At 30.6% G+C, this 128,382-nt stretch overlaps 1 protein-coding gene across 1 annotated transcript; it reads left to right on the top strand.

Annotated features, from left to right (window-relative positions):
- The first annotated feature begins 48,524 nt into the window (after positions 1-48,524).
- Positions 48,525-126,377, top strand: LOC142320082 (uncharacterized). The gene is made up of 9 exons (XM_075357757.1): positions 48,525-48,666; positions 56,490-57,496; positions 58,900-59,115; positions 66,549-66,794; positions 77,305-77,475; positions 111,091-112,095; positions 117,260-117,475; positions 124,165-124,410; positions 125,982-126,377. Exons 2-9 carry the CDS (start codon positions 56,509-56,511, stop codon positions 126,152-126,154), a joined length of 3,261 nt encoding a protein of 1,086 aa, XP_075213872.1. The 5' UTR covers positions 48,525-48,666; positions 56,490-56,508; the 3' UTR covers positions 126,155-126,377.
- Positions 126,378-128,382: the final 2,005 nt, after the last annotated feature.

The raw sequence follows: 128,382 nt of genomic DNA, 5'->3' as shown, positions 1-128,382 counted from the left end.
AAATTAAAATGTTTGCTTATAACCAGTAAATTTTTGTGATTGTATGCATATCTGGGTTAGATCATCTTCTACAAAGTGAATTTTTGTGTGAATGTTCAAATTCACAGTGTGCTAATCTTGTTTTAATTGCTTGTGTTATTTGTACTAAAGTATACAGTTATTTTTTAATTGATAAAATTTATTGTATTCATAAGGTTTGCTATATTTTCTTAGTTTTTAAAATTTTATATAACCCATATACACATTAGTATGTGCACGCACACTTGTATGTACCCGTGCATGCAAGTGTAAATATATTACCACATGTGTCATTAATATTTCCTGATTAAGGACACTACATAACCTGTAATCACACAAAATAAGTGAGTTGATTTTATCTTACCTTGTAGCTTTTTCAGATTTCAATAATCCATTCTAAGTTATGAAAATATTTCTGGTGATACACTACAGTAATGTATAAATCTACATCCATATTTTTTCTTATGAATTGTTTTCATATATTAGCATTAAAGAAAAGGATTTTTTTTTTAAAATGTCCTATAGAAACCACATTTATTTGACAGAATTTTTTTTCATTAACTAATGATAGTTATTATAACCTTCAATTTTTATGAAGTTAGTGGAAGGGTATTTCTGTGAACAGTCTTCTAAGATGTACAGCTTTTTACTTTACAATTTGAAATATCAGAATTAATATGAAACTGGTTTCACAATTAAGTAGATATTATTTAATTTTACTTGTAAAAAAAAATATGAAACCTTACCTCCAATTTATCCTGTTTTAAAAACATGAATCCTATGTTGATAAAAATCCCTATTATATTGTAAATTGTATAAGGCTTTTTATTTATAAATAGTTCTGTCCTTTAATCTAATTTTATTGATATTATAATTTTATGTACATATACTGGATGTCTTTTATACATTTAATTGGTGCTCATTGATTAAGAGCTTTACAGTTCATTTAAGATTTGTGAAGATACTCATATTAACAGTTTCTTCGTAATCTTCACAGATGCAGTTGCAGATACTATTTCTGAGGAATGAAATTAAGAATAATATTGTTCATTAAAGTAATTCATATTGAGATAATATATTTTTTATTCTTTTAATTATGTATTGGACAATATTTTAATATTTATTATTAACACAAATTTTCAAAAAATGATGAAAAAAGTGAGTATGATTTACTCTTCTGATATTCTGTAATTGTATGGTTTCTTATGTACTACATTCTTAGTCTGAAATCTCCAAGATTAAAATGTTTGTGATAGAAGATTAAACAAACCTGAAATATTGCTAGGGGAAAACATAAACTGTTGTAATAAAGCTTATTTCTTTTGTTATGACAAATATTTTCACTAAATAAAAATAACACAAACTATTTAAAAATAAGAATCACAAATCTGTATAGGGGTTTTGTTTATTTTACTTTCATTAAAAACATCATGATTTTAAACCTTCCTAATTATGAACTTAAAAGTTATGTATTATTTATAAATTACTAAAATGTACTTAAATGTTAAAGTAATATATTAATTTCTTTAATAGGTTATAGAAAGCCTACTTATTTTAAAGAATATCTGCTAATCAAAATTGAAAAAAAGTCCACGAATAAGATAGATCATAAATATAAAAGAGGTTACAGTTTGAAAAATAAAAAGTAGGTTAAGATTTGCTACTTTTAGTTGGAACAGTGTTTGATTCTCCTATGATGAAATAATATAAGGTATTGCAAAGTTATTTTAAATGTGTCTTGCTGTGAATTTGGCTATCTGATATTGTATTAATTATAAAAAAATATTTAATATTATACATTTTTTCCGAGTTTGATTCTAGAGTTTCTACATTGTTACATTTTTCATCTATATTATATAAGCAATAAAAACAAATTTGCACCGTGAATTCATTAGCAGAATCATAAATTGCAAACTGTATTGCCCCTTTTTTTATGTGAAAAATTTGTTAGTTAATTTTTAGATGAAAGTATAAGGATCAACAGATGACCTTATATCTTTTTCATTTAAATATGTTGTAAAATAATCGTATTTACTTTTTATTGTGTTGAAATTGTCTGCTTTAATATAATTTACTGCTTTATAGCTTTTAACTGTTACAAATTTATGTTGATTTTTGATCAAATTAAGTTAAACTACAATCCAAGTAGAGAATAATTTTCAAAATTAAAGTTGCGATAGTTGAAGTCATATTAGAAGTGTTTGTTAAATTTGTTAAAATCTCATTTCCTAGTCCTGAGTAAGACAAATCTTTCATTATTGAAAATGTTTGACTGTTGATATAGCTTTTGAAACACGGGTATAACTTGGTTGATGCATTGTGTTACATTAGGAACTAAAAGTAAATTCACAACCTGACCTTAACCCAGAATCAGTATTACTCTCAGTCTGTATAAAAAAAGTCCTAGACTTATTGCTGTGCTTTTAACTGGTGGGCTGATAATTACCAAAACACCATTTTCAAATTATATCATCTTTAATTCATGTGTAGTAAAAAAAGTTAAAATTTTCCTCAGGTAGACTATTGGTTATTTAAAAAAAATACACCGTTTTCAGTTTGCTTATTAATTTTTGCTGTACCCATTTTGTTTTAATTATATATTATCTTTATACTCGTACTTTATTTTAATTATACTACTTTGTTTCTTGAATAAATTGATGAAAAGTAAATAAATGACGGCATTATAAAAAGAAAGTAGTGCAAATGATAACAAAAAGGTCTTAATAGAAAATATGACACACAATTATAATTTATCTTACAACCACAAATACAAATACATATTCAAATACATTTAAAATTAAAGGATAACATAAGTACAATCTATGTAATATTAAAAAAATATGTTATAAGAGTGATAACGTTTATAAAAAAATAAGGAAGCAGATGTACAACTGGATGTACTGGCAATACAAGGATATGTAAAAATTGAAATACTGCATTACCAAAATATCCTAAAATAAGTATTGATTTAAAAAAAGGATTATTTTGACTTATAAATGTTTAAGTTCAATTCCTGGTAATGGTCTGGCATTTTTCATCTATCATATCATTTGTATTATTCTCTTGTTAAAATAAAAGTGATTGTCTTAGGTTGTAATTATTAAATAAATAAAGATACGTGATTACCTGTGTACTTGAATAATAAAACTAAAATAGAATATTAGGAGAAATATACCATCTCTAAATAAATGTAAAATGATGAAATTCACTGTCGTTTAAGAGAATACCATGCTCTTATTTTCTTTAAACTGGCATAAAAATGATAATAACTGAATTACATTGGTTATAATGTGAGATAAAATGCAATAAAAGATAGGACTAGCTATAATATATATATATATATATGTATATATATATATATATATATATATCTCAAAATAATAATAATAATGTACATATACATATAACACAAAATAAATATGGCTTAATATAAATAATTAACTTTAAATAAATATAGATATAGAACAGGTGGATGTAATTGAGCATCACCTTAACAGCCTATTGTTACTAGAATGAATACTTAATTAAGGAAATGAACTGAAGGTAATATATGTATAAAATATATTGAAATTCATTCTAACAGTGAAATAAGGCTTAATATATTCAATTTTACACATTTGTTAGCTGTTTTTGTTATTTTATGGTCATACATGAGCAATTTTTAGTTTTTCAGATACTTTAGAAATAAAGAGAAAGAAGTAAAACAGTTCTAAATAGTGGGTAAGAAAGAGTAAATGGATAATTGAGATGAATATTCTCATGTGTATGGGAGTGTGTGTGTATATATATTTGTATGTATGTGTGTGTGTGTATATATATATATATATATATATATATATATATATATATATATATATATATTAATCAATTTGCTTAATAAAAATAATTTTCTTGATTCTGCTTTTATATCATTTAAAATTTCTTGAAATATTTGAAAAAACAACCATTTTAAAAATATTAAAATTCATCACTTTAAACTTATTTTAATTTGTGTAACAAACTTTTTCTTATAATAGTGATATGGTTAACTTTGAAATTTATCTAAATTAGAAATCAGTGTTGCCAACCATATTCATTGAAATATCCTTTTTGAACTACATTTGGTAGTTCAAAAGTTCAAATTTATGACTGTATTTGTATATGAACTTGAAGATGTATTAAATACATGGAGCAGTAACAGATTAAATTTATGAACCACCAAGAAATATTTTTTGACAAAGATATTTCAATTAATTTTTTTGATGACTCCTAACTTCTTATGGAATTATATAAGTAGAAATTTAAAACCATGTCCACATTAACTTAAAAATAAGTTTAATTCAAATGAAGTTGCATGTAAACTGATAATTTTTTCTTTTCTTCTATTTAAAATTTTAAGATTTGTCTTAAATCGAAAATGCTAAAGTGAGTTTTTAAAACTGATTTACTGGTTAAAATATTTTGTTTAATATTTATTTATCAAATAATATACGAGTATATTTACTATCAATTACAAAAGTAATTTTATACCAGTGATGTTCTGATCTTCAGTAGATAGATTAATGAAATATTGTTTCGGAGAAAATTTGGTTAATAAAAATTAATGACAGTGCATTATGTTGCGTATCTTTAATTTTTATATATGTTTTAGTCTTAAATTTTGTTGTTATAAGTTTTATTTGTATTTTGTTTTTTATACACTACCTTACAAAAGGAAACCTGCATTTTCACAGTTGGTGTCCAGGGTGAGATCAACATTCTTAGTTGATATTAACCCTGATAACCTAAGCTTATTTTGGTAGTTTAAATAATTTATTTTTAAATATTTGTTATTGCATTTTATGCATTTTATTTTGTTTCTCTAAGATGGAATATAAATTACTGAAAGTATTCATTTCATGTTAAGTGTGCCTATTTTTATTAATTGTGTATAGTTGTTTTTTATATAAAGAATTTAATTAAAATAAAATACATTAGATTTAATGTAAAAAATTAAAATATGAGACAAATATTTTGACTATTGTAATCATTTAATTTTGTTACCTGTGTATTGTAACCTAACTTTGAAAGAAATTGCACTTTTTACTTATTTTTTTTTTTTTTTTTTTTTTTTTTAGTATGAAATATTCTATTTTGATTTAACTTAATTTTAACCTGTTTTTTGAAAAGAGTTCTTTTTTGTGGAAATATATTTTATTATTTATAATTTTTTTGTGAACTTAGACAAAGACAGTGAAAATTATGTAATCATTTGTTTTCTGTTTTATGCATCAGAGTTAGTTTTATTATAGACATAAATATTTGAATTGTATGCACTTGTGTCATCGTCATCCACCTGCTTTTTATCTAAAGGTGATTTTTATAGAACTTGTGTTCCAATCAGTGATGTCCAAATTTTTTCATAATTAGAGTGTAATTTTTGTCACTTGGATCCTGCAGGTTGAAGTATTGTCCTTTATATGTGTCAGTATATGAATCAAGAAATGAACCTTAGTCAGGCATGGTTTTACATAGTTTTAACATGTACCTCATGTTTATTATTTTTCTGAACTTTTGGGTACTTACATATTAACGCCACCACAGCTACAGCTTTATTTAAAAACGAAGTGGTCAATTGGATTTCGGTATTAATACTCAAAGTTTAACATAGATTCAAAACAGTCTCTTTATTAATTTTAATAAATGGTTGTTTATATTTATTTATTTTATAAATATAATTTAACCAAACTTAACCTACGCTAACCTTGACTAATTAACAGGAGTGTTTTGATTATTTAAATAATAAATAATTGCAATAATTACTGAATTTATTAAATAAATACTCAAAAAATTACGGTGTTAATTAGTCAAGGTTAGCGAGCGAAGCGAGCATAGGTTAAGTTTGGTTAAATTATATTTATTAAATAAATAAATATAAATAACCATTTATTAAAATTAATAAAGAGACTGTTCATTTTCCACCGAAATCCAATTGACTACTTTATTTTTAAATAAAGCTGTAGCTGCGGTGGCGTTAATACGTAAGTACCAACTTTTGATTAGATAACTCTAAATCTTCTTTTTTAGCACATTTTTTCATAAAAATTAAATAGCAACTATACGTTGAGTGCAAATTATTGTAATTTTAAAAAAATATTTAAAAAGTTGTTAATGAATTAAAAAATCATCTTTGTAATGCCAGAAGTAAGCTGTTGGGCTTATCGATGATGAATTTTTGTTACCGACTTCCAGTTGAACTATTAATTTACTAATTACCAGATTTCCATATTCATGCTGTCATTTTTTTCTATTTTAATTTTTTTTATTTCCACTATAATTTTTTTATTTTCAAATAATTACAGTATTTCCTGATATCCTTTTGATCTGATATTTTAAGTTCAGCTGATTTTCATAATATAAATTCATTTATTGACTGAATGAATTTGATTTTTATTTAAAAGCTTCTTGTAATTCCTTAAATTTCCTTAAACACTTTTCTCACGGTATGATTTATAACAAAAGTAGACATAAATTATGCCAAAATAAATAGTGGCATATAAATTGCTCTATAGTTGATTCGGATAAAAAAAAATAATAATGCAATTGTAATTAACTGTGTTTAATATTTAATTTAATTGTAAAATATTAACCTGTTTTATATCTCAGTGAAATTAGGCACTGCAATTTTTATAGTTTTTAGTAATGTGTTTAGTTATGAGTTTGGTTATAAATTTCAAGTTACATTTAAACAGTTCACTTGATAAACCCAATGAATTAGTTATTTATGTAAGTTAACATTAAATGATGAATACCACTTACATTTAAAGAATAGACTGGTAAAATGAACCGTAAAAATAATCTTCTCTTTACCAAGATTTTTATTTTCTTTTAAAAATGTACATTTCTAATTCTTAATGGGGGTAAGGAGTTACCTTAACTATCTTTTTCTTAATATATTTTACTGATGGTTAACAGTAAGTTTTCCCATGACTTTCTATTTATATAATTTTTATCTCATATTTACCGATTATGAACCCTTGACCTGATTTCCATATGAGATAGTTTATAAATGAGTATACGTGCATGCTCAAAATCATATCTAGAAGGCTGGGTTACAATTTTGTACTTTCTAAGCATTTCTCTTCATGAAAAGGTTGTTGGTGTTTAGACAAATTTGTATAATTTTTTATGAAATTGAAAATTATAAATTGCAAAACTAGATCCATCCTGAAACAAAATACTACATGAATTCATTGAACCAACATTTTGTATGCTTGCCAAACCTATCAGAATGATGAGTCTCAAAAGTTTCAGAATCAGTAATGATGCTGAATATAATATTTTAGTTTAAAATGAGAATATGGCCATCCCTGAAAATACAGTAACTATCACAAAGATAAATTTTTTTTTGCAGAGAAATTTAATCATTAGATATTTTTCTATACATGTGATTTCTTCAGAGTATTTAAAACCTCATATCATGAGAAATAATAAAATTCCGTACAGTGATATTGAAAGAAAGTTACTACTTTTGTATACTTATAAAAAATCATTTATATCTTGTAAATTAATTAAAAACCTAATGTTTTGCAGTAAAAATTGTAGTGGAATTTTTTTTTATTTTAGTTGGGACTGATCCTGTATAAATAAAAAAATTATGCAAGTGATTTTTTGTTTGAGTGAAAAAATCCTGTCTTTTCTAACTATTTTTTCTTTTTTTCAAAAATTAAATGGAATAATGTAGTTAGAACCTTACATTGAGTCACAATGTTATGGAAAGATAAAGTTAAAATGAAACTAATAGCTGAAATAAACAATTTGCCGAATGACACAGATATATTTATTAGAGGATGGAGTTTTATATTTTAATTACTCATCTGCAGGGCTGTGTAGTATCAGCTTTGCTAATGTATTGAAAAATCTTTTTCAGCATACCATGTTATTAATAGCAATCATAAAATATCTCAATTCTTACATTTCCATTTCATTAATTTTATTATTATTATAAAATTATGAAATAAATAATTTGAAAAAAACCATTAAGTTGAAAACAAATGCACAAAATAAATAGACTATATCATATTAACTGTCTGACTAATATAATGGGCTATTTTTTTATTGTAATTAGACTAACTTTTTTTACCAAGTGGTTTAAGCTAAACATACATATTCTTTGTATTAGTTGGATTTATTTTATAAAAATTGAAAAAGAAGTTTTTTAATGTTATGGTAGTAAAAAAAGGTATAATAATATTTGTTAAAAAAATATTTTAACTACTTAATGTGTAAATATTTTATTTCTCATTGTTAAAATAATAATATATATAAATAATGATTTATTTTATTTTTGTTTTAGTATTTTTCATTCATCATTTTTCTGGATATTATTTGTCAAAAAACAATGCATTCATATTACATGTGAGAGTATGCTTTATTTGAGCAAAAAATACATATATATATATATATATATGTATGTAGGTATAAGGCTAGTTATAACAAAATAATAATAATAATAATAATAATAATATTAATAATAGTCATAATAATTATAAAGTAATAACAAAATAATATTATTTACATAGCAATAGCCCACATTTTAGTGTTATTGTGTGAAAAAAAATGTGGATTTTTTTCTGATATATATTTTAATATCTTCCATAAATCATCAGTTTATAGTGTAATTAATTATTTTAATATATTATAATAATAAACAAAAGGTAGACTATATCTTATATTGAATTATGTACATACTAAATTTATTTATTTATTTCTCTTTGTAATTTTAAACATTAATTCCTTAATGTTTATTAGCCGATTATTTGTTTTATAAATATTTACTATTGTTAATTATTAAACCTTTTAAATAAAACTAAAAAGAAGCAATGATATCAATATTGAAGTTTGTATATATATATATGATTATATATATATATATATGATTATTTGATATTGTTTTTACCATTCCATTCATTTTTGCTGTTTTTGTTTTATAATTGAAAGTGTGCTTACTAATACTTATTTGAGAATATTTTCTGCAGTACTGGTTAAATGAAGTGTGCTGTTGCCAGCTATTTGAAATACTAGTGTCCTGTAATTTACTTAAATTATGAGATATTTTGTTTTATCTGTTCTTTTTTTTAACTGATTTTAAGTTTTTGTTTGAACGACTTTTATGTATTTTTTATCGCCCTCTTATAAATTTACTTGTTTATTGTAAACCGGTTGTAAAGATTCTTTTTGTGAAATGCTGTATTTCTTTTACTGAAACCATATGATAAAAAATATTTTGATGTAAGAAAATTTCTACTGCGAGCGACTTTCTTTTGCTAATCTCTGATTTCAGTGAAAACTCAATATCTTGCACTGTTGAAAATAAACATTTTTTTTAAGCTAAAGTGTTAGGTATAACAAAATAATATAAGGTACAACATAAGTTAGATATAACTTATGTAAAATGAGGGAGGAATGAAGGACATTTATATGATGAGTTGTTTGTAATTTACAGATTCAGGCTATTCCAGATCTGAGGGCAATACCATATCGTGCTTGATGTTTGGTGATTTAAAATGACTTAAAACTAACTGTGCACCTTTAATTGGATTTAAATCTTGAGTCCTGCAATATCACAAAATAACTATAATTGCTGAATGCATTGTAAATTTTTGCGACGCTGGATATAATCTTAACGAAGCATAAAAAATTAATGTTTTTCATTATTCCAGCCTTAAAATACTTTTATTTAAAATAACTAGTTCCATTATAGAAGGTAACATCTTTTTTTGAAATGAATTTAAGTTTAATATCAATTCTATGTTATTTTACTGTGAGATAATAGGATAAGGAGTTGATTTTACATCTGGCAATGCTGTTTGTAATGGATGTAATAAAACTAAGGCACCAACAGAAATATATAGTGAATGGGAATTTTAGTCTACTCTGAAAAGTAGTGTTTTAGTATGTTATAAAATGAGTTTTTTATTTTATTGTTGTTAAAAATTATATTGTATTAATAGTTCTTTTTCCATAAAAATGGTTCTTAAACTATGTTATTTTATGAAGTACGTTTAATAATGTTTTTTTGATGTGTTTTATGAAAGATTTGCTGTTTCTAACAGTTTTTAATGACATTAGAAGATACTATTAAGGAGGAAGGGGCATAATCATAATTTTCAGAAACATTTAACATCTTTATTTTGTTTTAAAATTTATCTTAGCATATTTCAAAATTGTATTAGTACTATTTTGATATGAATTTTTACAAGCTACAAAATGGTAGTAGAGAACTTAAACAGTAGAATTATTTTTGAAAGAGGAAGAAGAAGAAATAGTCATTAATCAAATTTTTTCAGCTGTATGTATCTAGAAATAAACATCTAAACAAAAACCTGATTTTCCTGTATTTATTTAGTTTCTTTTTTTTATAATCCTAAGTTACTGATTGCTAAGATCATATGCCAAAAATGGAACCCAAGAAAACTGTGTCCCAAACTGTTTGATTTTAGCTATTAGTGGGAACTAGTTTATTTATCTAACCAGAGAAATAGTCTGCCATAGGGGACAGCTTCCCTTCTTCCACTTCGTTCTACTACATCCTTCAATTCAACAGGAGGCCATTATTACATATGGCCGTATTAACTGAGATGTTCCAGCGATAATGGATTCATAAGGTTGTGAGGGCATAGTTCATTGGTTTCCAAAAGACTAGCACTTTTTTTAGGCTTGTTAAGTGGGCAGTTAAGTGTGGTTTTTTTATATAAATATTATGGGGAACTTCCCTTCATCTTACGGTGAGGATTTGGGATTCCTGCTTATGTCCATTCTGCTGTCGGTATGATTTTCTTAAAAGACATGGAAAACTGTGATAATATTGAAAATATTTATTTATATAATAGTTAATAGTAATTATTGTTTATAAACTTTTAGATGAATTAAGAAAATTAGATTTTAATTTTAATGTGTTCTAATTAAATTTGTTGCAATTTGTATCTCTAAAATTGAAATGGAAAAAGGTTATGTGATTATTTTTACCTATTAAATGTTGTATTGATTATTGATTAACATTTTTTACACGGTTTAAGAGCTGTGGCATATTGAAAATTTTAACATATGCCTTGTAATATTTGATTGTCAGTTGTATTAAATATACGTTTATTATATCAATAATGCATGTTTACAAGTGTATTTTAATAATTATACTCAATAATGTACACTCAATAATTTTTCTGTTCAAATGCATTTTTTTTTTGTATACTTTTATTTTCCTATTAAAATATTTCAAAATTATAAATTAGAACTGATATCTTAATTTAATCATTTCTAAATTTAAGGGCTTCCATCATCTAGTCAGTATAAATTTGAGTACACATATTTAATTATAATGAATTGGTTTTTAGAACCAGGCTCCATTGATATGTGTAACATATGTTGTTGATAAATATTACATAGCATACCTAGTGTGAATGATTCTATCTTTCTAAGAAGATAAAAAATAATTTCTCTTTACAATTGACTTGGCTCAAAGATACAGATTCTGTCCAACGTATGATCCTAGCCCATTGATTACAATAGAAAAGCAAGATGCTGTGTTGAAAATATTCTCCAAAGTTGCTCAGTTTTGAATGTTGAAAAACAGTAAAAGAAAGAATATGAGTTAAAGTTACATAAATAAATACATTTCATCAGTAAAAGATAAAGTATACACATAAAGTTTCCATTTATGTTACTCTTTTTCAACTGTAATAATTTTGTATTGCATTTTTTCCTAGAAGTAAACGTGTTTTAAATTCTGTTTTTGTAAAATGTATTTTTTATAATTGTTCATTTTCATTCAATTTTTCTTGTGCGAATTATGGAGTTTTATTTCTAACAGTTTACATTTTGTTATATTTAATTTTTTTAATATATGTGGAATATTAATATTATTCATATGTATTTTTTTTTTAGCAAATTTGTATTATTAATAATATGTTGAAGAATTATTTTATCATACAATACTTAGTATTTTTAAAAACATGCTTTTGATACTAAGTATTTGCTGGCAAAAATCTCGGTCTTTCTTTTTAATGTAAAAGTTAATTAATGATTTTGATTTAACTATAAATTCAAGTTCAAAAAGATACTATAGTTTCATTTTTAATTTGTAAATCGTTTTGTAAATTTATTTGTAGACTTCCTTTTTTAGTTTTTTTATTCAGTTTTTGTTATATGATTATGGCATTATTTAGTTTTTTAAGCATTTATATTTTTATCTGTTATGTATCTATTTTAAGTCCTATATTTTTTTTGTGAAAGATACAGTTGTGTAATTAATAATTATAATAATAATATTTATTATTATTATTATTATGTAACCTGTACTTGGGGAGTTGTGTAGACTTAGGAAAGAATAAATTCTTTCAATGCAGTGAATTTTATATACATATTTATACATAATAAAATTTATGGTAATTACTGAAATAAATAGAATATTATTTATGGTAGTCATATAATTAATGCATTGTAATAATAAATGTTGGTATTACTGCCAGCAAAATATATACAGTATATATTTTTTGTAAATATTAATTAATGTTATGGTCAAGTAGTCCAAATAATTTTAGCATAAAATTATTATGGATCTTTTAAATTATATTATTTATATATTTATATAAACATTTGACTCCATTGCTTCTTATTATGAAGCAGTGATTTATGTAATATTTTGATTTTTTATGCTTGTAATGAAAAATTTTTAGTATATGAAGTGTTTGTCTACTTTATATGCTTGCATTATAATAATTATTACTAAGTAGTTGTATAAATACAAATAGTTAATAATATTTTAATTTGCTAACAGTCCATAGTATAAAGTAAAAAAATATATATATATTATCAAATTTTATAATCATGTATTTAATGTATTCTTGCATCCCCATGTTTGTATGCATTTGCGTTTCAACATTATACTCTCCCTGTAAACAATAAATGTTTGAAATTGTAAAAAAAATATCTTTTTTGTTATTACTTTTTTATTCGAATCAGATTATAATCCAAGAGAATATTACGAATCTGCCTTGAAATATTTTCAGTGTTATTTTGAAAAATGTTTTACGGGTGAGTTGTAGGTCTAGTAGGAATAAAAAAAATCTCAAAATAAAACATGTTTATTTGTCTACTGATTGTCATGAAATGTAAACCTAAATCTGGTTATGTCTTAGTTATCCTTGAATATTTTGATTTCTTCCTATTTAGAGCAAACAGAAAATTACAGTTTTATCTGTATTTTTTAAAAAACAAAAACATAAGATTTTGTTTTATCAAGCTGTTTGTGCAATTATCTAAAATACACAATTGTACTGTTAGAACTTGTATTGTAAGATATTTATGTTGTCGAGGTTATAGAACTTCTGAAATAAAGTTATGTAATTTAAAACATCTGTTGTGAGAACAACCATTCAGAATCAAAACATGCAATTGGAATAAAGTTAATACTTGGATGTCTATTTTTATAGCCATAACTAAAAAAAACGAAGTTTTAACCTTTATCTCTTCCAATTATTAATCATTTTCTAAAAATTTACCAATTTTTAGTTAACAATTTTTTTAATGGGATCTTTGAAATGAAACTGAATCTGTTACATTTAGTATTAATGAATATTTGTTTTGTAATGTTATTATTAAAACAAATGTTTTTTCTTTTTTTTACCAGTAAAATGTAAAAAGGTACTAGCAGATGAATTAAAAAAGTAGAAAAATGTAATATCAGGTTGCTGATAGCAACCTTACTTTGTAGTTAATTTGACAGCTACAGCACTCTACTAATGCAAATGCTAGAAATGTGTAATAGAGAAATCACATAGATAAAATCAAAGCAGATAAACTTCAGATTATTAGAAGTTATAATAAATTTGTTGGAGACATTGATAAATCAATATTTTACAAAATGTCCTACAAGCCCCATACCACTCCCTGCCATTAACATGTTGCTATTGTTTTGAAAGTGTTCACGGTATTCAGTTCCTAAGAAATAATTTCTTTATCGTGGTTGGTATCCCTGCTCTCAAGGTCTCACAGGAAACTTACCCGTTCTTTTGTTTCAGTTGTAAAACCATATCTGATGTGAAAGGATGCAGTTATAGTATTGAGGAGAGGTTGGTGACATGTTTTCGATGCTCAAATGACGACACTTTGAGAAAACAATACCGCATAAAATTACTGGATTTTCCTGAATGCTTTAAGAAGGATCCAACAATACTTGACTGCAAAGCAACAATATCCGATTGGAAGAAATGTGCATTTGCTTCAGGGGTGTTAAAGACAGATCGTGAAGTGAATGAAAGAAGAGGCGAGTGTAAACATGTGTTGGCATCACTGATTTGATTGAGTAGTCTCAAATAGAATATATTCATAAGCAGGTGCCAAATTTAATTTAGCACAGTCAACAATCATGATCATATTAAAAAATACATAAATATAAGATCAAATGTGTGAATAAATTATTGGATGTAGATATAGAACAGCATGTTGTAGGTTGTCATGCTTTAATAGCATTAGTTTCCAAATACTGTGTCGCACATGAGTGTGTTTTCTGATGAATGTGCAATTTATTGCAGTTCTAGAGCTGGACTGTGATTTTCTGAGCTAAGAGAGAAATTCTTATTTTGTGCATGATCTGAATGGAATCCATATGTCATGATACGAGTAGGGATGACATCGTAATACTCATTCAAATCATTTTTTTTTTTAATTCAGATTTTTATTTATACACATACTCTGTATGAATGGTGTTTCTTGTTTGAAAATATTGGAAAGATGGTTAATACTTAAACTTAAACAGATTCTCAAATCTACAAATGATTTACAAATCTTAATGCATTTCTTTAGATGGTTTTTACAGATAATGCTTGTTTTAGATATAGTATTCAACATGTAAATGAATGTAGATAGATGTTAATGTGTCTGATTTACAGAATGTAATGTTATTTAGGAAGAATTTAATGTTCCTAAAGGAATATCTGTGATAAATTTGTACAGATGCCACAAGGAAAATTAAAAACTGCAAATACCATCTTAGAAAAGCACAAGTTAGAAACTTGTCAGAATAGATTGGTTCAAAAACATTAAAATGTTTTTGAACCAATGTATTAATGTAGATATAAATTAATTATTCATACTTATTAATCTTCTACAAAAATTTTCATTTGAAAGTAATGCAATTGTACTAAAGTAAACGCAGGAAATCTGATTACCCAAAATATTTAGCCTATGTCATTGGACTTACATAAATTGTAAACAGAAAAATATAAAACTAATTAAAGAATAATCAATAAACATGCAGACTCCATATCTGTAACAATATCATTAATAACTCTCTTTCTCTGTATGTGTGTGTCAAAAACACACACACACACACATATATGTATGTATATATATATATATATATATATATATCAACAATACAAGTATAACCACAGAAAATAATAATCTGATTAGAGAAATAAAAAACAATTTTTTTTTGTTTTTGATTGTGTTTAAGTTGTTTATTTTGACAGGATTAACTGCCATTAGGAAAATTGTTATCCAATGGTGGTAGATAAAAGTTGCCACCAAATTTCACTCTATAACATATCAGAATCAGTTATTCATTATATATGTAAACACAAATAGTTTTAAATGTAGCTGGGCTACATACATTGATTAAGTGATTTAAATGCCATGTAAAATTAATAAAACATGGTAGATAGTCTACGAATGATTAGATTGTCACATTTGCTATTATCTCAATTCTAATTGAATTTTTGTATAGTTAAATTCATTTTCTGTGGAGATTTTACTTTGGTTAATCTTCTTTTTAACTAATTGAAGTGGTAGACATTTTTTATTACTCATAAGATTTAGTAACAATGTTATTTTTAGTATTAAATCATATAAATTACTATATCATATAATTTAATTTAATTTTTTACATATAATTTACTGTTACTGTCTACTGTTCTTGGGGAACATATTTTAAATAAGGTACATATCTCAGCAATTTGGCAGTATTTCATTTAACAAAATTAAAAGAAAACTTAGCATTACAAAGTAATACACATTTATTTAAAAGAAAAAAATATATAGATTACTGATACGGTAATAAAATTATCTGCTGCAGTCAAACGTTATTATGTATTTACATAGTAACTGGTAACAAAAAAAATTAAAATTTATCTGAAAAGATATTTATTAAAAAAAAATAATTTATTGCCATTTTCTATAGATGAGTTGGTTAAAAATTTCTCCACTCTTTAATAACACTTGCCTTGCAGTAAGTTATAGGAAAGGTTTTCTATTAACAAATTTTGGTTGATTGAAATTAAGATAGAGTAGGGTTTATTTAATTTCTAACTCAGCTGTGTTTTCCTTTCCATTTAGTCTTTTATCCAATAAATTCTAAAGAGATACTTTTGGGCAATGCAACCATACCTGGTAGCAAATACATTAAACCTTGACCATTGGATCTGTTACAGGCTTTATTAATATTTAAGGTTAACTATTAGCCTAAACCATAGAATCATTATTTAGATTTGTTAGTTAATGCACATAGGGATGGTAGATGTATCATTAGGAAATATAACAAACTTTTAATAATTAATTTTTGAATAATAAAATATATAGATGAATGAAGGCCATTAATATATATATATATAACCGGTTCGATAATTGAACTTAGGTAAGTAATTGTAAACCCACCAGTTTGGTCTAGTGGTATGCATCTTTGCAAATCAGCTGATTTAGAAGTCGAGAGTTCTAAAGTTCAAATCCTAGTATAGGCAGTTACTTTTATACGGATTTGAATACAAGATTGTGGATACCAGTGTTCTTTGGTGGTTGGGTTTCAATTAACCACACATTTCAGAAATGGTCGACCTAAGACTACACTTCATTTACACTCTTACATATCATCCTCATTGATCCTTTGAAGTAATTCTTCAAGTAACCTTTGAAGGTGGTTTTGGAGGCTAAATAGAAATAAAAGGTAAGTAATTGTAGGAATTAACATTTAGACTGTTCATTGAGAAAACTGATACTCATTATTTTCTCTCAATTAATAAAGTTGTAACCAGCTGATAACAGGACCTATACCATGACAAGACCGCAGCTTATGTTATCAAATACCTTTGAGATAAATCAGTAAGTACTATAGCAGCAACGATTGACACATCAAATCTATCAGAAAATCATTTATGACTCTATCTATGTTTTTACCTTTTCTAAAACTGAATTAATTATTGCTAACAATATTACTAATTTGAAAATAATCTATCAATCTATTAACTACAGCTTTTGCAAAAACTTTGGAAATTCTGTAGCAAATAGAAATAGGGTAATTATCATATTTTTTGAGGGAACCTTTTTAATAATTTTCAAAACATTATTATATTTTGGTAAATTTGCAAAAATCTTAGTTTTAAAAGAAACATTACCATGGGAAAAGTTTAGTTTTGAGAACAAATCTATTATTCCTTTCCTGATGCTGTAGTAGATCAACCACATACTTAGCGATTTTTATTACATGTCAGCTGTAAATAACTAATTAGGTGAGGCTTGTGCCACAATTTGCTTGATTGTACATCACATAATTTGATACTGATTATTTTTACATTTTGATATTTTTTTCTCTTTTTGAGAGAGAGAGAGAGAGAGGAGCCACACACACACATATATATATATATATGATAAGATGTGGGTTAGTATCTGTTGATACTCTGACACCTGATTCTGCAGAATCAAATTTCACAGCTGGCTGTGAATTGTTTAGTATATCTGCAGATTTATTGAATGATATCTTTCACTCAAGTCCTGGATTTTGTTGGGCTTATTGAAAGTTATTAACTTACTGAATTTCTTTAAGTTCGTTACATCGGTTTTGGAAGATATATTTATTACAAAAAAGGTTTTTCTTATATTTAATAATAGATGTTAATAATAAATTTTAACAATAAATGTGGCAAAAATTATTTGAAGAAATTTTGTATTATAACTCCTAATCGATGGCAGTGATAATAGTATAGTGAGTGATATGAGTGTTGGCTAAATATAATGCATATTCATCCATAAGTTGCAAGTAAAACTTCAAATTAAATAAATGTGGTATAAATGTACATCTTTTTTTTCTACCAAAACCTACAATTAGTTTTCGATATAGTCACTGTATAGTGCCAAATTTAATAAATAAGGAGGGTTGGAGCATGTTCAAATTTCAACTTCATAAGAGCCTTGGTGGTTGAAGTTGAAGGAACTTTCAAGTTGTATGACATGTTGCTTTATGGGATAGTTCTTCTTTAGAAGTTCCAGTGTGCATTACATTTCAGCCTCCTCTCATACTTTTATTAATGTCATTGTGTTAATTTTTAAATGAACTTGGAATGTAGAGATTGTGTGCAAATTGTTTTTTTTTTTACATTTTTTTGACAAGTTTAATTAACTAATCTTTTTTCTTTCAGAAATATAGTCAGTAAAAAATGGGTTTCTATTGTATACTGATATCATTTATTGTAAGCGTTGTTACAATAATATACGCTTTTTACCGGTTAAAAAGTAAGCTATTCAATTACTGGGATGATTGCGAAGTATCTAGTACAACAATTACTACCGATCTTAAAATAATGCACGATTTATTTTTAATAGAAAAACCAGCAATGATATTTCATAAATATCATATGAATGATATTTATGAAAAATTCGAAGGAGATAGCTTTTGTGGTTTTACATTTTTTCTCAGTAAAAGGTAAAAACAATGGCGAATCCTACGAATTACTTATAAATTCATGATGAACCAACTACGGTATTTTGGAAGTCGTCAGTAAACAAATTTTTTTCCTAGAGTAGCATCATTTTTTAATATAACTATTATAAACGAGAAATTGAATTTTTTTCCAAAAATTGGTTAAAGATATTACAGAATATCGGGAAGCGAATGGTATTAAAAGAAACGATTTCTGCAAATGATTTTAGACCATGATAAAAAAGAGAAATCGATTTTTGTCCCGCTTACTTTCGATTGTTGTGATGAACAAGACAAACAAAACCAAAATGATATGCTTAATAACAGTAAAAAAAAAAATAAATCGAAGAAGGTATGAATCAATTAAAAATTTTAGGTCGAAATGGTGTCGAAAATAGTTCAAGCGGTAAGATTTATTTTTCTAATGATATTTTAAAAACATTTTGTGTAAAAATATATCCAGGCCTTTATTTTCAGTAACACTGTTTGCATATTTAATTTATGTTCTGTTAATTAGTTAATATTCTCGTTATTAACGTATAATTTAGTAAATAATATTTTAAATATCTAAATGTTTACTCCGTGGCGATCTTCTTGGATGAATGGTAGCATCTCGGACCTTCAACTGGAGATCCCGAATTTGAATCCCGGTCAGGCAAGGAATTTTTGATACGCTACGAAAACCATTTCCATATCCCACACACAAGCTTGAAGCTAATTTAACGATATCATCAAGCTTAAAAAAATGCAGCTTCGGCACACTCTTTCTGTGCTAGAAAAATCAATTTTTGCTGTAAGAAGTTAAATATAAGAGCCATTTGGACCTAGTTCTTGACTTAAAATTATACAACATTTGAGAAAAAAATATATAACATTTTTAGAAATAGAAAACTAGTTGAAGCTTTCAGAAATAATATTTTTTTAAAACTAAGTTTATTTCACAGTTAATTTCCTTAAAATTCTTGTTTTACTTGTATTTTACAAGTCAAAATTATTCAGAGAAAGGGTATTGCAAATAGAAGAAAATGGTACTGTAAAGTAGAAGTTTTGGGAAAAATGGGGTTACAAGATGCAAGGCTGGAAAAGTATAGGAGAGATTTAGTCAAAGTACAATGGAGTGAATTTTTTAATGTTTCAGAACCAATAAAAAAATAAATACATTTTAATTTTTCATTAAAACCAAAAATAAAAACTAAATTACAAACTTTATTAATCATTCACATTTTATCTGAATGACCAGTTTAAGATGATTATTACCTTTTAGTATTAAACAAACATATTTTCAACTGCAGAATTGAAAATACACCAAATTTGGTTCCAACACAGTGAATTCGACTGTTTTGGAAGCCATCATCCAAAAATGTTGAATTTACTGTATTGAAACTGACTAACTTACTGAAACTTTACCTATGTTTAGTTTTTGGATCCAATATAATTTGAGTAAAATTTAACGTAAATTTTTATCCCTGTAAAAATGGTTTAGCAAGTATGTAACAGCTCTCTAAACAATGACATTATGTTTTTATATAAACTTTAATTTGATATAAAGGTTGTGTTATTCAGTAATTTAAAATAAATTGTAGGTTGATATCAAACATATTGTTAATGCAAAAAATAGTATAAAAATATAATTTTTAATTCAAATATTCTGGGAAACTTCATGATAAAATAATTTTAAAAAGCTATTTAAAACCAAAGTATTTTGGTATTGGGTATACCAATATAGTATTTTTAGTACTGGGTAGTGGCTGCAAGTTATGGGTTATATAATGCAACGGGAAGTTAATAGAAATCTTAAATTAATCAAATCCTTTATTTACTTCACTGTTTCTTTCCAACCTATTCAAATTTTGACAGGTACAGTTAAAAAAAACAAAAAAAAACAAATTGTTAGGACACAACCCAAATGTTTAAATTCATTCATCTGTTCCAGAATTCTATCCTGTAAAACAATTGTGTGCAAGCCATTTGCTTTTAAACACCATGATTATGTGTTTTTGAAATTAATACTACCTAAACTGTTACGATCTGTTTCTGTTTTTTTTCAGAAACTTTTCATGTATATCCAATAGCCTTTACATTAGCTTGAGTTTGCACAAAGAACTATATAATAGCAGAAACTGATGTAATTATTAAGAAGAGGATGACTGTTTTTATTCCAACATACTGTCTTCAAAATGATCCACGGCACTTAAGTGATCCAAAAAAATTTGATCTAGATTGTTTTAAGAATATGGAGGAAGTTCCAAAAGGAGTGTTTTTACCATTTGGTACTGGGCCAAGAATTTGTATCGGAAATATATTTTTACTAAAACCTATTTATCAGCCACATTGTCATTGGAAAAAACACTTCAATTATTTTAATGAATTGAATGTTGTTTACAATTGCACTTTATGTTTATGTTTTCATTAAATTTTATTTGTGATGATAATGATCAAAGTATAAATACATTTTAATATGATACATTCTATCATTTCTTCACAGGAAATTAGAAAATTATTTTAGTACTATGTTATTTGAGGGGAAAAAATGCTTGTATCCCCGTCTATTAATTCAGAAGTGGTTGAATCCATCAAGTAAAAAATATGTGTTAAAGATTAAGACTAGTCACTGTGAAAATTGAATCTATATAATAAGATGATAATTTGTTATATCTAAGAAAGTTATGCCTTTCTCATTACTGAGAACAGATATCAGTACAAGGGAATTTCTTATGACTGAAGCGATGCCTTTTTTTTTAAAAGGAGAGGTAATGAAATTGTTTCTGCTCAATTGTTTGCTGTACAAATAGTTATTTCATGTCAATTATCATTATTCACATTCATTAGTTATATTAATTATGTAATTGGTATTGTGAATTAATATTCTTCATCATTGTTTGATAGTTAATACAATATTTGTTCTCATATCTTAATAATATCAGAAAATAATCATTGATTAGAATCCCAACAGGAAAGAACAGAAATTTTAACAGGACATTTGACCATACTTTTTCTCTATTTTGAAGATAATTTCAGCAGATTTTACTCATCTTTTATATGAAGAGAATATATCCTACTCACAACTCTTCTGTTGGTTCTGTGGTGAAGTCATACAATAAATAGAGCACCCATTTTCAATCACTTAGTACCATATTATCAGAGAGCTAAATAATTAACAGCTAATTAAAGTACAAGCATATCGTGTGAGGTCATAGATAACAAACATAACTGTTTCCAGTCTTTTAAAGTGGAAATCGTAATTACTGTATTTACTTGCACACACGCGCACCTTTTTTTTCTTAAAAACCAACATGAAATTTATGGGTGTGCATGATACACGGAGATTCCAAATAGAGTCTAATATCTGTATTTACTAGTGTTCTACATGCTGTGAATAATTTATTAATATTTGGTAGTAATGTAAACAAATCATAGTGTGTATTCTAATTATTCTTGATTTCACATCAGTAACTTAATGTTGTTACATCTGTTATGTAGGTAGGTTATATTGTAATGAATAAACCTATGGCATAAGAATTTTTGCTTATCTGTGCATTTTCGGTTATTATAACATTTGCTATAATATCTGAAAATCATTCGGTATTTATGTGTAGAAGACAAGTTTCAGCTAAACACATAACAGTATTCATTTTGTTTTAGTCAACTGAAGGTAGATTGTGTGTTCAGCTTATACTTATACTAAGTTTTCCAGTTTGTATGGTAAGCAAGCTTGTAAAAAACTAAAAATATCTTATAACAAAAAACAAAACTTAAATTTAGAACTACACACATTATACGCAGATCTAATATTCGAATTGGGTGATGTAATTTTTTACAAACTTACTAAAGTAATAGATATTAAAATTAATAGATTGATGAATATTAAATTGAATAATAAAATAAATAATTTAATAAATAATCAGACAAAACATGATAACATAATATAATAAACACTACAGATATTGATTTCAATAATGAAGAGATTAATATTATTAAACATGCATGTAAATTTAACCTACCAACCTTAAATAAAAATAAAATTATCAAAAACACAATTATCAACGTAAAAAATAATTTATTTAAAATTGATAACAGAAAATAAAAAAAAATAAATTAAGAAATAATTTCATTAATGTAATTGATAATATTAAAAATAATAAAAGCTTGGATATCAATAATAAAGATTCTAATAAAAATTTGAATATTTACAGAAATATAAAAAACAATTTAAAAATTAATAATGGATTTATAGTCAAATCAGACAAGACTAATTAATATTCCAGTTATCATCAATAATAATGCATATATGAATTAACATTAAGAAATAACATCTAATATTAAAAAAAGGTAAATACTTAATCAAGGATGAATATACCAAAAAGTATTTTAAAATAACCAATATTAATGCTCCAATACTACTCAAAATATATAAAGAAAACATGCTTATAGGACCCCTTATAAATTATGTTAATACTCCTACATATTAATTAAGTAAATTTTTATGTAATAAATTTAAAGAATATATTAAAATTGAGAATAAATACAGTTTAAACAATAGTTACGAATTAATAAATATAATCAATGATATTAATATAAATAACACAACGAAATTTATTACATTAGATATAAAAGATATGTACATAAACATCGACTCAAATAAAACCATAAATATAATTAATAATACTCTAAATGAATTAAAAATAGATAAAATATAATTTATGAAATAAAAATCTATTAGAATTATGTATTAAATACAACTATTTTAAATTTAATAATAAATACTATAAACAAGAAAAGGGTCTAAGTATGGGATCTCCACTTTCAGCTATTTTAGCAGATATCTTTATGAATGAAATAGAAAACACCTTGATATCCAATACAGTTAATAAACATCAAATTATTTTATATAAAAGGTATGTGGATGACATCTTGATAATATATAACCAACAATTTAACAACAAAGAAAATATAATAATTACAGAAATTAATTCTTTAAATAATAATATTAAATTCACTTTATACAGAGAAAATAACAGTATTGACTACCTAGACGTAAAATTTAACAAAACTTTAACACTAATAAAATCAATATAGACATTTGCAGAAAGTCAACAAAACAGAATACTATATTACATTCTAAATCTTTTCATCCTTGGAGTCAAAAAAATGGCAACCTTTAATTCATTAATTTTTAGAGCATTAAAATACTTAAAATATAACATAAAATTGAATAATGAAATGAATAATATTAAATATATAGCTTTAAATAATGGATATGATACTAAATTAATAAATAAATTATACACCAGAATAAAATATAAAATACTCATAAAAAACAAAATAAAGCTAACGAACAATAATATGATAAATGAATAGTCTAAAATTGAATATAATAAAAATTATAATAAATTTAATAAAATATTTAAATTAAAAACAGCGCATAAACAAATACAAAAATACATAAATAATAAAGACCCTTCAATTACAATAAATCAAAGTGATAATTACAATTCAGAAAAACAAGAAGTATATAGTCTTAGTTGTGAAAATTGTGACCTAAAATATATTGGAATGACAAATCGTTCATTCGCTATAAGAATTAAAGAACATACTAATTGTATTATTAAACATTATAAAGAAAAATCTAATTTTGCCAAACACATTTTAGAAACTGGACATAATTATATATAACTCCAACAAATATATTAAAATATTAGAATACAATAATAATTATTATAAAACCAGTATCTTTGAAAAATTTCATATATATTTAAATAATAATAAATTGATGAATGAACAGGTCAGATTTGATAACAATATCCTATATAAACAAATTATATATTAATTTATTATTAATAGGTTGGTAACGTTTCATTTAATATTAAATCTATTTCATAATAGTCGTAAATATCTTACAAACATGACATTACTGCCTTATTGATGTACGAATTAATTTTATTCTTGACAACCAACTATTATAAACATAACAGTTTAATTTTAAAAACGATTATTGATTTGAATTTAAATTAATATCCCTGAAAATTCCTGAAGATTGATTAACAGCTCCTCCGAAAGTACTAGGATTTACACTTTTTAAATTGTTGGTAAGTGGAAATTTAATTTATACAAAAATGAGTTCTCTGAAACATTTGTATTCATTTACAGTCATTGAAAAATTAAAAGTTATTCGTTTAGCTGAGGAAATCGGTAATCATGCAGCTAGCTGTAAATATGGTATTCTGTTGTGTATAAGTGAGTGGAGAAAAAAAAAGAGAATCTTATGGATAGTAGTAAAAGTAGAAGAGCATTTGGAGGAGGAATTTGGAAATTTCCTCAAGCAGATGAGCAGTTGTTTTCTTACATTCAAGACATACATGAGCAAGGATTTGCTGTTTCACAAGAGATGACACATTAAAAGCCATACAAATCCGAGGGAGATTCAAATACTGAATTTTAAAGCAAGTCAAGAATGGTTAAATTGATTTATGAATAGGTATAAATATCTATTACATAATGACAAAAAAATAAAGATTAAAAAAAGTCCTTTAGATAAGAAGTCCTTTATAAATCATTTATAATATTTTTTAGTTTTGTCCTTTTATCTGTTAAAGTATGTTAACAATAAGAAAACATACTTCTATGTGCCAATGTCTGCCAGATGCCTTTGAGGAAAAATTATTGACCTTCCAGAGACAAGTAATTCAGTTACCTGAATTTCTGTAATTTTTACAGTGTTTATCGATGTACAATAATTTTTGTATAAAATTAACATTGTCTTTATTTGTTTTGCTCACTCGCAATTTGTTTTATAGATCTTAATTTTATTTTGAAATATTTTTTACTGAAGATGTGGATTGCGAGAAAAAAAGAAGCCAAAGAAAATTAGTGGTTTCAGTGACATTAATAAAGGATTCTAGACAGACTAATTGTTTATGAAATGTGTATGTTCATTTATAAAGGCAAAAAAGTGATAACTGGAAGGAATTGAGACAATTATTTCATTTTTGGGGACATATGTTGAAAAAAAAGAAAAATTATTATCAGGCCATTAACTTAAACAGCTTTTCTGTTGTTTGTACCATCTGGTGTACCATTGATCCCAATAAAAAAATTAAGGATTCAAAATTACTACTTAATAACATTCTCATAAATCCTTTGAAACTGTCTAACTGACTCAGACAGTTAAATCATACCTCACCCTGTTTAACAATCTTCCTAGAAACATACAAGGATTGCAGTTGTTAAATTCTAGGATTGCGTTTGAATAAATGGAAGAATTTATTGATTTACAAGTAGACTGTAACCATTTTATTGACTTGAGTTATAATACATAATACTGCGTGATGATAGAATTAATGCGTTAAATTACTTATGAATATACTTAGGTGATTTGATTTTTGACTGTTGTAAAAATATCAAGATTGTATTAATATATTAAAGAGATATTCACCTTATAAGTTACTAGCTAAGAATGAAAATTATTGCATGCTACAATAATGAGAGAAGAATAATCAGCTGATGGCAAAAGCCATCTGGTCAAGCGATCATAGAGGCGTAATGCACTAGTGAATAATAAGAAAATTAATGCTTTTAACACTACCATCTTACAAAGTTTTAAACTGATTAATAACTGCCCGCTAAAATCAAATTTTCTATAAAAATACAGAATGTTATAAATTCAGCATTTGACTTAAAATTAAATAACAATATTACAATGAATTGAAAATTAAACAATAAAACATGTACTGCATAGGCTGTCAGATAATGGCAGTAAACATAACTAATGTACAAGCCTTCTAAACAGACCATTGGATGTGCAAATGTCGACAAACCTAACTACATTATCGAGTCCTAGATGTGTGTGAGTTATAATTCCATGCTTCCAGAGCAAAGGCGAGGTATTTTCATCGGTGAGTAAAACTAGGTCAGCCAAACAAAGATTTCGGGTGGGAAAACGCCATTTATTGTGTTGTAAATAGTCCTTAGACCATCTTTTCCAAATTCATCGAATAAATCTTTGTAATAATTATCATCTACCCAAACAATTAAGAGGGATTTCCATGAAATTAGGATCAGGAATTGTAGTAAGAGGAGAACCAACAAGACAATGACTGAATGAAAGTGGTTCTGGGTTGTTAGAATCAACTGAAATCGCGAACATATGTCAAGAATTCAAGCAGGCTTCAATTTGGGTTAATGTGTACAATTCAAAATTAAGGATTGTGTGATCTACAACACGACATAGATGAAATTTGACACTTTTGATAGCACTCTCCCATAAAGCACCAAAATGAGGTGATGAGGGAGGAATGAATGACCATTTTATACTTTGAGTAGATGAAAACAATTGAATGTTTGACTTGAAGTTTTAAGAGTTGAAATGTTTGAATAACTCATGAAGAGTGGTTTTGGCATAATGAAAATTGGAGCTGTTATTGGGGAATGATTGGGAAGAAAGGCCTCTACAAGAAATAAACTGTTTGAAAGCAGCAATGAATGATTCTGAAATTAAGTTACAAACTAACTCCAAGTGAATAGCTTTAGTAGTTAAGCAAATGAAAAGTGTGATGTAAGATTTGATTAAAGTTATAGATTTCTGCCCACCATGATTAATCATAATTGGACCACCATAATCCACAGCACAAGAAGAAAATTATTTAGATGGAATGACTTGAGAAGGAGGTAACTGATAAAGTTGTTGGACCTGTTATTTAGCATTAAAATGAAAGCACCTTAAGCATTTACAAAAGATGGAACGAATAATTGCCTTACCATTGATGATCCAATACTTTTGATGAAGAGAATGATGTGTTAATTGGACGCCAGAGTGCAAAAGATGTAGGTGTTCACTAGCAATAATTAATCTTGTAATGTTTGCATCAGGATGAAAGAGGATGCTTGTTATGATAGGATAATGCAGTGTTCAATCTGCCTCCAATCAGAAGTAAACTTGAATCATCTGGGAAAGGATCAAGTGAAATAAGTTTACTCTGTTTAGAAATAGATTGTTGGTTTTTAAGATCATTAATTTCTGTACAAAAATGTATGTATTGAGATTGATGAATGAAGAAATTAAGAGTATGATTTAATTCTTTAGTGGTAATTCGGTCAGATTATTTTAGTTTAGCATTGTGAATAAATGTAAAACAAAAACTAAATATTTGAATTAACTTAACAATGAATATTTTTCAGAATAATCTATCGTGCACTTGATACGAATGATACTTGAACTGTTTGACATCTTTCAAGTAGACATTCAGAGTTAATGTCACACTCTAAAGAAACAAAATTGCAATCGCTTGACCAGCAGGTTGAATCTTGTGAGACCCAATGTGGACCATGCCACCAATATGATGACTCAATCAACTTATTGGGAAGACAACCTCTAGAGAGTAAATCTGCTGGATTATCATGGGATTTAACATAATGCCAATTAGCTCTTCAAACATGTTGCTGAACTTCAGAAACCCTACTGCTAGATTTTCCATAAAATTACAAAAGTATGTACGTTATGATCTTTATTTAAAAAAATACGAGAATCGGCATGGAGTGATGAGGAAATTCCTTTGTCTGAAAACCATTTGTGAAGGGAAAAACCATATTGCTGTAATAATTGAGAAATGTCAGTCTTTAATTGAGTTACTTCATTCAGATCATTTGATCTCGAAATCAGATTGTCAACATAAAAATGTCCTCCATGCAAGTGGAAAATTGTTTTCATTTTCATTTGCAATTTGGATAAGACATTTAGTGGCTAAATATGAGGCATTGGCTGTACCATATGTAACAGTTCTTAATGCAAAATGTTTTAACTCTTGTTTTGGAGAGTCAGGCCACAGAAAGTTTGTTGTTGATTAGAATCAACAGGTTTAACTAACACTTTTCTGTAGATTTTGGTTATATCTGAAGTGATAATGTATTCTAAATCTGAGTATAATAGTAAATAGATCTTGTCGAACAATAGATGCAACTAATAAGGTATCATTAAGAGATAGATCATTTGTAGTTTTGGCAGAACCATAAAAAATAACTCGAATTTTAGTCGTCAAACTGGATGGTTTAAATACTGCATGATGAGGTAAATAAAATACATTTGACTTACTGACTAACAAATCATCTGAGTTGAGTGCAGATATATGACCTAAATCTAACTACTCTTTGATAAAGGTGGAATAATCATCTACGACTAGTGTTATTCTTTAACCCTTGTTCTAAAGATAAAAATCTACTTGAGGCATTAACAAAATCACAGAGTTCAATGTAATCAGATTTGTAATCAGAAAAATGATTTTCGCAGGCTGAAACATTTAGCGATTGAAACATCAGTAATGTCTTTCTCTACTAACCAAAATTTTTCAAATATGAACAAGAGATTTGTGTTGTCATTACGAGTAAAAAATGGTGAAACAGTATTAGTGCTTTATATTGGTGCCGGTATTAGTGTCGCTGGTATTTAAAGGGAGACATCCAGCGATTATGAAACCTAATATGGTTTCTTGGATAGTAAGACACTGAAGGTTTCAGATGAATTTATCAGGTAAGATGAGATTCAAATAGAATTGAGCACCTAACAAAATGTTAATGTGAATGATATATATTTGAATTTGGATCGACTAAAAATAAATTATCAGGTAGATTGAAGCGACAATCATCAAATGAATGGGCAGGTAGGCTATCTGTTATATTTGACAAAACAGCACATTGTACTTCGAATGTAAACTTTTCATGGCAAGAATGTAGTTTGATTGTGACGCTATAATCAGATTGACATGATTAGTTACTTATACCCGATATAGGAAGATTATCTTTAGTAAGATTAAGTACTAACTTACCAACAAATTTATATGTACAAAAATTTGCTTGACTACCAGAATATAGCAAGATTCTACATGAATGAACATTCCATATTTGTTACTAGTGTTACAAATGGTAGTAGATAAAATAATGTTTTTATTTGCTTGAAGTTTAAGAGAAAAATTGCTTTTAGATTTATTGGTTTCTACCTTAGAATTGTTAACTTCATCTCTGTGAATCAGAGATGGTGCTTTTAGAACAGATTTTACACATATTCTTATTAAAACATTCATTAACAGAATGACCTAGGTCATTATGTTTATGATTGTATATATCAGTATATTGTATATTGTATATTTATGATTGTTTATATCAGAATGACCAAGGTCATTCTGTTTATGTAATGTTTACAAATGTTGTTTTAGATGTTTATGTAAATGTAAACATCTAAAACAACATTTGGCTTGAGTCAGAAAAGCTTTTTTTTTGCCTTTCAGTAGGTAGATCTAGAAATTCTTTACAACAATGTAGATAATGATCTGATATACAGAATAAACATTGAACAGCTTTAGATTTTGAATAACTGACAACATTCTTTTTAAAACCTTTGCATTTTTAAATATAGTTTTATTTAAATCTTTACTTGATTTATTGTAATGATATTTATTAGAAGCATTGTTAATGCTTGCTTGTAAGTTTGATTCTGTGTTTATGTCAATATTTTCAAGTAATTGTCTTCTTGAATTAAGAAATTCTACAAAACCTTTAAAATTAGGAAAATTTTTATTTGATAACTTCTCCTTCCAAATTTTTGAAGAATTAGAATCTAGTTTTGAAGTTAAAAACTGAATGACAATGAACTCATAAGTATTTACAGGAATTCTCATGACTCAAGATAATTCACATATGAAATTATTTTATTAACAAAACTGGATAAATTATCAGCAGACTCCTTGTCAATTTAATCTATTTTTAAAATATTTTCAGTATTATGAATAGAAACTATATATTTGTTATCCAATCTTTTTCTGAGCAAATCTAATGCAACCAAATAATTTTCATTGGTTATAGGTAAAGTTTTCACAATAGCCAATGCTTCATCCTTTAATGATGAATTTAAGTAATGTAGTTTTTGTATATCAGATAAATCAATTCTAGAATGAACTAAATCATTAAATATATTATAATAATGTTGCCAATCCAGTATATTTCCATTAATAAATGGTAGACTTATTGGCTGTAACTGAATTTGATTGATACTAGTGAAAATTGGTTTACTGTATTTGTTGAGTGATTTTTCTTTAATGGATGTTTGATCTATTAAATTTTTTAATTTACATTCAGTATTAGATAGATCATGTTCAACTTGTGTTCTAGAAATATTGTTGAAATTTGCTTGTAATTCAAGCAAATTTCTTAATTTAATTTGTAAACCATAAGTCTCATTTTGCATTATATCAAAATTATCCGCAAAGGTGTTAATTCTAATAACTGAAGTTTTAATTACACCTCTTGTTTTGATTATTTGGTTGATATTATTTACCTTCTGGTACTGTTATTAACACTTTACTAATAAAATTTTTGTTTACTTTTTTAGATGTAAACTGATTTCAAATTTCTTCTATTCTGTTATGTAATGATTATATTGACATAATAACTGAGTTGTTCTGATTTACCATATCATTACATTAAAAAGCAGAATCATCCAAAAATGTATTCTGGAAATCCAATTTAGGATTGGCTTCATGAAGCTTAATGGCTCAAGAACAAAAATGCAGTCTATTCTTTTTTTCCTGAATCATTTTCAAGAATGATACACCAGTATCACAGATACTTCTTGATGAATTTACTTTACTTGAGATCAAAGTAAATAAAAAATCCCATGAAGTTATTTTATTTTACATATCAGAAGCAGGTGAATTCTTCTTTTTACTCAATATTGCGTTTTTAATAAAATGTTTTCCAGTTTTACTTTTTTGATAGAGGATGAATACCTGATAAATATTTAATAAGTATTTGTTGAAAACTATTTACTAGCTGATTTCTTATTGCTGTAAGTATTTAATTGATTTAAAAAAAATTTCAAATAATGTAGTTGAAGCCCAACAGTTCACTTTTAGCTCAACTAATGACAGATTTTGTAAAGATAATTTACGCAAGTTAATAAATTTTGTTTTGGGTACTGAAAAATTTCAGCCAAATCTCTTGGAAAAATTAAATACCATCAACTAGTCAAAGGAATAAACTTCTTTATTAGACGTACTGTACTGTACATGTATAAAGAGTGTAATAAAATAAGGGTATCCCTAAGTCTTCTGCAGTTAAACATAAAAAAATGAAATCTTAAATGCTCCTATATTTCGAAATGATTTATTTTATTTATTTAAGATCACCAAATCTCAAGAATCCAGGGAGCCCCTGTGAAGAACACAAATCTTATTTTAAACAAGTAGGATAGGATTTTGACACATCATTTTAAATGGGAACAGGAAAAACATAAGTGAGGGTGTATATATACCATAGTTCTTCGAATTTAAGATGCCATCAAAATTAAGACGTACCCTAAATTTAGAAGATAATTTCTGGAAAAAATAAAAATATCCAATAGAAATATTAAAATATTGTGTAATTTATTTATTGTAAATTACACTAAGGCAGATAAGTATTTTGTATATATCATTATTTTTCATTAAGTTCATCCTATTTTGAAAAATGAATACAAAAAGTTAAATTGTAGCTGCTTACAACAATTTACTGAATAATCCAAATATGCAGTAAAAAACCTAAATCGAAAACACTTAACACAATATTTTGGATTATAGTGTCACAAATATAATGCAGTCTCAAGTCTATGTATGTATTTAGTTTTATAAGTACGGTATTTTGTCACTAATCACACTAATTTTTCGTAACTAAACAGTGTGTACTGTTAGCTTTCTATGATTTTGTGTAGCCGTCATTGTCAGTTTCATCTGAGTCGGATTCATTTGCATCACTGTGGTTCCAAAGTACATCAGAACCATCCGTTGCATTCGACAAGCAGCACTTCAAGAATGACCTTTTAACTATTCTGATGGCAAATCAATCCAAGCTTTCGAAATCATTCTACAATTGTAGCTGCTGATGCTTGTTTAATTTTGCCGCTTGGTGTAAGGGGATGATCGTTTTCAGTTAATCGCCGATTGTATTGTGCACGACATACCCAATATCCAGTCATTGTAGCTGACTTGTCATATCTCCACGAATTACAACTAAATCACATTTTCCATTTGACAATTTTGTTTTAATTTAATTTACTAAGCATTTGGCATTGTTGGTATTAACACAATTGTGTAAATTAAATTTCCACTTACCAACAACAATTTATTTTTTTTAATATGTCAATAACTTGTTGGTAAGTGGAAATTTAATTTATACAATTGTTTTAATGTTGTCAGACAAACGATCATGAAAAGCATCCAATACTAACGTCCATCTGGTCTACGTTCCCATACATATCCTAACCAATCTTGCATTACATCGCTTGTCATCGAGGTGTTCTGTTGAGCTCAAACAATTACACCATTACATAACCTTTCTCTTGACACAGTTTACCTGTTCAGAATTACATATGGCGGTAATTTATTTTCATCGGCAGTAGCTCTCAGTTATTTCCTCGTATCCAGCTGTTTTTACTGTAACTTGTTTTTATCCCTTCTCACATAATGTGTAATTTGGTGGCATTTCAAAGAACACAGAAACTTCATCAGCATTACCGATTTGACTGAGACAATATTGTTTCTTTAATCGTAGGTCGATTACATAATGTTGATATTGCACTAATTCATGCTCATAATCAAAGTTAAAAAAAAGGAGATGAAGTTGGATTTGAACCGATGTTCCTTCTCCTTGTAAGATCCAAATATTTCATTAAAATTTTATTTTGCTATAACTCTGGGACCATTTATGATATATCACTGAAAAGCTCTCAATGAGGGCTTATTACTGCAGTTAAGAAAAAGCTTTTTTGAACACTTTTGATCCAGTCGATTGCAATCAAAAGGGGAGGTGCACAACTATTTGTTACAACAGCCCTAAATACAAAATTTCAGTATCCTATGGCTAATCATTTTTGAGTTATGTGTGTAACATGTACATATGTATGTACAGATGTCATGCTGAAACTAATCAAAATGGATTCAGGGATGCTCAAAATGGATATTTCTGTTGAAATCTGAAAACTGAAATTTTTCACGATTACAATACTTCCTTTACGTTGAACAAAGAAGTAAAAAACCTATGATATACTTAAAGTGGAACTAATTAAAAGATTTTTTAAATTTAAAATATTGGTTTATATTGAGTGTGTGATAATTATCTGAAGCAATATAATTTATTAATAGTTACAACACACATAAAAAAAGAAGAAAATAAACGTTGCAATTAGCAGCACTTAAAAAAAGTCTTATCAGTTATAAAAGTAATATAAACATAAATTATTTCTAATATTTTTAAAAATACCCTATAAATAAGAAAATATATATGTATAAATACCTAATAAAAGTAGTACAAATTGTTCAAAATTTACAATAATATTTTTTTACTAATTACTATATTTAATATCTATTATTTAGCAAAGTAGAGTTTTACAAAGTAAAAAGAAAGTAGATATGTGTTTTATTGGGAAAGTTAAAAAAATTCTTGCACAATTATTGCCGTATATTTTAACTGCCAAGTTAATGAATAGCCGGCTGCCTAAATTATGAAGTGAAAAAAACACTTATAGGTTAGACTGTAATATTATATATAAAATGAAAAAAAAATTATATTAATATTTTAGTCCGCACACTACATAAATTCCTACTTATAAAGATTTGATACATTGTTTAAAATTGTTATTAAGATAATAATTACTATTATCTTTTCTGCTAAGAACACTATAGTTTGTATGTTGAGAACTGCTTACCTTTCTTAGCTTCATTCTTTTGTCAGCGTCAACAAGTGATAAAAAAATGATGTTAAGAAAGGTAAGCAGTACTCAACATAGAAACATTATTTTAAACTTTAGATAGGTTAATTTTTATGATCCTAATAAAGATGAGACACATTACTCGTTTGATGATGAATCGTTCAAAACTAAAGAAATAAAGCAAGCACAAGAAGTTAATTAACAATAGTGACCAACAAAATTTAGTTTTTTGTTTGTTAGATGAGAGTGAATAGTTGATTCTTATAGTATTTTTTATGTTGATTTCGTATACGAGTATGTTAATAAATTTTCTCTATCGGGCTTAGTTTTTTGTAATTGAAATTTCTTTTGAAACAAAAAATGTATGGTGAACGTATTATGACAATACATTACATGCACTTTGTACTCGTCAAAAATCTATTTATTTTGGATTTCCTGTTGTAATTTGCTGTAGGTAGACCCATCTTTAGATTCCAACAGTAGTCAGCTAACATTTTTTGGTTCCATTTTCCCTGGTATTGTGTCCATTGTAGGTATCCCATGGTGAAAGCGTTCTACATGTTCCTCACTGATAGTGCCGAGATTATTAGAGAAAAAATCCAAATGTGAATATAAGAAATAGATTTTGAGTAACATGTTACACCCAAGTTCTTTGTAGTTTTGAAGGAGTTCACTTACAAGTTCTCTGTAGTTACTGGCCTTATGGTTTCCAAGGAAGTTGTTTACCACATTTTGAAATGATTTCCATGCAGCAACCTCCTCCAAGTCATTCAAACATTTTTCAAACTCCAAATCACTCATTAGTTTCCTTATTTGAGGTCCAACAAATATATCTTCTTTTATTTTACCATCACTTATATTAGGGAATTTGTTTTTTAGAAGCTGAAACCCTGCACCATTATGATCCATTGTTTTAAACAAAACAAATTTTTGAATAAACTTAGCTTAATGTATAGTGGCGAAAGAAAAATTTTTTCTGGTTTTACTAATGCCTGACTAACAAACAATCTTCTCTCCTACAGTCAGTACCTCTCTCTTTGGCCACTGCTCTTTTATGAAATGGTTTATCCTATCCCTGCTGTCCAACTCGCACAAGAAAAGCAACAGAACATAGTGTATCCAAGTTGCAGTCCAAGTAAAAGCGCTATTACTTCCAGATCCCCACAAATATTTCTAATTCTGAATCCCTGAATCCTACTCAGTAAAATTTTCATATTTTCATAAGACTCCTTCATGTGAACAGCGTATCCTAATATTATGATGGATATTTATTTCCAATGTAAAGTAGAACAGCTTTTAAACTAAGATTGGACGAGTCAATAAAAACTTCCCAGTTGTCAGGATGGTGCTCATGTCCCAAAGCTTCCTGTAAAGGGTCTACATTACAGTATGTTAAGTTTTCATACTGAGAGAAGAAATATTTAAATTCTGAGTGTCTGTCATGGAATTTTAGTGTTTGGTTGTAAAAAATGCCATCTTTTCAGTCTTGATACCAGTATTTCTGCTATATTCTTTGATAAATTTAGATCACGAACCAGATCATTTAATTCTGACTGATTAATCCAATGGGGTTCAGCATATCTATTTTCTAAGAAGTTTGGATCTCTTTCTTCATCTCCTGATAAGTCAGCACAAGATTCGATATTTTCATCTTCATCTAAGTTCATGTTTCTGGTGGTGCTGGAATCGGAAGCTCTTGGTTAAGTGGCACTGGCTGCATGGCAGAGGGAATATAGAGGTATTTAACAGTACGTCTAGTTTTAGCTGTTATCTCAGATATCTTTATTACACAAAAATAACAGTCTGTTGTTATGATTCTTTGGTTTTCTCCAAACCATTGGAATTGCAAACGGCATGTGATGAGATCGATTTAGCCAACCAGTCAGCAATGTTATACAAGAAGCACAGCAAATACGAGGAGCCCAAGATTTGTCCTGATCACTTTTCTTTATTTCCTGTTTAGCCTCCAGGAAATCACCGTCAGGTATTACTTCAAAGGATGAATGAGGATGATATGTATATGTGTAAGTGAGGTGTAGTCTTGTACAGTCTCAGGTCGACCATTTCTGAGATGTTTGGTTAATTGAAACCCAACCACAAAAGAACACCGCATTCACGATCTAGTATTCAAATCTGTATAAAAGTAACTTCCTTTACTAGGATTTGAAACTCTCGACTTCGAAATTAGCTGATTTGCGAAGATACGTTCACCACTAGACCAACCTGGTGGGTCTGTCCTGATCACCTAATTTACATCCAAAATATAGTTGATACGACTTTTTTATCGCTTGAGTTATATTTCTTTTCTAAGACTTCAACGTTACCTCACCACAGATGTAGCAGAAATTGTAATGCAACTGCGAGGCATTGTTATTACATTACAATAACTAACATTGTTTAAAACGAAACACTTTATAAACACACCAATTTAATAAACATACACTCACTTTAGTGAACAACATATATCCGCAAATACGAAAGCCATCTACAAAACTGAATGTTACACACACGAGAACTAACACTTGAATAAGAATTAAAAATATTCTCTAGTCTGTACAACAGTTTATATAAGTAAATATAATAATTGCAAAATTACTAAGGAGTGGATGATATGTTTATAGTGAGATGAAAATAGGAAGAATGAGTCACATTCGTGTTCATTTTAATTAGTGTGTAAAAAAAATGATGACTAATGTCAAAAAATCAATGTGACAACAATTAAGGGACTGTAATAAATAAAAAAACCTATTTAGTTGATAAGTAATACAGGATTATCATAAAAGAATGGTGCGGTTTTGAACATGGTTTAAATTAAAACAGAATTACTTACAGTTTATGTTTTTTATTTTTCAAATTTGTCGTCTCAAACATTTTTTTACATAATTAATAAATTTCAATATGTGCGTCCTTAGTCGCTCGACAAATGCCCAAATGATACTCAACTTCTCTCCAAATAATTAGTTAACATATCTTCGTTAACGGTTGTCATTGCTTCATTAATCCTGTTTTTTAAGTGGTTTAGGTCACGAATTTTTTGTGTACAAACAACGCTTTTGACGTACCCTCACAAGAAAAAATCGCTAGGTGTCAGGTCTGGACTCCTTGGAGGCCAAAGTACGGGTCCTTGCCGGCCTATCCATCGATCTCCAAATTTTTCGTTCAAGGCGTCCGTGACGAATACATTGAAGTGCGGGGGAGCACCATCTTGTTGGAAATGAAGTCGATGAATGTTTTCGAGTTCATCCGGCTGAGGAAAGCAATAATCGGTTAACATGTTAAGATACACAACTCCATTAATTTGTTTTTTTAGCAAAGAAGAAAGGCCCTATTACTAGATTTTTCATCACACCACATCAAACATTAACTTTAGGCGAATCGCGTTGTTTCTCGATAATGCGTGTGGGTTTTCAGAGCCCCATATTCGTGATTTGTGTCTGTTAACGCATCCATTCACGTGGAATGTAGCTTCGTCTGTAAAAATGATATCATCTAAAAACGATTCGTTTTCACTTATTCTGTTCGACATTTCAACAGCGAAATCGTAACGTTTTACACCATCATCGGGTTTCAATTCTTGCAGTATCTGGATTTTATAAGCGTGTAATTTCAGTTTTTTATGTAAAACTTTGTGAACTGTTGATTTTGGAATACCTAATTCGACGCTTCGACGGGGGATGGAGTTCCCAGGACTTCTAATTGCCGATCGTCTAATTAGTTCAACCGTTTCGTCTGGTACACTTGGTCTGCCGGTTGATTTCTGTTTCTTAACCGATCCGGTTTCTTTGAATCGTTTGAACCAACGTGTTATGTTATTTTTGTGCGGTTGATCTCTTCCGAATTCACGTCGAAACGCACGTCGAACTAAAATTACGGATTTTAATTCGGCCATCAATAAAACACACTTTGCTTTGTCTTTATCCGAGAACATAGTAACTCGCTAAACTCACCGCAATAACAATACAAGAACTGACGTTGTGGTTACAACTGATGATAAACAAACTTTTGGGTTGGAGGCTTTCAAGGATATAACATCTAGAAATTTCCCTACAATCTTCCTATGAATTACTGAAACCGCACCATTCTTTTATGATAACTCTGTATAATAAAATACGTTCACAAAATGCCATGCTTATGGAATTCATGCATGATACTACCTGAAAATAAGAATGGCAGTTAAAAAAAAACTAAACCTGATAGAATAATTCTGATTTCATAATCAGCATGAAAAATACTATAAGAATCAGTTATTGAATCTCATTTAACAAAATCATCGCTGATATGTGTAATTAGATAAAGAATAATAAGAAATTATTGGTTCACAGATGTCTTAACAGAATAAATAAATCATTACTTGGTTTCATGTTTGAACAATTCTAATAAACATACTTCCGAAATTACCGTAACGGAAACCAACTAGATCATCCAGCTGGTTTCGAGTTATACCTACCTAAATAAACTTAAATATTAGCATAAAAACCCAACTAATTTTACAAATTTAACAAACCTGTTATCTACGGAAACTGACAGAGAAAAATTCAGATTATCGGCTTACTGATTTAGCATTTTTTTAATGAGAGCCTATTAGAAGTGGCGGCTCGCGTATAGGCACTGTGAACTACAGTTCCCCCTTTCCTCTTGATATTATCGATAACATTTATCATAATGAGTCCTTTTTTTTTTAATTAATTCTTTATACTTGTACAATATATAATCTTTAAGCTTAATGTCAGTAGCAATCCACCGGTTTATGAAAAAGATACAAAAATATTTGTATGGAACTGTGCGCTACACAACTTCAGCGTCGTGGTGTTTGGTTGTCGTGCGCATGCGCACATAGGAAGCTGCACGCGAGACTGCGAGGGAGAGAGAGAACTGCCGCTCCCGCAGTGCTAACCCTAGCGTGCTGGTGGAAGGTAGTTTTCTTTTTACTCTGCGTGTGTATGGAACGTTCCTTGTTCGTTCCCTTTTCTAGTTTAGTCGGTGGAAGGAATATGAAAGCGGTTTAGTTGTTTTTTCAGTAGCGATCAGAAGATGGCGGAAAGCAAGGGCTCTTTGATTGCCAAATCTGTCCAAATACACGCTGGAAGGGAGAAAGAGAAAATAATTAGTAAAAACTAATTATGCATTTGTTTCTGTGTACATAGAAATTTAAATTAATCACCGTTGGACTATAGTGTTTTTAAGCGGACATATTATTACTACTAAAAAATCATACTAAAAAATAAGAATACTAAAAAAAATAATACTAAAAAATCTTATCTGTATTGACATTTTATTATTTATTCCGTTAAAGCAAATACGGTTTTTAAGCATAATGTGCTTAAAAACTGTTTACCATATTCTTGAATGTGATAAAGCGTAGAATTAGATTATTATCCTGCTTCCAGCTATTCTATTTGATTCATTTTTTCTCAGTTCTTCTATTTTACAGAAAATTTTAACCGTGGCCTTTGAAAGGCCCAGAAAAAAAATTTTCTGGTGCAGCACCCTCACTAATTTTAGCTACGAGCCGCCATTCCACACTAATTTTTATAAATTAAATGAAATAGTAGCTCTATATATAAACATTTAACAACTAGTGAATCATTAATATAAATTTTTTTCTTTTAAGTCAAATCTTAGAAAAAAAGATGACAACACAGTTGCCGGACTTTAATGTCACGCGGCTTTTTTTCTGATGCACTGATTACACACACATACACGCATAAGTTAATTAAAAATATTTATCATTTTATCTAAATATAATATTTTTTGTTTAGAGAATTTAATAATTCTAACTAAAGAGCGCATACCGTATTTCATTCGCGCGGGTGTGGTGGTACTAGCGGCCACTTATAAGTTTTTACACTTTAAATATTATTAATTTATTTAATTCTACCGATCACCTGTGACGTTACAACATAGCGGAAGACTACAGCAACTGTACATCAGTACTACTCTAGCGCTCTTTGTGGTGAGAGGGGGTACTAATGAGGCAGTATATCCACATAGCCACTAGTTTATTTAGATAATTTTTTGGGTGCATTTTGCAAAAACCTTTCATTTGTAAATATTACTATTTTTTTAATTGTTAACAAATTAGCCTAAGAAAAATAAGACCTTAATTACGCGAAATCTCGAGATACTGAGGGTGACTCTACAGCTCACCACCTAGACGTTTTAAGTTGAAAATTTAATGGCATCAATTCCCTATTTATAGAAGTAATCTGATAAAGTTTGTTCAAAATCGGTCAAGTAGTTCTGAAGATATAAGGTAGTTTAGGGTGCGAAACTGAATACACACACGTACATACGAACTTCCGGAAAATTTCCATCCGGTTTTTTGGGTTCCTTAGGTGTCAAAATGTAAAGATCCGGTAAAAACCGCATATGCCCAAATTGGACCGATTGCAATACTTTCCTTTCTAAAACTATAGCTCTAGACGGGAAAGTAAAAAAAAATAATACATATTTACAAATAGGCTTTAACCTTGAAGTGATAATATCCCAATTAATTAAGATAATAATATTATTACATTAATTATCTCTATCTTTCTTACGTCACTCAAGTAAAAAATTATATAATTATTATTATTATGCTTTTACGGCCAACATGGGACCACTTAAGTCAATTTTAGTTGGATCTTTTCTGAGAAAATCGTGTTATTTTACTCTTCCGAGCTGCTCAGTATTTCTTCATCCGTTCAGATCTTTCTTTTCTTCATCCGTAAACACCCTCTTCGTTGTATTTTGTCGTTTGTCTGCATTTTGTTTAAATCTAATGCTTTTGTCTTTTAGCTTTGTAATTTTTCCAGTTTTATTCTGTAGGTCGGTCAGGGAAATTCCCAATTCTTTCATATCTTCTCTAATTTCTTTGATCCATCCTACTTCTAGCTTTTGAAACCAGAGCTTTTCAATGATATTTCTTGACAGTCTTGTTTCCGGTGTCCTTATGAGATGACCAAAGAAACAGATTCTTTTTTTCCGCATAGTATCAGTAACAGGCTCTATTTCTCGATACACCACCTCGTTTGGCACAATCCACCATTGGCCTTCTTTTTGGTGTGTTTTATTGATACACGTTCTGACAATTCTCCTCTCTATTTTCAGAATTTTTTTAATTCGTTTATTCCGAGTGATTTTGAAAAGGGTCTCGCTTCCGTAGGTGACTTCTGGCTGTACTACAGTTTTATAATGTTTAAGTTTTGTTTTAGCAGAAAGGCATTTTTTGTTATATGTTGACCGAGTTAATTTTTGGGATTTAATCATTTTATTTGTCCTGTTTGGCCATGTTACTTTTTCATTTAAATTATAAGTTATTATTTCCCCTAGATATTTAAATTGCTTTACTATTTTAATTTTCTGATTGTTTACCGTAATGTGCTCTATTACCAGAGGATCTATAGCCATCAGTTCAGTTTTTTCGAAAGAGATATGAAGCCCTATCTTTTGTGCTAGGTTTTGAAGGCTCATGATTTGTGTTTTGGCTTCTTGAATATAATTTGCTAAAAGAGCGAGGTCATCTGCAAATCCTAGGCGATTTAGTGTGATGGAGTTTTTCTTAGTATCCATTTTTATATTTTTGGGATTTATTTCATACCATTTTCTCATGACAAATTCGAGGGCGCAGTTAAAAAGGAGTGGTGAGAGGCCGTCTCCTTGCCTCAATCCAGTTTTTATGTAGAAGGGTTGAGAGAGTTCACCTCTGAATTTCACTCGACTGGGTATCGGTTAAAGTTAATTTTATCATGTTTACGAGTTTAGGGTGAAGGCCCAGGTTTCTCAGAATATTCAGCATGGATGGTCGGTGTATACAATCATAGGCCCTTTTAAAGTCGACGAAGGTGATTATTAGTTGTTTTTTCCGTCTTTTATATAAGTCCATCATAAGTTTTAGGGATATTATTTGCTCCGGGCAACCTCTCCATGGCCTAAATCCCCCTTGGTATTCCCCAAGTTCCAGTTCAAGTTGGTCTTTGCATCGGTTGTATATGATTCTCGACAGGATTTTGTATATGCAATCCGGGAGAGATATGCCTCTGTAGTTTTCTGGATTAGTTTTATCCCCTTTTTTATGTAATGGATGAATGAGGGCTGTGGTCCAGTGTTCTGGAAGTTTTTCTTCGTTCCATATTTTCACGAGGCATAGATGTAGGGAAGTTTTGACTGAATAAACTGATGAGTGTTTCCAGAGTTCTGCGAAAAGCTGGTCTTCTCCGCTTGCTTTGTAGTTTTTTATTTCATTTAAGGCTGCGAGAACTTCTTGAATTGTTGGCGGGTTGATATTTACCGGTGAAGTTTTAACTGGAGTTTCAGTGTCAATTTCAAAAAGCTCTGGGGAGTCGTCACAGTTGAGGAGTCTATTGAAGGTTTCTGCCAAAATTTCAGCATTTTCTTTATTGGTGTGGGCCATATTTCCTTTTTTTCCTATCAGCATAAGGGTGGGTGGTTCATATCTTTGAAGAGCCTGACCAAAAATTTTATAATAGTCTCGGGAGTTATTTTCTTGGAACTTTCTTCTATTTGCTGAATCAAGTTTTTTTGGGCTTGTCGTTTGGTTCCTCTTATAATTTTCTCAGTTATTTTCCTTTGTTTGGTGAATTCATGGTTAGATTCTTCAGTTTTCTGGGTTTGGTGGTTGATCCAAGCCCGGTGTCGGTCTTTGAATGCTTTGTCACATTCTTCATTCCACCATTGGTGTTTTTTTCTTGGGTTTATAGGGGCTAGTTCTTCAGCTATTTCTTTCAGTTGGGATGTCAGTTCTTTTAAATTATTACTTAATTTGATTTTTTTTGTTGTTTCTTCAAAGATGGCATTGTTTATTAATTTATGTGGATCATAAGCTCTTTTGTTTTTAGGTTGGGATTTTTTCTTTTTATGCGGGGTGAATTTTATTTTAACTTTAATTAAGTAATGGTCCGATCCAGTATCTGTTCCTCTCAAGACTTTTACATTATAAATCTCCTTGTGATAATTGCGATCCATGCAAACATGATCGAGTTGCCATTCCCCTTTTTTACAATCTGGGTGTTTCCAAGTCTTCAATTTGTTTGGCTTTCTCATAAAATAGGTGGATTTTGAGATCATATTATGGTTTCTGCAAAATTCGACAAGTCTTGGGCCGTTCTTGTTAGTTTTCTTTTGGGCAGGCCATTTTCCGATAATATCACGATATCTTCGTTCTTTACCAAGTTGGGCATTAAAGTCCCCTATTAAAATCTTGGTGTGGGTCTTATTTATGTTGTTTGCAGTTTGGTCAAGAAGTTCCCAGAATTTGTCCGTCTCTTCTCTATCTTTTTTAAGATTGTTTTTGTCATTGGTGGGAGCATGGACATTTATTATGGTGTAGAATTTATTGGCTGATTTTAGGGTTAAGGTTGAAATCCTGGGGGAGTAAGACTTAAATTCTACGACTGAGTCAACTATTTTAAGACTGATTGCAAATCCTGTTCCGAACTGTGGGCAATTCTTCATCACACGTTTCCCGGGGATTCCTTTGTAAATTCTGTAACCGTGAGATTCAAACGGCTCTCGATCGGTGTTTCTCATTTCTTGAAGTCCTGCGATTAGGATTTTTTGTTTGTCCATTATGTCTGTTAGAGTTTTTAGTTTGCCGGGTTGAGTTAGAGAATTAATGTTGTGAGTGGCAATGTAGTTTATTTGCTTGTGTTTTATCCTCAATTTTGAAGTTGTGTTGTTTTTGGGTGTTTCCAAACGCTCCGATTGATTGTTATCTTTTAAGCAGCTGCCCACCGGATCCGAGTGCAGCCTTCTCTGGTATTTACCAGACGGTGAATTTTTTCTTAAAAGACCTTCCATATTTGACTTTCAAAGGCAAGTCAGCCTTGGGTGGGAATAAATTCCCGAGTTACAACTCTGGATGTGATCCAGAGAGGTGATTCCGATTTAGTTCACCAGTAGAAATCTCCACGTTTCTAAATGGTTATCCAGACGAACCAACGTGGAGGCGCAAACCGATTTTCTTAATTGAGATTTTAAGTATGGAAAAAGTTTAAATCGGTTCCGGAATCATTTCGTCCAAATTATATAATATATTAAAAAAATTAGGTTTTGGATGGACTTTAAAATTTTTTTGACATTCAACGTATTCACATACTTCCTGTTTAATCACGCCACCGCAGCAAGTTTTCATTTAAACTGGAAATTCAAGAAATGAAAAAGATAAATAACTATATTTTAATATTGATGCCAAAAATAAGAATTAAATCTAAAGTAAAAGAATTAAAAAAAAATTACAATGAAATTGTAAACCGTACGGTAAGAGTCTCGCAGATGTCATTTCTTCCGCTCAAAAAACTAAAATTTCTGTAATATAAATAAAACTGTTTTTAATAAAATGATACTGATATCAAAAAAAGATAAGACACTACATTTCTGTTATAAAAATCTGTTATTAATTTACAATTAAGAATAAAATATACGTTAAATATATGTTATTACGTATATTTAACGTTATATATATATATGTTTTATGTTTTATACATATGTAATATATAACAATAGACATACAATAATAAACTCTTATCGGCCCGATTTCATTTATTAAACTACGAATAAACAAAAGAATTGTATTATTTCTGTAAATGTGATATGTATTATACATAAGTGAAATCGAACCGATAGAGTTTTGTAACAAATTTTTATATTTTTTTGCTTATTTTTTGGAACTCTTTAACACTGTTTATTATCAATTATTTTATATGTATTGTCTATTACATATATTAACATGTATTTTTTTAAACAAAATTTTAAATTAGTAACACATTTTGATAATAGAAATGCAGTGTCTGCTTTTTTTATATCAGTATTGTTTTGTTAAAAACAGTTTTACTTATATTACAGAAATTTTTGTTTTTTGAACGGAAGAAGTTATATCTACGAAACTCTTACCGTACGGTTTACAATTTCACTGTAATTTTTTTTGGATATCACTGCGTTTTGTTAGATTATTCTTTTATTTTTTTATGAATTACTGATTGTTATCTTATGGATTTATTATTAAAATTTATGGCTTTAGAACAAACAAACTGAATTTCACGGCCAATTTTTTTGTTGATGGTCACTTTATACCATATTTTATCATTTTTTAATAAAACTAGTATTCACGAATCGAAGATCCGTAATGTAGTATTGTACTTATTACTTTGTAAGTGTAACCCTCGGTTTTTATCTTATCCGTGGACACACTTTTTATATTATTATTATTATTATTATTATTACATTAACTTATTTCTGTTTTGTGTAACAAATCTTGCCACATTTGTAATACCTTTCTACTGTTCGTGTTTTTGTGTTTTATTAGCAGCTTGTAAACTAATAATTTTATCTTTTTTAATGAAGTGATGGTAATTAAAAACATCGTTTCATTTACATAAGAGCATTTACTATTAAAAGAAGTAGTAGTATTGTTTCTTTAAAATTTATTATTTCAAGTACATTATCAAGTTTTTGTATGTTACCTAATACTACCAAGTTCTGATACCTAGCGGCGCGATTCGTACGACCACCTATTTAAGGAAAAAGTGACATATTCGAGTTCCGCAGTTGATCAAATTGAAAAAAAAACGTTGTCTGACAAAATTCGAGATATTTTTTTATAGTATTCTTTATTAAAAATCTAATTGAACTGAAATAAAATGTTTTCATTTTTATTTTTTTATTTTTTCCCCATTTTCATTTCACTTATAGGTTATGTCATGTTTAGAACTGTAAATGTAGTTCAGTGACTTCGTCGTGCCGTCCGGTTCTGCAGACTCTTACCTGCGAAGTTCTAACGAACTTCGTAATATTTTTGGTAATGAATGACTAAGAAACGAAGAGTAAAAGGAAATGTAATAATGTAGAATCTCTTTAGAATACAGTTTGGTGTGTTTGGCACAAAAGCCTGTTATCACATTTTTGACAACTTACTAGAATATATTGAGTTTTACACTATATTAAACCTTATTTTTTTTTTATATATTCTTAAGTTTTATTATTAAAAAACCTGCTGAAATCGTGGTAAATCGTTCTCGATTTTATGAATTTTGGGCAGAAGAACAATAACTAAGATATTTTATATCTTGTTCCTGAAAAATATCTACATAAATACGTGAACATATATTTTCGTCTATTAATATAAAAAAATAAATTTAGTTTACCTTTCAAGATTCACATCTTGTTAAAATACTTTGGTTACGTTATTAAAATTAAATCAAACATAAACAAATTTTTGAGTGAAAAGCAGAAACAAAAATCACATTCAGTTTGTATGGAACTTAGGTAAAAATTTATTTTCAACTTTTTACTTCCTTTTACAAAGTAAAGGAAGTATTGTGATCGCGAAAAATTTCGGTCTTCAGATTTCATCTCCTTTTCTTTTTTTTTTTTTTTTTTACTTTCTTTACGAAATAAAGGAATTATTGTGATCGCGAAAGATTTCAGTTTTCATATTTCAACGGAAATACTCATTTTTACCATCCCTGAATCCATTTTGACTAGTTTCGGCGTGACCGTCTGTACATACGTATGTATGTATGCATGTGCGTATGTATCTCGCGTAACTCAAAAACGATTAGCTGTAGGATGTTGAAATTTTGGATTTAGCACTGTTGTAACATCTAGTTGTGCACCTCCCTTTTTGATTGCAATCTAAATTAAAATTTTCATTAATAAAATATTTAGTTTTTAAAGTGAAAGCACATCGGTTCGAATCAAACTTCATCTCCGTTTATTTTTTTTATTTTTTTTTAACCTTTCTTTTTTTAATTTAAATATATCGATTTAATAATTATTAATCCGTGATTGTAAAAAACGTTTACAATAAATAAATTCATTGGTAATAGAGAAAAAAAAAATTAGTGAAATAAAAATAATTCCTTGACAATAAAACAAAAAAACAAAAAATGAAAAAAAAATATTAGGGAAATAAAGTTAGAAGTAAAATAAAATAAAATAAAAATAATAGATTTGGTGAAATATCTGATTATTTAATATTAGTTGAAAATTATACTTTAGAATCGTATTATTTTTGGATTTTCTTAGCAAATTCTTATAAAAATTGTATATTTATTTTTAAAAAATCATTCTATTTAATTATTTGACAGAAAAATAAAATACATTTTTGAACTGTATTCAATTAAAGTGATTGTTGAAATTTTTTCACTTGTGCGTAATAAGTACGATATTTCTGTTGTGTATTTAAGATTTTTGGTGTGTCGTTTAAATAAAAGTTAATAATTAAACTGTTCCCGTTTTGTAAACTCCTGTATATCGGTTACAAATATTAATTTTGACCTTACAGTGTAGAATAATCGGTTTTTATTATCGGATTATTTGGTAAACAATTTATTTAAAGAGCGATCAAGGGACTTTTACTCTAACCTTATATTTCAAGTAAGATTGTTGAATAAATAATCGTGTAAATAAATGTTAAAAAAATAAATGTTAATAAAAACTAATATTTTAGCGATTGTATAACTGCCCACTTTTATTAAAGAATTGGAGGATCGTATCTCACTTTCAAATGAAATAAGTTTAAATGAAGCGCAGCAAAAATGTGTATATGTAATTTAATCGACGTACAAGAAAATCATATGGTGTTCGCATCAGAATTTTACTTTTTAATTTATTCTGACGAATAAATTTTTCTTCGATCGGATTTATAAAAATATTTTAATCATTATACAGTTTAAATAAATAAACTGATCTTTTTATACGCTAGTTTTATTTTTTTATAATTACTTTGCATTTTAATATATAATTTAATACTCGTAATTTCCTAGCCAATATTAAGTAAGTGATATATAAAAATGCGTTCAGGAAGGTGGAGGAGACCGATTTAGAGTTTATTGCAGTTTCTTGACCAATAATTTTGAAATTGGTCTTCGCCTTAAAACATTTTATTTAACCGCGAACTTGTGTGAACGCCAACTATTAAAAAAACATCGTATATTTTTGCCTACGCATTTTTAACTTTTCTTATAATTATACAATTGAAAGAGCCTGAAATAAATGAGGGAACAATTATAGAAATTTTTTCCTTATCTATAAATATGTTATATTTCGAAAGCCCAGCTAGATAACAGTTCATATCACCAACACGTTTGTGAATGTACTATTAATGAAACTGTATTCTAGAATCTTTTAATTTTGTTTGCATAAATATTTAATAAACTGTTAACTAATAAAATTATATTACAGGAAAATTATTTAATATTTGTCGCATTTCATATATTTTTAAGTAAGTACTCTTTACTATAAATTTTAAATTGTAATAATATTTTAATTTTAAACCGAATGGAAATTATAAATATATACTGATACATGTACTAATATTAAGTACAACTTTTATTTTGCTGTTTAAACGATTTGTACATACAATTAGAAGCAAAAATTTAAGTATACACAATTGTTTTTTTACTCATTGGAGGTGGATCAATTTTGATTTGTATAAGGTAATTATATTTTAATTAGATATTAAAAAGATGTTTCGCGCAAAAATTGACGGAAATTACGTGAAAAATTTAGGGTAAAATATATACACTAGATCGCAACAAAATCTGTAGAACCTCTTTAGTAGCTAGATTCTCTATACGACGTTTAATTTCTTAAGCGCAATTTCTTGTACGAAAAAGCGTTTTCTAGCTTGTCGATATTTTAATTAAAGATTATGTTAAGGAAATAATGCGCAACTAAAATATAATACAATATATAACATTTACATATTTTACTAAAAAATATTATCTTCATAATCTCTTGGATTAACCGATCAACTGTACAAACTTATAAATTAAATACAGTATGTTTCACTTAGAATACATTAAGCTTCCTCTGCACATTCATACACACATTATATAAAATTCTCTTACATACTAAGAAATTAACTGGTCTACCCATCCTAGACAACAATTTATAATATTGTTGGGTAGACCAGTTAAATTTTTAGTATGCGAGAGAATTTTGTATAATGTGTGTATGAATGTGTAGAGGAAGCTTAAAGTATTCTAAGTGAAACGTAGTGTATTTAATTTATAAGTTTGTATAGTTAACCCACCGGGTTGGTCTAGTGGTGAACGCGTCTTCCCAAATCAGCTGATTTGGAAGTCGAGAGTTCCAGCGTTCAAGTCCTAGTAAAGCCGGTTATTTTTACACGGATTTGAATACTAGATCGTAAATACCGGTGTTCTTTGGTGGTTGGGTTTCAATTAACCACACATCTCAGGAACGGTCGAACTGAGAAATGTACAAGACTACACTTCATTTACACTCATACATATCATCCTCATTCATCCTCTGAAGTATTATCTGAACGGTAGTTACCGGAGGCTAAACAGGAATAGAAAGAAAGAAAGAAAGAAGAAGTTTGTATAGTTGATTGGTTAGCCCAACAGATTAATAAAGATAGTATTTTTAAGTAAACTATGTCTTATTATATTTAATTCTATACAATCAAGAGGAAAATAAACTTTATGTATATATATATATATATATATATCTGTTTGGGTATGCTTCATTTAGTGATCTCGAATTTCTCACCTGTAATGAACCGGAGCTCCATCCCGCATGAATCGCTTTTTTTTGCGTATATTAAATGCACTGATCTCTATATAACTGGATAGGGGATTCTTATGGCGTAAAATACAATTAAGTGTTCAATATAGAAGCATTCTGTAGCGCCGCAGAATGAGCGGCTGGGAACTAAATAAAACCATTGTACGCTTGCGCGACTATAATCGTGTTGGTAGGGATGTTTATTTCACTCGAGTCAGATAACCAGAAAAACGGTCATTTTCGCAACACAAGCAGAAATTTACGGATAGTCGTAGAAATTTTATATAGAGATCAATGTTCAAAATACAAAATCAGAGCGCTTCTTCTGCATCGGTTTAAAACGTGGTTTTATACCTACTCTTACACTTATCTTTGCGCATGCGCCGTTTCATTTTATTTAGTTGTATCATTCATTTAGTGGCGCTAGTTTATGCTTCAAATTTTATCAATTCCAGTACACGGGCTCCCCTAACCAGTCATATAGATATCAGCGATAAATGGCTCATCTTCGAGTAAAGGTGGGTGATCAGCCATCAAGAAATTTAAATATCCTGACAATGTAAATGTAGTATCTACATAATTTTTAAATTATTATAATTTATTACATAATAACATTAATACATTTATTCCGGTTGAGATCAAGTCGAGTCGTTTAATTTTATTCGAGGTTATTAAAATTGGGTTTTAAATCTAGTGACTCGCTTCAAGAAGTTTTGCCATAATTTTGTTAATTATGAACCGATTTGAATAAATAAAGTTGCATTTTCTTTGCCACAAAACGTTTAACATCATTTATAATATTTAAGTAAACCAGCAGTTCCAAAGATATTAACAATTAAAATGTTTGGTAATTATTTATTTGAGGTGCCTCATCCCGAAATCACAAAAAAACATATCAAATCGTTGTAAAATCTTTTGAAATGTATTTTATGATGGAAATGAAGCGTCGGAAAAATAGATATTTGAATACTGATACGCTCGATAATGCAGATTTTCACCTCCAGATAATGTAGAATTCTTTCTTATTCACTACACTACTTTTTATATCTTATTCATTACATTACATTGTTGTCTGCTATTCTCACACGGCGGCTAAGTTTTCTTTATAGAATTTACAGTGTTCCCTAATAAATACAACGGATGGAAAAAAAATCTGCTGGACCTGAAATGTATATGTAAAATTGTAAATTTACATTTATTACACTCATTAAATTCTCTCAGTCGGTTGATAACGTGAGACAATGTTTTTGCAATCATGGCATTTTGCCGAAACACAGACAATGTCCATCGTGATAATGAAGCTGAATGAAGATGGACTCATTTTCCGTTGTAGAAAACGCCTTCGTGTACTTAAGAAATATGAAAGTAAACAGTGTAACCTAGCCATTTCGCAATACGCCGATACATGGTTAGCCACCGCTTAGTTGAGTTACCTGTTATTTTCCGTTTCTCCATAATATGGTTTGTAATAAAGCCACCTCGGAAAGATATGTTGTGTAGCGAGCTAAATTTATCGTCTAGTACTGCGGTAGATTGCAGCAATTATTTTCGGGAAATTTGTTTTGAATATTTGTGTACTAATTCGAAAAAGGCTGGAGGAGTAGGCGAAGTTGTAGAAATCAATGAAGACAAAATCGGTAAACGAAAATATTATCGCGGCACAACTATAGATGGAAATTGGATATTTGGTGGAATACAACGAGATACAAAGAAGTTTTCACGGTTCAAGTACCGACACGGGATAAGGAAACTTTGCTCCGCATTATAAAGGACTATGTGCACCCAGGTACTACAATTATTAGTGACTGTTGGAAATCTTATGATCGTTTACAAACAGGAGGCTTCCAACACTTAACTGTGAATCATACGTACAATTTTATAGGTCCGGACACTGGAGCGCATACGCAGACAATCGAACGTCAATAGAGGGAAGTAAGAAGCAATTTGCCGCGTTATGGAAATTCCGAACACCATTTCCATGGACATATGACCGAATTTTTATTTAAAAGGAAGTATTGTGATTATAAAACACGATTTCACCATTTATGGCGAATTATAAGTGAGATACACACTGATTCGTCAAATCGCGTTTGTGATGAATCATCACGATCTGATTAAGATTAACAATTTCTAATTTATTTTCATGTTTATATCTTTAAATACAATGTTTCATTCTGATATAAGTATTTTTTTGGATTTTCATTGTGTTACGTGTTATTTTTATCACTATGTAAATTTTTACTATTTTCTATTTTCCGACACCCAAAATACATTATTAAATGAATAAATATTAATTTTGAATTAATTTGATATGTTTTTTTTTGCGATTTCGGGTTGAGGCACCTCAACTAAATAATTACCAAATGCTTACATGGCCACCATTTTCAAATAGATTGAGAGATCAGGCTAATTATTCTTATACAAGTAAACTTCTAGAAAACCTAGCAGTATATGAAATCTCAGCTGGATACAATTAACCATTCCTGAGAAATGAATCTTTATGTTAAAAATACAAAATTCAGGATAACCGGAAAACAAAAATACAAAATTCAGGATAACCGGAAAACTAAGCTTTTACGTACATTTGTTGATAAAAGTTTATCTTTATTACACTCCGTCGAATCCTTGAAACGGTTTTTATAAACTCTCTGTATATATAAATTTCGATTTTTGAAGTCCGCGTAAGATTAATGCTTAATAAGTTGTTTTAAATTTGATTTTAACTTCGAGACAAAGTTTAAAGAAGAGTTTAGTTTCAGTTCGGTTTTATTTTAAAATATTATTATCGTTATTTTTAACATTTTTTAACGTTTCATTGTATAATTATCGGTAATATCAAGTAACGGTTGCCTTTCTTTTTGGTGGAATGATAGCGTCTCGCCTTTCATCTGGAGGTTCCGGGCTGGAGTACCAGTCAAATATGACATTTTTCACACGGTACCAAATGCATTATCATCCATCACATATCTGTCTATTTGTTGTTACAGTACGAACGAATTATTTTTATTTATTTATTAATTCTTTATTTTAGTTTGGATCAGATTATATTTAGGAAAGCATCTTCGTGTAATAATAATAATAATCAATGTGAATTTTCTCAGAAAACGTTGAAATTTTGGAATTACTGAACATAATTCAGTTGAATTGTATAGATTGATCAATACAAATATCGGTATCTATCGAAAACCCATGTGTATTTATCTATCAAACTATTCATACAACGTGTTCGGTCACGTATTTCAAAGATTTTTTAATGAATTTTTTTCCATTAAAAAAGTAACAAATAATGTGTTTAGTTTAATCCCCATAATCATAAATACTAACATGCACGTTAAATTATTATGATAATTATTACTTTCGCAGGTTCACTTAATATATTTAACTGTGTACTTCAAAAAATGATAAAAAAATTAACTAATTAAGGCAAATTAGGCGTAAAAACTGTGATAAATATAAAATAAGTAACTGCAGACCAATCACCGATTCCTTTTAATTTTCTAATACAGTATTTAAAAAATTATGCTTGATATTATATAACTTAGATAAATATATTATTCCTATAAATTAGTGGCGTTGTTTGAACACAAATCCAAGAAGGTAAGCGTTGGTTCCTTTTATAGAAAATATAATTAAAAGTTTAGAAAATGAAGAAAAATTTACTTCGTTATTTTATACAATGTTAAAACTTTGTGACTGCAAATATGTTGATATTTATGAAAGAAAAAGCAATAACGAAAACAGGTACTTGATTTAAGTAATTTGAGTTTTCTTTTCTTACAGGAAACGGTAAGTTTAAGAAATATATAGATTAATTTTAAGTATAACTAGCCATCCTGCAATCCAATTTGCCCTTCTTTATTTGAAATTTATACCGAAGAATCGAGTACGTTAATGTTATTATCATAAATACAAGTCCCCTGCTCACTTAAAGGCTGAAATAAACAACCAACTGTCAAATAAATTTACACTCTACCCGTGTTAATCAAAGTTAAAATAGATTAAAATTAAAGGAAGTTGGATTTTACGGTAGAAGTAATAAAAATAAACATAATTTAAATACGCAATCCAATAAAATACACTTAACAAAAATTTTAGTTGTGAATCTCTAGGGGTGTAGCTTCTATATTTACGTATTTGTGAAGGGTTAATCATGTTATAAAACATCTGCTGTTAGTTAATTAATTATTATATTCTGTAAACTTGATTTTTTGAAATCTATAAAAATAAAAAAAAATTGTTATTCTATTTCTAATTTTAAAATATTTAAATTGAATTAACCGCATTAAACTTGTTAGTTTATGGCAACAGTAGTTTTCTCCTAACAAACTAAGTGAGCTGAAAGTTTGCCGCTGTCTTTGTCAACCAAACTGTCGGCTGACTTAGGCAGGACGGGCGAACTGGGTTTGTTGTACTATCTAATGACTATTAGAAGAGCTGAAATCCGAGCGAATTCTTTCGCTTGCCGTAACTCGAAAACAAAGCATTCCCATACCTATGTTTGTATGAACATTTTTCATTATTTTCGCCATTAGAATTTGTTCTGAAAGTTTATCCGTTTCTTCGTGGGACACTCTGTACAGGGTCATTCACGGGTACCGGATGTTTTTAAAGTGGGTTGTACTCGGGCGTTCGTGGTGGGAGGGCACGTGGCTGGTGTCTGACGTTTCCTTTGTTCATAGCATTTACATTTTAGTCGTTGAGATGGAGCCGTGGACGCTAGACCAACGCCTGTACGCGTATACGCGTATGACAGTTTTGTGCGAAATGACGAATTCGTAACTGCTGTTCAGCGAGATTTCCGCCGTCAGTTTAATATCCATCGTAATGCAAGCGTCCCTTCTCGTAACACAATATTGCGACGGGTAAACAACCTTCGAAAAAGCGGTTCAATATTGAAGAAAAAACCACCGGGTCCCCGACGAACCGCTAGCACTCCGGAGGACATCGAACGAGTAAGGGAAGCCATTGTCAGAAGCCCACGCCGCTCTATTCAGAGGCATTCAGCAGCGCTTCAAACGAGCACACGTACGGTAAGACGAATTCTGCATACAGACCTGCATTTCCATCCTTACAAGATAGCCGTCGTGCAGCAGTTAAACGAGCAAGATTTCACGCAGCGATTACAATTTTGTCGACAAATGCTTACCATTTTTTAAGAAAATGAAAATTTGTTATCGTTAATGAGTGACGAAGCCCATTTTCATCTGAATGGCTTCGTCAACAAACAGAATTGCCGGTATCGGGCAGAAAGAAACCCACATCGGCTTCACGAGAGACCACTTCATAGCCCAAAGGGACTGTCTGGTGTGCAATAGGAAAGGTCGGTGTTACTGGACCATATTTTTTTGAAGAAAATGACACTGCCGTAACTGTAACAGCTGATCGTTACATTGCGATGTTGAATACGTTTTTCATCCCTGAGTTACGAAACCGGGGAATCGATTTTCAAAATGTGTTATTCCAGCAGGATGGAGTTACAGCGCACACAGCGAGGGCAACGACGGCTGTTCTCCGTAACTTGTTTCCGGGACGGATCGTTTCTAGATTTGGCGACATTCCTTGGCCCCCTCGGTCCCCCGACTTGAGTAGTTGTGATTTTTTTCTGCGGGGGTTTCTGAAATCGCGTGTGTACGGCAATAAATCGCGTACATTGGAGGACCTAAAGATCACAATTCGTCATCACGTCACCCAGATTGATGTAGACATGCTGCAAAGAATTCAGGCCGGTTACAGTGAAAGGCTACAACAATGTATTGCCCAAAATGGACATCACTTGCCGGACATACTTTTTCGTTAACGAGTAAGTAACAAATGCTTTGATTTAACAAGTGTTTCAGTACCGATAAAACTTTTTTAAAGTAAATATTCAATTTTTTATGATTATTTTAAAAACATCCGGTTCTCGTGAATGACATTGTATAATAGAGTAATTTACGAAGAATGTAACAAACTTTTAGGACGTGTTTTACTGCTGAAAATAATGAAAAAAGTTCATAAAATAAATAGGTTCGGAAACGCTTAATTAGCGGGTGTCGGCTGGCGAAAGATTTCATCTTGATTTCTGCACCTTCGGAAAAATTAACCTAAATTGAGGGATAAATATAGTGGTTTTACATGAAATCTGACCTGAAAAATTGAAAAAAATAAGTCCCAGAACTGTATTTTTGTGTTTTGAGAAATCTGGGGTAAAATACAAAAAAGGGGTCATAAAACACACTATGTTATGTTTTGCGTAAAATAAAATTTGTAAACGGGTAATAAACACATAAAAGGTACAAACAGATTTGTATTACTACATTTTCAATCAACCTCTGATGGGTAAGAATCGAACCCTTTTATCTTTTAATGCCGGAAAAATGTACTTAATGACATTTTTCATACGCTACAAAATTACTCGTTGTATATTCCCACGCACAAGTTTCGAACTTATCACGTGGGGTTTTGTATTATCAACCCAAATTATATAACTATACGATAACATAAAATATTAAATTATTATTATTATATTTTCAGTTAACGATCTACTCCACAAATGGAATTCATCACGATAACAACCGCTTTGTTTGGAATCGTATTAGTTTATCTGATCCGCTGGTTATCGTCTAAGAATCTTAATTACTGGAAAGAAAGAGACGTTCCGAGTACAAATTCAGTACCGTTTTTAGGAAGCATGACCGATGTAATACTGGGGAAAAAGAATTTTGGTCAATTTCTTGCCGACTTATACAATGTGTTTACCAGCGAAAGATATTTTGGATTTTATATGTTTTACACACCGATCTTAGTACTGCGCGATCCTGAGTTAATAAATCGGGTACTTATTAAAGATTTCTCTTATTTTCAAGATCGTAAAGTCGAAACTGATGAAAAAGATTTAATTACCGCCGGATTACAAAATCTTACCGGTGATAAATGGAGAGTAATCAGACATAAACTGACTCCTACATTTACCTCGAGTAAAATGAAATTAATGTTTAAACAAATCAAGGAACATAGCGATGAACTGATAATTTATCTGAAAGAGAAAAAGGGCCAAGACGTAGAATCTAGAAATCTTATTTTTAAACTTATGATAAATATTATCGCCACTATTGCATTCGGCTTAAAGGTGAATGCGTTTAATGACGTAGAAGCGAAGAGTAATGCTTTCTTAGAAAACAGTAAAACATTTTTTAAACCTTCTATATTTTTACAAATTAAGATGTTAATCAATTTATCGGTTCCAAAGATAAAGAAATTTTTAAGACTTAAACTGACTGATAATACCGTAAACGAGTTTTTCTCTAAACTAATCAACGATTTAATAACCTATCGGGAAAAGAATGAAGTAAAAAGAAACGATTTTCTTCAATTAATGATAGAGCAGAAACAGAAAGAATTAGAATTTCTATCCGGAAAAAAGAACTCTACTAACGGTCAAGTAATTCGAACCGCTGACACTGATTTACCAGAAGAAGAACCGGAAGATTTAGAGCTTCTCGAACATTTAAAAGGTGTAAAATACGATAAAAATTCTGCCGGTAAGTTACTTGTATTAAAGTTGACAAAGTAAGTTATAAGTTAGAAATTAGTTTAGTTTTCTTCCGTAAAATAAAAAATAGGACTTGTTTATATTAACTGCCCCGACGGTAATGGTTTTAGGCCAATCTGATAAGGTTCACAAACCGCTACAAAAATAACACATACTTGTACATCTTTATCGACGCTAGGCTTATTTTTGATAGTGAGAAGTAAATTGGTTTTCTGTTGTCTTCTTCACAGAGTCAAATTTATTGTTTTACATCGGGGTGTAAATGAAATTGATCTACTAGGGAGTTGATATCTAGTCTCTACAACAGGGACTGATTTTATATCAAGGATTACATGATTATACTCAACGTACAACAGTTTGATGATGCCTCTTGCACCTCTAATGCTTTGCATCTATCACGACCGTAACAAAGAGCAGGGCACGTAATGTAAATACCCTTTATTGTAAAAACAATGCGTTGTATACGCATCTTCAGCTCTGTAGAGGACAGCAAATGTAAAGAAATATTTTATTTTTTAGAGAAAAGTAGAAAATTTTATTAAAGATTTTACGTGGCGAATTATTTTATTATACAAAGAAAGACAATAAGTTTGGAACCTTTCTTATTGTTTGCGTTTAGTATTGCGTGCATTAAATATCTTGAACTTGAAAATTTCATACAAAAATTAACAACGTAACAGTTATTTTTTTTTGTGTTATCCTTGAAGTTAAAATCAATTACTTTTTAATCGATGGATTTTATGTAGAGAAATTATTATTTTCTTTTTGTTTAAAGAAAAGCTCTTCGAAATTCTGTTCAAAAAATTTTTCAATGAAAAAAAAACCCTTTCGTTTTTCTTTCGATCATTCTTTTCCGTCTGTCAGAAATTATTTTTGATATAACAAAAGGAATTTGTATCGATGTTTGCTGAAATCGATAGATTTTATAATTTTTTAAATAATTCTAGGTGTAAAACATATAAGAATGCTCTTAAATCTATTCTTTTATGGAAACGTAAAACAAAACATTTTATTAAAAGGAAGTGTAATCATCGCGGTAAAAAATACTGCGCATTACAGATTTTTAACATTTTTATTGTAAGGGCTTGTATTTTTAATAATTTTTGGATAGTAAGTTAGATTTTCTTATTATTTTTACCTGTTAGTCATATCCAGAAGCGAAAATAGTATAATTTTACTGAAATTCGTCAATGGGCTGCACTTACGTTTCAAATTTACCTTTTTTAAATATTTTATAATATATTTATTTACTATTTATAATATAATAAATGCTTGCTTTAAATTGAATTACTGAACTCGTACATGCAGTAATTAATGACATATCTGTTTTAGAACCTAAATTACGTACGTTTAATTATACATTTATGACGGTATGTATGTTTTTTTGTTTAGTTTTTTCAGATAATATAATAGCAGCTCAAACATTTATTTTTATATCCGGCGGTAGCGATACGGTCGCATCAGTTCTTAGTTTCACGTTGCATGAATTAGCTGTTAATAAAGATGTTCAAAGACGATTACAACAAGAAATTGATTCGGTATTATCTAATCAGGAATTAACATATGAAGCTCTCAAGAAGATGACGTACATGGAACAAATACTAAATGGTACCAGAAAAATATTTATCAGTCAGCATATCTTTTTTATTTTTTCATATCTAAATATTTAATAGTTAAGTAATTGTTTTTATACGTATTTTGTAACAATAACTTTTTTTAAACTCACACGGGACGACTGTCATTCGCCTGGAATGCGTTACCTCAGCCGCACCTATGAGTCGTGGCGGTGACTAAAACCCACCCTAGTTTGGAGCCCTTGCAGACCCCCCCCCCCCCCATCGGGGTCTCACTTGCATCACCGGAACGTTCTGGCCTTCCGCTTCTAGAAGGCTCGAAAATTCCTCTGCAAGAGGGCTACCCTAACAGTTCTACTTCTTCATAAGGTCCCCCCGTCCATCGTGCTCTTCCCGCATACCATGAGGTCCCTACTGCTTCATCGAACGCCCCGACTTTATCCACTCTTGCGTGTGGTTAAAGCCAAGACGCCCTCAGCAATAGGGCTGCCCCCTCGCCCTACACGGTCCTACGTTTCGTTGTCCAAAAACCGAGTCGACCTGCCCAAGGCTTCTTTTCACACGTACAATAAAATACATTATAATAATCAAAAGTAAGATAACCGTAGAAAAACATCTAATCCTATACTGTAGGCGATTCGCCAAATAACGAACCTTGTGAGGAACGTTGCCAATGTCGCCAGTCTTGTCATTCGGGACCCCGTTCATCATACTCCTACTTCTTGGTTTTCAGGATGCCTGTGTCAAGGTTAGACACTTTTTTCCATTGCAGTCGCCCATGTAGCATGTGCTCTACTGGGGTGACCGGCGTCAGTCACTCCAGGCCTGACAGTCGCCGACGGTCTGCCCATCTTGCACATTCAAAAAAAGAGTGTACCGGGTTGTCCATTGAGGTACAGTATATACAGTGTGGTGTGTTCCGTCGCCTAAATTTGCAAAGACACCCGAGAGGAATTGTGTAACGCAATACGACACCTATCCGTGCTTCCTCTGTAGACACGGGGCGATGCGTGGTATCAGACGGCGGGTCCACTCCTCTTTCAGTAGTCTGCGTGCATCTCCTCTAAGTGTTCCCTCCTGCATCTTAATGAGTTCTTCAGCACGAAGTTTAACCGGGGGAATCCCCGGGATGATTTCGAGCGCTACTCCCGAACCGTTCTATGTGCAGCGGTAACCTTGATTACCACCCTCCGTTGCAAGGAGGACAGCCGTTCCGCATTCCGCTTTCTGTTCAAGGCCTCAATCCAAACTGGGACCGCGTACATTAGGGAAGATAACGCAACCGTTATGATCAGCTTTCGTTTGCTCGCCTTCGGTCCTTTTTGCGTCACCATCCTTCCCAATGTTGCGATCACCTGTTCACACCTCTTAGTCGCCTCTTGTAAACGGGCGATGAATAGCCCCGACCGATCAGTAAGAATAAGTTAATTGTACGTTAATTCACAATTTTTTTCTTATACTTGGAAAAAATTAGCTTTATATTTTAAAGCTTATCAAAAAGGTTTAGGCTTTCAGCTTGTTCCCGTTCTAATTTCAATTCTTCAAATAACGTTCATCATCCGCCTCTTCATATTCTTCATCCGCCTCCGCGTTGGACAACCAACACCAGTGATAGCTTTCGGTTTATACCGAGTGACTTTTTTCGGAATCCTTTCTGGTGTCATTCTTTCTACCATTTCCGGTTCCTTTGACCCGGACATTTAACTTTTAGTTAAACGGTTTAGTATTCGACTGAACACTAAAATATGTGATCTGGGATAATATCTAATCTGGAGCTACTTTTTATATATCATAAAAATCGCACATCTGTTTCTTAAATTCTGTTTTTTCTCTTTTATACCTAACACCCAACATCCCTTTCACGCAGTAGCATTTAACTTGTTCCGTTCTGAGGAATTTTAATTTTATGTATTTTGTAACTTTATTCTTTAATCGCATACACCGGACTTGCTGATCTTCTATAAATAACTTTCATTACATACGTAACAGTGCCACCCAAATAATCAAAATCAGACAACCTGGTCCTGAGTTACGTTCTTACTTATATTTTCGATCTTCTTGGCCATTTCCCCCGAAATGCCGTGATGTTAGTCTTCGCTTAATATTTTGACGATTTTTTTTTTTTAGTTGAACGATAAAATGTTGCAGGTCGTCTCAGATCTAATAAATCTGCAAATAACAAAGTACCCGAGTGGATATTAATGATCTAAAGATCATTATTTCATTTCCAGTATTTTGGGCTGTGTATATTCTGGTTAACCGAAAGTTAATAAAATTAAAATTAAGTAAAATAGTACATAATGTAACGTGCCTATAATGATAACCATTAAAGCACGAGAGCGTAGTATGTTACGACACGAGCCTTGACGATAGTACTAAACTTCGCAGGAGTGCATTAATAGATAACTGTATACCGTTTTTTTTCTACGCCTGAGAAAATATTGGTGTTAATGATTTAAATCGATGATAGAATACATTGTTTACGGATTATTTTAAAAATCTTTCAAAATTATATTAAAATGTAGATTTCTGTCGTAATAGGTTATTAGTCGTAAGGTTCTGCCTTTTCTTTAATATCGATCAATGTTAAAGGCATTTCTTCCTTAAAATTCGACATAATTAACAAAAGAATAAACAATGTAATATAGAAACGTAGTTACTATTTGTGCATTTTAAAATTAATTTCCGTTTGCTAATCACTAAATCGGATTAAAACAAAAAACAGAAAAACCAGCTGATTTATTAAACAATACCCGTTTCTGACCGGTCGGTGGATGAAAAGAGTGGGCTTTTGATAAGTTGAACTCCTACATCATAATGAAAATTTGTTTCATAATGATCCTCATTATAACACAGATTCAGTCGCGTAATTTAAACGTTTTATACAGCCGTAGAAAAAATATTTTTTTTTTAATCAAATCCTACACGAACTTACCTTTAGTTCTTTTATTTAAACAAAATATTTGTAGGAAATAATTTCAGTATTAATATTACAAAAAATAGAATATTTTTCGGCTAACGAAACAGGAATACTACTACTCTTGAAAATTAATTTAACGCATTGATAGAGGAATTTGCTAAGAGCGTGACAATACAGATATAATATTAAAAATATGCTATAAAAACATAATTAATAAATACATATATATATTACTAGCACACATGATAAAATACAGCCATTCTAAAAACAATAGATTAGATTATAGCTTTTAAAATTAGCCATTCTAATAACAATAACATTCGTTTGACTGGATTGTTAGAAGTAAAAAAATTGTATGTCTTAATGTGGAAATGTTTACTTTAAATTAGTTATTAATGATTTATTTAGTTATTTTACATTTAGTAATAATATTATCATACATTGCATTATTTAAATTAAAATAAATAAATAAATTATTTGACGATTGATAAAAATCTTTACATCAAATTAATATTTACAAATTACTTAGTGATGAAGTATAATTCATAACTGCATTAGAATTACCTTTCATCTCTACACTTGATAAAACAGCACTAAAATGTATAAAAAATTTCTTTTTATAACGGACGCCGAAAGTTAACTTAGTTTTATCGCGATAAACATTCGATGTGGGAGTATATATTCTTTTGCCGATGCAACAATCTTAAAAATATAAAACCTTTGATAAAATACGAAGAAAATAGAATCAGCAGTCTTTAAATGTAATACTCTAGTTTTTTCGCCGTAAGAATACACTCACACCTCGGTACTACGAACTAAAAGGGAGGAACATAGAGCTACCTCCCTTTTAGGTCTTTATCGGTACGATAAAGCCGATTGTCCGTAGGTATTGACAGTACGGTTAGGTTACGTTAGTATGGCCCACCGGGTTAGTTTAGTGGTGAACGCGTCATCACAAATCAGTTGATTTCGAAGTCGAGAGTTCCAACGTTTAAATCCTAGTAAAGGTATTTACTTTTATACGGAATTGAATAATAATAGATCGTGGATACCGGTGTTCTTTGGTGGTTCGGTTTCAATTAATCACACGTCTCAGAAATGGTCGACCTAAGATCAACGTTGATATGAACACTTTTAATAGGTTTGAAAACTGTTTTTTTAAGAACGGTGCAACAGTTACACGATGAATCGGTCAATATCAATAAAATTTTAAATTATTATTATTGTAGCAAGTTAACTTATTAAATGTTTTATTTATTTCATAACAACGAGTGAGAGATTGTCATTACGAGAGCGGTTGGATAATTTATCGGTCTGACAAAGACCCAAGATTTAAAAAAAAAATATTTAATAAAAAATATTAATCAATTTTATAGATTTATAAAAAACTAGCGGACCCGACAGACGTTGTCATGACGCGGCATTATTCTGTAATAAATGCACACACATAAATATAAGTAACTTATTTAAGTTAAAATTAGCAGGAATGTGTTCTAAATTTCATTAAAATGACTATTAGTATGACTATTATCAGTTTGTGATTGTTGTATTATTGTAATGGGTTTATTGATTAATTATGTGTAATACGGGTAATATTTATTTTCACTAAATATTGAGATATCTGACGAAAATCGAAACGTCGTAAAATTAATAATTAGTGTAATTAATAAATTTTCATCCACATTACTACTAATTTTCACTTAACATCATTCTAAAAAAGTACCTCCTACATATTTTTTTTTTATTTAATAATTTTGATGTTTCATAACCATGTAACAGCTTAATTAATCAATTAATAAAAAAATTAAAGCTCTGTAAAAAGCAACGTAGTTAAAATTTTAGTAGAAATTTTTATCATTCTTTATTTTAACATCTATTTTACCAAATTTTAGATAATTGTAAATTAAAAATAATTTTAGAAAACTTTTTATAAAATTAATCGGCTAAAACATTATAAATTCAATTTTTTAAATATACTTTAAACTATATTATAAGTAACTTATATTTTAATTTTATAAATGTTATAATTTATTTTACAAACTTAAATTTTTATTTTCAAAGAGCCGTTCAATACTTCATAAGTTGCATAGAATCAAACGAGAGCTGACGATTTAAATTTGTAGGTTAAGTTGATTGTTATTGAATGCACGTGTTTACATCATTAAAATTCATGAAAAATCATGTAAAATACTCACTTCAATACTGCACCTTACAAATTTTCACGATGTACATTTTATAATTAAACTTTAAAACGTTATTTCAATAAATAATAATATAATATAATATTCTCAATAAGCGCGCAATTCTAGCAGATTCGGCAATGCTTCGCTATTGCTAGATCTGAGTATACATACAGATTAAATGACAACAATTGAAAGTTTCATAAAACCTTAAAAAACTGAACATTAGCGATTTAACAAAATTTAACCTTTCACTTTATAAAAGTCAGAATGTAAATAAATCCAAATGGCAAAACAACAGCACTACCTATCGAATTTAATTCACACCGCTCTTTAATCACAGTATTCGGTGGAAAATAATTTTTTAACGAAAAGTGTTGTGGCTGCAAAATCATTACAATTAATACTGAACATTAAGAAACTTACAAAATATTACGGAACCTTATAAAATTCAGAATGTAAATAAATCCAATTGTCAGAACAGCACTACCTATCGGATTTAATTCAAACTATTCTCTAAATACGAATTTTAATGTAAGAACAACACTAAGCTACGACGCAAGTAACTGACATGCGAAAAAGCAACAAAATAAAAAAAATTCCTAGAATCGGATCGCAGCACCAACTATCGGGTTTGACTGATAAATCGAAAATTAAAAAAAACTTCTAAAACGCGATCGCAGCTCTGCCTACCGGACACAATTGTGAACCTTAACCATCCCAAGATCAACAATACATAAATAAATTAAAAAAACATTCTCACTTCAATACTGTACCTTACAAATTTGCACAATGTATATTTTTAATTACACTTTAAAACGTTATTTCAATAAATAATAATATAATATAATATTTCTCAATACGCGCACAATTCTAAGCGCGATCGCAGTGCTGCCTACTTGTTAGTTAATCAGTTGTGATTTGGTTTACATTGGCAACGGCCATACGGGCTCTTTGTGATCGGTCGTTGTGTTTGACAGCGGCAATCTTGCATTGATGTGATTGGTTTTCCTTTGTTTACATTTCCATCTGATTTATTAGCCTCTTATTTATTAAAAAACTGTTACCTCGCGATTTTTTGTAACACAATAATAACACAAAATTACGAAATATTTTTCTCAATTTGATCGCAGCACCAACTGTCGGGACAAACTAAAATTAAAATAGAATATTATTGAATATTCAATACTGCGATGGTAGTGCAGTCTGCCGGATCCAATGTAAAACATTCCAAAATCAACACCATTTTCCAGTGGACCAAATTGTGAATCTAAATCATTCTCGAATCCCCTTGAACACACACACAAAATTTCATCAAAATCAGTCCAGCCGTTTAGGAGGAGTTCACTTTCATACACACGCACACAAGAAATATATATATAGAAAAAATATAAACATATGTAAAAACTTTTTAAAACACCACTCTTATTAAACGCACTAAAAGGTAAAAAATAATTTTAGGACGGCGTCTCAGAATGGATTTGACAAGTTTCTACTTTTTTTTTTGTCTGGCTATTCACTGGTCATGTAATATTTTGTGTTTCAATAAAACAATTGACAGACTAGTAAACAAATGTAGAAATTTTACTTAAATATTTTCTATACATTCATTTCATATAGTACTGAATTTTAAGAACAGTGTAAGTTAAATATTTGGATAATCCTAAGCTGCAGAAAATAACTGCTCAATTGTCTTTAAAAAGAATCGGTAAAGGAAATTTAAATATATATATATATATATATATATATATATATATATATATACACGATATTACTATCCATGCATTGCTTAAATATACATATATAAAATCATTGTGATTTTTAATTTGTAATCGCTATAAAATTTGGAAGATTATTTATTGCAGTGCGAAATCAAAGAAAAATTACACTAATGTAAAATAATTACGTTGAGTCTGGTGACGATGATAATGGCTCTTAAATGAAAAACTTGTAGGAAGAAGTTAAAATGTGAAATCCTTTTGGAATGAGATTTATTCAGTATTACTTCACATTTTCTCGCATTAATAAATTTCTATTAATATGTGCTAGTGCATATTTTATGTGAAATATGGATGTTAAATGTTAAAATGTTTTTCACCTGTTAAATAAATGCTTATGATATTCAATGCTATTTATTCTAGTCTACGCTAGTTTCTTTTGAAATATATTTTCTGTATCGTTATATTTATTTACCGTCTACTACGTTCATTTTTCTACGGGTTTTTCTTTTACGTTTTTTAAAATCGCATTTAAATTCTGTTTTAATCTTTTAAACTGACAATTTTACCAATTAGCTGTGGAATAATCTTTTATGATCAAATAAATGAACAAAACGACTATTGTCATCTACTGTATTTTTTGTTTTAGAGGTGATGCGTTTAAGATCTACTTCTGGTTTCTTACTAAGAGTATGTTCTCAGGATTATAAAATGCCAGGAACTAATTTAGTTATAAACAAAGGATGCATCCTCAATATACCTATATCAGGTTTACACATGGATCCACAGTATTTTCCTGATCCAGAAACATTTAACCCTGATAGATTCCAAAATATGAATGAAATACCAAAAGGTGTGTTTTTTCCATTCGGGGGAGGACCAAGGATATGTGTAGGTAAGTTTCATTTATCTATCCGGTAAATTACATTAAATAGTAATTAAATACATAAACAATTTATTACATGAATCTGTCAAAAATTTTAATTTTAGTTTTTTTTAATTTTATATTTTACTTTTTTTATGAAGTTGTTGTTTTTAAAATATTTTTTAAATTTTAATGTATTTAAAATTTTGTGTTTGAAAATACATATCTTGGAGCACAATCATCCCCTTCTAACATCGGTACAAAGTTCCTTGCTAGCACAAGTACCTCAATTTTCAGCAATATATAGTAAAAAAAAAGAGAATGAATTAGAGCTTGATATAAAATTGATTTTCTTTTCATAAATACTATATGTATAAAGTTGTAAAATTTTCATACTTTTTTTTTACATAATATTTTTCAAAATACTGATACATGTAACATGGTAATATCTGAACAAATTAACAGATCTTCGATTTATTTTTAGTGCAGGTGGTGACAGGGATTTGAGGTTTGGCCTTCTCAGTGCGCACTCACTAAATATATTAGGTTTGTGAATTGACCGATAGATTTCACGTGACTATATCTCACCAGATATAATGAGAAGCAATATGAAACTTATTACTATTTGGAAAACTGCCTTCTCTTTGTAGGGAAGAAAGTTATGATAATGTACAGATCGCATAAATATTGACTTTTTAAATATACGTTTATAAATAAGTTTTTATTTTGTTTATACTTATTCTGTGATTGCTAGCGGTACGAAAACATAAGGCCACCGACATGTGGCGTTACATTTCTTCAAGTAATCATTGTACAATATTATATATATATGATATAATAAAGGTGTGTTTGAACACAAATCAGTAGACTAAACATTCTGATCACATAAATTATAGGTAATTATTTAGTTGAGGTGCCTCAACTCGAAATCACAAAAAAACATATCAAATTATTGTAAAATCTTTTGAAATGTATTTTGTGATGGAAATTAAGTGTCGGAAAAGTAGATATTTGGATACTGATACGCTCGATAATGCAGATTCTCACCTCCAGAAAATGTAGAATTCTTTCTTATTCACTACACTACTTTTTATATCTTATTCATTACATTACATTACATTGTTGTCTGCTATTCTCACACGGCGGCTAAGTTTTCTTTATAGAATTTACAGTGTTCCCTAATAAATACAACGGATGGAAAAAAAATCTGCTGGACCTGAAATGTATATGTAAAATTGTAAATTTACATTTATTACACTCATTGAATTCTCTCAGTCGGTTGATAACGTGAGACAATGTTTTTGCAATCATGGCATTTTGCCGAAACACGGACAATGTCCATCGTGATAATGAAGCTGAATGAAGATGGACTCATTTTCCGTTGTAGAAAACGCCTTCGTGTACTTAAGAAATATGAAAGTAAACAGTGTAACCTAGCCATTTCGCAATACGCCGATACATGGTTAGCCACCGCTTAGTTGAGTTACCTGTTATTTTCCGTTTCTCCATAATATGGTTTGTAATAAAGCCACCTCGGCAAGATATGTTGTGTAGCGAGCTAAATTTATCGTCTAGTACTGCGGTAGATTGGAGCAATTATATTCGGGAAATTTTTTTTGAATATTTGTGTACTAATTCGAAAAAGGTTGGAGGAGTAGGCGAAGTTGTAGAAATCGATGAAGCCAAAATCGGTAAACGAAAATATTATCGCGGCACTACTATAACTGGAAATTGGATATTTGGTGGAATACAACAAGATACAAAAGAAGTTTTCACGGTTCCAGTACCGACACGGGATAAGGAGACTTTGCTCCGAATTATAGAGGACTATGTGCACCCAGGTACTACAATTATTAGTGACCGTTGGAAATCTTATGATCGTTTACAAACAGGAGGCTTCCAGCACTTAACTGTGAATCATACGTACAATTTTATAGGTCCGGACACTGGAGCGCATACGCAGACAATCGAACGTCAATAGAGGGAAGTAAGAAGCAATGTGCCGCGTTATGGAAATTCCGAACACACCATTTCCACGGACATATGACCGAATTTTTATTTAAAAGGAAGTATTGTGATTATAAAACACGATTTCACCATTTATGGCGAATTATAAGTGAGATACACACTGATTCGGCAAATCGCGTGTGTGATGAATCATCACGATCTGATTCAGATTAACAATTTCTAATTTATTTTCATGTTTATATCTTTAAATATAATGTTTTAATATGATATAAGTACTTTTTTCGATTTTCATTGAGTTACGTGTTATTTGTATTACTATGTAAATTTTTACTATTTTTCTATTTTCCGACACCCAAAATACATCATTAAATGAATAAATATTAATTTTAAATGAATTTGATATGTTTTTTTGCGATTTCGGGTTGAGGCACCTCAACTAAATAATTACCAAATTATATAATATCCAATGATCTTTAAAAAACTAAATTTAATTATAGTGTTAAAGTTTTAAAATTTGATGACATTTTTAGTCCTCAATATAGAGGCTAGCTTCAATAAAAAGGGCTATTCCTATGTTGTTCTTGATCTTACATTTAGGTATGACTCCATTGGTTATAGTATCAAGCTGTTTGTATATGTTACGGTAAAACCCCGAATACCGGTAAATCTTAAGTTTTTCCGGTAAATTCTAACATTTATGGAATGGAATGCAAAGTTGGCAGGAGTCTATTACTCCCTACTTTATCGCAGAACCTGGACAGAGTCCCTTGCTGCTGGATCATTCTAATCGGGCTTGTTTTTAAAAGGGTTATTTTTTAATCTCGGATCTAATTTTTCAAGTTTTGTCTATTATTATTTTAGTGAATTTAAGACGGATTTAATTGCATTCCAATCCGTTGTTAAACCAGCGTTATCGAACCCATTTCATGGGCCGACCGCGGAAGGCTAGGCTTATAAAGCCTGTCCTCCCGACGTAATTCCCCTTCAGACCGTCCACTGAAGTCCTTTCGGTGCTAACTCTTTAATAGGCTAGCAGGAATACGCCACAACGGGGCACTAGCTATAAGGAGGAAGCAATGCGTCCCCTTTTCCGGAGGAGTCGCAATTGCTGGGATATTTTGTCTTACTGTAAGTTTTTTTAAATTTAGACCGCGTTTTTGTTTTATGCGCGACTTACCGTGTTTGACGTCTTCAAACTATATAACTCGCGAAAACTTTTCACTCGCGACCCCGGAAACGCGTCTGACGCACTATTCCGTTTATGGCTCATGCGATATGGAGGCCCCTAAGCCTGGTTTGTCGATTTTCGGCTACCGCACCGCACCATCACGGTGGTTCGTCCAGTACGGCGTGAGGCCGCTTCCTTACAACTGTCGGAGTTGGGTCCTCTCGGCAGATGTCCCGAAGATGACTGTGTTCGGACACAGCCGCTCTCCCGAACAGTCTGCGCGCCTGCGCCACCCCCACCTCGGACACGGATTGAAATCTCGCATCAGATCGGAGAGTGGCGTTCCTGACGAACCACGGAGCTCCAAAGATCGTCCGCAACGCGATGTTTTGGACGGCCTCGATCTTCTTTTGAAGCGAGGAGCTCAACACTGCCCCCCATGCCGGGTAAGCATATGTTAGAATCGGCAGTACGTACAGCCGAAAAATGAGGAGCTTAGTTGCCAGTGGGTACGGGCTGGCACTGTTCAGCACTGGGTATAGCGAGGCTCTGGCGGCCTTAGCCCTCCGGGTCGCATAATTTACATGTTCGCCGAAGGTAAGCCGCCTGTCCAACACCACCCCCAGGTACTTAACTGTTTTCTCAAAAGGGATTTTCTCCCCTGAGATTTCCAGCTCTCTGGTCGGTTTACGTGTCTTGCATGTGAACATCACGGCCACCGATTTTTCACCGTTGACCCTGATTCTCCACATGTCGAGCCACGGTTCCACTAAGTCCAGCTGCCTTTGGAGCCTCCGGACCGCGTAATCCACATTTGCGGATTCGTAGAAATATGCCGTGTCGTCTGCGTAAAGGGCCGTTTTGACCCCTTCCGACAGCGGCATATCGTTCACGTACAAAGTGTACAAGAACGGGGAAAGTACTGCTCCTTGGGGAACCCCAGCGGCTATTTCTCTGGTAGAGGAAATCGTTTCCCCTACGCGCACGACAAAATGTCGGTCTAGCAGATATGACCGCATCAGTCTGACATAGCGGTACGGGATCGCCGATCGCGCTAGCTTATAAAGCAGCCCGCTATGCCAAACTTTGTCAAAGGCCTTGGCCACATCCAGAAAAACGGCTGCAGTCACCCGTTTCCTGTTCAGGCCTCCGACAAGGTCGTCTATTATTTTTACCAGTTGGAGGGTGGTTGAGTGACCCTCCCTGAACCCAAATTGCTCGGGCCGCACTTCTCCCTCCATGTATCGCCTCAGTTTTTCGAGAAAAATCCTCTCGAACAACTTAGACAATACCGGTAACAGGGAGATTGGCCTATAATTCCGTGGGAAAAGTAAACTTTTCCCCGGTTTGGGTAAACATACGACTTTGGCCGTTTTCCAACAATTCGGGAAATATCCAACGTACAAAATGGACGTGAATATCACCGAAATTGCTGTAATCACGGAGGCCGGTATGTTCCGGAATGCACGGGCGCTGATCCCGTCGACACCCGGGGCCTTGTCGGGGCTTGTGGCCTTAATGGCTGCGGAAACTTCCGCTTCAGTGACTTGGTCAATCTCTAGAGGGGCGTCCTCCACCTGTGAGAAATAATCTACAAGAAAGGATTCCACCTCGGTTGTGTGCTCGTCGTTCGGGGAGGGAGGGGGGTTTGGAGTGAACTGCTCCTCCAAGGTATCGGCGAATACCTCGGCCCTCTCCGCCTCCGAGTATGCAAGAAAACCTCGCTGCCCCACAACCGGATGGCGAGGCTTCTTCCCTTCTCGCAGTCTCCTGTTCAACCTGAACACCGAGGAGATGTCGTCAGAGACCGAGGCGAGGTATTCGTTCCACGAATCCTCTCGATGGCTTGTCAGCAGTTGTTTTACCCTGTCCGTTTGATTATAAAAGGCCCGCTTATCAGCGGGGGACAGGGTGATTCGATATCTCCTCCTCAGTCGTCGTTTCTCCGTTATGGCTTCGGAGATATGAGGAGGGAGGTCGTTTTGAACAACTGCTCGAGTTTTGGCCGATGAGCTGCCTGCCAGGGCCTCGGTCATTGACGACGTGACGCGCCCGACAGTGTCGTCGATTTCCTCCGGGGTGTTCAGGAGCTCAGGATTTACCGGCCTGTACTCCCGCTGGAGGGTCTCGTAGAACCTTTTCCAGTTGACTGACCTTCGGGGTATAGGCGGGGGATCTCGGCCACCCCCTGCCTGACCTAGTTCCAACAGGACAGGGGAATGGTCCGAGCTGAGGTCTTCTATCGTTTCAATCATGAATGGGAGGGTACCCCCCTTCATGACTGCGATATCCAGCACGTCAGGCCTAGATCTGCCTGAGCGATGCACGAACGTGGGCACCTCAGGGCCTACGACGACCAAGCGGCGGGCTCTCGCCCTTTCGTACAGCAATCTGCCATTCGGATTTGTCAGAATGCTGTTCCATGACACGTGTTTGGCATTGAGGTCGCCCATGAGTATCACGGGCCCATCCCAATTTTCCAGCACGGCATCCAGATCTGCGCCGGTTACCGCGTCGTTCGGCTTGCTATAAGCCGAAACCAGCCGATACACCGTGCCCAGATGCTCCACATGCACACACGTTTGCTCCATCACGTTTGTATGAAGAACAACGCGCGTATGCATGTGGCGTCTGTGGACTAAAACCGCAGTTCCACCAGAGGTGCGAGATCCGGGTCGAACTGGCCTATCCGTCCTATATGTAAAATAGTTCCGAAGGGTCAGTTGCTTGTTTGGGTTCAAGCACGTCTCAGACAACAGTATCACGTCTATCAGTAGATCCTCGGCCAGACGGCATAGTTCCTCCGTCCGGCCTACTACTGAGTTGGCGTTCCACTGCAAGAGTCTGAGGGTGGGCCTAACCATACCTTGACAGTACAGCCATGAGGCACTCTATTAAGGACTGAATACAGTCCTTGAGAGATTTTGCCTGGAGCAGGCGTGGCAAAACCATCATGATATCTGGCAGGATATCCTTCACTGTCATCTGCGACAGGAAGTCCATGCCAGTGGTCTCCAACGGGGTAGCCGGTTTCGGATTGCCGCTGGGGGTGCCTTTTGGCGCGGCCGCCCTTTTGGTGGGGCGCGGGGCCACAGGGGCCGCGGTGTTTTTAACAGCCTGCTTGGCCTTCCCAGCCGGAGCAGGCTTTGCCTTTCCCGTCGAGGAAGGCTTGGCCTTCTTCGCCGGGGCCGGCTTTGCCTTTCCCGTCGAGGAAGGCTTGGCCTTCTTCGCCGGGGCCGGCTTTGTCGCCGCCTTTTGTTTTACCACCTTCTTGGTGGTTGCCGCCGGTTTTGGCTTGGCGGGTGTTGGGGAGGTTACCTCCCCTTTTTTCACGACCGCTTTGGCCACGGGTGCCGGCACCTCCGGTTTGGGGACTGTTTTTCCCCCACCGGCAACACGGGCCCAGCTGCGGCCGTCCAAAGTCGCGGGCTTTTTAAGTCCCTTGACTTTGTTTGTCTGCTCCTTATAATAGGGGCAGCCCCTGTAATTGGCCGGATGTGGCCCCTTACAGTTGACGCATGAGGCTGGTTCCTCACGCGGCTTGACGCAGGCAGAAGTGTCGTGGTTTCCACCACACTTTACGCATTGCTGGGCCCTCTGGCAGTAATTGGACGAGTGTCCAAATTTCTGGCATCTGTGGCACTGGGGTGGCCCCCCTCGTGACACAAATGCAGTCACTGCGACCTTGCAGTAAAAAATACTGTCAAGGTCATAAATGGCCCGGGCCAAAGGGGTCCTCTTAAGGGCCACTAGGCAGGTCGGGGTTTCCCGACCGTCCCTTGTGAGGAGCTTCTTAACCGAAACCACCTCATAGCCAAGGGAGGTCAGTTCCTCCCTTACTTCCTCCGGGGCAGCCCCATAGGGGATCCCCCGTATAACCACCTTCAGCTCCCTGTCCTTCGGGAGCTGAAAGGAGTGAAAGGCGATTCCCTTCGAGTGCAGAAAACTCTGCACCGCCCGGTAATCCGCCTCGCTGCCCAGCTGCAGCCTTATCGAGAGCCCGGTGCTTTTAGCCACCAGGCGCCCCCCAATCCTCGACTTTATGTCCCTCGCCAATGCTGGCCACTCTTTCGGGCAGTCCAGCATTATCGGCGGGATTTTCTCCCGCCTGACGGTAGCAGGCTGTGATGGGGCCCCATCATCAGCCTGCGAGTTGGCGGCTGCTGCAGCCTTGCTACAGCCCGCTACGGGCTCCGCCTCCATAGGAGGCGCGGAGTCCCGGCGTTTCTGGCGCTTCCTAGCGCCAGACCCGCTTTCCTCTCCACCGTCGGACAGTTCCGTGGTGGGAGAACGGGGTGGAGGAGGCCTTATTTTTCCTTCCATTGAGGAAAATAAGGAAGAAAAATTTAAAAATTAAAATTAAACTTAATTTACACTTCTTAATCTACACTTGCTGTAAAATAAAATCACTGACAAGAAAATCAATTAAAAAATAAAATTATTTTAAAAGTAGCACAATAGTCCTATAATAATAGGCTATTTACTTAACGTATTCACAATGACTACAAGAGTTCACTTTACATTATTAGAAATATTGAATAGTATAAAAGTAAAATTAAGAAAAGGATTATCCTTTTCTTAATGTGACTGGCCTGTAGTCCAGGTAGCTGGCCGCCCGGCTGATGTCCTAGCAGACCCTTCTCACATTGTCTGGCGACGCAGGTAGAAGAACTGTTGAACACCTGGCTGGACTGGTTACAACTGACAATTCACAGAGCACAACAAAACACAACCTTTCACTACAAGAGCCAAGGATGGAATCCTCTAACATTTACCAAGTTACTTGGTAAAAGTCCTAAAAAATCTTGAAACACATTTAATTCGGACTTTTACTAAATCGTTTTGGTAAAAGTTGACAATTCTGTAACGAAATCGCTTCAAAATAGGAAAGAGCTTGAATTTAAAAATGGCTCTTCTCAACTTCGGTTGAGAAAAAATAGCATTTTCAGTTCAAAAATAGCATTAAAATTAATCATTTTCAACCGTGAGAATAATCAATTAATAGTTAACTCTTAAATACACAGTCTGGGTCTAACACTCGGATTGTTTTTTAACCCGATTTACTTTCTATTTTTCCTGCGGGAAAAAAGTTTTGAATCCCAACTGAACGTTTTTCATTAAATACAGTTATTTTGTTCGTTCAAACCGTTCTAAAACTTAAGGAAAGATATAAAAAACCTAAAAAATATAACTAAAAATTCTGTTTTTTTAAATATAGCCTTCCAGTTTTCTGTTTATCGTAAAATTCGTCTTTCCTTTTACAAAACACCACGATTAAAAAAACATGCTGCTAAGAAAATGCGATTGAATTTTATTTAATATTATTAAGAATAATTTTTACACAAAAAAGTTAATCGATTATTCAATTGTATTCTACAGGCTTTATCCTTCGAAAAGGATTTACTCTTTCAAAATCATTATTTCATATTTATTCTTCACTTTATACGTTGATTTTATATTCTTTAAAATTTACCTGGGTCTCTTATAATTGAAGAATGTGTTTAATGGTTGATTTTGCCTTCAGCGTACTTTTGATTTCCATAGAATCCAAGTCATACAATTGATTCATTGTAACATTTATTTAGGAGAGATAAATTTGAGTTAATTTTTGTCTTGGGAAAAACTATTTCTATTATTTCTTGCTTTTTATAACAAGGAACATATTGCTATTTACCGTTGTAGAAGTTTGCTGAAAATTATTCATTCCTGAATATTAGTGTATATGAATTAATTACGTGTAAAGTTTTTGAAATATCTTAGTATTACATAGAAAAATAAAATTTTTGTAATCTTTTGAAAAAACCTGTTTCATTTTTCACCCCCAGTGCACTGAAATTCCGAAATTGGGAAGAGCATTTTTAAATTCATACTTTTGAGTGATTTCATTACAGAATTGTCAACTTTTACCAACAGTCTACGGTAAATGTCAATAATGACCAAAACTATTTGGTAAAAGTCCGAAATAAATTTTCAAGATTTTTTCGACTTTTACCAAGCGATTTGGTAAATGTTCGAATTTACCGGTAAAATTAAATATTTACCGGTATTCGGGGTTTTACCGTAACATATACGCTTTTTACACGATGTTGAGCATTTTTAAAATGGCTTGTTGCTTCCGACAAAAATATCATAACCAGAATAATGCGATAGGGATATGATATAGATACAAGTATAGATGAAATTTTAGACTGCATAATATATACATTTATTTTAGTAAATTGGCAACAATAAGCATGTTTTAAGAGTGGAATAAAATATTGTTTCAAAAGTTATTTAATGAAGCTAATTGTTGGTAAATGTGGGAAGTTAGTTATCTGCAATTCTGATCGCTTCCAGTAGGAGAAATGTGATGTTTGATTTGGAGTGACTATAAAATGATACTAGTGTAATTTATACTCTAGGTCAGGGGTCGGCAACCTTTTGAGTCGGAAGAGTCAAAATTACAATTTACAAAATTTTAAAGTTTTTAAAGAGCCACAAAACTTTTTCGAAAATAAGTTTATTAAATAACAATTTATAGGTACTTACACTTATAATTATTATTTAAACGCTAATTTTTAAATAATAAAAGCTATAAAATAGATAAATAATAAAATAGGTAATTTATTAAATATATATTTTAATAAAAACACTTTCGCGGTAATATCCAACAGTAGTACTTTGTTTCTTTTTTGACAATTCTTATCGACTTCAAACAAGTAGTTAGGTATCTTATTTGGAAAAAAAAAAGTATAATATGTATTTTAAAAATAAAATACTTAGTATGTTACCTATCTTTACTTCGGTGTTATTATTATTATTATTATATATATGTATATACGTAACTTTGAGAAGATAATTCGCTTCTAACTCTTTTACTTGAAACAACAAACTATACGTCAGAGCCAAAGCACTGGTGAAGACGCCAAATTGTCTTGCGTCGAAAGCGAATTAAAACCTACATAGAAACATCCGACGACGACGTCATTCGAGAGCTTCTGACGGACTGACGACAGTGACAACGCGTCTCCACGGGGGAGGGGTGCGGTGAAAAGCGAGTACAAGTGGCAAAGCGATAGTATCGGTGCTTAATCCTCGTTAATCGATTCAGAACGATTTTTAAATGTTTTTTTTTTTTTTTTATAAAATAAATAATATTTGCGTATGGAACTAAAGAGCCGCAGCTTCACATCCAAAGAGCCGCAGGTTGCCGACCCCGGCTCTAGGTTCATAATTTATAAGTTCACTGCAAAAATTGGGTCCTGATGTTTTCTTGGTTTTATGGCCTTTTAAAAGTAATTATAATTGTTATAATTATAATTAATTAATTGTTGAATTATAATTAGTATTATAATTGAATTAGTGTAATATTTAAAAATGGACTAAATATAATTATTTTATTTTTGTGTTTTTTTATATTTATAGCAATGAGGTTAGCAATGCTAGAAATGAAGATAATTTTAGCAACGTTATTATCGTCTTTCAATGTGGTTTTAAGTGATAAAACACATTTACCATTAAAAATGGACAATAAATCTATATTACAGCATGTCATTGGAGGTTTATGGGTCCGATTTGAACAAAGACAAATACATCAATCTACTTGAATATTCAACTTAATAAAATTAATTGTATATTTTAATTAATTAGTAAATTTACTTCTGTATCATCAAATCTTAAATTCTTAATTATTACTTGTTAGAAATATTTAACAATAATTTAAAATAATATATGTATTTTTAATATTACTTATAAGAAAACAGACGTACACAGATATACACTAACTCATACGCACATAGATGTTTGGATATTGATACGTCAATTAAAATGTGTTGTTCAATCGCGTTGACATACATAAGATCTTTATTAATATAACAGCTATGCTTGCAAAATAAAAAGGGAAGTAAACATTCAATAACCTCTTATTGCTGCAAGATTTTTATAACCTTTAGCTCATTTTTACAATGAATCACTTTATGTTATATAAATATCACAAATTCTATTTCATACACTACAGCCATTTATTGTAATTATAAACTAGTTGAAATTAATTAAAGTCCCATTTAATTTACTAAAAATTTATTTATTAGAAACCATAATTTTTTCAGTTTCTCTAGAATATTTCCTGTAGTAACATTTGCTAAAAATTATAATTATATTCGTACATGTGTTTACATCCCAACCGTTATTCATACGTTTTCTACATTTTAAATAAATTAGTGGAAATTTTCTTCGTCACTTATGATAAAGATTCTTGAAAGATTGAATTTTTCCGAATTTTAATATATATTTTTATTCAATAATAATTCAATTTATATTACAATCAAGGTCTTAAAGATGCTTTATTTTTTTTTTTTGCAAATTTGAACCTACCAAATTTTAAAACTTGTATAAAGAGTGTTTCTAAAATGGTGGGCTGGCTGTGCTTTTTCGGATTCTACTTGTAAAACTAAACAAAAAATATCCTGGGGGAAAAATGGTGATTTCTCCTTCTTTCTCCCACTGTCCTGCCATTTTGTTATTTTTATATAAAAAAGTATATCTCAAGTTCGGATAGCTGGATCAGTCGCATTAATATTTGGTAAATGTCTTGGTAATAAAGTTTTAAAATTAACAAAGAATCGGTAATTAAATGCCTTTGCAAATTACAAATTGACAGCCATATTTATTTTTAAATCTGTTATATCTACATAAATATTAGTTTTATCAAAATTTATGTTTTTTCTAAAATATTAAACCTTTTATTTTGAATAAAATAACATTTAATTTTTTTAAATCGGTTAAGAAATAGCCGACTTATGGCAGAAAATTAATGCTGTAATTTTGTGACTGTTTTCATGTCCTCCGCTTTACTTTCAATTCGATTAAATATTAGTCGTTTTGAAGTCTTCGCAGAATCTTTAGAGATCTAAAAGTTGTTTATAGTCCATTAAGCGACTTAACATAAACTTCTATATATCAAAATAAAATACCCACACATGATTCTAATATTACATTTCCATCTTATTTCACCGCTCCTTTGAAATAACAAAAGCGTCCATCTTTCTTTGGGAAGGTTTTGGAGGTTTTTCTAACTTTATGTTTTGTTGAAACATTCTCTTTCTAATCACTGACATATCCTTGCCGGGTTCCTCTTCATTCACTTCGTGCGCATCACCACTGTATTCAGCATTAGATTTACCTTCTTCATACATCTTCCTCACTCCGATTGAATATTACCGGTGGGTCAACATCCTCCCTAACCATAAATCAATTGTATTTTTAGCCCATGTTTAACCTCTACATCTATTAGAATTTTAAACAAACTAGCATTGTATGCAGAAAGCGATTCCGAAATATGTAGGATTTTTGATAGCGGTATAAAAAATAACCGGATATTAAGTATACCTTACTTTAAAGATTTTAATTTTAAAAATTCCTCTTTATTCAAACACGTTATAAACTTAATAACTTAACTTAGTAAGGCCCTTATAAACCTTCAGTTTTTCTACAATAATAAGGATAAATTTTATTACATTAGACATGAGACATTATTTGTTTTAATCTGAACAAAGTTATTTTATAAATTTATTGTTATACAGATATCCTTTTTCCTTAAAAAAAAAAAAAGAATGTTTGCACTGGAAAAAACTGAGAATGTGTTTTAAGACATCATATAGCCCCATAAATCGAACAAAGCATGTCTTCCTTCTTAGCTAATAATAGTATTAACATTATTGTTTATTCTAATTTTTAATAATTTTGCTGTATGTTTTACATTTGATGTATTTCAATTTTTAATTATATTTTTTAAATTGATAAACAAGTAAAACTTCACTCACAGCAAACTATGCAAAATTCTTCAGAGAAATTGAGTTAAAAATGTCTTTTATATCATAGGCCTACTTGTTTGTGTGCATTTTGTTTTTTTTTTTAATTTTATTTGCCTTTTTACAAAATAATGATCTAAACTAAGAATGAACCTTGGTTTGCCTGTAAGTAATAAAAACAACGTAAAAGTACTCCATACGGAGAATTTAATTAATTTAGATTAATTACTTACAGAAAATTCAAAAATTAGAATTCATAGGGTGTTATTGATACAGAGACATCTGATATCCCATGGACAACTCAGATCTATTCTTGCTAAATCTTTCTAAAAAATTGAAGAATATTCATCGGAAATGATGATCAATCCTAAGGAATGGATAGAAGGATTATAATCTAATCAAAATAAAAATTCATTTAGCCGGTAGAAAAATATTCACCATAATGTTTTATTTATCGGTCCAACTGTCTGTGGCATATCTCCTTTTCACTTTAACCTTTTAAAATTGTTTTAAAGCTGCATAAGAGATATATCCACATCAGGGGCTAACCCCATCTAAGAGGACATCAGGTTAGCTTACTTTCAATGTGCAGACTGATTTGATAGATTCACTAAATATAATTTCTATCTACAATATGTGCACTATCACTTTGTAACGCATGAAAATCCTGCCTAACACTTCATTCCATTTTTTATTATTCCAATAGGGAACACTCATTCTATTCATGAAGAATTTTTAGTATAATGAGGTGTGTAGATTTTGAAAAACTGAATCCCTACGAGTTAAAATTTTGATTATATTTTAAATATATAATATCATATTTTAAATATGATAGACTTCTTTTAAGATGTATTTACATATTGCTATCAGGATTCTTTGTTCTTTGATCGAGTATTCACCTTGAGTACTGCGGGAAAGTGGATAAATACTCCAGGCATATCGGGTAAATTGGTAATCAAGGTTTACAAGGTTGACCGACAACATATTAAGATTATGAATTAGTGTATTGGACTTTAGCATGCTATTAAACCCATTAATAATGTGAATTTTCTGGATGTTGCCTTGGCTTCAAGGACATAATATTTCTATATAAAATAGAATCAAAATTGATGAAGCAATTACCGTCTATTCTCCGAGTCCTAATTCTCACAGATATAATTAAAATTATAACTTATCTTTTTAAAGATCGATCTAGGATCAAATGCAGGCTTCTCTTAATGTTTGATGGATACAGGTCTTCTCCCCAAATCTTTCTGAATTGATAATGTTCAGAACAAGTAAGATTCAAATGATCAATTAAAGCGTGTTACTTCTATTTTTGATACACTTTGTACAAACTTATTCCAAAACTTATTCTCAATGCTGTGTTTCTGATTACCTGGTATCTATTATGTCATATAGATATAATAATAAAAAAAATACTGCATTATTAAAAATATGTATAATAACTTTTATATACAAATTAATATTTAAATTACAAGAGTTACAGCACTCCAAAATATCTGCAGTCATTATATATGGTTAAATTGGTTTAATAAAACATTTTACAATTATTAGAAGTTAAATAAATCTCTCCAAGAAAATCACCACAAAAGTTGGAAAGCAAGAGAAATTGAAAATGACAAATTACAAAAAAAATGAAAAATTTAATTTCCTATGTTGCATTGTTAATAGGGTTCAATTACATCAAACTTTTTATATGATAAATACAGTTAAGTAAAATCAAAATTTTGTAACATCATGAAATTTTTAATTTTTTTTTTGCAATTATTAATTAGTGGATATGTTTATTAAAAGATGTTTAATTATTCTGATATTTTTTTAATAACTGAATGAACCAGAATAAAAAATAGTGATGTATTCAATATGTCATCAAACTGTGAAGTAAGAAAATTACTTTGATAATGGAAATGAATAAAGGAGAGGATCACACAAAGTAAGAGAGAATGATGGAGGGGGGATTATAAGGCTCACCATTCTCTATAGGTGACTACGCCTCCTGCCTGTTTTTTCTATATGTATGTAGAGTAAATCTATATATCTTTTGAAGTTAATTTTGGGAGTTGCAAAAAACTGTGAAACCTCAATGAATCTAATATTCTAATAATCATAATTGATCCTGGGAAGATGGTAAACTATTCTTTTATCATCCCGATACAGTAACTCAGAAATTTACCCAGATAGTTATTTGTAAATAATCTATCTTCTAAGTTGTTTTAAAGTTTATAATTTCACAATTCTGTGTTCCAGTTATCTTTGATTGGGTCATAGGTCATGAAAAAGTTGACAATTCTAATATTCTGGGTCTTGGTTCTATTCTTTGTATTCTGTGATATTACAACTGGAAAGTTGGCCTAGGAGCTCAGCCACTTCTTCAGTTCTTTCAGTTATTAGGAGAAGTTATCGTGTTAATGATTAACTGGGTCATTTGGTAATTAAATAGAATAATTCTTCTGTTTCCAGTTTCTAAAAATACAATTGAACATCATACTTAGATCATGTATAACTGGAAGAAGATAATGTCAGACTGTATTATCTTTTAGTGAAGTCAAAGATATTGAGGGTCATTTTCTATCAAACTTCTACAACATTCTAACATTAAAGCTCAGGAGACACATTACAGTTTGTGAGAGTACTGAAACCTTCTACCTGAGCCCATGATAAATATGCCATCTTAAGTATAAGTAATTAAACTTCTTTTTTTTTTGTTTAACTTTCCGGTCCACTGTTAGGTATTGCTTCAGAGGATGAAATGAATGATTTGTAGCATGTATGAAAATGCTATGCCTGACAGGATTTGAACCTGGGACCTCTAGATGAAAGGCCGAGATGTTACCACTTGCGCCACGGAGGCCGGCAAGTAATTAAACTGAATTGATCATATTTTACTATTTTGCAGATTAATAATATAAAATATCTTTTCAGGTTTTGTTTGTAATAGAGCAAATAATTAAAATTTTAGACAAATTATTTTTCATTTGATTAAGACTAAAATTCCTTAATAAAATTGTTTGAATGAATAGATAAATAATTTATTTACATTCTTAATTGATAAGTTGATGTAATTTAGTAAAGATTGATTGTAATTAATTTTTAACATACCTTCTGTTAGTTGTCTGATTCATCAACCTATTTTGTATATTAAAAATATTTTATCTATAGAGATATATTTTTCAAGAATGATCTGGAGATTCTACTTCTTTTGGTGCAAAATTCCTTTTTTTTATTTTCTCACTTAAAAAGGATTATAGAAGAAAGATTTCAAGAGAGAAAGTTGAAATATTTTAAATTTGATTCAAATTTAAAACTTCAAAGTTAAAAGTGATGTAAATTAGATAACTATATACATTTATAAACACAAATACATTCAGCTTATTTAAACAAATTCTTATTTCACAAATACCAGGACAGCCACTACTCACATCCATTGTATTTACCTTGGTAAATGTAATGAATGCTAGAATAGTTGGATGATGGTATTTTATAAAATTTCAGATTTTAGAAACATTAAAAACTGCTGATGAAACTTTCAAATTGCATTGAAATTATTCTTTCAGAAGATCTCTTTGAAGATACCTGTGAAGCTCAAAAACATCTTCTGGAAGGATTATTTTCGACATTACTAAAGAGATTTGTTATTTATTTTTTAATAAACTTTAAAACATAGTCATGTTTCACCATGCTGATCAATAAATTAAAAACGTTTAATGAATGAAACAAGAAATATCAGTAATGCCCAACCTTGCCCTTGATCCATCTTCCCTCCATTGGTTATATAAAAAGGTACTGAAATTTATCTAATAACACTGGTCAACAAAAGAAAAAAAATAGTTTGGAACCGAGATAAAAGTAGGTGAATTAGAATGTATTTTTTATGCTGAATCCTAAAATAAAATTAGTTTTTCTTCATCACCCTCAGATTTTTAGTTATGACGCTTTAAAATATTGAAAAAACTTCTTAAATAATAGAATATATAAATAATAATAAAATAATATATATATATATATTAAAATTATACATATATATTATTATATATATATTAAAATTCCTACCTTTATATTGCAGACATTTATGTTTATCTTAATTTATTTTTTCTTATTTTCCTTTTGTGTTCAGTGAAGTCTTCTCTTTTTATCATCCAGCAGTAGTTGCCCATCACAGATTCATTCTATCTGCCTTGATAATATTGTTCCATCTGCAATGTATCTTGGTGGAATCTTTCTCCTTGTTCACCGCCCTTGTTCATCGGTGATGTCACCCAAGTTTAATGGGGAAAATCCAATACTTTAAGACATGAACTTAGGAGTTCTGCATATTGTTTTGACAAATACAAGTCACGAATTAGGTCGCTCAGATCTGCTTGTGTGACGAGGTGAGGTTAAGAATTCCATTCTTCTGGAATGTAATTAATATCTATTGAAGTTAAGGATTCATTGGTTGAGCCTTCTGGGGAATTAGAAATTTCTTTCCAAGATGTTGGGAGAATTGAATTGGTAAATCAACACCATGAAGTACTGCTCTCATAACTGAACAAACATTAAGGTATGCAATACTGCTTTTATTGTTTGAATTGAAACCAGTAACATTTGTTAAGCAAAAATAGCAGTCATCATAATGGCTAGTAGGCTCTTGCTAAATCATAGGTACACCAAAAGGCAAATGCTCTTTTTTCCTTTTAGTCACTGGGTTAGTTTAACATAGCATTCATACACGCTACACGTGGAGCCCAGGATTTAACTTTTGGTTTCCCAAAGGATAGTCAGAATAATGTTTGTAAGCAGTTTTCAGCAGATTTGATAGTGTTTTTCATTGACTTTTTGTGGTGAATTCTCCGCAAATATAACAAAAGATATTTGCAAAATTTTTACAAGCCCAATTTTTATTCATTGTAAAATGTTTTAATGAATGAAAGTAAACTGAAATATTACAGAAATACTTGCTTAATTATAAAAATAATTAAGTTTTAATTTATAAATACTTCATAAATTACTTAAAATACTTCATAAAATTGTTTCACCATCGAGTGCAATAAAACACAATGTGAAAAAAAAACACATACACATACAAATCTTGATGACACAACTTAATAAATCTTGATGTTTAATAAAATAATTCCAAAAGTTGTTCTGTCATAAAAATCTTTCACTAAATTTATGGCATCACTTATGAAATAATCATTATATGTGTATGATAAAACCATTACCACAACTAAAGAACACAGCAATTCATACCAAGAGCTGAACTCATACTGAAGAATATTTCATCATTGAATTACTCATTATTTGACTCACTGACATGTCTGTACATGTCTGGCTTGATGTAAAATGACATCAATCGACTGTTATGTATCAAATACAGGTCTGCAGCATGCATCACAACATGAATCAGATGTGAATAAGCAAACATACAGATGTACTAACTTATCTGTATTGTTTGTTCCATCAATGATGGAACAAATAAATCTAAGGGATTGTAATTTAAGAACATTACGTGATGAGTTGTTTCAGAATACATATCAGATTTAGCTTCTAAAATATTATATAGAACACCCTTTTCAGTTCCAAATTTTATGTTGACCAGCGTAATTATTTCTCTTGGAGAAGAGAAAAATATCTACACAAAGTGAGTGTTTGGAAAATTTATTTGTGCATGTGAAAATATTTTGACAATACCACCTGCACTACAGACAAAATTCTGAAAAATTGCTTTCTGTCATGTATTGTTTTTCTTTATCTTGTGGATGAAGCTCCATTGAAATCAATATGGACTATTATTGTATTTTTAAGAAATATATGAAGAAGATTTGGATCAATAATCAATTATTTCTATCTATATTCGATCAAAATTTTACCTTTATTTGTTGAATATAGTTTATAATAATTATATTTGTAGTATTCCTATATTAAAGCACATTTTTAATTTAAAAAATTCTGAAACAAAAACAAACAGAACAAATTTTATTTTATTAAAAATTAATTTTATTATCATAATTGATTGTTTTTCTTTAAATGTAATCAGTTTTTGAGTCATCAGTTGACTCATTATTACTTAACTTTTAAATCCTTTTCATACTGAAATTCTTTCCAATAAATCCATGTCATTCAGTACTTCATCTAACACATCTTTGGTTTCTGAAAAAAGATTATATTCAATATCTTAACATCTTTTATTTTTCTCCCACATGGTTACTCTGCTTTAAAATTTTTCCTTTTAATTCCTGTATTTCTTTTCCATGCAGTAGTTAAAAAAAAATGGGAACATATTACATTCTTGTCTTACTCTTCTCTGAATCAATACTTGTCTTTCTTCATCTTCCTATCTTTTTATAAGAGTTTTCTTATAACTGCTATCTAATTCTAGTGTAGATATTAAGTAACTCTTTCTCCCTATATTTAAGCTAGAATTCGTTTCTTATCTTCATTCAGCACTTCATTCAGTCATAAAAACATATAGAGGATCCATAGTTGTTCACAGTGAATTAAAATGAACTAACTATGCTGCTGCTAATAATAACTGATGGTAAGTAATGAAACTATTGTTTCGATAACTTATTTAAAAACTGTACAACATTTTTATTTTTTTAATGAGTACAAAATTAGAAAAATTAAAATTCTATCGTAAAATATATATAAACTGTAGTCTGGACTAAATTGTGTAGAATAAAGTGTAAAAAATTAATTAAATCCTCCATTATATTATATTTTTACTCAGTTTAATAACTTTTCTCTTATGAAAAACCTCTTATTTATTTCAAAGCATACCTAATTTTCTTCCTTACTGAAGCAGAAGAGTCATATTAATGTATTATACTTGAACTAAAATTAATACATAATACAAATATTATTGAGTAAATTCAATGGAAAAAGTTGTAAATAAATACTCATTTATTTAGTAAAAATAGTATTACATATTTATATCTTAACTGTCATAACTATAATGACTGAAGATGACCTGGCATAAGTTATAAATCACTTACAATAGCCATTTTAAAAAATTTTTTTTTTTTGTAATTCATGGGAAAGCTTGAAATATTTAAAAGCTATATAAATATTTGAAAGCTATATATATTTATCATGTCAGGCTTTTGATAATGCCAAATTATGAAAAGCAATAAATCAAGATACGCTTTCTGCATTACACTGTACATTATATAATGTCTTTAATGTTCCTTCTTCTTATTCTGGTTGCAGCTGTTAGATTAGAAATGTTGGCAATCAGAACGTGACTGATTTCATTTACTGTATAATTACAATATACTGTTAATAAAAAAAACTAAGGTGCCATTGAAATCAGATCGGAAGTCATGCATCTATAAAATAAAGATTTTGCTAATTTATTGTGAATTCTCATTTGATAAAAAATTACTTTGAAAAGTATGTAACTGATTAAATATTGACATTTTTTTCTTGTTTTATAAATTTTACAAATAATTAATTTAATTGATTAACTTTATAAACGACTAAAATAAATGCTACCAGACATTTTCTATTTATTTCTTTATCATTTATCTTGGATATTGAACCTGTGCTCACAAAAAAGGAAAGGTTTAAACTGACCCAAAACTATTAAAACTTTTGGTCACAAACCCCGTTCCTTCATACCAGATCACATTTTGGATTATTGCAAAACTGAAGTACATTTTTTCTTTTCCTGTTTAGCCTCCAGGAATTACCATTCAGGTATTACTTCAGAGGATGAATGAGGATGATATGTGTGAGTGTAAATGAAGTGTAGTTTTGCACAGTCTCAGTTCGAACATTGCTGAGATGTGTAGTTAATTGAAACCCAACCACCAAAGAACACAATATCAACAATCTTGTATTCAAATCCATAAAAATAACTGACTTTACTAGACTTGAACGTTGGAACTCTCGACTTCCAAATCAGCTTTGGGAAGACACGTTCATCACTAGACCAACCCGGTGGGTTGAAACTGAAATACTATAGCAACACTAGTTTGCAATTGGCGGTGCTCCCAAAAATCTGATTTGGGCTACAGAATTGATGTTTTGGAACCATTGGGACATGGTGGTGCTTGCAAAAATCTAATTTTGGCTTTCTAACATGTCACCCTTAAAATTACAACATGAAAACCTTGAAAATCACCCCAAAAAACAGTTTTTACTTCCTTATACAAAGTAAAGGAAGTATAGTGATCGCAAAAAATGTTTGTTTTCAGATTTCAGTGGAAATATACATTTTGACCATTCCTAAATCCATTTTGACTAGTTTTGGCATGATGTTTGTATACGTATCTTGCATAACTCAAAAACAATTAGCCGTAGGAAGTTCAAACTTTGGATTTAGCACTGTTGTAACTTTTAATTGTTCATCTCCCCTTTTGATTGCAATCGACTGAACTGAAAGTGTCTAAAAAAGCCCAAAATCCAAAACAATTTGGATTTCGTACTTTTTTTAACTGCAGTAATAAGCCCTCATTGGAGAGCCTTTCAATGATATATTATAAGTGGTACTTATTTTCATTGGTCCCAGAGTTATAGCCAAATAGAATTTTAATTAATGAAATATTTGGACTTACAAGGGAAGGCATATCGGTTCGAATCAGACTTCATCTCCTTTTTTTAATTTATTTTTTTAACTTAAATTTAAATATAGTGATTTAATTAATAATTATTAATCCGTGATTGTAACAAACCTTTAACAATAACTAATAATTCAATAATAATAAAAAAAATCAGAAACTACTAGTGAAATAAAATTTTATGTACTTTTTAAAATATGTATATGTAATTTAATAGGCATTATTACATATGTATATATGTAATAGATTTGGTGAAACATCTGATTATTGAATATTAATTGAAAATTATAATTTAGAATCGTATTATTTTTGGTTTTTCTAGTTTAATTTCTGTTTAATTTTATGTAATTATTTTCTGCTTAATTTTATCTACATTAAAGTTAACTACAGAGACTGAAAAATAGACCCTCACAAGAACAGTATATATATTGAGGCATACTATTTATCATCTTCTTTTCATGCTTTTATTCTTTCTTTGGTTTTAACATTTTCTTCCTCTTTGTATTCATCTTCTTGTTTTTTTGAGATATATTTCTTAATTTTTTTATTTTTCTTTATTATTCTTCATTCTTTATTTTCCTGTATGGTTGTTTCGTTTTCATTTCTGATTATTCATCAAATAATTCAGTAATAAAAACTAAATATTTTATACCGTAAGTTCAAAAGTAACATTTGTAACCAGTACACAGGAGTTCACTAAACGGAATAGTTTATTATTAACTTTTGTATATACAACACACCAGACATCTGAAACTTTTGTTAATCAGTAACTCACGAAGATATGAATAATACTGATCTAGTAATACGAGCAATAAAGGGACTTTTGTTCTCTCCTAATATTTCAGCAACTGTATAAATGTCTACTTACATTTCTGAATGGGCAAAGTACCAATTTCTATAAATTCTTTGGAAATCTGCTAAAACTCCTTAAAACTAACATTAAACATTTCTGCTTTTATACTAAAGTTTTGTGGGTCGTTGGAATTAATAACTTTGAAATGCTATTAATATTTTGATTAATTTGATACCAGAGATGTTTTTGCGCTAACTTGTTACGAATGAAATGGCTCTTTAGATTTATCTGAAAATTTTAATTAATGAATGGGCATATAGATGAGTCTAAAATAAAGATTTGTTGATTTGAGAATAGTAAACAATGTTGGTTTAAACAAATTTAAATTTATCGGCCATTCTAAAGCATACATCTTTTGAAGTCTCACTAGTTACAATTGTTTATATACCATTATCTATTTAAAAAAGACACGTTATTTGAATTATTTATGAATTGTGTGAGATCTGCCTTTCTATTTAAAGGCTGAAGGCGCAAGGGCCCTTATGATGTGTTGGGAATATACAAGTAAGAAATATTTGCTAGTAAATGACATGTATACTAAAGGGGTGGACAAACAGTTAATAAGGAAGTAATCATGAAGAGAGTACGACTATTATTTTAAACGACACATTACGTAATGGAGGGGGATCCACAATTTAAACTCGGCTGTACAGTGTTCAGATGTTAGGTCGATTGTCTCATCATGAGACAGTAGTAGTAACTCATTACTTTTAACCTGTATAATTTTATAAGAATTTTTATTTTTAGTAAATAATCTTATTATTGAGAAAAAAAAATTATAGGAGTAAAGCGAATAAGACCGTGGTACTTATTTTTAATCATTCCTGGCATATCCTGGGGCAGTTCCTTTTATTTAATCTATCGAGTAATATATCTTCTCGTTCCTGATATGATCAGTATAACATCTTATTTTACACTTATCAGAATGAATTATTTATTTAATAGATGCTATTATAGGAGAGAAATTGATGTTGAGATTCACTGACTGTTTTTTTTTACAGAAGAAATCCAAAACAAGTTTACAAAAAGGGAATGGATTTAATAATCAGAGAAACATTTATTTTGAAAATTAACAAGAATAAAGAAAAATTAGACATCTTTATTTCATACACTGATTTTCAAAAAGTTTACGATTCACTAGATAGAGAAATTATATTTGATACATTAAAAGAATATATATAAAGTTGATTAAAAAAAACCGTAAATTTAATTAAACTAACTTTAACCAATACTGTATCTAAAAGTGAGGTTTCTAGATGAAGTAAGCCAATAATTCCAAATAAAAACACGACTAAGATAAGGAAATGGTCTTCCACCAATGTTTTTCAACTTGATTTTAGATAGTCGTGAAAAACTTATGGGAAAATTAAGACTCGGCCTTTCAACTGGAGGTCCTAAGTTCAAATCACGGTCAGGCATGGCATTTTTCATAACGCTACAAAAATTTCTTTTCATATTCCAATACACAAGATTTGAACTAATATGGTGAATTAATCGTAAAAAAAATATAAATTTCCTAAACATGGTTCTGCTGGAATATTTCATTAAAAGTAATTAATAAGTGATATATCCACTTTACCGGCAAATAAGTGTTAATTTCTCGAGATCTTTCGATTTTTTAAACCATCACCAAGAGTTAAAATATTATAATAAAATCAAAAGTTAAAATAATTAAGTCAAACGTTAAAGTACGTATACAGTCATTACTAGCAATTTTTTGACTATTTGGAATGTATTCATTTTCTATGTATATTTTTTAAAACTTTTATCTGGTAATAATTCTATATTGTTTATCTTGTTAATTTTATTATTTATTCTATTGTAAAATTTATTTATACTATTAATATTATAACCGTTTGTAAGGGTGACCTATAATTATAATTATTGAATATATCAATAATAATTGTAATGAGACAATTATAAGTAATGATTCTAATCTTAACAATCAGGGGGTATATATAGTCTGGGTTGTGAGAATTGCGATATGGTATATGTCTGTATGACCAATCGTAAATTTGCTATACGTGCAAAAAGAATACACTGATAATATTAAAAACAATAAACTCGAGAATTCTAATTTTACTAAACGTAATTTAGGTAACGGTTATACTTACAATTCAAAAACATTTATAAAAATGTTAGATATTTCTTACACTCATTTTAATGCACATAATTTAGAGAAATGTTACATATATAGTAATCAAAAAAATTTAGTTAATGAACAAAAATATTTTTTAAAGAAGATAAATTATTTAAATAAGTACTAAATACAAACATAAAGAAAATAATAATCATAACTAAAATTTAATTTCTAATAACACGGTTTTCCTTTTAATTACATTTCAATCCACTAGGGTATCTTTATATTCTCTTCAGTATACTGTTAACTTGCAAACAGTCATCACTGTATACGTATTTTAACTTTTGATTTTATTATAATATTTTAACTCCTGATGATTGTTTGAAAAAACTGAAAGTCTCGAGAAGTTATCACTTATTTGCCGGTAAGGTGGTATATCGGTTATTAATTACTTTTAATTATTTTATAATATATATGTACATACGGCATACGAGGTGCGACAATAAAGTAATGAGACTGATTTTTCTTTGCAAGATGTGGCAACCCTGCAGCTTGCGTAGGCACACCATCTTTGACCTTGGTCTATAAGCTACTTCTAGTCCAAGCGGCACATTGATGCAACTGCTCGGTCGTGAGTTGTGCTGTAATAAGTGAACACGTGTTTGTGTCTCTCGTCACAGAAATGAAACCGCAAAATATTGCGCAACGGTATGCCATTTCTTTTTGCGTTAAATCGGGTGAAAACGCGACGACAACTTACGGTAAGCTTTAGAAGGCTTTTGGAGAGGAGGTTATGTCAAAAGCTCAAGTTTTTCGGTGGCGTAAAATTTTTAGTGAAGGCAGAACGAATGTTGAAGATGAAGACCGCAGAGGACGACCATCAACCTCACGGACAAATGTCAACTTGACCAGGGTGCGTGAAATCGTACGATCTGATCGAAGATTATCCGTGAAAATGATCGCAGAAGAACTCAACATCGATCGAGAAACGGTTCGTCTAATATTAACTGCAGATCTTGGTACGAGAAAGATTTGTGCAAAAATGGTCCCCAAAAATCACACACAACAGCGAGAAACACGGAAAAATGTGGCAGCCGATCTGTTAGAGCAAACGGAAATCGATCCAAATTTGTTGAGCCGTGTTATCACTTGTGATGAAGGTTGGTTTTTTCAATACGATCCAGTGAAAAAACGCCAAAGTTCGCGATGGTGCTCAAAGGGATCACCCAGACCAAAAAAAACTCGCATGTCAAAGTCAAAAGTGAAATACATGCTTCTGTGCTTCTTCGATTCCAAGGGAATTGTTCATAAAGAGCGGGTGCCTCCTGGACAAACAGTTAACCGATATTTCTACAAAGAAATTTTAGAAAGACTTCGTAAACGAGTTCTTTGTGTCCGTGCCAACATCGCTGATAGTCGGATTCTGCATCACGATAATGCGCCATCCCATACTGCTCTGTCAGTACAGCAATTTTTAACCTCAAAACAAATTTCAGTACTACCACAGCCACCTTATTCACCAGATATCGCTCCGTGCGACTTTTTTCTATTTCCAGGAGTCAAAATAGCGGTCAAGGGACACCATTTTCAAACAACACAAGATGTCCAAAAGGTTGTGACGAGGGTCTTGGAGGATATTACAGAAGATGAGTTCCAGAAATGTTACCATCAATGGCAGAAGCGCTGGAATAAGTGTGTGCAATCAGAGGGGAACTACTTTGAAGGAGACAACACTAAACATGACTAAAACGGTAAGCAACATTTTTTTCACATCAGTATCATTACTTTATTGTCGTACCTCGTATATGATTATAAATAACGATTAAAGTGTAAAAATAGAAAAAAGAATCAGAACGTCAAAATTGAATGTCTAGCTTTTGCCGACGGCTTAGCATTCTTTGCAAAATGAGAACAAGAAGAAATCAACCAATTGAAAGAAGTAGCTGAAAAACAGGCATGCAGATTCCTTTTTAAAGACAGAAATGATGATAAGTACCAGTAAATATCCCCCCCGCCAAAAAAAAAACAGTAGAAACAAAGTATGGCAAAAGGCTTGTTGTCATAATATTTTTAACTCAATCGAAAAAATTGAGTTTTACACTACCGTTTCAATTTATTTTCTGCTAGATTCTTGAGTTTTAATACATATTGTAACAGGACCGGTGTACCGGTCCTGTTACAATACAGAGTAACGGATTCCTGCCAATTAAGAAGAAAGTATTAGAAAATATAACAGTGGAAGGAATCCAGAAAGGGGCTAAAGGAAATTTAGTAAAGCTAACAGATCAGTTTAACAATCGTACTTTGGAATACTGCGCTCTGGCACACCTAAACAGATGTTGTTCCGCGAGAAGAGTTACCGGACCGAGGTTAGGAACGCATGGAAAACTGAAAGGGCTCAGTCGATCGTTCTCAAGCTCAACTGGGATCCGGTCCTGCAGGTCAAGAGGATAGGAGTATAAATACTCCAGGGAAGACGAGTTGAAATCAGTTCTCCGAGAGAGTTCTAAGCGAGGAGTGATTATGTGAGTTTGAGGCGAGAGTATCCTGCGAGGAATTATTATGACAGTCAGTGAAGGAGCGAATTTATAGAGCGTACACGTTCAACGCGATTAAGTTGATGTCACAAATAATTCTATTGTGGACAGTATATGAAAACAGGAAACGGTTCAGTGAGTTACTGTTAGACTATAAGTGAAAGAGATAATGCACTAAATTTCATTCATACATTGTTAGGGTAGTTTTATTTGTGAACAGCAAAGGTATTTGCAGCAAAAGAACTTTATACTTGTCTTATCTACTGTACTATTACTGTTAATACAAGATTAGTGGTTAAAAGTGTTAGATCATGCTAATGTCTTTTGTCAGTGGGACTGACGTCTGGTTTTCAGTATTAAAGTAACTGTAAATAAATCCTAACTATTACTTTAAATTTTGTTTTGTATGTAATCATTTTTTATTATTATTGTTGTTGTCGTCGTTGTGATTACTATGATTATTATTTGTTTATTATTGACATTCATTATTGTTATTGTTTGCTGTTGTCATTATTGTTATTATTCTGATTATTATTGAGAGTTGTTTATTGCTGTCGTTTATTATTATTATTATTATTATTATTATTATTATTTATTGATTTGTCTGCTTTATTTATGTTCTTGAACTTGAATTGTAATTATATAAGCATTTTCAATTGTCAATTCCTCAATATCCTGATCGAGCCGCAAACACGCAACAATTTGAAAAGACCTGAAGAAATTATGGTAAATTATGTTTTACCTGCAAGTCTTTAGTCTGTTTTCACGGTTTCTGCAACTTTAACGTTTCATAAGTATTTAAGGTTTAAAGAATTAGTGTTGGAGAGAATTAAGTATCATTTATTCTGATTTCTGTTACGATTCAGTAAACAAATTTTATTTTACAACAAACAATATATTATCCATATTAGCAGGTAACAGTGGTAATACAATTGCATAAGTAACGGCTGATAGTTTCTCAACTTTAATGAAACTTCAACTTAGATTTCCATGTAATTTTCAATTGTAGTTGATGTGAGAATCAACATAACTGCTACTACTCAGTTTCTTATGTTTGTAAGATTTATAAAAGACAATACCAATTTTTTTTAAAGTTTTTAAATTAATAGTTTTATCTATGACCAATAGTATTTTCTTCTGCAGGACAAAATTCTCCTAATATTTACAAAACTTAAACCAACTGATTACGTGAATACGAGAATTATTAGTAAAACCTTTATATGACCTTACATTTCAGTTTATTTTTAATATTGTTTCTTAACTAATATTAAATAAGCGATTTACGGTTTATTGTACTAACTTGTGCAACCATTTTTAAAAACGTTTTTGTTCAACTCTAATTTAGTGTGAACGCGGATTACTAGCGCACTGGGATTGTGTCGACCAGTTTTATACCAGTTTACTGCTTGGTAATATTCTCGTGAAAGCCTTCAGTGAGAGCTTTGCTTGCTTGGTTTATAAGACAACCAACACAAAGTACTTTAAAAGCAGGTGTATAGGTCGTTGGAGAAAGAGAGTACTTGCACTATCTTTCATCAACTAGCATGAAAACTATGAAGAATTGTTTTTCTGTACAATGAAATAAAATTTTATTAAATTTTTTCTTAAACTTGCAATGGTCAACCACGTCCTCAAATCTTGCAACCTTACTTAAACTCATTACCTGACGTAAAACAATGATAACATTTTACAGAGCGACAAGTCGGGCGACAGTAGAATATTTCACTTTTAATCTCATATATTATAAATTTTATGTATATATTTTATATATAAGTTTTCGGAGATAAAAGGCGATCCTCTTAAGTAAGGGAACTGGACCGTTAAGATTTAGATATTGATCCGATTGATTTTAACTATCGATTCAGTATGAGTAGATCAAGTGGCTGTGAAGCGGATAGTAATGTAACTAGTGTAAATTTACCTTCTAACATTTATGTGAGCTAATCATCTGAATTAGATATAAATTAGCAGGTCAGAGCTCGCTTCGCTCGTACGACCATCTAGCCAGGGGGCTCCGCTCCCCGGACCCTCGACGCGTTCGTATTCTCGTGTTTGTGAGAATATTAAGTATTTTAGAGATATTCATTAAAGAAAAAAAGATCAGTAATTTTACTTAATTATATTTCTGTTGTCATAGTGACACAAGCATGGTGCTTCTACATTTATGAGGTCTGTTCAGAAAATAATCGAACATTTTGATTATGCGCCAACGGTGCCAACGGATTTAGTTACGTGCGATTGGCAGCATTGTGTTCCGCATAACGAACACTATCGTTTAGTTTACGTGTTACTGTTACCTGAGAGCAACGAGTGTAGCTGTTAGTAGCGATTTTTGTAATTTGCGATTTTCGGGAGCAACGAAACAACATAAAAGTTTGCGTATACTGGGAAAAAACTTTCACAGAAACGTTTCAACTTTTGAAAGAAGCTTGCAGAGATGATGGTCTGGGTCGTACGAAATATTACGAATGAATTTCACGATTTAAAAGTGGTCGTCATTCGATTGAAGATGACTCTCGACCAGGAAGGCCTTCGACTTCAACTGATGGCACCCACGTTCAGAAAATCAACGTACTGATGCGTGCAAATCGCCGATTAATTGTCAGAGAACTTGCAGGAGAGGTTAGAATCTCAATCGGATCATGCCGTGATATTTTGACTGAAAAATTGAACACGCATCGAGTTGTAGCAAAGTTTGTTCTTCGTTTGATGACCGAACAGCAGAAAGAACATCGAGTAGTCGTTTATCGCAACTTTTTAACAAGCCGATGAGGATGAAACATTCATGCAATGGATCATAACTGGAGACGAAAGCTGGATTTACGGCTATGACATTGAGACAAAAGTTCAGTGTACTGGATCCACATCCCAAGAAAGCACGTCAGTCTCGATACTCTCTGTTTTTTTTTTAATTTTAATGAAATTGTGCATTTTGAATTCTCTCCTGAAGGTGAAACAGTGCCGTGCGTACTGTCCAGGCGTTTTGCAAGGGTTACGGGAAAAAATCCGCAAAAAGAGACCAGAGTTGTGACGACACAACTCATGGTTCCTTCATCACGATGCGCTCGCACACACAGCTTTGTCAATTCATCAGTTTTGTGCTAAAAATCAGATTTCTGTCTTCCCTCAGCCTCACTGCTCGTCAGATCTGGTTCCTTGAGATTTTTTCTTATTTCCAAAATTGAAATCGGTGATGAAAGGATAACGTTTTAAGACTATTGATGTTATTAAACAAATTCTTCACGGATCTTAATGGTCATTTCAAATGATGCTATCCAGGACTGCTTCGCGAAGTGGAAACACCACTGGTAAAAGTGTGTAAATAGCGGAGATGGAGTATTTTGAAGGGAAAAGGACCATTATATTTTCTGAACCATTTAAAAAAAAATAAAAAAAAACTTATTTCTGCAATAGTTTTTTTAAACAAAATGTAAAAAAATAAGAATATAAAATATTAAAGTAAACAAAGTACTGTTTATAGTGCATAATACAATTTATTATACGGTTAGTTCAATTTTTTCCGCTAAATGGTAGCGCTAAACAACGCCTACGCACAGCCCCCTGGCGTATCACGAGGTCCGCTCTGCGCCAATAGCACCTAAAATAAAAATTTGAGCATATACAACAAATAAACCAACGTGTTTTATAATAGAGATAACTGGTATCATTTATAATAATGTAAACTAATTTCCAAGTTATAATGTATAATAAAATTGCACATAAATCCTTTTTTGTTAGCTGAAGTTTAAAAAAAAATTTACTTTAAAAAAAATAAAAAAATACTTGTCAGTTTAAATACGTGTACAACAAAAACTGTAGTAAAGTTAATACTTTACGAGCAGATTCTATAATTTCAGAGAATTTAATTTGTTCAAATATGATTTCAAACAACTCAGTCCTGTGGACAAAAAAAATATACATACATATTTATTATTATTATTATGCTTTTACGGCCAACATGGGACCACTTAAGTCAATTTTAGTTCTTTAGGATCTTTTCTGAGAAAAGCGTGTTATTTTACTCTTCCGAGCTGCCCAGTATTTCTTCATCCGTTCAGATCTTTCTTTTCTTCATCCGTAAACACCCTCTTCGTTGTATTTTGTCGTTTGTCTGTATTTTGTTTAAATCTAATGCTTTTGTCTTTTAGCTTTGTAATTTTTCCAGTTTTATTCTGTAGGTCAGTCAGGGAAATTCCCAATTCTTTCATATCTTCTCTAATTTCTTTGATCCATCCTACTTCTAGCTTTTGAAACCAGAGCTTTTCAATGATATTTCTTGACAGTCTTGTTTCCGGTGTCCTTATGAGATGACCTTATGAGGTGTCCTTATGAGAAAGAGATTTTTTTCCGCATAGTATCAGTAACAGGCTCTATTTCTCGATACACCACCTCATTTGGCACAATCCACCATCGGCCTTCTTTTTGGTGTTTTTTATCGATACACGTTCTGACACTATCGATACACGTTCTCCTCTCTATTTTCAGAATTTTATTAATTCGGTTTTTCTGAGTAATTTTGAAAAGGGTCTCGCTTCCGTAGGTGACTTCTGGCTGAACTACAGTTTTATAATGTTTAAGTTTTGTTTTGGCAGAAAGGCATTTTTTGTTATACGTTGATCAAGTTAATTTTTGGGATTTAATCATTATATTTGTCCTGTTTTGCCATGTTACTTTTTCATTTAAATTATAAGTTATTATTTTCTCTAGATATTTAAATTGTTTTACTATTTTAATTTTCTGATCGTTTACCGTAATGCGCTCTATTACCAGAGGATCTATGGCCATCAGTTCAGTTTTTTTGAAAGAGATATGAAGCCCTATCTTTTGTGCTAGGTTTTGAAGGCTCATGATTTGTGTTTTGGCTTCTTGAATATTATTTGCTAAAAGAGCGAGGTCATCTGCAAATCCTAGGCGATTTAGTGCGATGGAGTTTTTCTTAGTACCCATTTTTATATTTTTGGGATTTATTTCATACCATTTTCTCATGTCAAATTCGAGGGTGCAGTTAAAAAGGAGTGGTGAGAGGCCGTCTCCTTGCCTCAATCCAGTTTTTATGTAGAAGGGTTGAGAGAGTTCACCTCTGAATTTCACTCTGGACTGGGTAACGGTTAAAGTTAATTTTATCATGTTTACGAGTTTAGGGTGAAGGCCCAGGTTTCTCAGAATAGTCAGCAGAGATGGTCGGTGTATACAATCATAGGCCCTTTTAAAGTCGACGAAGGTGATTATTAGTTGTTTTTTCCGTCTGTTATATAAGTCCATCATAAGTTTTAGGGATATTATTTGATATTTATATATATATGTGTGTTATAATGTAAAATTTGGTAATAATTTCGTTTAATAATGAGTAAAAAGTAATTTTTTTTTCTCTAATGTATTACACGCATGTATAAAATATACATACAGTAAAATTATGGAAAATAACGTGAAATACAAAACAAACACTCGAATGTAATAGAAAAAAAATAATAGAACTATAAAAAAAAATTAAAACATTATTAATTCTTGTTAAGAGGTTATGTGGCTGCAGGCTATATATTTTTAACTTTTCTTAAAACTTCAGAATTCAAAGAACCTGAAGACAACATGTGAATGATCACGTGTTGTAAATTTTTTTTCTAGTAAGACAGTATAAAAGTATTTAAAAAGCTCAGTTAACAGCTTAGATTGACAGCGCTTTTGTAAGTGAACTATTTATGAACTCCCAATTGGTTGAACATTGGCAGTTACTAAAGAGTCATTCGTAATATAGAACGAGTGACGTGAATATATACGCGAAAATAAAGGCTTTATCGTAAAATATCTTTACAATTTAAAAATTATATTAAAAATAGTTTAATTTATTTTACGAGTGGTTTATCAATTATTCTAGAAAATATCTTAAAGAAGTAATTTATTAAATATTTGTCGCATTACAAGTAAGTACTTCCTTTCTATTATAGGAACATTTTTATGCTAATAGTATTTTATAGCAACATAAATAAATAATTTTAACTTGAATGTAAGGTTTATGTACATATTGATGAATATACAAATCATTATTGACAACTACTCATCTATTATTTTGTTTTCTGTCCCCCATTGTATAAACATACAGTTAGAAACACGTAATCAAATATAAATACTTAAATTAGATTATTTTTAGTCGATTTAAAAAATAATAATACACAAAAATATTCATCTATTTTATGTTTTTACTCATCAGGAGATGAACCAATTTTCGAAATATATATATTTGTATTTTGTAGAAAACCTTTTTTTGAGGAATCATTTTGAGTTTATATTAGACAACTTAGAAAATTTTTAGCGAAAAATTACAGTACATGATGAAGAATTATTTTTGATATGAAAGTATCCCCTTTTTTGTCATCATTCCTTTGTACTGAATAATTACAGAGTAATTATAATTTTATAATTACGGCGTAATTTTAATATTATAATGACCATAAGTTATTGCAATATTAAAAAAGTATTAATGTACCAAACGTCAAGAAAATTATATCTAAAATTTCGGGTAAAAAAATACATACTCGGCATCAAAGACCTGTCTTGGCTTAGGTTTGTTAACGGTTTCTTTACATCCAATTTTTTGGGAACAGTAGTTTTATGTAGAAACATAGTTTTTATTTCCTATCCCTATTTTAAATTAAAATTCTTTGTTTATAGAATATAAATAAAAATGAGTTACAAAAATTACTAAAACTAAGTAATACATGCCGATCTCCGTGGCTGAGTAGATAGCGTCTCGAAATTTCGTGCGGAGGTCCCGAGTTCGAATTCCGGTCAGGCGTGAAGTTTTCTTGTTATACTCTACCAGTTTTCACCGGGTTAATGGATCATTACTCTTTGATGCCCCAATCTTTTCATAATAATAAAAAATAAAAATAAAACATTTTTATTTCTTTAATTTTCAATTTCTTGAAATCGATGAGTTAATAAACTAGTTTTAGTTTGGTGCCGACTTCTGAAAATAAATTTATAGAATATTATTTTTTTACGTTTTGCGCAGTTTTTTGTTGTTGACATTTTATTATTATTCTTTCACTTTTATATATTTAATTGTGAAATAACGAGGAATATTAAATAATATTGTCCGTGACAGAGAGATAGCCAGTTGCTTTTCATCCGGGGGTCCCGGGTTGAAGTTCTAACCAGATATGGCATTTATCACATGATAGAAAATTCATTATCATTCATGTTAGTAACTTTTATTTTTACATTTATCTATTCGTTCTTACTGTTCGAATGAATTACTTATTTCTATTTATTTTGGTTTGGATCAGATTGTATTAAGAAAAGATCAATTCGTGTAATAATATTCACCGAATTTGAAGTTTTTCTCAGAAAATATTGAAATTTTAAATAATATACATCTTTTTTAGTTGAGTTATGTATACTGATCAATAGAATTACTACCTTCCAAGTATCTATCGAGATATCTTTAAACGTTTCAAATTTCTTGAGGATATTATTAGAAGTATTAAGAAAAGAAATCGGTAAGTAGTTTTGTAACCATAAATTTATTTACAGATCGCAAAAATTCTATTTTTTTTTTTTTATTTTTATATGTAACTATTGAATTATTAAGATAAGTTATTGTTTACGCAGGTTTACTTCGAATATTTAATTCTGTACTGCTTTCGATTTCGGTCAAAGCATTTTAAGAAATACAAACTAGTAGTATTATTGAAATTATCGCAAACGTTTTTTAATCTTAAAAAGATAGGATTAAAATACAGAAAAATGAAAAGAAGTCTATTCTACATAATACAAAAATCTTACTGAAGTATAACAGTAGAAAATTTAAATAATATAACGTTAGAGGATTAAAAACCAAGATGTTTTCAGCAAAGGTAATAAAACTAATATTGAGAAATTATTATTATTGCCAAAAATAAATTATTTAAGAAGGAAATGTTTCGATGCCGGTAGAATCTCCAATATACAAATAATATTAAAGATTAAGAAAATTAATTTAATTGTGAAGAATAAAAAATTAAAATGTTAACGTAATAAAGAAACCTTGAAAAGTATTGCACGACTTTCCCGGCTATGCTGGTCAATGGTCATATTTTATTTTACAAATTTCTAAAAAAGTAGAATTTTAAAGTCGTAAAAAATTCTAAAATAAAATAGACTTAAAAGGTCATTATATGTTCTTGAAAAATAACAATTTTACAGTATTAAAAATGCCCTCAATAACGCTGATATTCACCAAAATTAATTATATAAACGTTCAGATCGAAAAAAACTAAAAAACCTATTCGGAATATTTTAAAAATTTGGAAAGTGTCCAACTACCAAGGGGCTTTTTTTTTATATATTATGATGTTTACCAAATAAAGATTTAAGCATAAAAATTCACAAATTTTGAAATTTTTTTTTATTTTTAGATGGCTTCCTTTTTGTAGGAAAAATTTAGAAAAAAAAGTTATAAAGAAATGATTCTAACAAAAAAAAAACGTTTTTTAGAAAATATTCATATATATTAAGCTTAACAAATTTGCTTAATTTTTTTTATAAATCTAACATCCCTCCCCAACCCACCGGTTTGATGTAGTGGTGAACGCGTCTTTCCAAATCAACTAATTTGGAAGTCCAGATTCCAGCCTTCAGGATCTGGTAAAGACAGTTACTTTTATACAGATTTGAATACTAGATCGTGGATACCGGTGTTCTTTGGTGGTAGGTTTCAATTAACCACACTTCTCAGGAATTGTCAACCTGAGACTGTAAAAGACTACACTTCACTTACACTCTCTTACCTGAACGGTAATTTCTGGAGGCTAAACAGAAAAAAAAACACCCCCTCCAATAAGGGCTGAAACAAACGTAAAAAATGTTCAAAAAGTCTTTTCTGTGTTTAAGTTTCGAGGTTTATTATAATTTTAGAAAATTGTAGAATATTTTTTGATGACTCTTAATATGATGTATATATATATATATATATATATATATAAAATAAAAAATTAAAACCGAAGGAAGATCGAGCAAAAAAAAAATGTATATTTAAATTTTAAGAAATAGGGGTTGATTAAAAAAAAATTAAGTATTTATATATGTTATTTAGGTAAAAAATTTGCCAAGTAAAGATATTTCTAAAGTGACTCGGAAGAAATTCGAAATCGGTATCCCCTATTCCACGAAAAAAAAGAGCCAAATTTGAAGAAAATCGGTTCGCCAATCCTGATATAAGGCGAAAAGCAGTGCGGTACATACATATGTTTGTTGGATTAGATGAACTAGTTGCAACATAAAACGTAAAGATTTGATAAAAATCCGACATCCAACTGTTGACATGATCAGCATACTTCCCACTTTAATGTAGCTGTTCTATCTGTATTCAGCGGAATAATAAAATAGAAGTAGGCTAAATAAACTATTAACTTTAACAAACAAGGGTTACAATTTAAACCCAGTAAAATTAATACAACATAATGCAAATGTCTTAAATGAAAATATTAAATGATGTGTAAAAACATCAGTTCAAATAAAATTATAAAAATTAAGAATATCGCTACTGATAAATTCCAAAATAGAAAAAAGCTTAAAAAATGTACATTCAATTCAACAAAAAATACAGAATAAAAAGCAATAATGGTTTTCTAACATAATAATAAAAAGCTGATACATCATCAGTAATAGTTAAAATAAATGAAAAAAATATATATTTTGTAATCATTTCAATGAATGTTATACCAATAATTCGTTATTGCAAAAATAAAGAACAAATAGTAAGTTTAAAATCTCACTCATATATATAACTTGTTCAAATTCATGCTATTAGAGCATTCATAAAATGTTTGATTTAATAAGATGATTAATGTAACTTCCGATTTTTACAATCTTTATGAGCTTTGAGAATTCTTTGCAGTTAAATTTGATTTAAACCAGTATTTGTTTTAACAAAATTACAATTACGTAGTTTTAAAAGGGTAGTATTTTAATTTTCTTAATTGGCATTGATTTCCGCAGATCCCCATGGCTGAGTGGTAGAATCTGACTGAACCTTTCATTTTCAAGTTCTGAATTTCTTCCGGCAATGCCATTTTTACTAGTATCAATATTTCATTCGATAATACCACGTACAAACTTTGAAATCATATTTTTAATTACTTACTTATTTCCGTAATGTATTTGTCGCAATTTGTTCAACTAGTGGACAATAAGCAATCCCCCTCGGCCCAATGAAATGACGATGATAGGTGTGACACGTAAATGAAATATAGTCTTGTAGAGACTCAGGCCAACCATTCCTGAAATTTAGGGTTAATTGAGCCCTAATTATTAAAATACACCGGTATCAACTGCCTAGTATTCAAATCCGTATAAAAGTATTCAAATCCGTATTAAAATCCGTTAATTGAGCCCTAATCATTAAAAGTACACCGATATTAACAGCCTAGTATTCAAATCCGTATAAAAGCAACCAAATTTTAGTAGGATTTGAACCTCAGAACCATTGATTTCGAAAATCAGCTGTTAGACGCCTGATTTGCGACGACTAGTTAAAACCACCAGACCAGCCCGGTAGTCTTGAAATCACATGTGAATTAAAACATCGGCATATTGTCTTTGAAGTTATCTAGTCGTCATTTTAATTTTGTTTTATCATTCACCTCGTTAATTTTATTTTTGTCTAATAGAAATAAATAAATAAAAAAAAGTAAAAGTAGTAGAATCTATTTCATTTACCGTAAGTTTAATCATTATAACTAAACTAAAGATAGATTGCACTTAAACAAATCTGGTAGATTTATTATTAATGAAAAATGTTAACAACAGTATAACTGTCTAAGTTCAAGAGAAGCCGTGAAGTGAAATCCAAATGTAAGAAATCCATAGGTTTAAATTTTACCCCTCCCCGTGTCGGGAGATATTGTTAATTAACCCTTCTCATTTGATGTTTCCTTAGCGGGAGTAAATTTCCGAGTAAAGAAGAATGATAAAAAATTAAGCCAGATCATAAAAAGTGTGATAAGTAAAATAACTTGTAGACCAATCAGGATTCTTTAATTTTGTATTATTAAAAAAAAAAAAAACATAACTATGCTTGATTTTTTTTTTTTGTCTTCAGTCATTTGACTGGTTTGATGCAGCTCTCCAAGATTCCCTATCTAGTGCGAGTCGTTTCATTTCAGTATACCCTCTACATCCTACATCCCTAACAATTTGTTTTACATATACCAAACGTGACCTGCCTACACAATTTTTCCCTTCTACCTGTCCTTCCAATATTAAAGCGACTATTCCAGGATGCCTTAGTATGTGGCCTATAAGTCTGTCTCTTCTTTTAACTGTATTTTTCCAAATGCTTCTTTCTTCATCTATTTGTCGCAATACCTCTTCATTTGTCACTTTATCCACCAATCTGATTTTTAACATTCTCCTGTAGCACCGCATTTTAAAAGCTTCTAATATTTTCTTCTCAGATACTCCGATCGTCCAAGTTTCACTTCCATATAAAGCGACACTCGAAACATACACTTTCAAAAAAATTTTTTCCTGACATTTAAATTAATTTCTGATGTAAACAAATTATATTTCTTAAAGTTTAGAAATGAAGAATTTTTTTTAGTTAATTTTTAATTATTATAAAAACATTTTACTGCGTAAATTTATTTATAATGAAAGAAAAGTAATTATTAAAATATACACTTGATTTAGTAGTTAAAGAAAACGAACTAAATAATTATACATATTATGTTTTTTATAACGTAATAAGTTTTTAGTTACACTTAAATCTTATCCACTTAAGTTTTAAGTATAAGTAATCGTCCTGCAATCCAATTTAGGTCCATTTTTATTTCTCATGTACACTTAGGAATTGAAATGAAGTATAATGTAGAGCGGTGTTGTAATGTATTCAGACGAATGTATTCATCACCTGTTTACTTAAAAGTTTACATTTTCTCTTGACAAAATGTCAAATAAATTTACATTCTACTAGTATATCTAAGTAGAAATGAATTAATATAAAAAAAATTCTTGATTTTACGATGATGTTGAAGAACAGTACAAAAACATAATTTAAATATATATTCCAAGGGAAACTTGGACGATCAGAGTATCTGAGAAGAAAATATTAGAAGCTTTTAAAATGCGGTGCTACAGGAGAATGTTAAAAATCAGACGGGTGGATAAAGTGACAAATGAAGAGGTATTGCGGCAAATAGATGAAGAAAGAAGCATTTGGAAAAATACAGTTAAAAGAAGAGACAGACTTATAGGCCACATACTAAGGTATCCTGGAATAGTCGCTTTAATATTGGAAGGACAGGTAGAAGGAAAAAATTGTGTAGGCAGGCCACGTTTGGAATATGCAAAACAAATTGTTAGGGATGTAGGATGTAGAGGGTATACTGTAATGAAACGTCTAGCACTAGATAGGGAATCTTGGAGAGCTGCATCAAACCAGTCAAATGACTGAAGACAAAAAAAAAAATTCCAATAAAATAATAGTACATAATGCAACAAACCTACAATGATAACCATTGATGCGAAGTAAATTATACACGAGTCTTGGTGAGTGTCGTAAACTCCGCAAGAGCGCATTAATGGCCGTTATAGAAAGTTGCAAACTGTATTTTTCTACGGCTGAGAAAGTAATGGGAGTATTGATTTAAATCAATGATGACATTGTTTACGGATTTTTTAATTTTTTTTTCAAAAAAATACATTATACAATACATTTCTGCGGCAATAGAATATTAGTCATAAGTTTTCCCTTTTCTCTAATAGTGATCGGTGTTAGACATTGCTTCCTTAGAATTTGACATATTTAACATAAGGATAAACAGTGAAGTACAATAACTTAGTTGATTATTGATATACTTTCAAATTAACCTCTGTTTGCTAAATACTAACTTGGATTAAAATCAAAGTAAAAAACAGCTGATACATCAAAAAATACCCGCATCTGATCGGTCAGTGTTTGAAAAGAGTAGGCTTTTGATCGGTTGAACACTTATTTCATAATGATCCTCATTATGATACAGATTCCAGCCGCGTAATTCAAACGATAATACAGCCGTAGAAAAATTAACTTTTTGGTGAAATCCTTACACGATAGTCGTTACACGTTCTTATTTACGATTCTATAAATATATTATAAAATATTTCCTATCTGTTAATAAATCACTTATTTTGTAAACTCGACTTTTAAAAAAAAAAATTTGGGAGTCGGAGGAACCCCATTTACGGGCGAAGTGTCGGACTCTAACAGGTTCCGCAAGATGTTATTAGAAGTGCATGTATCTGCCTGTGCCGTACCGACTAAACCTCCTATCTCACCTACCCCTCCTCTAAGGGCCGAACCCGCAATTAAGCATTATCACGGTCCTGGGAGGTGCCATGGCCTCTATCAGGATGAAGCAATGCCACGCCCGGCTACGCCGTTCCCAGCCGCCCCACCCCAGTAGCCAGGACTAGGTCCTTTATTGTCATTGCCTTTAACAGGGGCACCTCGGAGAGGAGGACGCTCCCGCCGGGTCTCGATCTTCTCAGCTCGGGGATCAGGAGTCTCCCTGTTTCCTTACCGCCGCCCACCCGAGCAAGCCCGTAAGAACACTGACTCCAGAGAGGCTGTTCCTCAACCCCTCGCTTCCCAGTCCTTTTGTTGCATTAATTGAAATTATAAAAATACGAAATCATTGTTACTTTATTTGAATTGCTATAACTTAAAGATATCTAAACTGAAAAAACCATTATAAACTACTGTCATTCAAGAACAATAAATAAAATTCTATAGATAAATGCGGTTTTAAGATGGACGGAGTTGGGGATATCATTCCGATCCTTTGTATATCGGATTTTGAAATACTTTTTTTTTACTTGGATTATTTTTTGGGAGATTAGCAAGATATTTGCATCCTTCTTTCGACGAGATTCTCCTTCAGTCCGCCAACTGAAGACCTTTTGGCGCTAATGGCTTTCGGTTTAGTAGGAATGCATCTAGTTTTTAGAGGGTTCAATGCACTCCCTTCACGGAGGGTATCTGTAAACTAACCGTTTAATGAAGGAAGGATTATCTCAAATCAGGGTGGAGATAATCTCTCTTACAACAAATGCAACATTTTTTGTTTCTGTATTTAAAATCTAAACTTTTATGATTTAAACATCACAAATCTTTTTTCTTAATATATGTAAGGATATTTATTTTTGTATTTTGAGGACAAATAAATATTCTATATACACACATGAATTTCTTGAACTATGCTTAAAAATCGTAATATTTGGGCAAAATATTAATGAAATTTTAAAAATGTGAGAAGTAATAAAATAAAATATTAGGAAAACAATATTTATTCTTGTTTTTATCAGATAGGTGATTGAAGTTTGGATTCTCAAAAAAAAAAACTGCTAAAAACATCGTCGTGTTATTTCTGTGTTAGGTTTACATAAACTGAAGATATTTAATATTAAAATATTAAATGTGCAAATGATATACTATTCATCTTACTGAAATAATATTAGTTTTTTGTCTATGATATGTTATAATTTAATTTCACCATTTGTTAAAAAAATAAGGTTTTGAATCGATCATGTATAAAACAATTGAATAAGGAGCGTACAAATTTCGTGAAAATTATCTAATAACAAATTAAGAGACGAAATGAAAAAAAAACTAACCATGGATGATCTGCGAAGCCGGTAATCCGCCCTCGGATGATCGGGAATTGGTTATATTTTGTACATTATGTTATTTCATCTACTATTACGTTTCTTTAATATTTTTTCTATTAGTATTTTTGTTGCACTACAATTCCGGGTTACTTTTTGTAAAACAAGTCGTATAATAATTGATTAAAGTAATGATTTTTTCATGTATATTTTCGAAAGAACATTATTATTATTGCTGTTATTATTATTATTTATTTTTGAATTTTACATTATAATATGTAATCTGTAATACACAAGAACAGTCTAAATTTAAAAGTACACTATCTTTACGTAAACGTTTTTTTTCAAAATTAATTTAAGTTTAAAATATTTAATTTTTGTAAACCAAAATCTATTTAATATACTTCTATAAAGGAATCTCATATTTAATTAATTTTTACTTACTTTTGTATTACTTACAGAGGCCACTTTAATTAAGTATTTGATAAAATTTTAACTACTTACTAACGATATAAGCATATTATTTTTTGTATTTTTTTTTTTTGTGTTGTATTATGTAAATAACTTGTATTCAAATTATGTTAATACGGAAACCTGCTGATGAGACATAAGACTTATGTCTCAGCGGGACCCTATATTATAAAATATATAAATGAAAAATAAATAAAATTATTATTATTTTCAATGATTTCTCTTACATTATTATTAGAAAAAAAAAATTTGAGGTACATACTATATGAGTTCCTTGTACGCCTATTAAATTACATATACACATTTTTTCAAAGCAAACGTACATAACATTTTATTTCATTAATAACTTTTGATATTTTTTATATATATATACTCGTATATATTTTATTGTTATTATTGAATAATTATTTTTCGTAAATTTTTTTACAATCAAAGGTTAATATTTATTTATTAATAAATAAATATATTTAAATTTAAAAAAAAGTTAAAAAAAGAATGGAGATGAAGTCTTATTCCAAATTATTAATAAATAAATATAGTTAAATTAAAAAAAAAGTTAAAAAAAGAATGGTGATGAAGTCTTATTCCAACCGATGTGCCTTCCCCTTGTAAGATCCAGATATTCCATTAATGAAATAAAATTATTTGGCTATAACACTGAAACTAGTAAAAATAAATACCGCTTACTATACATCGCTGAAAACCTCTCAATGAGGACTTATTACCGCAGTAAAGAAAAAGTTCAAAATCCAATTTTTGTTGGATTTTGGGCTTTTTCGGACACTTTTGGTCTAATCGATTGCAATGAAAGGGGTAGGTGCACAACTAGATGTTACAACAGTTCTAAATAAAAAATTTCAACATCCTACGACTAATCATTTTTGTGTTATACGAGATACATACATACGTACAGACGTCACGTCGAAACTAGTCAAAATGGATTCAGGGATGGTCAAAGTAGTCAAAGGGATGGTCATATTTCCGTTGAAATATGAAAACCGAAATGTTTCGCGATCACAATACTTCCTTTACTTCGTACAAAGAAGTAAAAACGCTAAAATTTATAAACTTGGAAAATTAAAGTGAATTCTGTAGCTAAGAGAACGACTAAAAACCCGTAGATAATACGTAATTTGTAGAGTACATCTAAACAGGGGTATTATAAGAGAAAACGAATTGCGTGACGACTGCTGTTTCCTTGAGTTTATCGATGACTTTCCTTGAGTTAATATAGATGAGTGACAAGTGGTAAAAATAGTTATGAGTAAACTAAATACAAGTGGGATAACAATGAAAAAAATTCCTGAACTTAACAAGAACCAGACATAAAAATTAAACATAAAAGGAAGTAAAAAAATAAAGCAAAGAGATTTTTCCATTATTATCAATACGTAAGAATAACACGATTTTCCTCTTCAAAATGATAAACGAAAAATACTTATTTACTTTTTACACTTTAATGTATACGTTCTACATTAATTCGACCTGCAGTAAAATTAGTACAGGCAGCAACAGCACAATTTGGTATGAAGAAAATTAAACCTTTTTTAAAAGTTGATGCAGTTTTACGAAATATTTTTGGCTTATTTAATCTACAAAATGTTCTACTGCTGTTGCATTTTAGGGATATCTACTAATGTAAAGGATATCTACAAATATTTTTATTTTGAGGTAGAGGAAAATTTGATGAACTTATTAAACTACAATATCTGAATTACACACAAGCACGCGCGTGAGCCTACTTGTAACTATGAAACTATGAAAGACACATGTGAGCTTATTAGTTAAATTAGGTTATTAACTGTTAGTAAGAGACATGCATTATCAAGGTAACAGCCACTAACGGTACCATCGGTAGAAAATAATAGCCAATTTTATTCTTTTTACTCGCTTCGTCAGATGTAAATTAAACTGATGTTGCCTTTGTTTAAAGGTTTGCTAACTTTAATATAATCGATAAAACGTTATAAACAACAAAATCAGGTGCGTAACTTAGATTGAAAAAAACTTGTAGTTCCCAGCCAATTTATAATTCACTTCACTTTTAACATCATTAACCAATTACCCAATGACTAAATCTATGCAAACCCTATATACATTAATTAAATAATTACTTGTATTCTACAACTATAATAGTGCCTTCTACCCGGAAAGGATAAAATTTGAAAGGATCAAATCGCAGTCAGGCACATCATTTTTCATGCGCTATAAAATTACCCGTTCTACGTTGTCACGCATACAGATGAATCAAGCATCAACCCAAATTAATAATATATTTTTTTAATTTTTTTCAGATAACGATCCACTCTAAAAATGGAATTCATCACGTTAACGACTGCTTTGCTTGGAATCGTGATGGTTTATCTGGTCTACTGGTTATCATCAAAGAAAGCTAATTACTGGAAAGAAAAAGGTGTACCGTGTACAAATTCAGCACCCATTATAGGAAGCATGACCGATGTAATATTAGGGAAAAAAAATTTTGTGCAATTACTCGCCGATTTATACAACGAATATAAAAATGAGAAATATTTTGGAATTTTTATGTTTCACGCTCCTGTGTTAGTAATACGCGATCCTGAACTAATTAATCAAGTACTAATTAAAGATTTCTCGTTTTTTCAAGATCGTAGTCATAAATCTGATGAATCGGATTTATTTAGCTCTGGAATACAAAATCTTACCGGAGATAAATGGAGAGTTCTCAGACATAAATTGACTCCGACCTTTACCTCAGGTAAAATGAAATTAATGTTTAAACAAATCAAGGAATGTTGTGATGAGATGACGGTTTATTTGAAAGAGAAAAAGGGCCAAGATATCGAATCTAGAAATCTTATTTTTAACCTTATAATAAATATTATCGCCACTATTGCATTCGGCTTGAAAGTGAATGCGTTTAATGACGCAGAAGCAAAGAATAACGCGTTCTTAGAAAATAGTAAAAAGTTTTTTAAACCGTCAATATTTTTGCAAGTAAAGTTGTTAATCACTATGTCGGCTCCAAAGATAAAGGATTTTTTAAAGCTTAAACTGGTAGATGATACCGTAAATGATTTTTTCCCTAAGTTAATCAACGATTTAATAAGCTATCGGGAATCAAGTGATGTAAAAAGGAACGATTTTCTTCAATTAATGTTAGATCATAAACAGAAAGAATTAGAATTTCTATCTGGCAAAAAGAACTCTGTGAACGGTCAGGTAACTCAAACTTCTGAATGCGATATACCCGATGCAGAACCGGAAGATTTAGAGCTTCTTCAGCATTTAAAACGTGTAAAATACGATACAAATTCTGCCGGTAAGTTACTTGTATTATTTATTGATAAAATAATTTATAAATTATAATTTTAGTTTTTTTTAGTAAAATAAAAATATAGAATAATTTTCTAGGGTTTGAAGATAGATTTTAAGAGATTTGTAGTAGGTTTTATTTTGCCATAAACCTAACGGTTTTAGGCGATTTGATGCGACTTTTGAAAGTCAGTTTCAAAAATAACGCATACATCCTTAAGAATTACAAGTATCTCACGCTAGACTTATTAAGGTAAGTCAGGTGTGATTTGCTTTTCCTTTCTCTTCTTTATAGAGTCAAATACACAATTGTATATCATCATGCTAAGTTCACAAAAAACGATCGAGTAAGCAGATGGTTTTAAACCGGTCTTTCTAGTGACATCTTCGTTCTGTTAACCCGAGGAACTGGTTTTATATCTCTGATTACATCATTACTCTTAAGAAAATCATTCTGACAGTCCGGTGACACTTTGAACTCAGATGTTTCGCATCCATCACGCGAAACGAGAGACCGGGACAAATAATGTAAAGCAACAAGTTTATTTTCCTCTTAAAGCCGTGGAAAGATGAGTTACATGTCTCAACTCAGGAGGGGATGGTAATTATTAAAATAAATGATATCTTCTCCTTTTACTTCGTAGCACAAGGAAGTATTGTATTCGCGAAGAATTTCGGTTATCAGATTTCAACGTAATATCCATTTTGACCATCTCTGAATCTATTTTGATTAGTTTCGGCGTACGTACATACATATGTACGTACGCCGCATAACTGTAAAACGATTAGCCATAGAATGTTGACATTTTGGATTTAGGACTGTCGTAACATCTAGCGTAGCTCTGCTTTTGATTGCAATCGACTGGACCAAAATTGTCAAAAAAGCGCAAAATCCGATTGATTTTGAACTCTTTCTTAACTGTCGTAATAAGCCCTCATTGAGAGCTTTTCAACGATATCATAAGTGGTACTTATTTTCATTAGTTCCAGAGTTCCAATAACATTTTAATTAATGAAATATTTGGATCTTACAAAGGAGCACATCGGCACGAATCCGACATTATTTCATTTTTTTAACTCTTTTTTAAATACATTGATTTTTTTTTTTGTCTTCAGTCATTTGACTGGTTTGATGCAGCTCGCCAAGATTCCCTATCTAGTGCTAGTCGTTTCATTTCAGTATACCCTCTACATCCTACATCCCTAACAATTTGTTTTACATATTCCAAACGTGGCCTGCCTACACAATTTTTTCCTTCTACCTGTCCTTCCAATAATAAAGCGACTATTCCAGGATGCCTTAGTATGTGGCCTATAAGTCTGTCTCTTCTTTTAACTGTATTTTTCCAAATGCTTCTTTCTTCATCTATTTGCCGCAATACCTCTTCATTTGTCACTTTATCCACCCATCTGATTTTTAACACTCTCCTATAGTACCTCATTTCAAAAGCTTCTAATCTTTTCTTCTCAGATACTCCGATTGTCCAAGTTTCACTTCCATATAAAGCGACACTCCAAACATATACTTTCAAAAAAATTTTTTCCTGACATTTTAATTAATTTTTGATGTAAACAAATTATATTTCTTACTGAAGGCTCGTTACGCTAGTGCTATTCGGCATTTTATATCGCTCCTGCTTCGTCCATCTTTAATAATTCTACCTCCCAAATAACAAAATTCTTCTACCTCCATAATCTTTTCTCCTCCTATTTTCACATTCAGTCTTTGTTATTTCTACTACATTTCATTACTTTTGTTTTCTTCTTGTTTATTTTCATGCGATAGTTCTTGCGTAGGACTTCATCTATGCCGTTCATTGTTTCTTCTAAATCCTTTTTACTCTCGGCTAGAATTACTATATCATCAGCAAATCGTAGCATCTTTATCTTTTTACGTTGTACTGTTACTCCGAATCTAAATTGTTCTTTAACATCATTAACTGCTAGTTCCATGTAAAGATTAAAAAGTAACGGGGATAGGGAACATCCTTGTCGGACTCCCTTTCTTATTACGGCTTCTTTCTTATGTTCTTCAATTGTTACTGTTGCTGTTTGGTTCCTGTACATGTTAGCAATTGTTCCTCTATCTCTGTATTTGAACCCTAATTTTTTTAAAATGCTGAACATTTTATTCCAGTCTACGTTATCGAATGCCTTTTTTAGGTCTATAAACGCCAAGTATGTTGGTTTGTTTTTCGTTAATCTTCCTTCTACTATTAATCTGAGGCCTAAAATTGCTTCCCTTGTCCCTATACTTTTCCTGAAACCAAATTGGTTTTCTCCTATCACTTCTTCCACTCTCCTCTCAATTTTCTGTATAGAATTCTAGTAAAGATTTTTGATGCATGACTAGTTAAACTAATTGTTCTGTATTCTTCACATTTATCTGCCCCTGCTTTCTTTAGTATCATGAGTATAACACTTTTTTTGAATTCCCCTTTTTCATAAATATTACACACCAGTTTGTATAATCTATCAATCGCTTCCTCACCTGCACTGCGCAGTAATTCTACAGGTATTCCGTCTATTCCAGGAGGCTTTCTGCCCTTTAAATCTTTTAATGCTCTCTTAAATTCAGATCTCAGTATTGTTTCTCCTATTTCATCCTCCTCAACTTCCTCTTCTTCCTCTATAACACCATTTTCTAATTCATTTCCTCCGTATAACTCTTCAATATATTCCACCCATCTATCGTATTATATATTGGTGTACCATCTTTGTTTAACACATTATTAGATTTTAATTTATGTACCCCAAAATTTTCCTTAACTTTCCTGTATGCTCCGTCTATTTTACCAATGTTCATTTCTCTTTCCACTTCTTAACACTTTTCTTTAATCCACTCTTCTTTCGCCAGTTTGCACTTCCTGTTTATAGCATTTCTTAATTGCCGAAAGTTCCTTTTACTTTCTTCATCACTAGCATTCTTATATTTTCTACGTTCATCCATCAGCTGCAATATATCGCCTGAAACCCAAGGTTTTCTGCCAGTTCTCTTTACTGCCTAAATTTGCTTCTGCTGATTTAAGAATTTCCTTTTTAACATTCTCTCATTCTTCTTCTACATTTTCTACCTTATCTTTTTTACTCATACCTCTTGTGATGTCCTCCTCAAAAATTTTTTTACCTCCTCTTCCTCAAGCTTCTCTAAATTCCACCGATTCATCTGACACCTTTTCTTCAGGTTTTTAAACCCCAATCTACATTTCATTATCACCAAATTATGGTCGCTATCAATGTCTGCTCCAGGGTAAGTTTTGCAGTCGACGAGTTGATTTCTAAATCTTTGCTTAACCATGATATAATCTATCTGATACCTTGCAGTATCGCCTGGCTTTTTCCAAGTGTATATTCTTCTATTATGATTTTTAAATTGGGTGTTGGCAATTACTAAATTATACTTCGTGCAAAACTCTATAAGTCGGTCCCCTCTTTCATTCCTTTTGCCCAGCCCGTATTCACCCACTATATTTCCTTCCTTGCCTTTTCCAATGCTTGCATTCCAATCTCCAACTATTATTAAATATTCATCTCCTTTTACGTGTTTAATTGTTTCCATTGATTTATTAATAATTATTAACCTCTGATTGTAAAAAAAGTTTTACAATAAATAATGATTCAATAACAAAAAAAAAGGAAAAATGTAATAAAATATATAAATGCATGAAAAATATATGTAATTTAATGGAAGTACAAAGAAGTCATGTGGTGTCCACATCAGATTTTTTTAATTTGTTTTACTTTTTTATAAGTAAAAAAAAAATTTAAACATTTTATACAGAATATACTTTTATTATACTATCTAAAAAAACGTTTTGTTTCTAAAAAAATATACGCTTATTTGCTATCTTTTTCATTGTTTATATTTATTATAATACGTACTAAATCTGTTACAGCTTCTTTCTAACGTGCCCATTGATAGAAAACAATATTTCATAACAAAGTTGCCGTTCAATAATTTTATTTATCTTATCCTTTTAGGGGGGGGGGGGGGTAATTATCATAATTTCCTGAAGTTCTACACAAAAAAATATTTTGAAAGTTGCTGACCTCCGTGACAGGGTGTTAGTAGTATGGTATTAGTTATTACCGCCTACTGTTGTTGTAATCTCGAACTGTTGTCATGACATGCTATCGATGTGTGGTGTTTTTTGAAGTTGTACTACTTTTATACGATTACGGAAAAAAATGAGATTGAAATTTTAACATGCACGCGTACTTCGTCACACGAAAAAAATAAATATAATGAAGTAAGCCATTAAACAAAGTTCAGTTTGCATATGTTACGGTAAAACCCCGAATATCGGTAATACTTAAGTTTTAACGGTAAATTCTAACATTTACCAAGTCGCTTGGTAAAAGTCCGAAAAAATCTTGAAAACACACTTATTTCGGACTTTTACCAAATCTTTTTGGTCATTGTTGACAATTACCATATTCTATTGGTAAAAGTTGACGATTCTGTAACGAAATCACTTCTAAATAGGAAAGAGCATGAATTTAAAAATGCTGTTCTCAATTTCGGGATTTCAGTTCACAAATTGCATTAAAATTAATCATTTTCATACGTGACAATAATCAATTAATAGTTAAGTGGCAAATGGGCACATATTTGTGCGAATCTTTATTTTCCATCATGAATATTATCTCAAATTACTAACGCCAACCCGCTATTAGGATTATCATCTTACACTCCCAACTATAAGCAATAAAATACAGTAACAAAAATCGCACTAATTCGACTTTTATGTAATACGTAATATGTTATGGTAAATATATGTTACAAAATGTATGTTATAAAAGGACATAATAGTTTTTTATTTTTTAATCTGAATGCGCCCGTCACTATTTTTCACCATCTCAAATGGCCCCGCGCCACAAAAACGTTGAGAACTCCAGATCTAGATGATCCCGCTGCTTCGAATCCCGATAAGACATGACATTTTTCATACGCCATGCAATTTTTATTTCATAATCCCAGGCATAAGCTCGAAGCTATGCGGTGAATTAATCATCAAACAATAAAACACACACACACACACATACAAACTACTATAAGAAGATTAGCAAATTTTTACAGTTTTTTTTGCGTTTTTGTTAACTATGTACTATTGTTCATAACCGATCAAACAGCGGTACCTAATTTCACATGTATGTATTTTTTCTATTAGTTTTTTCAGATAATATAATAGCAGGTCAATCATTTGTCTTTATATCCGGCGGTAGTGAAACGATTTCAGCTGCTCTTAGTTTTACATTGCATGAATTAGCCGTTAACAGAGATATTCAAAGACGACTACAAGAAGAGATCGATTCAGCGTTATCGGATCAAGAGCTAACTTACGAATCTCTCAAGAAGATGACATATATGGAACAAATATTAAACGGTACAAAAAATATACTTATCAGATCGCACAGTCATTTTATTTTTAATGTATTTTTTTGTAAGTTTTCTTACAAAATGTATACTACTAGTTCTTTTGTATTTACAAGAATGATAACCCAAATAATAAAAAATAGATACCCCAACTACTATTTTTCATTTTGATGGCCATTTCTTTCAAAATGTTATGATATTAGTCTTTGCTGCTGATATTCAGGGATCGTATTCTAAGGACACATTTAACCTAGTTGAAAGATAAAATAATGCAGGTCGTCTTCCGTTTTGTGAATTACGATCTGTCGTCTGCAAATAATAAGAAATTAATTGCAAATTATTGACTTACAAATCAATATTTGATTTAAAATTTTTTGGGCTGTGAATAAACTTTTTTTCATTAAAGGAAAGTTCATAAATGACAATTAAGGAAGAAAACATAAATGAGAAAAAATTGAAATTTTAATAAATGTTTTTAGGTCATCTTCTATAAGAACCTATAGTAAAAGAATTTTAAAAGCTATTTTATAAAAACAGAAAAAAACAACAGTTAAAGAAAATCCTAAGTTTTTAGTTATAATATTACAAAAATAAAACAGTTCAACAGCTATAATGAAACAATAACTGTGTTGCCATATTCTGTATTATAAATACCAGAGTTAAAATAATGAATAATTATTAATAATTGTAAATAAATTAATTATTATTAGTAAGGTAAACCATTAACGCATCCAACACTAAATTGAAATTCAAAGAAATTTACAGGGTGAAGTAGATATATTTTTCAATCGATCAATATTTTTCTGGAGAGAAGTAATGATTTGTTAAATATATTAAATGAAGATTAAGACATTCTGATTTGCTAAGAGTGGTGATCTAAGCATGAGTATTGTTATTTATGTCCCCTTTTTCAGCACATTGGTGCAATATTAAAAGTAGACTAAAAAAGCATAAGGTAATAAGTAAATATATTAATAGCACGCATGATAAAATAATACCATTCTAATAACAATAACGATTGTTTTGAATAAATTCATTAGAAGTAATAAAAATATATGTTTTAATATGGTAATGTTTACTTCAAATTACTTCTCAATGATTTATTGTTCTTTTTAGTTATTTTACATTTGTAATAATATTTTTATCAAACATTGCATATTTAAATTAAAATATATAAATAAATTATTCAGTGATTGATAAAAATATTTACATCAAGTTAATATTTACAAATTATATAATGATGAACTTCATTATAAACATAATACACTTCATACAACGTAGCATTAAAATCGATAAAACATCAGTTCTTATAACCAGTACCAAAAGTTAACCTAGTTTTATCAAGATATGTGATTATATAAGTTTTATTTAAATAATGGAAAAGTAAAAAAAAAAAAAGTACCAAAACTTTCAATACAAATATATTTAAAGATGTACTAAAAAATAATAATAATTTCACTTTCATATTAAATCAAGAATAAATGTTCGTAATAAACTCTTTGAATAGTTCCAAATGGAATTGTATGTTGTTAATGACGATCTATAAATCTGTTTTTTACTCCCAGCAGTTAATGTACTTTTATGAGAACATTTATTTATTTCATCTGTCAGCCACATTTAAGTAATTATAACAATGTGTATTGAATAAACTTATTAACAATTTAAATTTTATACCACGATTAATAAAAGCGTGAGATGTCTTTCATTCCATTAAATTATCAATAAAATAACCAGTATTTCAAAAAGGACACAACCCTAAGAATAATCTGCGTGATAAAACTCACGCATAGGTAAATTTTAATTCTCCCTACATGTCAGTTGGCAACACTATACTCAACGTTAGCAGCTTGTAACAGTCGAAATGTCCTTCTTATGTACTAGTGCTATACCAGTGTGCCAGTATTCGTGTCTTATTACGTTAAATATGTCTTTTTCCAAGAACGAACTTATGTTGTTTATTATTGAGACTTATTGCAAGTATAAATCTTACGAATGAGTGAAAGACGAGTTCAGGATAAAAGTTCTCAATTCTTCAGTCCTTACTAAGTCGACAATATCACGTTTGATTAAAAAACTTTCGTGAGACCAGGAGTGTACGTGATCGGAAAAACACAGGTTTATCGTCACTATTAACAGTTGAAGTTCTGGAGGATGTGAAATAACATTTGACTCGCTCACCCAGAAAATCGCTCAGAAAGTTATATTCATAGGTTGAACTTTCACTATCTTCAGCATTCAGGGCTACTAAAAAATTACAATCGCATAGATGTCGTTCAAGAACTAAAAGAAGTAGACGATGGAAAACGTTTATAATATTGTCGTCGGTTTCGTTTTTTTGTTGATGACAACGGTATTGAAATTTTAGATCGTGTTTATTTCAGCGACGAGGCACAGTTTCACTCGGATGGCTATATTAATAGCCAAAATTGCCGATTATGGAGAGCTGCAAATCCAAACGCGTTTCACGAACGACCATTACACGCACTTAAAATCGGTGTTTAGTGTGAGATCTCCCGGCGTTGTCTAGTAAGGACTTTATTTTTTGAGAAATCTATAGACGGTGTGGTTTATCGAATCCTAATCGTACAGTTTCTTGCCGTGTTAGATTTACACGAACGAAAATGTCGGTTCCAACAGGATAACGCAACGTCTCATACTGCTAATGAAACGCTGGATATGTTACGGGAATTTTTTGGCCATCGTTTGATATCAAAAGGGTTGTGGCCTCCGTCCCCAGATCTTACACCGGCAGATGTTTTGCTTTGGGGATATTTAAAAAGTGCAGCTTTTAAAAAAAATCCTCATATACAGGGAGATTCAAAGAAACGGGAAATTTAAAAAATTAAATAACGTTAACGAAAATTTTTTTTTAGAAAATGAATTTTATTTCATGTAATTGAACAAATGTTGCCGTTTTAGGATACATACATTTTAGTTTATTTTTTAAAGATGACATCTTCCAGGTGAACTCCTCTTCTACGTAAACACTCACGAAGTCTCTTCGTTAAATTGTTCACAGTTTGACGTAACATCTCAACTGGAATTTCCGCAGTTGCTTCTCGGATCTTTGCCTTCAGTTCTTCCGTTGTAGTAGGTCTACTGTGGAACGCTTTGTTTTTAAGGTGACCCCACAAAAAGTAATCGCAAGCTGAGAGATCAGGCGATCTGGGAGGCCATCTAATGTCACCATTTCGTGAAATGACACGTTGTCCAAACAATCGGCGTACAGCTGCCTTCGATATTCGTACAGTATGTGACGTTGCTCCGTCTTGTTGAAACCAGGCTGTGTTAAGAATCGGTGGAAATCTCTTTTATTGTTCCACAACAAAGGTTTCAAGCACGGCTACGTAACGAGCCGACGTCACTGTAATCGCAAGACCTTTGTCATCCTCAAAAAAATAAGGGCCTATAACAACGTAAGATAACTTAGCACACCACACGGTCACTTTCTGGCTGTGCAACGGACGCTGGTGTAGCTGCGTAGGATTTTCTTGTGCCCGGTATCTGAAATTTTGCTCGTTAACAAATCCACTGAGGTGGAAATGCGCTTCGTCTGACATCCACAGTTCGTGAACAAACTCTTCGTTATCGTTTATCTTCTGAAGCATTACATTACAGAATTGTGCTCGCACAACTGCATCGTTCGGTTTCAGTTCCCGGACGATCTGCAACTTGTACGGATGGTATTGCAAGTCCTTCACTAACATTCTTCGAACACTTGAACTATGCGATTGTAAAGATGCTGAGAGACGACGGATTGACCGATGTGGACTTCGTGTGACAGCATCTTGGTAAGGTTGAACATTCTGTGGTGTACGGACGGTTCGCTCACGGCCTGGAGGTTTCTTTTTCATTGCCGAACCGGTTTCCTCAAAATTAGATATCCATGTTTTAATTGCATGTGCTGATGGAACACGGCCGTCCCAGATTAAAATGACGGCGAAATTCTCTACGCGCTCCCTCCACACTGTCATTGTTTTTGAAAACGCTTTGATAGCAAATGCACGTTGCGCACCACTCCAAGGATCCATGACAACTAAATAGCAGGTTAGGTTAAAGAGGCTGGTGCCACTTATCAAGTGGTACCAATCGCCCACGGTTACCAACACAACTTTCAAAATTTCCCGTTTCTTTGAATCATTCTGTATTAGACGAATTAAAGACTAACATTGAAAGTGAGATTTCAAACACTGCTGAGCAAACATTACGAAAAGTGGCTGTAAATGTTATGAAACGTGTATGAACCTCCAACGGGATCACGGTAAATCTGAACATCTATTGTAAAGTTATAAAATGTAATTTGGATATTGTTGTATAAGTGTTTTATTAAAATTAATATTTTTTGTAATAAATTCACTTCGTCAAACAAACGGGTTGCGTCCTTTTTGCAACACCGTTATATTGTAAATATATTATAATGTATAACGTAAATAATTATATTTTATAATTATTTCATTGATAATTTTCTATGTAATACAATGAAGGGCACCCTACGCTTTTATTATTCGTGATATAAAATGTAAATGAATTCTGATAAAAAAATTCATTAACTGTACATTATTACAAATAAATGTATCTGAGAGATGTAAAATAAATGTTCACATAAAAGTACATTCACTACCGTAAGAAGAAAACAAATTTATAGATCATTGTCAATATAAAATGTTATTTGAATTTAATCAAACAGTTTATTATGAACATATTCTTGATTTAATAATAAAGTGAAATTATTTTTCCTTTTTTAGGGCATCTTTAAATATATCTATATTGGAAAATTTTTACAAACAATTTATACTTTAATTCAATAATTTTAAAATAGTGAAATTTTGGTCATTTTAAATTTTTCATTATTTAAATAAAAGCGTATTTAACATTTTTAATTTATTTTATATTTTTTAATTGTCATTAGATTAAAAAAAATTACTGTCATTATTAATTAACAATCTATTATTATGAAAGTTTTACGTTTAAACATATTGCATAAATAATTACGTAACTCTACACAATTGTAGATTGATTTCTTCTGAAATATAATAACATAACAAAAGAATAACAGACTCACATTTGTTCATATATCTAAGAGTAGTGATTCACTTACACTAGTTGGCAGCTGTCCATATACATATAACCCATATTCACGTTTAGGCTATTAACTTTCTTGCTTAGCAGAAATCACTGCTGACTGGCACCCTGCATCTAAGTCTTTCTACACGTGCTGGGTTGTTCGAATTCCCATTATTTGCCAACCACAAATTTTCTATGAAAACTGATTTTTTATGGATTTTTTTGTTATCACAACGCATTGTCATCGAATACAAGGATGTGTGTAAAATTTTGACTTATACCTCATCTGGAAGTCGGTTAAATATTGCTGAAAAAATTCTGACCGTCCCACCGTGCGACACAGTGTACAGAGCAATTTAAATAAAAGCGTATCTAAAGAATTAATTACAATTTAAAAGTAATACTTAAGTTACATTGCTAAAGACTGTACCTTTCTATTTTGTCTAGCTGTAATAACAGTAAGAATCACTTAAAAAATATTTTAATTCTTTTTATTATTTATTTCATATAAAGGAACGGGAGAACATCAGTATAACAATAAGTTAGAGAAAAAAGAACATAATATGACAATGTAAAAAGAACCTTTATAAATTAATTAAAATAACATAAAAATAAGCTTAGTAATTTATTTTTCTTCACTGAGTATGAAAGATACAATGTCCCCATCCAGTATATGCGACTCCCTCTGGAAAGGAGAGCGCACTGCTTCATCCAAACATTAGGGCCCCCAGAAGGCATGTTCCTGTTAGGCCGAAAGGCGCTAGCACCGGAAGGACTGAAGGGGAACACGCTGGGAGGACGAAGTTTATATGCGCCTAGTATCCCACGATCAATATCGGTCATTTATTTCTCACTGGTTTATAGGACCGAAACAAAAATAACTCTGTCCATAAATAAAACACGAAGATCTATAACCACCACTAAATAAATAATGACCTACCCGATAAACGAAAAACACAGCAGTAAGTGATATTCGTCCAATCTCTGCGATTAGTAGTGAGAAAATAAACTCTCGCTATCCTTGTGTTCCATTCCATTACCAAAGATGCAACTGAACTTTACATCTTCCTTTTCAAAGGATACTGAATATTCATTGGTCAATTACGCTGAAACAACTCATTCAAAATTTTACATGAAATGTTTATGGCTATAAACCAACATTTGTGAATAATCATTTGTCAGATTTTTAATTTTCAGAATTATATCATTCTTACGCAGTGTATGCTGGTTCTGATAGGGTGGGGGATAAATTATTCCCGTCATTAGCAGCTGATTTTAGATACTTCCTATCTAATACTTAATTACACAAAGCAAATAAAATATTGTTAATTAATTTTCTTAACAAGATTAGTTTATTAATCATTTATAACTTGGTAAAAAAGGTTATATAACTATGTAATGGGTTAAATTTATTTGATTTACTTGACTGATGAGCTGGGTAAAACCCAGTACATAACATTTTGTTAGACCGGTAAGCAAGTCTAGCAATTTTGTTTTATCCAATTGTCTCATTTCTACTCCAATTCATTTTCTATTGTAACTTTTTATACTGACATTTTTACGAGCATGTAATAAACTTTTATGAACAAATAAATTACTAATCTATTGTCAAAGTTTTTCTTCTTTTTTTTGTAGAGGTGATGCGTTTAAGACCTGCTGGTGGTTTCCTGTCTAGAATATGTTCTCAGGATTATAAAATGCCTGGCTCTAATTTAGTTATAGATAAAGGATCCATCGTTCATATACCTGTATTAGGTTTACACAAGGATCCACAATATTTTCCTGATCCAGAGAAATTTAATCCTGATAGATTCAAGGATATGGATGAAGTTCCAAAAGGAGTATTTTTTCCATTCGGAGGAGGACCAAGGATATGTTTAGGTAAATTCCATTTATTTAATATATTCGTTTACCTATGAAATAACTTATTACATTGGTTTTACTTCCTGGAAAGTAATATTAATATAAATAATGTAGAGTGTTTGCAAAAGAAAACTTAGGGGAAAGAAATATAGGACATGTCCTTTAAATGAAGATGAAGAAAAAAGTTCATATAGACATTGTTCCAGGGCTGTTTCAAAAAATGAATATGATGGTTTTATATGGTTTTTGTTATGAAAAATTGAATCCCTTTAGAGAAAATTGTTGAAAAAGAACAAAAAATTAACTTCTGTAAACACAATTCTTTAGGTTTGACATTTACGAGGGTAAGTCAATTATTATCCGCAATTTAGTTATATTTTAAAAATTAGCAAGCATATTACACAGTTTCTTTCTGGACATATTGTTTTTTGAGACAGGTTGGCAACATTTGGTTTGATTAATCCAGGCTTGTGACCAGAGTGTAGGATCATTGATAATGTGTATCATGCCCAAAGTACATGATGATATATGTCTGCCCAAGGTACAAAGCTGAACATACCAAAGTCGTTAGAGAGCTTGCAAGGATCAATTCTGGTTTCCATTTGTAAGTTAAATGGAAAACTGAAAGACAATGAGACATAGTTGCTAGCTTCCTGAGATTCTTAGCCCTGTGAAGGATGGCTAAAGGGGTCTGATGATGTTATGCATGTGTAGATAAAATATCAATTTGGGTGGCTAGGGGCCCACCTGAGTGAGCTTCGGTTAGCTGGGATATTCACTGTTAGGATGAGAATGGACGTGTTTAGAACTCTTTGATGGAGCTGTAGTATGTGAGGGTGTAAGCATTGACCTTGCTCCTGAAAGAGGACCAGACTAGAAAGAGGTACTTTGTTAAGAGGTACTCAAAGTCAAGTGGACTTTGAGTAAATTAAATTTTAGGAAAGAATTGTTGTTGCGATCAACACTTGTTTTGTTGGTCTGAAAATAGTATTTTTGGTGTTTAAAGATTCATTCAAGTAATGATCTGAGGGCATAGTCTGATAGAAGTTAGATATGGGAAGCGTTTTGTGTGAGACCTTTGGTATTAAACGAAGGTGTGGGGATCACGCTTTCACGAATCAGTTAATTTGATAGCTGAGTGTTGTAAGTTATGGTAGGTGGTCATGGATGGAGGAAGCCATAAGAAGGTGATAGTACATTGTGTAAATTCACTAATGGAAATGTCTGCCGAGGCATTTGCATTGATGGCATCCTGACAGAGGTCAAACTAATGACTGATGTGTTATCAGATTTAGAGGATCTATAAGACATCCTCCAGTAAAGCCCATCAGGACTAGGAACAGAGGGGGCAGTGTGGCAATTGGGATCATCACAAGGTGTGTGTCTTCACCTGTGGAGGTCAGGATGTGAATGTAATTATTGGGTATACGTCAAATAAGTTAACTGCAATTCTGATCATTTGCAGTAGAGAATTTTATTGTTTGCTTCAGAGTGACTAAAAACTGACTCTAGTGTAATATATATACTGGTCTCATAAATCACAGTTGGTCTGTGAAAAAAATAATTATTTTTTTTTTTTTTGTTTTTAGCAATGAGGTTAGCAATGTTAGAAATGAAGATATTTTTAGCAATATTATTTTCATCTTTTAATGTGGTTTTAAGTGAGAAAACACAATTACCAATAAAATTGGATAAGAAATCTATACTACAACATGTTGTTGGTGGTTTATGGGTCCGATTTGAACCAAGAGAAATACATTAATCTAGTAATACTTAATACTAAATTTGATGGATTTGATAGATTTATACTAAATTTGATAGACCGCTCACTTACTATTTTATAGTATTCATTTAATTGTCTAATTACTTGCAGTTTATAAATATAATAGTTATAAATATCAAATGTAGTTTGTAAATAATTTTATGCGAGAGTTTTTTTTTGTAATTCTGTAATTTGAATGTAATAAATTTTTTTAAATTCAAAATATGATTTTGAAAAGAATTTTTTTTAGCATTTATTTTTATTTTCCATTTTGTTCTCTGCAATTTTAACAAATGTTTTGGTATCATAATTTAATTAGTTTTTATGACATATAAATACATATTGTTTACTGTTAAATGTATTTAATAAATATTTGATATACAAAATGAATTGATGCATACAATTTTTTTAGTAAATGGCTTCAGAAGTATTTAACAGTGATTTAAATTATTTCATGTTTACATACAAAAAAACATACAAACACACCATAGTTACATTTATTCTATAGATTATTACATTTGTCACTTGATATTCAAAACATGATGTTCAACCGTATCACAAGACAAACCAATGTAATGCTTAAAAAAGTAAAGAAAAACAGAAATACAATAACATCACATTAATGAGAAATTTTAATGTGAACTCAATTTTACAGTGAATCAAAACTCAATATAAGCAAGTATTATAACAATAATTATGAGGTTTTAGGAAATATCCTGGGAAATTCTTCAGTGCTGGCTAATGGGAACGATTAGAAGTAGTGGTGATTAAACTCTACAACACACAACATGAGAAATCTTAGCCCCTTTGGGAACTAACCCCACAGGAAAGTAGGTAATCAAACAGATTTGTATTAGAAGGTGATATTTTACATCTGTTTAGAGAGCTTTAATCTAAATGGAAGTTAACTTCACACTGTCTCAGAAAGTAGGAAATGATTAACCATCCAAAATTTTATGAAGTAAAATTTTGCTTATCATATTTTATGTGACATTTTTAAAATAGAGAAGGATAAAGGGAAATTAGAAAGTGCCACTACTCATTGCTTTCTCTTAAAGTAATATCTAACTATTCTCTTTGGTTATGTAATGAAAGAAATTAAAACACGTACATTTACAGAGTTGAATGTAATTTGGGTTTCATTAGACTTGACAAGCTATGTGTTTAACTATATATTCAATTCAATGAAAAAGCAAATGGAAAATCACTTTAATTTTTATTTTACTTACTAAGCCTGATATGGAAATTTTTAGCTTGACTTGCTAATTTTGAAAATGACTATTTAATTTTTGGGAGTGACAGATATCTTCTATAAAATTACCTGTAATAGTTTACCTGGTGAATGAATAATTACTCTAATGTTTTTATCTCACCATTTTAAAACAGAACTATTACAAGAAGTCAATTGCTGTAAGTAAATGTTTGCCAATTAATGCTCTAACTTAGGTTATAAAGGCTTCTTTAAAAAAAAAAAAAACAAAAAACAATCATTGTTAGAGTGGAAATTAAAATTTAATCGGAAATTGTAACTAGATGTATAGAATGTAACAAATTGTGAAAATGATTTTATTTTGAGAATAAAAACAATAGTAATATATTCTTTTTCTTCCATGTTTAAATCAGTTAATATTGCCAACTTCCTTATTATTTATTTCTTATATTAGCGGGTATGATCTAAAGGCCAGTGATAACTTTAAAAGTAATACTTTCAATGAACTTCTCTATTAAAAGTCATAATAATAATGTTCTTAAAATATTTTATGATGCAGGCCTAAATTTATAGATATTTCTCTTTAGAAGAACCGGTTTTTATTATTTTAACGATATATCTATTAATCACTTCTTACATACACATATTTATTTTCAATTTATCATATTATCTGAATAGTATTAAAATAATTGACCCTCGTTGATAGCCAATTGAAAATGAGCTAAAATAAAATAATTGAACTCCATTCTCTATTTGCGACTGACTCTTTGTTGGTTATTATCTTTATAGTACAGGAGGATTTCTAAGAAAAGAAAAAAATACTCTTATATAACTTACTGGAGAAGAATCTCATATCTTTCTCTGGTTACAGAATCTATGTCTGTTTTTTTTTTTTTTGTTTGTTTTAGATATTAACTACACAAAATCCAAAACCTTTCTTTCAAAAAATCAACTATAACAAGTTGTTACAAAGAAATTGAGAATAAATTTATTGTACTAAACTGTCGATGCTGCTACC

This window comes from Lycorma delicatula, chromosome 2 (genome assembly GCF_047948215.1).
Source record: "Lycorma delicatula isolate Av1 chromosome 2, ASM4794821v1, whole genome shotgun sequence".
NCBI classification, from domain to species: domain Eukaryota; kingdom Metazoa; phylum Arthropoda; class Insecta; order Hemiptera; family Fulgoridae; genus Lycorma; species Lycorma delicatula.
Note: the sequence above shows the minus strand (reverse complement) of the source record. Positions and strands in the feature narration are given on the sequence as shown.

What these genes read in the sequence shown, in the direction of transcription:
- LOC142320082 (XM_075357757.1), top strand. Translation starts at nt 56,509, where the DNA reads ATGGAATTCATCACGATAACAACCGCTTTGTTTGGAATCGTATTAGTT. An exon ending in CATGGAACAAATACTAAATG is followed by an intron (nt 59,116 to 66,548) that starts GTACCAGAAAAA and finishes TTTTTGTTTTAG; the next exon opens with AGGTGATGCGTTTAAGATCT. An exon ending in AGGACCAAGGATATGTGTAG is followed by an intron (nt 66,795 to 77,304) that starts GTAAGTTTCATT and finishes TTATATTTATAG; the next exon opens with CAATGAGGTTAGCAATGCTA.